This window comes from Brachypodium distachyon, chromosome 1 (assembly GCF_000005505.3).
Source record: "Brachypodium distachyon strain Bd21 chromosome 1, Brachypodium_distachyon_v3.0, whole genome shotgun sequence".
Lineage (NCBI taxonomy): Eukaryota > Viridiplantae > Streptophyta > Magnoliopsida > Poales > Poaceae > Brachypodium > Brachypodium distachyon.
In genome coordinates this window covers 61,586,877-61,693,354 of record NC_016131.3, presented here as the reverse complement: position 1 = coordinate 61,693,354, position 106,478 = coordinate 61,586,877, and the positions used below count along the sequence as shown (strand labels likewise).

Genomic DNA, 106,478 nt, shown 5'->3' with positions numbered 1-106,478 from the left:
CTGACATATGGGGTCTACATGTCAGTGGGAGGAGGAAAAGACAAGGGAGAGCTGGGCTGGCCGAACTGGGTCTAGTTGGGCTGGCTTCGGCCCAAGGTAAGGTTGCTTTTCCTATTTTCTTTTTATTTTCTGTTTTGGGCTTGAAGTCAAGCACTTTTCCAAATGTCGAGGGATGACAATCTCGTGGTGTTGATAGTCGAGGAACCAAGTTGAGTGGTTTTAGAGTTTGCAATTCAGGGGTGTAAAGTACATTTCTCTCTATAAAATAACACTCTCATTAGTAAGATGCAATGTGTGATTCTTAATTTTGTACACTTTTATACTTAAGACCCACTTTTTTCATTTTGCAATTTATATAATAAACTGTCTAAAAGTGTAAATTGCATTTTCAATCTAGTAGACACACATGAGGGCAGCGGAGAGGTCAATTATGGTCTTATGGATGAGTTGGGCGGTTCAACAAATAAGAAAGAAAAGCATTCATCTTGAGAAGGTATTTCGTTGACGAACCAAGTCTCCGTTTGTTGCCCATATGTAGTAAAGGAGAAGTACGACATCATGAGGATCTACGAAACTCATTAAGCAACAAAAACATAATAAGTTCCTAAATCTAAATCCCAGTCTCATGAGTTGGTTGTTATGCTGGATGCACTAAAGATCTAAAAAGCGTGTGCCGTAGTCATTAACTATCCACCCTGTTGTGTATTTACTTTTTTTTTGTATAAACACCAATTGTACGAAAGAGAAGATAAAATAAAAGTCCCTTTTGACCCTTTGACCTGCAACTTCTGGATTTTACCAAGTAAACTAAAAAACGAGAAGTCTCACCTCAACTTATGACTTATCAGTTTATCACCACTTTTGATTACTCTCTTAGGCTATTCAAAAGCTGTTTTGAATGAAATGTGGTCCTTTTGTTGGGATAATTTATAAAGTGCAAAGTTTTGATGGTTTAGTGTGATTTTCTCGGTCTTAGAGTTAAATTTAGATTTCACTAGCAAACAATTGTGCGATCAAGAAGCTAGACGCCATTTCTCTAATCTAAAAAAACTGAAGGAGAGTCCTCCAAATTTGTAATGTTTCGAAAGCCTTGCACATCAAAATTCGCTGTACAACGTTATTACGACGCGCAACAAAAAAGAAAACAACCGATCGATCAGATCTCCACCGTCGTCGTCGTCGTCTCCCTCCCGATCTCTCTGATCTCCATAACCGTCACACGCACGCACATACCCATCCGCCCGGCTCGTCCTCGCCCAGTCCAATCCCATCGCACGCGCACGCCACCCACCGCCACCGCGCGCGAGATCGAGCGCCCCCCAACACGACCACCCGGCGGGCGCGGCCGGAGGCGGCGACCGGCGTGTGGGGGAGGGTAGGCTCGCCGGGGCGAGATGAGCGGGCACGACTCCAAGTACTTCTCCACCACCAAAAAGGGGGAGATCCCGGAGCTCAAGGAGGAGCTCAACTCCCAGTACAAGGTCACCCCTCCTCACCTCGCTGTGCCTATCTCCTTCCGTGTAGCTCGTTGCCCCCCTAGGATTGGTTGGCCTGGATCCAGATCTGGGCCGGGTGTCGGGTGCCCAGGCGCGCGCGGTTTGAGATCTGTGCTTTTTTGTTGGTTCCCCGCGATGTTTGGTTTCGTTCGGAGGATTGGATTTCGAGCAACGAGTACATATTTCGTTTTCACGTCTGCAACGAAATGGGCTTAAGTTTGCCGAATTAGATGCATAATTGGGTTTGCTAAAAGTGCATTAGAATTGTTCGTACGTAGTGGGTTTTAGGTTATTTTGGAGCGAGTTAAATGTACTGAATTCTGATCCGCCTCGAGGCTTTGAGTGAAAGGAGGATTTATTTGAATTGAGTGACTGCCAGATGTCTGCTTAGATAAATTAGCTGAAGGCCATGCTTTTGAGCTGAAATGAATTAGTGAAAATTGGAGGTGTATATGATTGGCAGTACATTACCTCCACCTGTTTCACTTTCACCATGCCTTTGTGCATTTTGTATACGTCCATGGCTCCTGATATGCATCAATGTGCATTGCTGTAGCTGTAGAAATGACACACCGTTGCTGATTAAAAAGACATGTTTAGTTTTTTTTTACAGCGTTTCTAGCTTTGCATGCGAAATAGCTGAAACAGCAAGGAAAGTTTCGGGTAGTCTTATCACTTTTCAGGGTTGCAAGCAAAATATACTACAGCATTTCTTTTGCTATCTAGTGAATTGAGATGACTATCAACACGAACATTGTTTCCATGTTCATCTTTTGTTTTATTACATGCTGCAATGCCGTACATTCACTATAAAATGCATGTTGTAATGCGAAATGAAAGAATACATATTATGCTGCATAAACATGTTCTCAGGAATCAAGGAGGTAAATAAGAAAATAATAATTCTGGTGCTGTTGAAAATGTACAATTTTCCAGTATTGTGTTGAGTTTAGAAAATGTACACTCTAGGCTTTTAATATGAAAACAATTGAGCGATGAAGCATGATTGCCATGAAACATGACTGGTTGGACTATGTACTGTTGTCAATCAATAACCATCCTGTTCTTCTATTCTTTGACCTATTCAGTATAGTAAACTGTATTTCTGCAATTTCTGGCATCTGAGATTTGTTAGAAACATGGTTTGCAGGATAAGAGAAAAGATGCCGTCAAGAAAGTCATAGCAGCTATGACTGTTGGAAAAGATGTCTCATCATTGTTTACGGATGTCGTGAACTGCATGCAGACTGAGAATTTGGAGCTGAAGAAACTAGTATATTTATATCTCATAAACTATGCTAAAAGTCAGCCGGATCTAGCCATACTTGCTGTGAACACATTTGTTAAGGTAAGAAATTATAACCATACTAAAAATAAGCATTATGAAAAGAAGAAGAGTCTCTGTTGTGATAAAGTATACGACAGGCACTGCCACTAATAATATTGATAACTTAAAAACTTCTGCAGGATTCACAAGATCCAAATCCGCTGATTCGTGCATTGGCGGTGAGGACAATGGGCTGCATCCGTGTGGACAAAATCACAGAGTATCTCTGCGATCCTCTTCAAAGATGTCTCAAGGTGTTTAGTGTTGCTTGTACAATTTTAATATTTTTTTACCTCTTCCATCTAACTAATTGTATACTTGGGTCTTGAATTGTTTCCACAGGATGATGATCCGTATGTACGGAAGACAGCGGCTATTTGTGTTGCTAAGCTTTATGATATAAATGCTGAGCTTGTGGAGGACAGAGGATTTCTAGAGGCCCTTAAAGACTTAATTTCTGACAATAATCCTATGGTAGTTGCAAATGCTGTTGCTGCTCTGGCAGAGATTCAAGAGAGTAGTGTCCGTCCTATCTTTGAGATCACCAGCCATACATTGACAAAGCTTCTGACTGCTCTGAATGAATGCACAGAGTATGATGCAATTCTTGCTATATTAGGTTTTGTAGGTCCTCACTTTTCTATTGTTGGATGCTTAACATATTTGGTAATTTTGCAGGTGGGGACAAGTTTTCATTCTCGATTCCCTGTCAAGGTACAAAGCAACAGATGCCAGGGATGCAGAGAATATAGTGGAGCGAGTTACACCGCGTCTCCAACATGCAAATTGTGCAGTTGTCCTTTCTGCTGTCAAGGTACATTAACTTGATTCACATGTTCTAGAGTCTAATAAAGGTATATGAGTGTTGCATGCAGTTTGTGTAGATGGTATTCAGTAACCGTAGATTGGCACAGTGCGGAGTGTACTAGTCCTGACCTGTCAGGCCAGATTACAGGCGCTGCCAGTCCTCACTGCATAGTTAGCAGGGCGGGAAAAGCTTGTTTTCAAGCACCAAAGTAGTAGATATCCGTATTAATTATTTTATGGTGTCCTTCTAATTAGGCCACAAGTTTCTTCTTTTGCCTCAAATTTGTACTGTGTAAATTGTAGGGACCAATAGACTCTTAAGCTTGGCTTGAATTTTATATTCCTGACCTTTTAGTTGAATGGGGTAATGACTTATCCCATTAAACTAGGTTAGAATGCCAATTCATCTACTACTCAAGTAAACAGTTACTATTTGTTTTCATTTTTCCAAACATGTGTTCTGTTTCTTTAAGATAAGATTTAACCTATTTTCATTTTTTTTTCACACAGATAATCCTTCTACAAATGGAGCTCATTACTAGCACGGATGTTGTCCGGAATCTCTGCAAGAAAATGGCACCCCCTCTTGTTACGCTACTGTCAGCCGAGCCTGAAATTCAGTATGTCGCATTGAGGAACATCAATCTAATTGTGCAAAAAAGGCCTACAATACTTGCACATGAAATTAAGGTGATACATTTATTTCTCTTTGAGTGACTTTTATTCATTATCATGACATATTATGTCCATTAACTCAACAATGTTTCTGGCAATAGGTCTTTTTTTGCAAGTACAATGACCCAATATATGTCAAGATGGAAAAGTTGGAGATTATGATAAAGCTTGCCTCAGATCGGAACATCGATCAGGTACACAATCTTATTTCCTCATACATTACTAATTGATATTGGTTCTAGTTATAATGTTGATTGGAGTGGGAGAATATTTTTAATACTCCCTCCGTCCCGAATTAAGTGACATGGATTTGTATAAGAATCTATACAAATCCACGTCAGTTAATTTGGGACGGAGTGAGTATTATTTATTGCCAAAATCACTGTAACCAAGGAGGGCTTAATAAAGTGTTGGACCAAGCATTAAATCTCATTTATTAATTACCCTATTCTTCATGCATTGGCTAGTCAAAAGCTTTGTATATTGAAATTACATGCATTGGGTGATTTAAGATGAGAGTTGGTGGGAGGACAGAAGGGCCTTTGTATATTGAAATTTCAGGACTTTAGTGATGAGACTTGTATACCGAAACGGAGGTAGTACATAACAAAAGTACAGAAAATGTAAAAAGAAAAACATGTTAGAATCCTTTGTTTGTACTAGATGATCTGTTTTCTACGAGTTCCCATCCAGAAGCTAACATAGCTCTTTCTAGGTACTGTTGGAGTTCAAAGAGTATGCCACAGAGGTCGATGTTGACTTCGTCAGGAAAGCTGTCCGTGCTATCGGAAGATGTGCAATTAAATTGGATAGGGCTGCTGAAAGGTGCATCAGTGTTTTACTTGAGCTGATTAAGATAAAGGTTAATTATGTTGTACAGGAAGCTATCATTGTTATCAAGGACATCTTTAGACGCTATCCTAACACGTAAGCGCCTTTGCTTGAAAGCTCAGTATTTTTTTTTGGAACTACAGAACTATCACAGCTCTTCTTTAGTGTGCCTGACTCTTTTTTTTTGGGTAAAAAAATAATCATTTTCTTGCCAAATATGCAGATATGAGTCTATAATTGCTACACTTTGTGAAAGTTTGGACAATTTAGATGAACCAGAAGCTAAGGTATTACTCTATTAACAGCGTTTGTAATTTTTTGCTTGTATTAAATTTTACTTACATGTTCATTTTTCCTACAGGCATCAATGATTTGGATAATTGGAGAATATGCTGAAAGAATTGACAATGCTGACGAACTCCTTGAGAGCTTTTTGGAAACATTCCCAGAAGAACCAGCATTAGTTCAACTGCAGTTACTAACAGCAACTGTTAAGTTGTTTCTTAAGAAGCCAACTGAGGGGCCCCAACAGATGATACAGGTTGCTTGCTCAGTTCCTTTGTCAGTTACTTCCGCATATGATAATTATGCTTTGACATTGCTGAGCACAGAATAACTTTTGACAAGGTGTACGGTTGATAGGCCCATTGAAATTTTTACAGTACTAAGCATAGTGTGTTGATTTATGCTACATCATCAATGGTTAGAATAGTCAGTTCTTTGTGTGTTGAGAATGAGAAGGTTTGGCTCGTAAGTGTAATTTATTCACATTTTCCTTACCTCAATTCTCAATTTATGCAAATGATTTCCCTAAAAATGCAAATGAATAGTTTCTTGTTCCAATACAATGGATGCCCTGTCCCTAATAAATTTTGTTTAACAACTCTCCCTCTCAGTTCTCTGCCTAATCTGCATCCTTTTCTGTAGGCTGTTCTCAATAATGCAACAGTTGAAACGGACAATCCTGATTTGCGTGATCGAGCATACATATACTGGCGACTTCTTTCTACTGACCCTGAGGTATTGCATCCTACACTTCACACCTTTTCGTCCAATATTTTGTACTTTTGTTAGATATTCTTGTGACGACTTGTGTGTGTCTTTCCACAGGCGGCAAAAGATGTTGTTTTGGCAGAGAAGCCTGTGATCAGCGATGACTCCAATCAGCTTGACCCTTCGCTTCTTGATGAGTTACTAGCAAATATTTCTACCCTATCATCAGTTTATCACAAGCCTCCAGAAGCATTTGTCAGCCGCGTTAAGGCAGCTCCTAGGGCCGATGACGAGGAGTTTGCTGATGCAGGAGAAACAGGGTATTCAGAGTCACCATCTCAGGGAGTTGATGGATCATCACCTTCCTCTAGTGCTGGCACTTCATCGCATGTACCAGCAAAGCAGCCAGCAGCTGCAGCCCCAGCAGCTCCTGCTCCAATCCCAGATCTTCTAGGTGATTTAATGGGTTTGGATAATGCCCTGGTTCCTGTCGACGAGCCTACAGCAACTTCAGGGTCAGAAAAACCTTTTTTGCAGTTTTAATTACTTTTATTCGTGTTGTACGGCTTGAGCTGGTTCTTGATCATTTTGATCTTTCTGGTTCTTTTCCTTGCAGACCTCCACTACCAGTTGTATTACCTTCAACCACTGGCCAAGGACTCCAGATTAGCGCACAACTAGTGCGCCGTGATGGCCAGATATTCTATGATATATCTTTTGAGAATGGAACCCAGGGTGTGTTAGATGGATTTATGATCCAGTTTAACAAGAATACATTTGGTCTTGCAGCTGGTGGACCACTTCAGGTGCTAGGATATCTATATTTTTTTAAGTTGTGTTATTAAATTTCAGTTCATGTACTGAACTTGGTGTCCTTTGATGAATAAGGTCCCTCCATTGCAACCTGGCGACTCATCCAGGACACTCCTCCCTATGGTATTCTCCCAGAATGTCTCTACTGGGGCACCAAACTCGTTACTGCAGGTTGCAGTGAAAAATAATCAGCAACCAGTATGGTATTTCAATGACAAAGGTTCGCTGCACGTTTTCTTTGGTGAAGATGGCAAAATGGAGCGAACGAGCTTTCTTGAGGTAAAATCTAAAGCTTTTTTTTGTGTGGGTGGTACTGCCCTTGCAGTACTAGTTGATTTAATTTAGCATTTTTTTTATTTGATTCACTCAGTGGTTTGGTCCTTTGGCTTTGGCCTTTACATATTTGTTAGAAATATTGAGAACCGTCGTGGCGATTACACGTCTGTCTTTGTGTTCCTGTTTACCTGTAGTCTGAAGTGTTTTATCTGATTGCAGGCCTGGAAATCTTTACCAGATGACAATGAATTTTCAAAAGAATTCCCCAATTCTGTCATCAACAGTATAGATGCTACCATTGAACATCTGTCAGCATCAAATGTGTTCTTTATTGCGAAGCGGAGAAATGCTAACATGGATGTGCTGTATCTGTCTGCAAAGATTCCCCGTGGAATTCCATTCCTGATAGAACTTACTGCGGCAGTTGGTGTTCCTGGCGCAAAATGTGCAGTCAAAACTCCAAACAGGGAGTATGTGCCTCTATTCTTTGAAGCTATGGAGCCTCTTATCAAGTGACGGGGTCCTTAAGGATTGGCACTACTTGAAAATTGAGCAGTTATGAGCTGGCTGGTGTGGATGAGGCATTGTTTCATGGAAGCTAGTGTGAATTGTATTTGTTGTTATTGTATTAGATTACAGTATTTAAACTGCTAGTTTCCCGGCTTCAAAATTTTCCTCTAGGGATACTCAAGATGGTAATTTGTCTCATAAATTGTATATCTTGCCTTACTGGACCTGAACATTTTTCTTCGTATGCAAATACGACTTATTTTCTGAGTGACAACCAAAATGAGTATAACTAGTTATGAATAGAGGATGCAAAACATGTAAAATCGCTTTCTGTAGTACGGGAGTTGTGGTAAGATACAGATGCATCTCCCTAGTCCCTACACAAAGGAAATTTCAGTGACTACAAAATATTCTAATCTGATCGAAACTGGTTTCACAAACCATTACACACTGTAACATCAAGCGGTGCGAAATTCTTCGAACCTGTCGGACTAAATTTTATGAATTTAGTCCTGAACTTCTTCTAACCATTACACAGGGAGTAACACCTGAATTTCTGCTTGAAATGAAGTTCTTTAATTGCAATCAGGCGCGCATCAGAAACCGGTACGCACCGGAAACATTGCGCTTGGCGACTTGGACTGCGGCTGCCTGACGGACTGCAGCGCCTGGCCCAGCATGGCATATTTTATTGACATATTTTGTGGAGTGGAACTGTGGAAGATTGATTAGTTGTACTGTAATAGTTTTCATTGCATTATAATAGCTTTTTTTTGAAAGGCCCAGCAACCACTGGCTTTCGATGTATTAGCAGGTAGAGATAATTACAAAGGCTGCCCGGGGCATAAAGAGTAAAAGGAGAGAAAGAAGCATTATAATAGCTTCGAGGGACATGTTTACTCATTCTGCGAAATTGTTGTAGCTAAATTATGTACTTCTGGTGTTTTTATGTTTGCTCCGGGCTTGAGAGCACGGCATGGTAATGCTTGCAACTTATAATTTGCAATTCGTTGCAGAAGGATATAGCTCATTCTGCTCTTTCGGAACTAATATTGAAGCACTACAAATCATCAAGCATCATACCATTTTACACATCAATCTTGATCAATTTTTTTAAAATGATTTAGAACAAAACTAGAACATCTTACATTTTGAAACGGAGGGAATAAAAGAGTAAAGTTAAAACTGGTTTCGAAAAGCTGATTTTTTTTCGAAAAGCTGATGCAAGACATGCTTGTAGTATATAGTAGAATTATAAAAGTGTAATAATCGTTTCCTGTATTACTTCAGCTGTGACCTGTGACAAGATAGTCATACAGCTGCATTTCGCCTATACAAAGGAACTTTCAGTGTCTACAGAATCAGTTTTGTTATGATAGAAACTGGTTTCACGAACCACTAATCCACTGGACAAAGAGTTACGTCAAGCGAGATGCAGACTTTTTCCAATCTATGGAACCAAATTTAATAGAGTTGGTTGCAATCCGGCGAGCAATCAGAATCCGGTACGCATCGGAAACATTGCGCTTGGCGACTTGGACTGCGGCTGTCTGACGGACTGCAGCGCCTGACCGAGCATGGCGGCGCGCGATGCACGCGACATGGGCGTGCCGCCGGCCAACGCACGCTGGTACGCCTCGTCGTCTTCCAGGCTCCCGTCGTCGTCCAGCGCCAGGCGCACGACGCGCTGCATGTCCCACGACGTCAGCTCGTGCTGGTCGGTGAGCTCGGGCCCGTCGGAGCGCGCCTCGAAGCCTGACAGCAGCAGGCTCGTCCTGTCCCTCGACCCTCCGAATCCTCCTGCAGCTCGCGCGAAGCCGCCCTGGTACGGGCGCACCGAGAACTGGGCGCCGCAGCCGTCCTCGTCGTCGTCATCATCCTCGTAGTCGTCACCGGCGAAGGTCTGGCTATGCAAGGTCCGCGCGCCGCTGAGATCAAACTCCCCGAACTCCATGTCGCTGCCGCTCTCGTCTTCGTCCTCGTCCGATGCCGGCTCATCGGACGCGTCGATGAAGGTGACACGAAGGCGGAACTCCATGCCGCTGAGGCCGTCGACCGCCGCAGAGTCCCCGCATCTGGCCCGGACGAGCCCCGCCGCTGCCTTGGTTGCCGCCGTGACATCCGGGCGCAGCATCGGGTTGTCGAGCCTGGCCACGAGCTCTCCGAACGCACGGTCCGCCGCGCCCTGGCGAACCAGGTCGCGCAGCGGCACGCGGCAGGTCACGTCCTCCATCGTGTCGACATCCTCCAGGCCGGCGCCGTGGTCGCTGCGCAGCTCGACGAGGAGACGGAGCGTCGCCGTTGGCTCCGAACCACGCGGATCCGCGGCCGGGATCTCGGCGAGCAGGACCAGTTTGTCGGGATTGCTGACCAGGACGTGCTCGCTGGCGGTGGCCATGTCTAGCTTAGTATTGCACGAACTGATCGATGGGTGTGTTTCACTTTCTGCACACACGGGATGGTTTGAGACTTTGGAGTTTGGACTGCTGGTCTGGATCTCCTTATATAGCCGGAAGATATCCGAAGAACAGAGGAATTCGATTCGGACGAGCAGTCGCGTACCGAAGCAGAACAGTAGTCGGAATACCCTTGTGTGCGCGCATTGTGGTCTGTGGAGTTGCAAATCCGATAGGCCCCCTGCCGTCTGCCGTCCCCGTCTCGGTTTCCAATTCTTCATCTCGGCAGCCACCGCCGCCTCGCGCCTCGACACCTAATCCTAAACCTCGAGTCCATGGAAAAGCCCGGCCAGGCCGCAGCCGCCAGGCACCCGTGATGTATGGTTGCTAAGCTCATTGAAACCTTGCAAGTACTGACTACTGAGCATAGTGTGTTGATTTATGCTACTACACCGTTAATGGTTAGGAACTTAGAATAGTCAGTTCTTTGTGTTGAGAATAAGAAAGTTTGGCTAATGCCCTGGTTCCTGTCGATGAGCCAACATCAACTTCAGGGCCAGCAAAACCTTTTGCAGTTTCCGTTACATTTTACTCATGTTGTATGGCTTATCGGAGGTTCTTGATGATTTTGATTTTTCTGGTTCTTTTCCTTACAGACCTCCACTACCAGCTGTGGGGATTACTCAGCGGTTTGGTCCTTTGGCTTTGGCCTTTACATATTTGTTAGAAATATTGAGAACTGTTGTGGGGATTACTCGTCTGTCTCTATGTTCCTGTTGACTTGTAGTCTGAAGTGATTTTTATCTGATTGCAGGCCTAGAAATCTTTATATACCAATGACAACGAATTTTCAAAAAAAAAAATATCGGTCATCAACAGTATAGATGCTGCCGTTGAACACCTGGCAGCATCAGATGTCTGAAGCGGAGAAATGCAAACATGGATGTGCTGTATGTATCTGTACGTGTGCGAAGATTCCGCGTGGAATTATCTTCCTGATAGAGGCTTACTGCGGCAGTTGGTGTTCCTGGGGCAAAATGTGCAGTCAAAACTCTAAACAGGGGACTCAGTGAGTATGTGCCTCTATTCTTTGAAGATATATGGAGCCTCTTATCAAGGATTGACACTCCTTGAAAATTGATCAGTTATGAGTTGCTACAGGTGGATTTGGATGAGGCATTGTTTCATGGAAGCTAGTGTGAATTGTATTTGTTGTTATTGTCTTGGATGACAGTATGTAAAACGCTAGTTTCCCGGCTTCAAAGTTTTCCTCTAGGGATTTTGTCTCATAAATTGTAACACTTTGGTGATTTTGTCTCATAAATTGTACACCTTGCCTTACTGGACCTGAACATATTTCTTGGTATGAAAATACGACTTATTTTCTCATTGACAAACAAAATATAACTAGTTTTGAATAGCTGATGCAAGACACCGATGCATTTTTCCTACACAAAAGAAGTTTCAGTGCCTACAAAATAATTTGATATGATCGAAACTGGATTCATTACACAGGGAGTAACATCAAACGACGCGGACTTCTTCTAATCTACTATGGAACTAAATTTAATAGTATGCCTGAAATTTCTGCTTGAAAGAAAGTTCTTTAAAAGTTGCAGAAGTCGCTCGACCCTCCTCCATCTCGCGCGAAGCCTCCGTTGTACTGTCGCACCGAGAAGTGGACACCGCTGCCGTCGTCGTCGTCGTCTTGAACCTCGTCGTCGTCTTCCCACATGCCGATGAACATGCCGCTCCGAGCAAACTCCCCGAACTCCCCGTCGCTCTGCTCTCGTCGTCGTCATCCTCGTCGTCGGATACCGACTCATCCCACGCGTCGATGAACATGACGCGAAGGAGGAACCCCGTGCTGCTGAGCTCGTCTACCGCGGCAGAGTCCCCGCATCTGGCCCGGACGCGCGCCGCCGCTGCCTTGGCCGCCGCCGTGACCTCCGGGCGCAGCATAGGGTTGTTGATGCTGGCCACAAGCTCTCCGAACGCACGCTCCGCCGTGCCCTGGCAACCCAGGCCGCGCAGCGGCACGCGGCAGATCAAGTCCTCCATCGTGTCGACATCCTCGAGGCCGGCGCCGTAGCCGCTGCATAGCTGGACGACCAGACGGAGCAGCACCGTTGGCTCCCGATCACACGAATCCATGCCCGAGATCTCGGCGAACAGGACCAGTTTGTCGGGATTGCTGACCAGGACGTGCTCGTTCGCGGTGGCCATGTCTAGTCTAGCTGCGCTTACTCTCTGTTTTTTTCGGCGGATTGCTGCGCTTACTCTTGCTTGCACGAACAGATGGATGTGTTTCGGCAGACACAGGATAGTTTGATGGTTTGAGGCTTTGGACTGCTGGTCTGGACCTCCTTATATATCAGGCCAGAAGATATCCGAAAGAATTCGATTCGGAGAAGACGCCTCGCGCACCGCCATACCGAAGCAAAAGAGCCACCGTCGTCTGCTAGCCGTCCCCGTCTCGGTCTCCAATTCCACATCTCGGAAGCCACGTACCGCCACCTTCTCGTAAACCTAATCCTAAATCTCATTGGTTCCTCGAGTCCATGGAGAATGGAGAATCCCAGGCCCCAGCCGCCGGGCACCACCCCCCTCCTCCCATGGCTCCCGCCCCGCACAACCGCCCATCGCCCCCATCCCCGGCCGCCTCTGACCTCCGGAGATGATGACGATGTCGAGTACGAGGTGTCCGACGAGAGCCGCGCGGGAGGGCAACGAGCGCGCGGTGCAGGAGCTCGATCCTGCAGCGGCGGCGCGCGCGCGGCTACGAATCACGCCTCTCTGGCCTGTGCCCAAGCCAGCGAGCTTGCCGGAAACAGAGTCCTGTGGGCCCCGATGGTCAGTGCGTGTGTTGGGCGTGTTCATAATCCGTGTATACACCAACTCTTCCCTCCCCATAATCCATCTGTTCGATTTCTCTCCCATAGTTCTGATTCCATCGCAGACCAGCACACAGTAAAATTTGGTACGGAGTACTACCTTATCTTAGTTTCAAAATGTACGACCTATAATTTTTGTTAAATGTACTTTAAAAAAAAGTTTGACTAAGTTTATATAATGAAAATACAGTTTTGCTATATCTAAGTTCCCTCATTTTTCGTAACAGGTATATTGATTTCTCATCCATTAGATATGTTTTGTGCTTTAAGGTTCGGGACTTACAATGAAAAAAGATAAACAAAATGACATCTATATACTAAATCAGTGGATCAGATTCGTCGACTTGAATTTAATCTTTTTCTTAAAAATCAAATGGCTGAGATGTAGCCACACCTATAAATAAATAACATATAGACATTATGATGTTTATGTTCAAACTTAAAATAACCGACATGCAGCAAAAGTTATGCGCCATACATTTTGGAATAAAGTGAGTATTATGGTGATTCTAAAAATCCATCCAAATATTTCTATAAAAAAAATGCACCCAAATACTATCCATTCAATCCTTTTGCACTCAGTATTCTCTCGACACTACCCGTAACATCTACTCAAAGGGTTGCTGACCGCTGCGAGGAGCTAGGTTGGGTTGAATTGGAGTGAGTCGCGGCGGCACCGTTGAAATCTACAACCTCAGACGCCCCAGCTCCTCACATGTCATTGTGTCCAAGTCCCTGTTCGAGGAGAACGTGGAACATTTCAATGCCCACACTGTTGGGAGCGTGCCAAGGCAAAATATATACCAAGGGATTTTGATGCTCCGGCGGAGCGCGGCCTGGCAACCCGGTGGCGCCTACATTTCGCCGAAGACGTTGCAAGGGAAAATTAGAGGAAGTACTACTCCCTTCGATTATCTTTCGTTTGTTGCGTTTAGTTAAGATATTAGCTAGAGAGTGTCTATTCTGAGTCGAACTAGCAATAGTTATTCCCCGGTCGACGATCGTAGTAATCCAAATAAGATTTTTTCATCATTTATACTTATATGAATCTCGCACGAATCTCAGTGGTTGGATCAGATGATTGTTAGCGTCGACTCGGAAATAGTTATTTCTCAGCCGCCTTAGAAACAGCAAAACTATACTATTTATGTTTAGTCCATGTTGGAACTGGCTGATCATTCAAATGTAATATATAACAACTATGCATAGTTTAAGTAGATTCTTTGTGATGGATTTAATTTTACATCTTTTCGCAGTTATCTAAATTATTACAAACAAAATAAATTAATACCATAAACACGGTTGTGACTCAGCTGGAGCACAAAACAGAGCATCAACCATCGTATACGGTTGGTCGCTTGGTCTCTGTGTGCGAACCGGGTACTCGTCACACACGAACCGTGAACAAAAAAATCATGTGCCATACATCACACATGTGTGTGTTAATTTTTTCCATCGCGCGCCATTGCTTTATTCACTAGCATAGAAACTGGCTATAGCATAACAAACGTTAGTGGCGAGTATTGGACACTCGCCACTAATGATCCTCCGTTAGTGACGAGACGAGTTGGAAAAATCACCACTGATGCCTCGGTTTCAGAAACCCAAAAAATCGAAAACCCTTTCTGTGCTCAAGGATAGTGGCAAGATATTAGTGGCGACCGGCCTAATCGCCACCAAGGGCAAAAATAGCACGCCACGGATAGGCCACGATTAAGATTAAGGGGCTCTAGCTGTAAAAAAAGAAGATTAAGTGTCAAGATCATCGTGTGCTCAAAGTTATTGCCGCTCAAACCACTCACCAACCACGCGGACCAAACCCAACCCTTGAAAGCCCGCGCGACGTCAGTGGCGGTGGGTCCCTGCTCCTCCGTGCGGTTGACGACGGGCCTCCTGCATCGGTGGCATGGGCAGAACTCCCTTGTCGGCAGCTCGACCCCTGACGGCGCGGCCTCGTTCCTGTCCGCGTGGTGTTTGCCCCTGTGCCCTGCCACAAGGTGGCCTTGCCTGTTGTGGCCCCTGGCAGTGGACGCGGAGCCCTTGCCCTTGGTGGCGGCGCGCCCCAAGGTGCATGGCTGGCGGCCTCGCCTTCGTGGCGTGGGCTGCCCTCGTGGAGGTGGGCTTCTTCCTCTCCGTCGGATCTGCGATCGGTGTTTCAGCGGCTTTGGAGATGGGGCGTCGACGGAGAAGAAGTACCGGGGAACCCTTGGTCGGCTAGTCCGGCGACGATGACGGTGACGTTCGTGGACGTCACTTCCTTGCCTGAGGCGTTGTTGAGGTACTTCCACACCACCCCCGATCCAGATTCCTAGGTGAAAACCCATTATCTTCAGACTGGATGGCAGCGGTGCTTTCATGCGTCGTTCTCTCCCTTAGGGGCGCCATTAGAGAATGCTAATAAATCAATAAAATTTGCTTGTGTACATCATTTTGATGCAGAGCTCGGACGTTTCAACCTCATTTTGGAAAAGTAAAATGTATGTAAACATGCTCATTAACGGTGGCAGCAATATCACCATGGTTAACATTGTGTGTAGTGTTTGTATCAAGAGACCTGGGATTAACTTCGTTTATAAGGCGAAGAGAAACCCCCAAGCCTGGGTATTTACTATTTACTTTTCACAGTTACAATTTGACAACAAATATTAGAGGTGTTAATCTTAGCAACAAATTTCTACAAAGGATGAAAGGTATAGCCGCGTATGACTGGATAAGTCATTAGGCGTACATTGGAAGATACAAATAGACGATGTGCTGGACTTAAATAGCACTTCTTGCAAAGGCACCGCTTTCAGGCTTTGCCTTAAGACATGCGGAGTGCCAAAATTGAGGATTGAGATCATGGACATCGAACTTCACTCAGACGCGCGGCGACTCAGCTGGTAAGGCTGTCATGGACTCCGTTGGTACGCGCACGCGGCACACGTACGTGGATCTTCCGCGCGTGCATGCACTTTGCAGGTGTCATCGCGCGCCGCGGTACACAGCAGCGCATGCATGCAGCTAGGTGTCAAATCCCACCGCTCCGCCGCCTCCCGCGCCGCATACTTATACCACACCCGCTCTTATCCGGCCGCTGCATCCAACACTCGATCGGAGCTCTCTCTATAGCATACAACCCCACCTTAATTAATTAAGCTACAACCATGAGCGGCTTCGACGAGCATCACCACGGCGGCGGGCAGGCCCAGCCGCTGCGCCCAGGCGACGTGTACCCGCCCACGGCCGCCAACCCCGAGGCCCGCCGCCAGCGCGACGTGTTCCTCGCCGCCAGCGCCCGACACGACCAGCAGCAGCAGCAGCCGCCGCGCCCAGACGACGGCGGCCTCCGCGTGACGGAGACCGAGGACAACCACACCGGGCGCCGCATCGTCACGGCCACAGCCGGCGGCCAGGTGATGGCGCAGTTCACGGTGCCGGTGCCCGGCGCCGGGGACGACTCGGCGGTGACCATCGGCGAGGCGCTGCGGGCGGCCGCGGACACCTCTGCGGGGGACGAGCCCGTGGACCTGGCGGACGCGGCGGCGGTGCAGGCGGCCGAGGCGCGCGCCACGGGGCTCGGCCACAACGTGCCAGGCGGCGTGGCTGCCGCGGCGCAGAAGGCCGCGCAGGAGAACTTGGAGCGGGAAGGCGGCCGGGAGAAGAAGGTGCCGCTGAAGGATGTCGTTGGTGGGGATTTGGTGGGCCGTGGGCCGGCCTTGGCGGCGGATAAGGTGGCCACGAGAGAGGACGCCGCGAAGGTGGCGGCTGCGGCGGAGCGGAACGCTGCTAGCAAGAGCGGAGGCGCTGGAGCTGCTGGGGGACAGGGGAAGGGCGTCGCTGACGCGGTGGCCGCGGCTGCTGAGATGAATCAGGCGAGAATGCGCTAGCTAGTGTACTACGTACGTAGTGGACTGATGATACGTACACGCGAAGTGTGTCTGGCTGTGTGTTTTTTACAGCAGTGGTTATGTGTCGAGTCTGTGTCGTTGTATGTACATACCTAAGTGTCTCCGTACTCCGTAGGGAGTTATGTGTAGGAATAAAGTGTACGTTTGTTTGTATGAAAACTTGCTCTTCTCCAGTAATTTTGCACTCCTGTAGTTCATTTGTTTCCTTCCTCCGTCTTCACATCGAGCATATACAACGGATGTTCATCACAATTGAACATAGCAAATACATAATTCTTGTCAAATCTAGACGTTTTTTAGACTAGAGTTCTAGACGCTTTTTAGACTAGAGTTTTAGGACTAGAGTTTCTTATTTTTTTGTCAAAATATTACATAATATTACATGTATCAGAACGTTTTTTGGATAGAGTTTCATAATTCTTGTCAAAATAGGAATAGAGTTTCATAATTCTTGTCAAAATATTACATGTCTCTACACATTTTTTGAAAATAGATACATTTATTTTTAAACAAATTTAAATTTAAGATTCATTTTTAAACAAATTTAACACAAGAATTATGAAACCACTTCCGTCGAGCGCCTTGCAAGCGCCGCGGGGCTCGTTTCAGGCATGCATCAGGCCGGGCTCGTTTCAGGCATGCATCAGGCCAGACACAAGCTACCCAGGTAGCAACCAAACACACCCTGGCGCGCTTTCGGCGCTCCGGCCGAGCTCGTCGCGGCCTGCCCTCGCGGCCGATGCAGAGGGTGAGAAGGAGGCCCATGGGGATTAGGAACCACGCAAAGATGACCAGCGTATTATACTCGACACGCAACCTCAAGTAATCGACGCACAATCTCGATCCTCAAGCAGACAGCAATACAAGGAGCGCTAAAAAGTAACAAAAATTACAAATAAATAAGTAATAAAAAATCACAAATAAATGTTTTGACCACCGAGAGACGGCAACAAGCCCTAAAACGAGCCGAACGAGGGCCACCGTCCGTGCCACTCAATCATCAGAGACGGGAACTTGTGGTAGTACATGGTACTCTCCCCGATTTTAAATTGTTGTCGAAGTATTACATGTATCTAGACGCTTTTTACAAATAAATATATCCATATTTGGACAAATTTGAGTCAATAATTTAGGATCAGAGGAGAGTACTAAAATGAGCCGAACGAGGGCCATCGTCCATGCCACTCAATCATCGACTTGTGGTAGTAGACGGTGGGGTAGTCATCGTGCGACTCAAAAAAGCAGTGCAGCAACCATTCTTTATGGCAATGAGAACCAAAAACCGGAGGAGTCAGACTTGAAACCACGTAACCAAATATGAAAGCTGGTCACACAGCTTTACGCATCCTCCGTCGTAGCTAGGCACACCAGGGCAAGGAAGACCTTATTCTGGGTGCAAGATGCAACCGCCGTCTCACCTTCGGACAAATAGCAGATTTGGATTTGTAAATTATTATAAAAAATCTGTTGGTCGATTGGAAGGAATTAGAAGACGAGGCTATAGTGAAGATGAATGGGAAGATAGAAAAAAACGAATAAGAATTTTTTTTTTATTAGACGCATGCAATTGGCGAAACATTTTATTCAAACAAATGTAGAACCTGAATGGATGGTCTTCTAAACCGAAGAGAGTTATGTATCGGCACCGAAAAACCTAAAAAAAAAACAAGAGATCCTTCCGCTTAGCGAGCGGCTGGGACTGGCTGCACCTCTGAATATAGAGAAGCAATCGGCAGACGGACCGGCGGCGGCACCCGCGGACGAGATCGAGGAACCCTAGCCGCAGCCTTTGACGATCTCCTTGTTACGTAAGAGCAATTAGTCATTGGATTAAAAAGGTAGTTGGACCTGTAATTTCGCCCACCAGCCCATCTGGGACTGCATATTTGTGCAACGGCCCAACAGAGAGAAGAAACCCAATTGGCATTGACCACGTTCCTGATCCATTCGATCCATGCGCTCGCGTTCGCTCTTCGCTATCCCGAGCCAGCGACGCTCCCAATTCACTCTCTCAAAAAATAATTCTCTTCCAGATCAAACGTCCCAAACCAGCGGCGCTTCCAATTCTCTTCCAGATCAAAATCAGAACCTGTCGAACAAGAAAGAAGCGCTGCTGATTAATCAAGCAGGCAGCACCATAGAAGGCAGTCAAGTTAATCTACTTAAACTTCTATATTGATTTGGTTCTTCAATTGATTGTGTTCAGATTAGAAAATTAATTAGAACAAACAAACCGCCGAACTGTTCAGATTAGAAAATTGATTTGGTTCTTCAATTGCAGTTATATTTTTATTATTTAGAACTGACTCTATTTGCTATGCTACCTATATATATTATATATTGGATATCAAGATTATATCCTGACATTTATTATGGATCGAAGCGAGTATCTTTTATGCGGTTCGTTTTTGCAGCTTTGATTTTTCTCATACCCCTTCATGCTGATTTTCTGACTCCATGCCTGTTTGTGGTTGCCCGTCTCCGTGTAGACATCGAGGTGACTGAAAACTGTACTCCGTAACATTGTGCTCTACAAACTCTGAAACCGTAACATTGTGCTCTACAAACTCTGATAACTGTAACGTTGTTTCTCTACAAACTCTGAAATGGCTAAGGAACATGATATTCGTAAGCGGAAAACCAAACCAAATCTTAAGCCCTTATGCATTGCCAGCTGCTTCACAGAATATACACACGTTGTAACAAAATTGTACGAAAAGATGGTAAGCGTAGCAGTCCTCATTCGTAAGTAGGGTTTTAGTACTCAAAAGATGATGGATTACAGAGGGAAAAAGAGAAATTATGAGACCTGCAAAGGAAAGCAACATCCATCTATTTCTTCTTCCCAGCTTTCCCCTCCTTCCTCCTGACAATCTCGTCTTGGTACCGGATACCCTTCCCCTTGTATGGCTCCGGAGGCCTCCACTTCTTTATGGTGGCAGCAAACTGACCAATTTCGCTTTTGTCGTAGCCACTCACGATGATCCTGGTGTTCTCCTCCACCTTAACTTGCAGCCCTTCTGGAACGGCCATCCGGACAGGGTGTGAGAATCCCAGGTTCATCACGAGATCTTTGCCCTCCACTGTCGCACGATATCCAACACCGACTAACTGAAGCCTTTTATCGAATCCTTTAGACACCCCCACGATGATGTTATCTGTCAGAGTTCTGCATTGAAAATTTGCACCCATGTTTTTAGAGGAACAAGTGTACAAAAAGGTGTGACATGATCGTAAGTTCATAAGATGATGCTCTAATCTAACCAAGCAATATTTAGCAAATGTAGAAACATCGTCTGCAGAAGAACCTTATGCTGTTATGATTAAGGTCATCAGTCTAACCAAGTACTAGTTAGTACCAAATTTAGATAATGGTGAGAGAAAAAGGAAAGGGTTGGCTTTAGCATAAAAGGATGTTTATTGCATATCAGATAGTTGATGAATCTGTTAACATGCAAACAAATATGTCTTTCCTTTTCATGCATTCAGTTACAGTTTCAGAATTCCAGGAAAGAAGCAATGACATAACCCATGCCAGATATTGCCTTGGTATGAATAGACTGGCCTTTTTTTAAACAGAGGACTGGATGATAAATGCAAGAAGTACTTTTATCAAATCTTTCACAGACATGCTACAAGAACTTTGTCAGTTTCTTCCCTGCACATTGAGAAGCTTAGGGTTGAACAAAGCAAGATCACCACCACCTATATTGGTAGTTCGAAGACAGGATGTTTGATAAAAGCAAGATGTTAAACATTGCTCTCTGGAATCTAGATCCTTGTAGTAGCTAGTAGGAGTATAGGGCTGTGCTTTCTATTCTTAAATTAAAATAGCATAATGTGATAAAACTTACTCCCTCCGTCCCATATTAAGTGACTCAAATTTGTCATGGACGTATCTATATACTAAAATACGTCTAGATACATGTAATATTTCGGCACTTAATATGGGCCGGAGTTTCAGACACTAATGGTATCACAATCAAATACTCCTGTGACTAATGTGCCTGAGGGGAATTTTTCCATATTTCCATACTACTGCTTTTGACTGCAGGATGGGGTGGCTCATACTCCCTCGGTCCCATATTAAGTGACTCAAATTTGTCCAAATATGGATGTATCTATGCCTAAAAAACGTCTAGATACATGTAATAGAAAGTCACTTAATATGGGTCGGAGGGAGTACATATGAATTGTGACAGGAGCAGGTATGACAAGTCTACCGAACTCTAGGCATGCAAGAAAACATTGTGGAACAAAAACAATGAAATAGCAAAACACGTAATAGCAGTGATGCAACAAAATTTAAATAGACAAACTCATTTTGTAGTTTCTATTTTCAGTTTTACCTGAAAAGGCCATGCATCTGATTCGCCCTTTTGGTTTCCACAGTCTTGAATACTCTTAGTTTGCCAGATTCTTCTTTCACAACTTTCACTTCATTGGGATAGTTTAATGACAATTCCCCGAGTGGACCCTTAGCTTTGACAAACTGCTGCTCTAATGTCAGAGTAACATTTGATGGAACTTCAATAGGCTTCTTCCCGATTCTAGATTCCTTGCATTCCACAGTTTTTCTAACAAAACCAACTCTGCCAGCAGGGATAACACGAAGACGAATTCCTTGCGACTTCCCAAGGAAGCCTGTTCTTGAATTGCTGATTTATTTAACACAAAGAAAGAATCAATAAAAGTTTTGATTGATATTGTAGAGAATTCCGTCAAAAACATACTGCAAGGAAAAATGTAAGCCTTAAGACTTTATGTTAAAAAACACACAAGTTATTTTCAATGTAAGCCTTGAGCCTTTATATTAAAAACACGAACACTTTGTTTCGAATGTCACACATTAGTAAACCAAAATACATATAAATAATGAATGCTCAGCACAACTATTTTTTTTCTAGAAAACAACACAATTATGTTTACTAACAAGAAAGATTGGATCCAAAGATCAAGCATAGAAGCTACAAAATCCCAAAGTTGGTAGCTAAACACATCTTCACCCTGAACCATTCGTGCACCAATCCGCTTTCCTTGCTCAGTAATATCAACAAAAGAAGCCATTCAAAAATGGAGTTACTTCAGTTCTGGTCAAACTTGAAATCTAGAGGAGAATGTACTATTTCGATCAAGGCTTTTGACAAGCAAAACATACAATAGAAAGCACTCCGAAACTGATTTAACCCAAGAATCAGAGATATCGATATCTATATACATGGTACTGAGGTTCTCGCAGAACGATCCTAAGAGGAATATCGCCATGATTCATTATCACCACCTCGTTTTTGTGAATGATAGGTTTGGGATGCCATCATGCCAAGGGACAATAAATAGATGCAGATTACCAACTTACTCACCAAATCAAAATAAGTTACTATTATATCCAAGGCCTTGGCACACTGAACAAACTGATAAGACAGTTCTCCTACGCCTTCATGCAAGTCTAACATTTCTGAATGCAGGGCACTGCTCCTATCCCCCAGATCGACACAATCCTAGTAACACAATGAGCAAGACGCCACAATTACGGCCTCGATTCCTAACTGTCAGGAACTACACGAAGACAGAACTTAGTAGTTATATTACACTAATTGAAATACTCCAACAAATCTAGACGACTAGAAAGCATATTGGCACACTCCTAAACTTTTCTTTAAGTGCATCCGGATCAAGAACTTTGGGCGGCACCAGACGCTGTCCTTTTTCTTCGGCTAAACTACAAGCAGCCTACAACGAATGCCGGTTCACCGGAGCAAAGAAGCTCGGAATATCCATCCAAGGCCGGCCGCCTCGGGCGCAATCATTGGCCTACGGGGGGTGGAACTGGAACCACGGCGCTCCGTAGGTGCATTTGAACAGAAGGAAAGAAATTGGAGAGGAACACGAAGAGAAAGATAGGGTCGTGCCTGAACTGAAGGCGGCGGTTAGGTATTACTCAAAGGAAGGAAGCGGAATGTGGAGGAGGCGTACCAGGGGAGGTGGAGGGATGGGGAGAGGGACGCCATGGACGGGCTCGCTGTTGCAGAGAGCTGCCGCCGCTCGCTCGCTCGGTGCGCACGCCTGTTCGTGTTCAGTTTTCTTATCCTTTATCCAGACAGGGAGTGGGCCGGGGAACGGGGCGGAGCCGCTGGGTTCGGACTTCAGACCCGAGACGGGACGGGTTCGTCCCTTCGGGTCCAGTGACCAGTGGGATGGAAGGGACGGTTATATCGTAATTGAAAAAACAAATCTGTTTTAAAATTGATTGACAAAATAAACTGTCGAAATGCTACAGAAGCACTGCATGGACCCTTCTGTCAAAATCCTATGGAAAGGAAGGAGTACAGGGAGTCAGGGATGCATTCCACATAAATCTAAAAACTGATAGAAAGAGCTCATACAGTAAAATAATTCCTAAAAGTAAAATCTTCTAAGAAAAATATGAAGGACCTGCAAACGAAAGACGACATAGCTTTTCCTTTAGAAGTTTATAGAGAGATCCTATTCTATGAAATTTATTCAATACTAACAATATACCCAGCGCAAAGAAAATACTAACAATATATCTCTAAAAAAAGACCTAGTTTCCCTTCAAAAGTTTACTAACCTTGTTTCTTGAAAAAAAAAACTTGAAATGGATCATCCATTACTTTCTCCAAATTTCATTTTGTTTGGGTGCATGAGAATCTTAGGAACCAAAGAGGCTTTGAAATTGAGATGCCATGTCTTGTCGAACCTATGGTAAACAAAAAAAAAATACAAGAAATTGCAAAAAGGGACTATCTAAAGACTCACCATTAAAGTACAATTGCAAAAATGTGCAATTATAGCAAATACAAAACTAAGTAAATGCAATTGCAGAAATACAAAACTTATTAAACACAGATACAGAAAAGGAGCGCAATTAAGATAAATAGAAATTTAAAAAATAACAAAGAAAGATGAATAAATAGAACTTCATTGAAGTAAATGAAACACCATTATTAAACAAAAAAAATTAAAGAAGCTTTAAAACAAATTGGACACCTGCATTTCAGCGATCCAGTTGCAAAAAAAATGAATATATACTCTTTTTATGGAACTTCAGCAAACGTATTTCTTTGATATGTGGAGATTCATATGTACTGCGAATTTTTTAAAAATTGGGATAATTCATTTACAACCTGGTGTACTTCTAACAACTCTTTTGCGGAGTACTGCCGATCATTTTATTTTTCTGTCCATTACTGGCGATCATTGGTCACAAACTACGATCAGCCTTGTTGCGTTCGTCACTCCAAAGGCTGCCTGCAAGTCAATATACCCACCTTCCCTCACCTATCTTCTCCTCTGCTCGGTGCCTCACCCTCTCTTCCTCGGTTCCTCCTTCCCACCTTGTTCAGTTGTTCCTCCTCTGTATCCCTTCCCCTTTCTGAATCCTAGCCATACATAGTCTTCTGCCGAGGAGAGAGCAGGCGATCGGAGATGGATGACGTCTCCGGCGGTTCGTCCTGGCCGTACGCCAAGAAGCCGCACCAGCTGTCGCGGTCGATGACGTACCACCACCCGTACCAGGGCCAGGGCCGCCGCCTGCAGCCCGCGCGGCGTCACCAGCTCCAGGACGAACCCCGCGCGCGGATCCCGCCGCAGCAGGCGGTGGTGCTCTACACGACGTCGCTCCGCGGCGTGCGCCGCACGTTCGCCGACTGCTCCGCGGTGCGCGCCGTGCTGCGCGGCTTCCGCGTGGCCGTGGACGAGCGCGACGTCTCCATGGACGCCGCGCTCCGGCGGGAGCTCCAGGGGCTACTCGCGGCGAGGGGCCGCGCCTTCGCTCTCCCGCAGCTCTTCGTCGGGGGCCGCCTTTTAGGCGGCGCCGACGAGGTCAGGCAGCTGCACGAGGCCGGCGAGCTGCGGCGCCTCCTCGATGGCGCCGCGGGGCAGGACCCGGCCTTCGTCTGCGACGCCTGCGGGGGCGTCCGCTTCGCGCCCTGCCCCGCCTGCGCTGGCTCCCGCAAGGTTTTCGTGGAGGAGGAAGGACGCGCCAGGCTCTGCGGCGACTGCAATGAGAACGGCTTGGTACGCTGCCCCAATTGCTGTTCTTGATCGCTTGCTATACGAACCTTTCCATGTTGATAGTAGAAGGATTAGAAGTAGTACTAGTAGATACTGGCAAGAGCAGGAACGAAGGTGCGTTTCTTGATTTCTTGGCCTGTAAATTTTCTTGGATATGCGTACTCATCTGTAGTTTGGGTTTGCTGTTTGTGTCTGGAGGACGAGAACGAAGGAGTTCTTGCCCATGTAGTTGTGAATCTTGCGGTGCCGCAAAATAATCACGTTTGGTGATTACGAGCTGTGCTTAGCTATGTGTTTGTATGTATATCAAATATTCTGCACTCGAGTTGGTTGGATGAATGAATGCAAGTAACTGGGTTTGCAATGATCGTTATTCGGTCCCTATTCGTTCCATCTTTGCTTCACTTCTAGGTGAATACTGCGGAGTATAGAATAGATGGGTCAGCATTCAGAGTTACAAGATTGGTATTGTGAATGGGAGTGGAGTGTTTCCTGATTACTACTCCACCGTTCCATAATTCTTGTCGAAATATTACATGTATCTAGATGTTTTTTAAGAATAGATACATCAATATTTGGGCAAATTTGAGTATATTTCTAGATGTTTTTTAAGAATAGATACATAAATATTTGGACAAATTTGAGACAAGAATTATGTAACAGCGAGTAGTTTGCACCACCGAGAATTCTGAAACTGATGAAGCAGTTTGATGTCCATGAGTGTGCTCCTTGCACAAATAATGGAAGAAGAATTAATAACTCAAACATAAAATGGTCATTATGTCGGTAGTTGTTTAGCTGGGCGTCAAGCCGTCAACGGTATTCAGCTAGAAATTGAACTGTTCGGATACAGCTGTGAGCTGGAGTATCAAAACACGACTTCATTGAACAAATCTGATGGGGGGTATCACAACGTACGTGCACAGCACTATTGCCCCTACAAGCGTACATTCAGCGGTACTAATTGCTTTTCCCTGCTCCTGTCATGGGGCTCCCGTCATGCACCTGGATTCATCTATTCTTTCGGGAAATGGCCAAACTGAGCAAAACAAATCTACTGAAGTAGAAGTTTACTGGAACAGGCTGTGCAAACCCTCAGCTATTCAACATCTCTTTCTGTCCAAGTATCCCCAAAGAGTGATTCATGACTTCACCATGATTACCTACATGTTCTAATTCTCAAGCTGTTACAGATCCTGGAGTAACATTGCAAGACACATAGAAATCGAGCATCAAACAGACAGAAGCTACAACCTTTACAGATCATGAGTTGCCATTAGGTTCCCCTATGCTATAGAGTGGCGACACCCAAGCAGTTCATAGGCAAAGAGAAGATTGCCATGAATCCTACATCAGTAACACTCAGGTTATTTGGGTGATACCTGACCATCCACAGGCGCCAACCTAGTCGAAGATAGCTAAAAGAGGGTGAAAACTACTCTGTATTACAAGTTGTAGGCTTCAGAACCAACGCCTATGTATTAATACAAATTCTCGCAATCTGATTAATGGATTCATGCCAGGGAAAAAGATGGATTGGCTGATCATTTCACTGCTCCTTCCAAATTCTCCCGGTGACCCTCAGTTTTAGCTCCTTCCTTTCACCACCGGAGAAGAACAAGGCCATGTTCCGTTGGATTATTAGCCCATCATAGCTATCTCGGACCTTTCGATGGCTGTCTCTGATGCTCCGGGGAACCCCTTGCCAGATCATCTTGCGCCCACCGCCTCCTACTTCCAGGCTGTAGCTATAGTTCTTTGCTTCCGTGTCATCTCCCATGAACCTCAGGAAAGCGATGTAGACAGGTGCCATCCCCAACTGAAATGCTTCAAAATGCAGGCAGAAGTACTCGCCAAAGCAGCTGAAAACCTAGATGGAGAAATTGTATTAGTTTACTTAGTTTAGTGGAAAAAGGAAAAAAAAACATGATGAAGGACGGCATTTTGGATTGCGGTTCGATGTTAGGAAATATAACAAGATAATCCCCTCCCCAAAAAATATAGCAGATAAAGAGATCATTTGGAATGTATTTAATCTGCTGCAAGATAGGCAGATCGTTACTAGAAATGGATGCAGGTTGATATCTACATGGATAGTATGTGTTGGTCCAACAGGTATGCAACACGATCTTATATTGCACCAAAAATAGTTGGCAACAAAAAAGGAGTTGTAACCGTATTTGACTAAGAAGAAAATCCCCCCTTCTGCAGGAAGTTACAGAAAGGTTAATAAGAAGGTTGTATCACTGCAGAAGAAAATTAATCACTGCTAAGTTGGTAGTTCTCTCAACCTCATATTTGAGTCCTTATTTCGCTGGTATGATATCTAATTCCTCCTAGCTATTCTCGTTCTATTTTGTATCTTTGTAGAAGTAAAATCAGTAAAAAAAAATGCTCAATAGAAATTGTTAACCAACATGTTGGTGTTGGTGAGAGATACCGTAAGCATCCAGGTGGCATTCTCAACTTCATGAGGATTTGACTTGACATAGCGATGGTTGAAAGTGCTTCCACTGTGCATGTCAACTTTGTGATCATCTTTCAAGTGATTTACCAAGTATGGAATGTCACCAGCAACCGTGCATTCAGATCCAGCGTACGGACAACTATAAGGCCTATATTGGCACTGTGACTCATGCTTCATCTTGCAGTAGTAAGGATAAATGCCTACGCAACCAAAGTTCTGGTACTTGCATGGAAGTTCAAGAGATGCAGCCACCTTCTCAAGAGCAAGGCATCTTATGTTACCCAGTTCATGCCTACAAGTTGGACAGCGATTGTGAACCCGTGGCTTGCATCCAGAACACAATGTATGACCATTAGAGCACTGCATACACAAATGATAGCATTACAGTACAGTAAAAGAATGTGCGTGGTGCACAGAATATTTAGTCAACTTGGTTTTTGGTGCTTAAGCATACAAAATTGCATTTCAATGACGGAACAAACATGTAAGGAGAGAATATTAAAATGAACGTACTGCACAGGAAATAACAGAAAGCAACAGGAGATATTTATAAAACAAGACCACGAAACCATCTAGAAATATAGACCAAACTAAAACCGTGATAGATAAACTAATAAATATTCTGTTGCCTAGCTGACTACATATGAACAGGACCAATTCAACATGACAAGACAGCATTTTTAAGCCAAGAAAATGTGATGGAATAATACAAATACCCACCTGATGTATAGGAGGGTACATGGCACTCAAGCAGACTGGACATTCCAAAAGTTCACGAACGCTGCTAGAAACTACCACATTGGGTTTTGGAGTAAGCTGAATATGATCGCCAATGAGTTCAGTAACATCCAGTACCTCGGACTTTGGGGGATCAATAACCTCAGAGCCAGAATCATCAATATAAGCAGCTGAGGCCATAGGCAAACCCTGGCAAGTGTAGATTCCTGCTAGAAAAAAGGACACATAATTGCCTTATGGACATGAGGATTAAAAGAGGAAAATGACTGTCAGTGACTCCATAGTCAGTATTTCCTAGTTCCTATTAGCAATGTTCACAAGAAAATATTGATCCATTAAACTATCTTTTGAACGCAGACACAATTTGCTAGTTCCAATACAGTCTAGTTACATGATTCGAATCTATCTAAGGGATGGGGCCATAATGGTCAATTGAGCAGAAATCATGAGAGCACATGGGTAGGGCCTCACATGAAACTATCAAGTGTTGACCAGACAGATCTTCTTAGTTCTTACCACATGTGCAAAAAATATTACAAGTGTCATAGAACCTGTTGATGTTTTGGGTAGGCACTATACTAGATGATTTTTTATTACACATGTTTGAAGAAAATATTGTACATTCCAAGAAAGTGTGGTAATGCAGTATTTGGATTGCAACTTCAATTCGCTTGTGCTCTTGTAGTTTTAATGCATTTAAGTTGAATCAATACTTTCCCTTTTTGAGACGTATAGCTTCTTTTGAGGAAGAAAAGGTAACATTATTAAAATGTGAACATCGAAAACCTTGCAGATACACCCTATTGTCTGCAAGTAGCCAAGTACTGACTACATTTACTGAGGGAGGCGGATCTTCTATTAGCTAATATGGGTGCAAATCGTTCACAAATCAATGTACATGCTGAAAGGGGAGAATCGGAGACTATTCGAGATGAAGTACTTGACAAGTACTCCCTCCGTTCCATAAAGATTGGCACGGCTTTGGACTAGAGCTAGTTCAAAACCGTGCCAATCTTTATGGAACGGAGGGAGTAGTAATTAGAAAGCTTTTGCAACTCAAAATGATATGCAATTGACACAACCAAAACTCCCTCTTGAAACACCAAACGAGTGGTCACACACCACCAACACTCCACCAGCCAATATGATGAACATACAAAGGGCATCGACAATTTACTCCTAAGATCAACAACCATTAGCTGAGCCTATTAAGTGCAGGAATCCGTACAAAACTCAGGCTATCACTCTTTCAGTTCATCAGTCTGTACTAAACCTATAACTTAACAACAATGCATACATAATCATCTCCCTATTATTCACACCATCTCGAACCCCACTAATGACCATTATGCATAACAAACAGTCACAGATGAGCGGCCAGGAAATGCCAAAAACCCTATGGTTGCGATTCTCTCAAATCAAACCACACACTGACGGGGGGAGGAGCCAAGGAACATGCGCATCTGCACGGCACGAAGCCACACCAGATCGAACCCTAAAGAACCTCGCCCAAAGGCCCCAAACCAAACCAAGCTACCACCGGAAGCAGGTACTACTGGCAAAACCTCAACGCCTCCGGCCGCTCCTTCACCCACATTTCAATCACTGGAAACGGGATCGAGTGTGAACTCGACCAACGCCTCTGGAACTCCCCACTCCTCTAAAACCAAATCTTCCACCATCCAAAGAAATTGAGAAGAAAAATCCACGCAAGAAGAGAACGGATGGAGAAAGCAGCGATGGTACTCGTGGTCGGCGGCGGTACCTCAAGGGGGAAGAGGCCGGGGCAGGAGTGTAGGCCGGCTCCGCCACGGCGATCTAGCCCACAGCGGTCTCCGCCGACTGTTAGCGGCGTGGTGGGGAGAAGAGTCTGAGTCTGAGCTGAGCTATAGAGAGACGACAGAATTTCGAATTAAAGCTTCTCTCTCCTCCCCCATTGTGTTTTGTTCTGATTCACCGCTGGTTTTTGTAATTTTGTCGCGTGAAAGCTGCGAAGCCTTTCCTTTTTCTTTTTTCCATTTCTCTGTTTCGTTGCGTTCCGGCACTTGTTTGTTGTGCCCACACGGCCACACCTACCTCTCGAGGTCCGCGCTCTTGTTCAACTCGAGTAATTTAACCTGTGGCCTGTGGGATTAACTGCCGCAGGCAAATTAATTGGAATGGAAATGAAAAACACGGGATATTTTTTCTTGAAATATGGACTAATGGAAGTTTAACCTCTAAGGAAGCGCTTTACGAGGCTTCTCGTAATTTGATTGATTTATTTCTTCCTTTTCTACACGCAGAGGAAGAGGGAACTGGTTTCGAAGAAAATAAAAACATGTTTACTCCACCCCTTTTTACTTTTCGAAAAAGATTGACTAATCGAAAGAAAAACAAAAAAGGCTCGGATTCATATTACTTGTCGAAATATTACATGTATCTAGACATTTCTTAAGCATAGGCATAGATACATTTATATTTGGGCAAATTTGAGACAATAAATATGCATCGGAGGGAGTAATAAAATACACTTGCAGTCACTAAACTCGTTCCGTATTTTCAGATTAGTCATTGAATGAAAATCCAGACTTATGAACGGTCACTGCCACGGTATTTTGTGCAGTCCCGTGGTCACCTCAGCGTCGAGTTTTGTGATTTAACCCTCACTATATTTCTAAGGTAAGAGGATTTCGTGGCCTAACGTGCCCAACTCCCTCGTGTTTTTTTCAAGGGCCAAAAAGTTTCTAGAGTAAGGGGCTTTCGTGGGGCTAACGTGCCCAGCTCCCTCATGGTATTTTTTCCAAGGGCCAAAATGCAAAACAGAATGATGGGTTGTCAAGGCCGTGGTACAAATACGGTACCGGTGATGATCGCAGAGACATTTCATCAAGTCGTGATTCCTATAATATGTACAATGACTAAATTGAGTTTTCAATCCAAATTCAATAGTCGTGAGTGTATTTTACTCGGTAATTAATTATCGAGCGCGGATGATCATTTACGTTTCATGTTCCATTTTTATTCGATAATCTAAACGCATTGTCGGATTTGCGTTCCATTATTTTGATAAGAAGGTGACGGCTAGATATTTTGATAAGAAATCATCGGGCATAGTTCGTAGAAATTTCATGGATAATGGTGTAGTAGGGAACTGGGTCGAATGAAAATAGTCTAGCGAACTGAACTAAAACATCATGATAAACTAAAATTGAGCGGCTCAAGAGGTCTCGACTCCTTGTGGAACATCAAGGAGGCTGCTTAATGATTTCGATTTTCATTGGTTAGATAGCGACAAGACATGGTCGTTTACTACTTCCATTCATAAACATAACATGTTCTACATTTGTAATAAGCCAATTTTTAAAAATATTATAGAAAAATGGACTAGTATCCCAATATCAAAACATATACTATGAAGATATATATCATGATGGATTTAGTGAAACTAATTTTGTGTTATATTTGTTGATAGATTTTTTATAAATTTGGTAAAGAAATAATTTTTTTATTTGAACAACTTATATATGCCTTTCATTCTTTCAATCTCGAACCTGCAACGATAGGTCAATCAACACCGAAAAAGAGAGCTCCAAAAGACTCACAAACAAATTAAATAAAGAGAGTCAAAACAACTCTGTTTAGTTTTCTTACGCAGACTGAAAGTAAACATGCTAATGGCGAACTGTGTCCTACCAAAGCTAAGCCAAAGTGCAAAGTATTGGTCAACCTTTTGCTTGCGAGTTGTTCAACTTTGAAGAAATTAACTTAAAGTTGGCGAAGAAATAGAACATCCAAAGTTTTTGTCTTACCCTAAAAAACCCGAACATCTCGCCGATCCTGATGGCGACCTCGCCGCCGCGGAGCCCTAACCCGACTGAGGTCGCTAACCTCGCCGTCGTCCCTCAGGCAGCGCCACCTCGTGCATGGAGCACCCTCGTGTCCCGCCTCCAGCCGCTCTCCAACTCACTCCTGCTGGCCGCCGTCTCCGATTTCCTCGGCCGCCTCTTCGTGGGCCGCAGACGCCAACGCCGACGCCGACGCCCTGCTCTCCCACTCCCCATATACGATGATGCGGCAAGCTCTGCCCGGTGAGAAATCCTTGATCGAATTAGTGTGGCTTCCCATGTGCGCTTTTGCTGGAGTAGTGTTGTGCTTGTGCAATGTGCTCTCGTGGACTGGGGAGAACAAAATACAGTCAACCCACCACTATTCTTGAGCTAACGTATCAATCATAGATCTGATAATGTGGCTAGTGTTCCGTGTTTATGCAGAATTACTTCGAAGTTATTTTTGACTGTATGCTACTTGCAGGATTGCTGGTGATATGCCAAAAGCTTTTGCCATATTAGAAGATATAGTGCAGCACACTTTGTCTAATTTGCATAGTATTCAGAAGAGCTTACTTTATTGGAAGTCTAGAGATGAGGTATAAATTTAATTCATAACTTTGAAATCTTTTTTAACTACGTATTGCATCTCATTGTCTCTGCTACTTACCTATTTTTGCTTGTGGATTTTCCAGGGAACAAATTCACACAAAATGTATTTTATGATCTTTGAAAGAGGCCCAAAGGCATTTGTTGAAGCAACATGCCAGACGCTGAGTACTCTCAGGAGAAATGAAAGTCCATCACAGTATCTTTTAAACTCTGCATCTGATATGGTCTCAACAAAGCTAGCTGTTCTGACCAGTATGCAACATCGCTTGGCTGCTTTTCTGGCTGAGGTTTGTTAGTTTCGCACGTTTATCCTGACAAAGTAGCTCTGGTGCTGTAGTCAACCTTGCAGCCGCTCTTAGTCAAATTTCAATGTATCTTTGTTTGTCTCTTGGATAATATTGCTTTGCGCTACATGACTACAGTACCATATACATAAACTTAAACTCTGCCTTGCCTTTTCTATAGGTTTATTCTGAAATTGATAAATGCAGAGAAGGATTAACTGAAAGTTCAGATGAGTCACTGCATACACTATTCGTTCTTTTGAACACTGTCTTCACCAAATTGGAGGTATCATTTAGGAATGCTAGTGAGGTATGCAATATCTGTTCTGTATATATTTGGATTTATAACATGTTTTTCTTCTTTGATGTTATGTAGTTTAATTAGTTAAAATATGCTTTCAGGAGCAAAATCTTCTGTCCACCCATGACGGAGACTCATCCGAACTTTTCTTCGAAAGATTGCCAGAAGTTGATGTTGAGAGTCCACAGTGGACTGAGGCCTTATCAACAGATGCTATAAGTTCGATCTATAAGAACGTCCAAAAGTTAGATAGTTTTATTCTCTCTCAGGTTAGCAACTCTCATTTCAACAGTGACACGTGTGATATCATCGACACCGTCGAGAGAATGGATTGGCAGCGACGTCTCCTCTAGGGGAGAATGAAACTAGAGATGTGAATGATATATCTCATTTCTGTCTTTCTTAATGAAATCAGGATACAAGCGCCTCTATTTCTAAAGATACCATCTAAGGTAGATGGAAACCATCGTTCAGAAATAGATAACTAGGAAGTATATAAATTAGAAATAGATAATTAGCCAGCTGAATTCTAGCAATCCCTTTCCCTAAAAATATATAGTCTAGCAATCATCCAGTCATGAGGATTGTCGCCACCCTCGTACTTGTCATGGGTTCTCTATGGTACACATAACACTCAGGTTCTAAATTACTGTTGCCTGACTTGTTGGAAGGGTATTAAGGTTTCATTTTCAACAAGTTATATTTCTATGCCAGACAACAAATATTGTTCAATGTGCACATCCTTTCTTACTATAGTTTAGTGGTAGAATTTCGGCTACATCAGTATAGTAGCAATGACAGAACATATTGGGCAAGTGATTATCGGAAATGTCACACCTTAGGTGTCGGAACATGTGGATAACCTAGCGATAATGTGTAACTTGTATCTCACTGCATGTAAAGTACATGTTGCTTACTGTTGCATAATTTATCTGAAGCATGTTTTGTTTTGCAACATTAGCTTTCAAGCCATAGAAAACCAAGAAATATGACCATATACTGGTTACCCTACACGTGTGGAGCTATTGGCCTCTCGGCATGTTCCCTATGGCTTTTACGCCATAGTAGCTTGATGGGAAGCTCTGACTTGGACAACTGGATTCAAGATGCTAAGGAGTCGGTGACTGGATTCTGGGATGAGCATGTTGAGAAACCAGTAAGATACTTTCTGTATATATCGTCTGTATTTGTCTTATACATTATTCTAGTGTAAGTTAACTGAAGGTAAATAAAGCTACTTAATGGAGGCAAAGCCTTTTCTGGTTGGTTGTACATTTGCTTACACAAGATATCTTGTGAGGTCCTGCAGGAATTCTCAGTTTGTTGATGTACTCATGCCAGATATTTGTCTGCCAAAAAGGAAACACAATTAACTGAAAAATGAAGCATGCTACCTTGTACATTACTAGCTGCTACTCTTTTCTTACGGTATTGACATATCATATGGAAGTTAATTTATTTGTTCATTACTGGAGAGCTTGCACATGTTGATGTGAATAAATTTTATTGTATGAGCATACATAAGGAGCCACACAACTTGGGATGTGTACTTTCATCCATGTTGTAATCGTCTAAATATCGCTCCAACTTTTACGTGGAACCATTGAATTCTAGAAAGCATTGCTACGAGCAGGTCCATACAGTTCTGTAAATTTAGAAATCAAAATTATTTTATTGTACTCACATCATGACTAAATTTATGTTTTGACAACCGTTAGATCATTTCCATTAGAGATGAGCTATTCGAGACATTCAAGCGAACAGATAAACGTGTAATGGAAAAGGAAGAGGTCCAACTAACCGAAGAATCATTGCGCAGGTTATTCCCCAGTGCTGCCTTTCTCTAATATATGCCAAATCATTACAGTCTTGGTTCTTTTTTGAATCTAATGTATGCATTCTTGCTAAAAAAATAGTAACACAATACTGTTGCTAAATCCATATCCATTTGGCATCAGTTAGGTTTTAACCAGGCATACATGCCATTTGGATTTGGGCCCTTCCTGTTCTTCGAAGAGTTTTCCAATTAGTTTAAGGAATAATCTATATCGGGGGAATGACTAGAAGTATTATAGAGTGTGTCATGAACCTCAGTTTACTACGTCTTGTATACTAAATGCTCCCTCCTTCCCATTTTATAGGTCGTTTTAGTTTTTTCTTCTTCCCGGTTTACATGTCATATTAGCCCATAAGCAGTTCCCTGACCGAAAATACTCTTCGGGTTTCCCTGACCGTAATCAATTCCCTTAATTGATTGGCTGTTCTATCCATCTGCATGCCTGACAGTAATGTCATGCATGCAATGATTACTATTTGGTGAATCCCAATTGTTTTCAGCCGCTGCAGTCAGAAACTAATCAGCCTACTTTCCAGAGATTTTAACTGTGCCTTGGTATCTGAATTGGAGCTAAAACATCCTATAAAATGGGATGGAGGGAGTACCACATAGTAGAGGGCTCTGACGTCATGAATTAGGGAGAACTAGACCATAGATGAGAGATACTTCTGAAGTTCTGATTAGGAAATAGCAATCATGAACTTATTTGTTCTTGCTTCTTCTTATGAGTTTTTATGGCCCACTCGACTTGTCCCTAAAACTACTGTCTCTAGCAATCCAATCTTACTCAAACCTTTAGGTATAATTTGTAGGCTAAATAAACTATTGGGATGTGTGAAGGTGGGCTGCACGTGAACAGTGCAGTCTGCCACAGTACTGCAACGGCACACATCTTCTATAATGCTGCTCCTATGCCAGATCATAGTTCAAAAAAGTGGACCAGTGACCTAACCAGTCAGTGTGTTGGTTTATTGATTAGGTGGGTGGACTGCTAGTTCACCGGTTTGCTTGTCTTGTCGGTTCAACAAATAAACATAAAGACTACTCATTTCTAGTATATGGTTGAGGACTGTAGAGTCAAGTAGGCCTATTTGCACAATAAAGACATCAAACCAATGTTGTGTCGGCTATTGGGCTATGGAAGGTGTGCTTGTAGCATAGAGGTCACAGGTTCAAGGTGTCCTGCTGCTCATTTTCTCTCTGCAGTATAAGTGCAGATGGCTGAACTGCGCACTGTCTTAAGCGAAACTGCCTGGTTTGACACCGGTTTCACCGGTTCATGGCAGACAGGTATGCTGGACCATATCCGAATGCACCACTCTCGGTTTTTAATTATATGCCGAAGTACCAATTAGTCTTTAAGAAAAGGCTGTTGGCATCCTCCCACCCTTTCCATTTTCAAATATCGAAACATAAGATACTGTTTTGTTAATGCTTAAGACATAGTTAAAGGCTTAAAGCTATCACATGTATGTAATGAACGATTTTCACGAAATATGTACGTATTTAACTAAACAAATTACAAATCAAACAGTTGTGCCATCGTGCCCAGTGCAACTTCTCACAAATTTAGGCTACACCCTGATGGAATGCTTATGTTCAGGTTTGAACAAATCTGAGCATTTAATTTTCTATCCAATTAGATACACACATTTTTACCGTCCTTTTTAACTTGTCAAACTACGTCAACCAAAACTTACATCTTCTAGATCTACGGGGATATTTGAACTTCCACATTGAAACTAGGTTTAGCTGGCCTGACATCTTTAGATCACTTGTACGATTGAACTGTTGACATCAATCAGTATTCATTATTAATATAAAAAAAACTTCCTTATCCCAGCACCTAAATGTTGTTCCTTGTGTACTTTTCTTTTGCTATGGTAACATCGCTTCATTTCAGAGCAGCTTAATTTGTGTAGCACTATCACTTCTGATTTTGTCGAATATGTAAAACTTAGTGTTGCTGTTATGTTCTGGAATGCAAGAGTACCATAAAACATTGTGCGTTATGTAACAATGCTGGTTATATGTTGGATTTATAGGATGTTGATTGCCTTTTGTGAGCAAACTTCAAATGAAAAACTGTCGCAAGATGCATCATCGCAAGAGTTGCTGGAGATTGTCATGAAAAGGTAAGACTGTTTGAACTTTTAAACTATACATATTGTTGCCATGCTGGTTCATATCTTAGACCAAATGCTGGAAGTTCGAGGGCCACCTGTAATATTTTATTTCGTCCAGTTTTTCTTATTGTTATTCCCTCTTGTTCACAGGAGCAATACTCCATTTCCACCTTTCAAATTTTAGGTCCTTACCTTTTGATTTGGTGTAGAATTTTTTGAGTTATGATCCTTAGTTCACAAAAGTAAATCATGGCAATTTTATATACTTAATTTGAATTTCAGATGCCTTTTGCAACTAAAGTAATTTGTCACACGGATTAGGGTTTCCTAGCAACACATCGAGGGGAATTCCTTTATCAACAGCGCTCTAGAGCGAGTAGCAGAGATACAAGGGTATTTGGGGGAAAGTTCATCAGACTCTTTTGTTCTTAGTTGCCTTGCTACCACAACACACTACCTGCTATACAGCTCTCTCACCACCGGGCAACAGGCCAGCACTAAGAGGGCTTAGCCCGACATGCGACAAATTAATCACCGACCACAGGAAGGCAGGCCGTAGTACCATGATGTGGCCAATCAGCAGGAGTAAGGATCGGCACTGTGAGTCTGTGACATGATTATGTTGGCACTGAGGCAGACCTCAGAAAAAAGTATTTTATGGGGACATAAGCAAGTAATCTGAACTAGTTGAAGTTTGTGGAATATGTGAGACCGTTAGCATAGGAAGGTTTGTGGAGATCTATTGGGAGCCCTTGCCCCTTGTGGTGTCAAGTATCATATTCACAAAGAACCTTGATATGCATAGTGATTAATAGTTTCACCCTGTAGAATTATCATTTAATACTTATTGCTTTTGCATTTAAAAATTATTAATTAGTCCTGAGAATTCCAATTGAACTTGAGTTTCTGCTGTGAGTGATAGAAATAAGTTTTAGGACGTGAGGGATCAGTTTGTATAACAGAACTAAGGAGCTATTCATAATTTGACACAAATACAATTTATCATGCCAACACGTACTATTCGTGATGTCACCTATCACAAATTGTTAGCCTGTCATACATGATATATCTGTATACTCATCCGGGGAGTCACATGCTTTACAGATACTTTATATATGTTGCTTATATAACGTGATAACTACTTCACGTATACTGCATATATGGCTAAATTTATTTGTTTTAGATCATTTGTCACTCAATGGGTTTGTTTATTTCATTCAAAGCAAACTTGACAGCTTACATTCTATTAATAATCTGAATAATGAGATAGAGGGAACGATGCATCCAACTTGACAGTTCACATTCTATAAACATTGATCATGTTTACTTGTGCAGATATGAGAAGGAATCGATGCATCCAATTCAAAACCTGTTCAGTGGAGAATTAGCACGTGCCATGCTTATTCAGGTTCTTTCATTTCTTGTGCATCCAATTTAAGTTAGCTTGCATTTTCTCACCTTCAATTTTGGGTATTTTAGGTTCAGAAGCTAAAACTGGATCTTCAGGAGTAAGTGCTTTCTGAATAAAATGAATAAATAATTTACTATTGGAGATAATTGAATTGTTCTTACACAGGGCAATGCTGGAACTGGACCAGATTCTTAAGGCAAATGAGATAAATTTTGCAATTCTTGCAGCTCTGCCTGCATTTGGTCTGTCACTTCTGCTGCTCGTTTTAGTGCGAGCATGGGCTATGCATGTATGTATATGGACTTCCATCATTATCTTATTGATTGCAATACATCCGAGGCATCTGGCTCAAGTGGTCGTAGGTCTATGAGACCTTCGCATGTACTGCGCCCACATGTGTGCGATTTGCACCATGAACATGTCCTGTTTGCCATTTGCACTTGAACAAGTGTGTGTGTAAACTTAAAATGTCGCAGTTTAAATATGTCTTAACTATTACTTGACTATAATATAGGACCAAGGTGCAGAGGGAAGAGGTAGGATTGCCCGGCATCAGCGATGGCAGCTTCTCATAGAAGTAGAGAAAAGACTCAAGGAGTTCCAGAAGTGCATGGTTAATGAAATGGTAATTTGATCTAGATCTTTAGTCTATTCTGGCATCTTTGTTTTGAGGCATACACATATTTCGTTCATGCTTTTGGTTACATTTGACCTCCTGTTGGTGGTTAAGTAGTTCCTTTTATGATTATTGAACTTGCCGGTGGTATCTGATCTGCACAATCTTGTCCATTCACCAAATAGGAGAGGGCCAGAATAGCCCTTTTCAAGATCGGACAACTCCACCTTACCTGAAAGATGAAAGTGCTGGTGTATCTATGAGATGGAACGCATTTGTCAGGAAATTTCAAGTACTGATTCCCTGAATTTCCTTCTTTACAGGAAGAGGAGGCGTGCTGTAAATTCGGATTGACTCTGTACACCCTTGATAGATTATACAAAGCTGTTGAGTTGCATGCAAGGAAAACGGGCGAGTGGTCAAGGTCAGTCTCAGCTAAAAAGAACTGAATCCATTTCCTTCCATGATTATTGTGGATAGCCTGTGGACCAAATCGTTTGCATTGCAGCTTGAGAGACGACATGTTTGATCTGGCAAAGCCTAATGTCGGAGTGGCAGACAAGCTGGATGTTCTTTCAGGACTCAAGTGGAATTACGCCTGCTTACGTCCATCTGTGTCGTGAACTTACCTGTGATTCATTTTTGACATACAATCCGCTTTGCATTTTTCTAGTACAATCGTCGCTTCGGAGCACTTTGTTCTATGTACGACGGGGTAAAGTGACACTGCCACCACCGACATTTGCACCAGAGGTTCTTGAGTTAAAATGTACACTGAAATTTGTGGTATTTCTGTGGAGTAAAATGCACTCACGGTTACTGAACTTGGTTTTGTTTCTCAATTTAGTTATTGTATTTTAGAAATCAAAAGTTATGGTCCGTGAACTTGACGAAACATTCCACGTGCGGTCACCAGTACTATATTTTATACGTATAGGTCCGTATCTTGTGCCAGCTCTGTTCGGATTTTTGCATTTTGCCTCCTGAAAAAAAAATGCAACAAATGCGCTCCAGTCCTTGTGGATTAATTTTTAGGTGCAAAATGCAAAAATCTGAGATGAACTGACACAAGCTACGGACCCATATGTACAAAATACGGTACCGATGACTATATGTGAGATATTTCGTCAAGTTCACGGACCGTAACTTGTGATTTTCAAAATACAGTGACTAAATTGAGAATCGAAACCAAATTCAGTGACCATGAGTGCATTTTACTCTTCTGCAGAGTGCACTACACCGACTTGACTTTTAAGGGTCTTGTTTTTAGTGCCCTTTAAGGGTATCTTTGGACTGGAGGGTTTTAAAAAAAATGGAACATTCTAATTTTTAGGACCTTTTTTTTCTTCCTAAAAGAGCCCTTTGGATCATATGAACGGACTTGATAAAATCTTATGGAATTCATTCGCTAATTTCATAAGAATGCTAACATGAGTTCAAACCTCATTTTTCTTTTTCTTTTGAGAAGTCCAATGCATCTTATCTCTACGTTTCTCTACTCTTTAATTCTTGTAATGTTCCTTTGTTCATTTCCTATGCACTATTCAAACACACAATTGCTTAAATATTTGTGTTTTCAAATCCTGTGAGAATTCAATGGACATGGCATTCCAATCCTATGTATTTTCTATTCTTACGTTTTCTAATTCCCGCAATCCAAAGAAGCCCTAAACTGCAATGAGTAGATACTTATGTGAACATGTCTTGTACAACTTCATTAGTTACTAGCTAAAAGCACGTGGGTTGCTACGAAAATATTTGTTATTATTTTACATAAGTTGCTTAATTAATAAGTGCGGTTTTGTTGTTGTGTTCTCAAATTTTGTGTTGAATAAAAACTATCTCAAAATATACATTCGTTTTCTAAATGTATAGGTATTGTCATCAATTAAGTAAATTGATGACTACCAACTCAAATCTTTATATACAAAAAAACTTTATTAATTAAGAGAAATTGGCTAGGGGACACCGTTATTTTGTGGCCTTTTGCCCAAACACACCGCTCAATTGTGGATGGTTTGGGTACCATTGCAATCCTGTGGCCATTTGCTGAAACACACCACTGGTCCAAAAACAGAAAGTAATGGATAGCTTTATCCCACAAAGTGATTAACAACTTCTGATCAAGTCCATGTTTTATTTCTTCATCTAGTTCTTCACAAAAATGTTTGAAATTAACACAATCTCTGTCTACAATTTTCAGTTCATCCCTAGTTGGATGCCAAACTTGTGCCCCATTATCACCAAATTCAGCATACGCACAAACCCGGACATCAATTCTAGTAGCTGAACTACTGTCCATCCTATGCAAATTAATAGCGACATGCATTAGAGACTCTTGGCATCTAATTAGGAATGGAATTTGGGAAAAAATTGCCTGTCAGGCAACCAGGACAGGCCGGCATCCATGCCTGCATGTAGGCGATGGTCCAGCGTGAGGGTGAATCCTTCACGGTCAGCTGCTGCGGGAAGGCGAGGGTCCATGGCCGCACCTTGCCACGCCGGTCTCCGCTGGTGCCTGGTCGGCTGCTGTGAGGCGGAGGAACGGCAGCAGCGGCAGAGCGGCGGAGGGAGGCGGTCTTGCGGGCGACGGAGCAGGGCGGGCAGCGGCCAGGAGCAACTGCAGCAGCGGGGCAGCGCGGCCGCACGGAGGTAGCAGGGGCAGCAATTCTAGACGGGAGCAGCTAGGGTTCTTCGTGCGAGCTCGAGAAAAAAAGAGGAAGAGACAGTTCGGGTTCTGGAGAAAGAAGAGAAGGGTAATACGATAATTTCACAGGTCAACTTTCCGTTTTTGGACCGGGGGTGTGTTTCAGCAAATGGCCATGAAATTGTAATGGTATCCAGCAAATTCACACCCGGGCGGTGTGTTTGGACAAAGGCCACAAAATAACGGTGTCTCCTGTCCAATTTCTCTTATTAATTATTGTGTTGCACCGTAGTTCATTGCTCAGTGTCTAAATAAGACGATATGCAATATCCAAAATGAAGGGTGTCAATCTCATCGAGTTCGAACAAGAAGGCTAAGAATAGTATGTTTTGTAGAACCAGGAGGCCTGTGAGTTGAAAAAAGAAGGCCTGTGAACCAAATCAGTTTGCATTGCAGAGTGAGAGAAGGCATACTTGATCTTAGCAAAGCATGATATGGGGATAGCAGCCAAGCTGGTTATTCTTTCACGCCGTTTGTATGCCTCCTGCATTAAGTCCTATGGATTATTCTGAGTTTTGACATATTTTTCTCCCCTTTTGGTCTATCTGAACTTACGCGTTGTTCATTTTGGAGATGGTTCGTACTGAAATGACATTTTAGTGGATTAATTCTGTCGCGTGCACAGCACAGGTTGTTTATTCGGAAAGCAAACTTAGGGATTTTATTGCAAACCACACATCATATCCGAGGTTAATAACGCAAAGAAACCAAACGAAAGCAAATTTAAATCGATCCATCGTGCACGCACGCGGGGCTCCGGCCGGCTAATTCAGGTATAGCTTGGTCGACGGATCACTTGCCGATCATGGCGAGCAGCGCGTCCCTGTAATGGCCGTGGGTGTTCTTGGCGACGGCATCCACGAGCTTGGCCCCGTGCTGCTTCACGTAGGCCTCCTTGATCTCCTCCATGTCGGCCTCAGACCGGGACACGACGACCCTGGTCAGCGCCGCCTTGGCCTGCTTGTCCGCGCCCTCCTTGAACGCCCCCGCGATCACCTCGCCGAAGTACTTGGCCGGCGCGTCCAGGCACCTCACAGCTTCCTGCAGGCATATTCCACCAACAGCGATAAGGTCCTCTTCCAGCGGCTTTCCATGGATCTCCCTGTAGATCCTGAAGGTCGCCCGGAGCTGTGGCTTGCTCCTGGTAGCCAGCACCCGCGCCAGCACCTCATTATTGCCGGGCTTTGCCGAGATCGCGTTGGCCTCTTCCGTGGCGAGATCCTCGCTGACGCGGGCGCCCTCGTAGCGGTATGCGGCGACGAGGCCGACGAGGAGCCCGGCGTGCTCCGTTTCCTTGAGGCGGTAGGCGACGTCTTCCTCGAGGGACCGGCTGTAGAGCGCGTGGTACGCGCGGCGGGCGCCCAGGAGCTCCTCGGCGGAGCGCGTGCAGGCGAGCTCCACGAGGATGCAGCCGGAGCCCTGGTGCTTCTTGTGCTTGTGCAGCGCGCGGTGCGCCCAGCGGGCGTCGCGCTCCCACGGGTGCATCGCCCAGAGCACCATGAGGTTCTTGAACCGGGAGAACTCCGTCTTGAGGTGCCGCACGTACTCGTCCTCGCAACGCTCGATCGTTATCGCGCCGCCGGACGCTGTTGGCGCCGGGGAGAAGAAGCCCGGGAAGCCCCGCCGGAACGAAGCCCGCTTCTCCGGCTGCTTCCTCCACCGCCCCAGCGCCGACACCAGCGCCGTCTCCTCCACCCCCAGACCGCCCAGCCCTGCACAAATTTCACGTACAATCATGTCAAATGTGAGTGATCGATCGATCAACAAAGAGTCATCGAAAGGACCGTCAATTTGATTTCGGTTCACCTGAGAAGGCCCTGGTGAGCTCCTGCTGCTCGTCGGCCATGGCTGCTGCCTCCTTGTTGACGCTTTGCTGCGGCTCTCTCCTCGTCGGCCTCGAGCGCAGGGGAGGCGGCGGTGGAGCTGGGCTGCTGCTGTTGCTGCTCGCGGCCTGCGCTGCAAGAAACTGCTGCATTGGGTGGCCTTTATATACAAGCCAGATCTGATCGGAGCACACACACGCTGACACGCACTCGGGGCATCCAGGCATGGACCAAATGCTTGTTAATTTATAGAACTAGCTAGGAGTAGTACTATACTGCCTTCTCCATCCTGCAACGCCTCGTGCATGCATGGCACCATCGTTACCAGCTTAATTAATTGTGGATTTGATACTACCCAATTTCAATGCTCCCATAAAATTAACACTGATGCCGTTTCACGCCATCGAATTCGCGCTGGCCTTTGTGAAGAAAGAAAACCGCACCTCGCATGGCAATGGAGCCCATTCAACGTGCTGCACGTTTCCTTGTCAGGTAAGCAACGTACGACGACAAGACTTACAGGTGTGGCCCTGCGTGTGGGCACGATGAATCAATTGATTTAATCAGTGCAATGGCCTAGCTAATTAAACTAATAATGAACACATCTGCCGTTGTGAAAGCAGAGTAGTATTGATGGAATGAATCGGTGTGATGTGTCATGAAAGCCTCTGAACGTGAAACGCGCCTTCACGAAACGAAGAAATTTAACAGCTTGTTTGGTAGCGCACGTTTCATTTCATTTGGTACAAATGAAACAGAATCAATTTTTCATAGGATTTTATTTGTTTAAATTTGAATTTCAGCTATCAAAAATCACATTTGTGTACCAAATGAGTTTGTAGAATGAGAGACAAACCTAGAGAAATGATTCTTCTTTACGCTTAGAATTCTAGAATTCATTTTCGATTTTAGGAATAAACGTGTCTGGATGGCACGGAATTGGGTATAGGAATTCAATCTGGAATTCCTTGAAATCACACTTATACCTAACCCAATTCCTCTTCAAAAGACATCATTTATCTGGATTCGTCTCTCATTTTACAAATTCATGTGGCACACAAACATGATTTTTGAATCTGAAATTCAAATCAACCAAATGAAATCCTATAAGATATTTGATCTCATTCCATCTCTACCAAATGACATGAAATGAGGGCCACTAAACGGGCAGTTAGAGAGAAATTTTGGTTATGTATAGTTGTGTTCAATGAAATTCGAAATAGAATTATTTCACTCTCATCCAATTCTATGACAGCCAAACAAGTTGGTTTTTTGGAAGAATTCCAGATCCAAATGACGAGAACCAAACGAGTTATAAGAGAAAAATGTGTTTGCGGAGATTGCCTTCAAATTGAAGAGCGACGGATCTACTTAGTCCCGATCGAGTCCCGACCCCATGCTGATGCGTGATCAAAAGTTCAATTACACGTTGGTATGGGTTTGCCGGCCTCCCATGCATATATGTATATCACTAAGAAAATGGTTGGCGTCCAAAGCAAATGTTAAATTAGTCAAATATGGCTTTTCAAAAAGGAAAAAGATGTAAAGATACATTTATGCATGTTACTCGTATTTACGTATGTGCGATCTATAAATTTTAAAAGGTACTGTACGTGCGATCTATACTTAGGCTTTTTAACGAATGTTAAAAAATTAATGTGTTGCACGCAACCATCAAATGCTCGATAGACAGTTGAGATAGGCCCATGAATGCTTGTGGGAGAGCTCTATTGATAAGACACAAGGAAGAGGAGAGGGAAATGGAGCGAGTGACAGGGTCATATGAAACTCGATTTTGAAGGCGTCAAAAACATAGATGGGTCGTTGCCGAACCTCTAGGTGCCCTCTGGCCAACACGTGTCTATTCGTTTTCTTAATCCCCTGCCATCCACCTGATAGTCTCTCTGCCACCCATCTGGAGCCTAATCTTTATCTTCTTCCCTCTCTCCTCTCTGTCCCCCACCACGTACAGCCCCTTCTTTCTCTCCTCTCTCTCTCTCCTCGTGCTTATACAACAGCCCCGCATGGCCGGCCCATGCCGTCTACTGTTGGTCTGCCGCTGCCCTCGCGGCCGTGGGGAGCAGCCAGACGGAGGAGGAGCAGATGAAGGAGGCTAGATCTCCACCGCCTCCCTCGCGGCCGACCTCCACCATCGTGCCCAAGCTCCACCTCTATCTCCCGTACTCCTCCCCTATCCGTGGTACCATGAGGGAAGCGTGGTTCGTAGATTCATCTGCAAATAGTTTTTTTTTATGTTCTTCTCTTTCTTCTAGATCCATCATCGATGGTGAGCTTCTATCTCATACTAAATATGTACTCCGTATTTGTTGTACCATAAAGAGGCTAGATCTTGTTATTTTGCTTTTGGATTTCTTGGTTTTCTCTTTGAGTTAAGAGTACGGGCAAGAAGAAAACTTGATATGATTTGTTTGATGCATATTAATGTAACATTCTATGTGTTGATGTACGTGATAAGTTTAACGTTTACCATTGGTACATGACAAGGTACTAAGTTTTAACGAATGCTTATACTATGTTTTTTTATGGTACATGAAGTACCACAATTGATTTACAGATGAGGCAGTAAGCATTAACGAGGTATATGTTTCATACTGTGATTTTTTTCTTGGTACATGAGATTGATGTACACGGTTTTGGTATTTTTTTTCCTGGTACATGACGTATTGTTACGAGTTGATGTACACAATCTTGATTTTTTCACGAGGTACTTAAAAACTGAAAAGGTACTGAGCAATGTACCCTGATGTACTTGTCATGTACGTTGATGTGCCCGTCATGCAATGTTTCATGTACTACAAATGAATAATGTACTTGTCTTGTAACGTTTATGTACCATCGTTTGGTGTACATGTACCTGACGTACTGTAATATGTACATACAAATAAAATTTGTACAAAAGAAACAAGTGACCCTCTATGTACAAAATAATAAAATATATTATAAAAACGTGAGAGAAAAAATATGAGTGGGAATGAAAAAAGTGAGAAAGAAAACATTGTGTGCCTGAAACAAAGGAGAGAGAAGCAAAGAAAATAAGGTGTCAGGTGTCACGTCTAAAAAGTGGCTGACACAAGTAGTACTCTTCTTGTTAATTATCTATTTTGAATATAAGACAAAGCAACTAATAAAGTGTCTGACGTGAAATGTCTAGCTACAAAGATAAGGGTAAATACCTCTACAGGTACAACCTCCGCGATAATGGGTTGTTGTCGTCGGAGAACAACTTACACTTAGGTTAGGAGGTATGGATGGTCGATGTTTAAGGTGCCAAAACCCGCATACAAGTATACAACGGTCTTATTAGCTTTACATGCAAGAAAAAATACGGTCTTATTAGTGAAGGTCGTTGTACGCTCGACAAAGTTGACACAACGATATTCCTAACTAAAGTTCGGTGGCCTCGCTACCTATCCTAGAATCCGGACCCATGGGTCTTTTCGAATCTCAAGGCTAAGCTCCCTTGGAATTCTAGGACACCCTTGATCCATGAGTCTGGATCAAATGTTTTTTTTTAGATCTCAGTGCTTGAGCTCCCTAGAAAACTTAGGCATGTCCACATATGTTATGTTTTCAAATGAGAGTGAATGGTTAGATACACTAGTGTCATACTTGGGTTATATTTGCTAGGGTGAACTCTGTTGAGCAATTATGCATTTTCAGTAAACATTTAATCCAAAAAATCTCAGCATAAATAACCAAGCATTTTATATCATGCAAACTAGACATGCTAAACAAAAACACATAGTGATATAATTTAGCAACATGAATAATATAACAACAACTTACAATCAACAAGAAAGAGCATGCCACCTATGGAATAGCGATCTGTTTAGACAGGCAAGGCCTGACAATCCTCCCTGTTGTCGGCGGTGTGATTGTTGTAGATGAGGATGAGACTAGCATCGTCAATGTGACGCCAGCAGCGGCAGCGGCCACGATAGCATCATCATATGCCTTTGCAGCACCTCGCGTCTATTGTTGAAGTATGTGGACGATCTTCTGTTGTTGGTGTTGCCTTTTATTGTTGTTGCAGAGCAGCAGCCTGGTGATGTTGATGGGCAGCTACTTCAGCTTGGACTTGCGCAGCAATCTATGATGAGTAGGTGCCTACACCAGAGGTCGATGATCTGGTTGTCGGCCATTGGTGATGAAGAAGCCGACAAAGCTAAGCGAGCAATAACTTGCGAACGCTCCCCAAAAATCTCTCCCAGCGAGATGTGCATGCAACCGACGAGGTGGAGTAACCGAGGCAGCAAACAGGCTAGGATTTGGTTTGGTGAATTCGGGAGGAGGGTCGGCTCATTAAATATCAACGTGGACAGAGGTTAGGATTTGGTTTGGTGAATTTGGAAGGAGGGTCGGCTCATTAAATATCAAAGTGGGCAGAGGTTGTTTCATGTTTATGGAACCAAAACCGACTCTGCAAAATCGGATCCGAGTCGAACTCGATTCAACTTAATTTTCCAATAGCAGCGAAAAGGAAAATACACTTTTTAGTAATCAACATATCATACAGATACTTCACTGAAAAAAATATCATACTTAGTCAATGACCACCTGCTACTATCTTCTGCAACCTGCAACTCAATCCGATAACAGACAATCTTAAACTCATTACATTAAGCGAAAGTCTCATCATTGAAATTTCTTCTAAACGGCAATATCTGAAACTTAGAGCTTAACACTTCATACACAGAGCTATTTTGATTCAAGGAAATGTTAAACAACCTAGAGTGCTTATCTCATCCCCTACCATATGTCTATCCAAAATATAGTTCTTTTCCCATTACCTAGCACTTCAATACTAAACTGGTCATAAATATCACTGGTCAAAAAAAAAAAACTGGTCATAAATATCCTTAACCTGCATCAATGCTTTCCAAAAATGCGATTGACCATTTTTCTTCTCACCTTGACTCAAAGTGCATTTTCTCATATACTTTTGTCTGAGCAACTGCTGCCACAAACCCTTCCCATTTTACAGAGCCATTTACATAAATAACAAATATTCTTAACAATTAAGTCCACTACTCCAAGCCCACACTGTTCGTTAGGTTGACAAATTACTGGCCAACTGACCATATTACTTGGAAGCAACTTTCCAAAGTTCAGTCCTCCTGGAGACGAGTCGACGTGCGTGCTAAAAAAAAGAGCTCTCTTTTCTTGAGAATTTTTGTTCTACCGATTCTGTTAATTAAAATAGCGTATGATTTATTTCTATTTTTTCTAGAACATTATGTGATTTATTTCTATACAAACCCAACCGGACCATTTTTCATGCGGCCGGTCAGGTTGCTTTCACAGTAGCGAGGGTATGAATTAGGATTTATTATAATTTTTTAGGATATAACTCAAGCCTGAGGTTGTGCTCACAAGTCACAAGTCACACGCATGAGCCTACAGGTGCTCTCAGCTCTGTCCCTCCCTCCTCCTTCCTTCCATTTACTTGAATCTGGAGCCGATCAGCAGCGAGAAGATGTCGACCATCACCGTGCCCACACCCCTGCCGTCCCCGGCCGCCGACGCGGAGAGCCTCTGGAATGCCGTGCAAGGTAACGTACGATCGATCGTTCGTTTCCGGCAATTAATGGCTTCTTCTGTCCCATGCCGTTAATTTGGCTGTAGTCCTCATGAGGTTTGATTACAGCTGCTGGTGAGCCTCGTGAGGTCGTACCGCTGCGCGGAGGAGGCCGTTGACGTGGGCATCGCGAGGCTCGAGGCGGCGCAGCTAGCGGAGGCCATCAGGAAGAAGAAGCAGCCGCACGCCGACGAGGTCGTCCGGATCGTCAGCACCAGGAGCAAGGCGCAGCTCAGGGCCACGTTCCAGTGTTACAAACAAGACCATGGCAGCTACATCGAAGAGGTTAAATGGTCCTCTTTAACTTGAATTTCCAGCGATTTGTTTGGTATTCCGTATTCGATTCACGGAAATGGGAGACAGAGAACGACGGCGAACTGAAGCGTATTGTCGTCGTTGTTACTGATACAGGATATCAACAACTGCAGTAGCAGCCAGTTCGCACGGATGCTCAAGATTGCTGTCTGGTGCCTGACATCTCCTGAGAAGCACTTCGCAGAGGTAAGAGACCTCGCAATACGCAGATCAAAATGCAGGAAATGAACCTCTAGAATCACTGTAATCTTCCTATGACATCACACTGCATCGAAACACCATGTGTTCATCAGGTTATCAGATACTCCATCCTAGGGATTGGAACGGACGAGGATGCTCTCACCAGGGCAATCGTATCCAGGGCTGAGATCGACATGGAAAAGATCAAACAAGAGTATAAGGTCAGACTCAAGAGCACAGTGACGAATGATGTCATCGGTGATACCTCCGGGTATTATATGGATATCTTGCTAGCCTTGGTAGGGAATGAAGATTGAAATGATTTCTCTTTGCAAAAGATGTAAAAAGTTGCGAATGTTTTGCATCAAAATAAAGGTCATCAGACTGTACCAGCAGCTGATAATGTTGTGTGGGAACTTTGTTTCCCATGGTGAAGTGTGCAACTTTGTTACATGTGCAAGAACCAAATAATTCACCAATTTTGTCCTCATAATGTTCCATCTTATGTTAGCTAAGGACAGAACAGCTCCTCTTGTGTTCGCAAGGGGGAGCGATATAATGATCTGAGCCCAGGAAACAATCTGTAATCTAGAGTCAGCAAAAGAATTTGACAGTAGAAATAGTGCAACATGATTACATGAGAACTCGCAGTGGTCTCATCATGTCAACAGGTTTCTTGTTTGAACGCAAGGTAATTAAGGTTGGTCTAACGTGCAAACAGGATAGCAAAAGATAAAATGCTCATATGGCTGCATGAAGTACGAAAGTAAGATAAGGCCACTTTTTACAGCAAGTACTCAGTCATCTAATCAACTTATTCACTTCTTACTAGAGCCCTCATTTCTTCCTGGATGATGAAGCTGCAGCTATGATTCCACCAGCAACAAGCCCCACAACTCCAAATGCGCCAGTGACGATGGCCATGCCAATCATACCATCTGCATTTGAACACCAGCTAGGCATGTCAATCCTTCAAAAGTAACCAATTGGGTACAGATCAGAAGCGGTATGTCAAATAAATAACTAGAGTATGAACCAACATTTAATTTAGTGGCATGTGGGGAAAAAAACCCGATACAAGTTTACTCTTAGGATGTCCTTTGCTTATCTAAACTTTAATTGCCCAGCTGACAGCACTGGGTGGACTGGGAAGGTCCTAGCCTTGCAATACATGTGAAGAGCATCTGTTGCTAAAGAACATTTGCCCTGATTACTGTATTTCACATTTACAGTACCATTAGCAGGTTAAAAATCACTTGACTTTCATTAATCTTGCCTGAGATAGCATAAATTGAAAATCACTGTACATTAACTTATCTTATCTAGTCTGAGATGGGACAATGCATGTTAAATGACATCCTACCTCTTTTGGTTTTGTCTTCAAGGAGCCTTTGCAAAGTGAGAGCTTGCCTCCAGTCAGGTTGAACCTGGAGAATAACACGATAGTGCACACTGGTTAGCAACTTAGCATCAAATTCAGGACGATGTCATGAATTAAATTAACAGTGCAAACTAAAACTGTAGAATAGACATCTTTTGTACAGTGAGTCAAACTATCACCACCAATATTTTCATAATAAAGAAGAAACGATAAGTTATTTTTAGCCAAGTTGGTGACAATCTGCAATAAATACAGCAGTACTGCATTTCGGCATGTTTTCCAGCATAATACATTCAACTCTGTAGCAACGTTTTACTCCCTCCGTCCCATATTAAGTGACGAAATATTAAATTTTCTAGACACTTTTTCGGTATAGATACATCCATATTTGGGCAAATTTGAGTCACTTAATATGGGAGGGAGGAATAGTAAAGATGATTGCAATCAATACATGAATCATAATTGGATTTTCTTTAAAATAGAAAATATATCCAATAATCAAACCTCTAAGCATCTTTCCAGAAGCTGACGGCTTCTCGTGTAATCCCCAGTTCTGTAGTGTCCAACAGCCAGCAAATAGAGCTTCTCCCTTGTTTGTAGCGGGCTGTTAGACTTGCCCAAAGAAACTGCCAATTGCCAACATAAATCATGAGTTCTGCCCATTTCAGAAAGAAAATGTACAAGCGCCAAGTGAGCAACAAAATATTACAACAAATAAGAACGGCTTGGTTCAACTAAATGTGGAAGGTTAGAAGCTTAGGATAGGTGCAGCCTACAACTAAAAGTCCGGTTACATTCATTACTGGTCACTCATATGTTATGTACACTAATTTCATTTCAAATTCAGCACATTTTAATGTCAGCGACGGAATCACATATTGATGACACTATCAATTGGTTTTTTCATGGCGTGGCTGTTACAAGCCTGTCAGGAGCATTAGAATGGACGTCCACATGGCTGAGAAACTTCATACAGAGTATATTTTATTTTATAGAACATGCAAAAAGATTGTGCAACATTGCTTTAAGAAGAGAAACAAATAGCACAACTCAGTTACAGTAGCTGAAGCTCCAATCAACCCATCAAAAGGAAGATCAGAGCTAAGCCTCCAAATGTCAAGACATTATGAAAACATCTCAGCAAGCCATGCAGGTGTCTCCTTCAGAAGATACGAGAATCAACAATCGAAATTTAAATATTTTGGTCTGAAACAAAATCAGAATAAACATGGGGAACAATCAAGTAGAATAACTCAAGTTCTAAGCTACTTCTATTCTGTTCACTTGTAGATACATGTATTTTTACGGAAATTTTCATAAGTGTGGAAACAGTGAACTAGTACTCAAGTCAGTCAATTCCTATACCATCAACATCAAATGGAATAATGGATGCATCACCTTCAAGCATTCCAATGCCACGGTTGACATCCTCAGGCTGCTTAGAGTGAACAAGAGCCCAGGATAGCCTCATGAGGCTCTCGTTCTTTTGTTCTTCATTTGCAGCCTCAGCAACCTCTTTCTCACACCCCTGGTAAAGAAAAAAGAAAGGAAAAACAAACATAAATAGGTTAGGCAGGCCAGAACACAGAAGAGTGCATGATTAAGCACAATCCAATTGAATACAGAAGAACACAATTGGATAATGGTTCGCCTAGCTTCAAATAATCCCATACAGTAGGGTGAGGGTGGAATGGATGCTAATTCTGTGATTCAGCAGAAGATGCAGATCATATAATTGGATTTAAGTGACCGGATAATGGTTCGCCTAGCTTCAAATAATCACATACAGTAGTGCGAGGGTCGAATGGATGTTAATTCTGTGATTCGGCAGCAGGTGCAGATCATATATTTGGACTTAAGTGACCATCAGTGAAAGTAAGATTAAATGTTTTTTTTTGAGAAACACAGTACAAACGCAGACGCACAACACATGCGCGTACACTCACAAAGTAACATTAAATGTGATAATGTTTGATCCTTTTATCTAGGATGCTTACAAGCAAGGGGAGTCGAAGATTTACCCAGGTTAGGGGCCCTCGGAAGGTAACACCCCTACGTCCTGCTTGTCTGGTTTGTATTTATGAGTCGATTACAAGGGTGCCGTCGAGACGTATGCTCAGATGGGATCTGGTGAGTGCGTGTTTCGCCCAGGATTTGGTGCCGGTTAGGGTCACTCCACGCTGGAGAGTTCCTGATATTGGTTGGGCGAAACTCAATATTGACGCTTGTTTTGATCCTAATTCCGGTGCGGCGTGTGCTGGAGGTATTATTCGTAACTGCAGGGGTGAAGTCTTCTTGTCCTCCTGGACGGTGCTTCCCAACTGTACTTCGCCGGCAGAGGCTGAAATTCTTGCTTGTGGCTGGGGCCTCCGCTTGGCTAGGGATTGGATCGATATGCCTATGGTGATTGAAGGAGACTGTGCTGATCTCATTGATGGCCTGAAGACGAAGGACAGAGACAAGGCTATCTATGGCCATCTCTTGCTGGATGTGAAGGCTGTGCTTGCGGACCTACTTGCTTTTCGGGTCTCGTTAGTGAAGAGGGAGTGTAATAGAGTGGCTCATGAACTTGCTCAATTAGCTAAGAGTGGTTGAGTCTCAGGTGTTGAGACTTGAGTCGCCGCCTTGTATCGATGAGCTTCTCGCTTTAGATTGTAATTATGAACTCTTTTATCAATAAAGCACTCCCGATTCCTCGCAAAAAACAAACAAACTTTGGTCTGCAATAGACAGAAGCGGGCAGCACAAATTAAGAATTCAACAGCTGAAATCCCCAAATCCGCATGATCACGGTCACACGCCAATTTCCTACAGCTAGCTGAGAACCAAGAACTAGCATGCCATCATGGGGAGTCAACCGCGTAATTCGTAAATCCCCACAGACACTCGAATTTCGCCGCTGCAAACACAACGCAGTTTGATGTGGCGGTGTATCCGTGTATGACGGAATCATGGTTCAACTAGAATTTCGCACGGGAATTGAATCATCTTAGAAAAAACAATAACGTCTGATCCTTGAATGACACCGGCAGCAGCTTAACGAACAACGATTGGGAATAGACGGAAGCACGAAGCAGTAAAACTAGGGATTGGGCAACCACGCGAACCCTAAAATCACCATGATACCACGCAAAATTCCGCACACTTTCCCGAGGCGCAGGGACCAACAAGCTAGCACGGGTGGTCAAAACGCGCCGAATTCGTGAAACCCCCGCACATTTCACCGGAAAGTCACCGCCCCAAAGAACGAGCAAAAGAGCGGAGAAGGGAAAGGTCGGAACAGGAGGCATCCATGGCTACTCGAGGAAGGGGCGGGGATGCGGGGTGGGCTTACAGCGATGATGTCGCGGTCGCACACGGGGAGGGTGTCGCCGCCACCGAAGATCGAGCTAACCGACTCGAAGAACTTGCCGACGTGCCCGTCCATCCTGTTCCTTTTTCCTTTTCGCCCTCTTTTCCAGAGGCTGTTTGATCCGTTTTTGGGCGAGTTGTGTTTTATAAGGGGTTTTGCTTGCTTCCTGAGAGAAGTAACGGATGGAACCTTGGAGGCTAAGGAAGAAATGAATGTAGTATATTAACGACTCAAATATGTTTAAGTATGAATATTTTCGTCACTTAACATGAGACGAGACGGAGGAAGTAGCAGCAAGGCACCGACCCATCCGTGGTGGCGTCATGGACCGGTGGTGGTGGCTACGAGTTTTTGCAAGTGACTCAATGTAACTCTTTTGATAATATACAATAGTAATGCCTCTTACGTAAAGTTTGAAGTCAGATGTGCGTTGATTATGTTCTGAAGTAGGCTTGTGTAATCTTCTCTCTAAATATTTTCAAGTGCAGACACGTGTTCAGCTTAGTGCTCCCCTATGCAACTCCAATGTGGATACGTGTTGTGCGGCTTATTACAGATACAGGGATACATCAGGCTAGCTCTAATAACGGAGCCGCAGCGGCGGGGCGCTATAAGCTGGTGCTCCCATTAGACACTACAAGTCTTGCCATACATTAGTAGCATCCCTAGATTTAGGGATGACGACAAAAAGGAAAATGATTGAAAAATAATGGCACAATTAGATGAGCCATGCAACTATAATTTCCTCTTTATTTCTAAATAAATTGTCACCTTGGGATCTAGTTTATTCCATGTATCCACCTTGCCAATTGCCATACCCTATAATTTCTGGCTAACATATTTTTGGATAATTTCCATATGTGACCTTGTCTCAGGGACATTGGCTGTCAACGCTTTTTATGGATACATAGACAAGGAGATATACAAAGTAAATGTATTTCCAAAAAGGTTTTTATAGTCAATGGAGAAGTCTACATTGGTGGTCAAGGACATAATACCAGTCTTATAGTTTGATTGATGTATCAGTTTTACATTTCTTTGCTGTTCAATGTTATACTTTTCAGGATATCGTATCTCATGTGAAGAAGTTGCTCAATCTTTTTACAATCAATCTATCGGGAGAACGTTCCGTACTTACTTCGTTGCCGAACGTTCCGTATCGGTAGATCTATTCTCCGCCTGGGTTCAGCCCATCTTTCCTTCTCCCGATTGGGCCTAGCCAGCGCAGCCCACCGGTACTTCGTCTTCCACCTCTCCTCTGCTTGACGTCTCGACCACTCTTGCAGCCACACACGCACCTGCAACCCATCCCTAAATCCCAGTTCCCCTCCTCTCCTTCTCCTCTTCCTCCGTGTGTCTCACCTCCGCACCACCATGGCCCCCTGGTCTCCTTCTCGTCCGCCCCTGCTGCCTCCGTACACAGCCTCGGCCCAGCACCCGCTCCCGGGCCCTGGCTCCTCTACGCACGATGAGGAAGGGGTCTGACAAATCGACGCCGAGGGATGGAGAGCAAGGGTGAAGAAGAGTAACAAGAAGGGACCCGACGATGTGGGCCTCCTTGCCGCCATCCACCTTGAGATCATGGATGATTTCGAGAGCTCGCAGCGGTGGCCGCCGGCGACAAGGGCTCGGATGGGGCCATTACCGTCGGGTACGTGGACCCAGAGGAGCACCCAGGCATAGCCCATCCCACAGACAAGACCAACGTCTACTCCTTTGGCATCCTCCTTGTCGAGCTCATCACCCGGTGGTGGTCATGGACTTGAGGATGTGGACGAGCCCAATGTCGATGGCGGCGATGGAGACGATGACAATGCTGGCAGACCGGTGCTTGACATCGGCGAGGAGAGAGCGGCCGTCGATGCGGCGTGAAGGGAGATAGGAGGAACACAACATAGATGTATAGTAATCAACCATTTTAGGCTATAATTATCAACCCAACACCGATCATGCAGTTACCCAACTAGAGGGTATGTTTATCACCCAACACCGATGTAGTTATTCGACTGTTCAGGTGTCGCACCAGTGGCACCCAGGGTACCACCGTTGCTCAACGCGTTGGTCACCTCGCTTGCTCCCTGCAAGGACAGCACCCTGGCAGCGCAGTGCGGGCTGCCCGGGAAGCCACCAGCCCGGCAAGACTAGCCGGCCTGCGGGGGTTACCCCGGATGACAGCGTGAAGATCCCTGTCAGAACGCCCCCCGGGAAGCCCACTTGCCAGGGAGGGTGTTCCCTGGCACAGGCGTTTACAACAGGACCGATGCCCAGCAAGCAGAGTATCGACGCCACATGGCTGCCCGGTAGGCTCCTTTTGTGCAGGGCTGGTCAGAGAGTGGAGTGTGACACAAGCCGAGCATTAAATGCTCTGACAGGGAGGTGGTTTCCTGTCTAGTCAGCCTACAGTGAGTAGCCCGTAGTGAATCTAGGGCACATATGGCTCTAGCTACAGTGCGTTTTACCGTGCATGCACGCCAGCACAGGAAAGGCAAGCTGCCTTGGGTCCTCGTTCGGCGTGTGTCCAAAGCGCGTCCCCCATGCAGACCGTGGCCCTTGTGGTATCCCCTTGAGTATAAAAGGAGGACCAGCACCACCGGTCAAGGGGTTCCGATTTTCGAAGTTTAGACTCGAGCGGGGGTTACGATCCCTAGAGATTTAGTCCAAAAGTAGCAAGTAACCACTTAGAGAAAGGGAAGAGTGCGCCCGGGAACTCCCCCGGCAACCTTGTAAACACCTGTTCATTGGATAATAAAAACTCAGAAGCAGGACGTAGGGTTTTACACCTCCGGGTGGCCTGAACCTGGGTAAACCGACTTGTGCATTGCAACGCCCGAAATTGGTCTCGCCGGTGATCGCCAGAGCGATCCCCAACGCCCACTGCCGAACCAAAAAGGGGGTGCCTTGCATCCTCGGTGTCTAAGCCCCGGGCTATGACATCTGGCGTGTCAGGTAGGGGGCGCGTGCAGAGAGCTCGCCGGTGACCGCCGGCGCCGTCGTCTGCAGCTACATCAACTTGGTCTTCTCCGGCAACAGAACTCGTCGCTATGCCTCCCAAGCGGGCTGGCGACTCTCGGATCAATCCGCGTGGTGCCTCAGCGGCGCACACGCGGTCACACGGCGTGCAGCCCACGTCACAGGATCAGCAGAACCCTGAGCCTACCCAGGTGCAGCAGCCACAGCAGCAGCAGTCGCAGCTGCCACCGCCACCTCCTCGGCCGTTGGCGGACAACCGGCAGAGGGGGCCTACGGCTCCCAGCGCCGGAGCTAGTCGCGCGAGCGGCCACGATGCCGCACGCACCAGCCAGCGAGTCCACTTGCGGGCCGAAGACGCGCAACGGTAGGTGCGCCACGAGCATAGCGCGTCGTGTGCGACGCCAACGGAATCTCGCCCCATTCACCCGAGGGCAGCCGGTCAGAGAATCGGCAGCCTCCCGCCCAAACCCCGGCGGAAGCCATCATAGCCGCGCGTGTCATGGTGCGCTACGAGCCACCGCAAGGCATGCTAGCGCATGAAGCGTGGAGTGCAGAGCTGGACGTGCTCCTCGCACTCACCGCCCATCAGCCGCAAGGTGAGGGCGCCCCGGCCGGTTCAGGCCAGGGACAAAACCCGGGACGCGAAGACGCACCCCGCGTCTCAGGGCAGGGAGAGCACCCTCCCCTGCAGGGAGGGCAAGGAGGCGAGGATCCCGTGGGGTCCTCGGATTCATCACCGACCGTTACACGGGGTGACGCGCGGGGCGTCCTCAACGCTCGCCAGCAAGAAGACCTTCGCCAGCGCTTGGAGCGCCGATGCCGGCGCGAGGCAGAACGCCAACGCCCAGAAGAGCAGGAGGATGCTCCCATGGGCGTCGAGGACGGCTGCGCCGTGTTTACTCGCGAGCTGCGCTGGGTGACATGGCCCCGCAAGTTCCGAGCACCGGCGCTCGGGACGTACGATGGACCGTGAACCCCAAGGACTTTCTCCTGACCTACACGTTGGGGATGCACGGCATCGGCACCGACGACAAGGTCAGGACCAACTGGTTCCCGATGGTCCTCAAAGGATCAGCGAGGACCTAGTTGCTCAACCTGCCCGCCGGGTCCATAGCCTCCTGGGCTGACCTGCGCGAGCAGTTTGTGAACGCGTTCTAGGGCGGCTACAAGCGCTCGGGAACCATAGCGGACCTGCACATGGTCGTGTAGAAACCGGGGGAGACGTTGCGGAGCTTCATCAACCGCTTCTCCAGTCTCTCCTACTCCATTCCTGAGGCGGAGGCTGCCGCCATCATCAACACCTTCACCATTAACGTCCGTGACCCCAAGATGAGTGAGAAGCTGAGCACGCACCGGGTTCGGACGACGCATGAGCTCTACGCCTTGGCGCACAAGTGTGCCATGGCCGAGGAAGGGCGTTTGGCGCCCGAACTTGCAGCTAAGGCTGCTGCGAGTCCCGCTGAGGGCTCGCAGAAGAAGGGCTCCCGGAAGCGCAGCGGGAAGCAAGTTCTTGCCGCGGAACCGGGGGCTACCTCGAGGCCTGCGAAAAAGGCCTCGTCCGCTGGCGGGTCTGGTGGCAAACCAGGCGACGCGCCCCGCTGCCCCATCCACGCCAACGCCACCCATGACGCGCAGAATTGCCGCATCCCGCAGGGTATCAAGCAGAGGCGCGAGCAGCGCCACGAGGAGCGCCGAGCAGCTGGCGCCTGCTTCAACTGCGGGGATATCGAGCATCTCTCTCGCGACTACCCGAATGACCCCAGAGCAGGAGCGAAGCCTGCCGGCGGAGATGCCGGCAGAGAGGAAGCCCAGGGGGGTCGAGGCCAAGCCCGGCGGAGATGCCGACGGAGATGCGGCTTATGGGTCCGTCTCGTAGGCGCGTGCTTGGGAGGAGCTAACCCGCAAGTGGAGTGGCTCGCGCGCTGCTGCTTGGCCCCAGGTTGGCACTGTGGGTCCGTCCCGGGTCCCTGGTCTGGTTAAGTGAGTGACGTGCGAGTCCCCGGCAATACAAAGCATAACACACGAGGACAGGAAGGTCCACCCCGCGAGCCAATTTCGGGAACAAGTACCAAGTAGAACCAGAAAACGAAATTGCTAAAAGTAGCGAATGATTACATGGGCTAATAAAACCATAATTGTTCAGCGGCGCCAAGCGCCACTTGTAGGAAACAAAATGAAAACAAAAGCTAGCAGGGGACTACGACGACTGGTTCCCGGGGGCTCCTGCTGGGGGCTCCGGCTCCGGCTTCCTCTGCATCCGCTCCACCACTTCGTCGACGAACTTGCCCACTGCTCTGGTGTGGGAGGGACCGTCCTCGCTGTCTGACCACGCGTCCAGCAGTGTCTCGAAGGGGAAGTCGGGGTGGTGGTAGTGCACCCGGGGGAGGATCGTCTCGGTGATCTCCCTGGCACACGACGCTATCTCCCCATCGCAGAACTTGGAGATCCACACGTCCAGCGCCCCGAGCTTCCCCACCATGTCGGAGAAGAATGGGATCAGGGTGCTGACGTCCGTGCCGTCCACTTTCGCCGCCTGCAGCTCGAACCTCGGCAGCAGCTCGCGTACGGCCTGCACGATCTCATGCAGCTTCACGGTCTCCCTCCGCCGCTGCTCCGACAACTTGTCGTGGTTGCTGCACGACAGCACCACTGCATGCTTGGCCTTGCAGAGGAGTTCCGTGAGCCGCACGATCTCCTTGGCCTTGCCCACATTGTCCTCGCCAGTCTTGACGAGCTCGCCTTGGGCAGTGGCCAGCTCGGACTCGAGATGGGCGCTCCTTTCCTTGGCGGAATTGAGCTCACCCTCGAGTTCGCGCTCCCGGGTCCGGAACTGCTCCCGTAGCTCCTTCTCTCGCCGTGCCGACGCCGCTGCCGCATCCTCCGCGGCCTTGGCCTGCTCCTCCAGCTTCGTGCGCAGCACCTAGTGTTGGGAGGAGTAGCTGCTGACCAGCTCGCTCTTCTCATTGAGGCGAGCTTGGGCTGTTGCCAGCACGTCCTCGTGCTCCTTGTTGGCCTTCTCCCGCGCTGCGGCTAGCAAGTCCAGCACTTGCTACTGTTCGGCGCGTTGGGCCTCCAGCTGCCGGTGGAGCTCGGCCTCGGGGACGACTGGCATTGTGGCCTTGTCCCTAGCCCGCCGTGCTAGCCGAGTCTCCTCCCTTAGCCGGGAGAGCTCCTGCTGCTTCCTCTCGACATCCTGCCGCACCTCACCCAGCTGGAGCTTCGCGAGCTCGTGGTGCTCCCTCACCTTGTTGAACAAGGTGACGAATGCCAGCTGCTGCTCCTTGATGGCGTCGAGGAATTGGTGCCCCTGATTGTAGATACTTGGGTCCCGGGTGATTGGGACCCAAGTCGCCCCGGCAAGAATGCCGAGGTCTGGGCTGGAGGTAGTGGCGGACGACGACGAGACCCCCGCCGCCATGGTCTGGCCGGATGAAGCATCGTCCCCTTGCAGGGGAGCCACCTGCTGCTCCCCAACCACGTCTTCCTCCACACCCACGCCCGTGGGTTGCGGGTCTGGTGGAGGGGCCACGCCCCCGGCAGGAGTCACCTCCTGCTGAGTGGCTGCGGGGCCCGTGCCTCCGGCCTACAAGGCCGGGGACGCGCCATCGAACCCCACTCCGGTAGCGGCGGTGGGTGCCACCACCGTCGTGTCTGGGGCGGCGGGGCTTGGCGCGGGAGCCACCTCCGGCTCGTCCCTCAACTCCGCATCCTCGACGTCAGAGGTGAGGTCGATCACCGTATCGTCTGCCCCCGTGGTGGGCGCACTGGGACCTGCGACAAGGGCAGAATGAGTACCTCAAGCTAAGATGGGGTACCCGGCGACGAGCGCAAGGGAGTTCTGGATGATTATCTTGCGGGGTCGCCGCGCTTGCAGGGGGAGGCTTGTCCCCCTCTGTCCCGGCTTCTGCTACTGGACTGCCTCCCGTAGGCTGGGTTTCGCCTGCAAGCCAAGGTAAACACACGGTTAAGGGTCAACGTGCAGAAGGAGCATGTGTAGTGGAGGCAGGGGAGGGGTCTGTACCTGCTGCGGGCTCCTCCTCCTCTAGGACCAGGTCGGTGGCAGGCGTAGTGGCGGCGCCGCTGGTCCTCGTGCCGGTCTGACTGGCACTGACACTAGCCCGGGTGCGCAGCTTCTTGCTGGGCGCGGCGGGTGCAGTGTCAGTCCTTCCCCTCTTGCCGGCTCCCGCCGGAGCGCTGTCCCTGCAAGGCATTAACAAAGAAGCAAAGGAATCAAGGCAAGCACAAACTCGTAACTAATATGGGGAGAAAAAACGACAGCTTACCTTGGGGGGTTGAGCTTGAGCGAGTAGCCCGCGAAGATTCCCCGCTCGAGCGGGACCGCGGACCCTCGTGGAGTTGCCGCGCCCCAGTTGCCGCGGAAGCCACTGAGGCACCTGCGGCCGTTGCAGAGGTGGCCGCTGCTGCCGGCGCTCTTGGTCGCCGCACCAGAGGCACATCGTCCTCGTCCTCCACCTCCGCCTCAGGGAGGACCGTCTGGGCTCCGGCAACGCCACCAGTCTCGTCGGAGGAGGACTCATCACCGGGCCAGCTGGAGTCCGATCCCCCTCGCTCTCCTCAGCCACTTGTTTCCCACGGGCTGCAGGTGGCAGAGGCCGCGGGGCTGAGACCGGGGGATCGGACATCAGCCCCCACTCGTTGCAGGGGGGGTAGCTGCCGACGATGTCGCGGAGGCCCGCGACGCTGGCGTGGAGAGATGGAGCACCTGGGAGCAGCTCGATGAAGGGGACATCCTCGCCGGTGATTTCCTTCACCCACCCCTGGATCACCTCCGGGGTCACGCCCGCACTCTGCAGGCGTGGGGTGTCGCCGGGCCCCGTGTACATCCACACGGGGCGAGACCGTAGCTGCAGCGGCGCGATGCGCCGGCTGATGTAGGTGCGCGCCACGTCCAGATCGGTGAGCTCCACTAGCCGCAGGGCCTTGATCTTCTTGACGATGGGAAGGAGCTCCGCGTCTCGTCTGTAGCGGTCCCACCAGCTGCCGCTACTCGCCGACAGCTCGGTGGGCGCATGGATGAACTCGTTGGGCTCGTCCACGCGAACCCAGCACCAGTCTGCGCGCCACTCCTTCTCGATCTTCTTCTCGTTCCGCACGATGAACTCCGATTTCATCTTGTCACGGGCGCGGAACGAGACCCCTGACAACATCACACCCGACTGCTCGACGTGCGGGTAGAAGTAATGGCAAAACAACGCCACCGACAGCATCACCCCGACAAACCCCTCGCAGAGGAATGGGAAGACGACAAGGAGGAAAAGAGAAGTGGGGTGGAGCTGCGCGACCTTGAGCTGGTATGCCGGCATGAGAGCGTGGAGAAAAAGGGAGTACAGAGGTATCAGCCCAGCGAGGATGAAGTGGGCGAACACCCGGAAGTCGTTGTCCTGGTGGTCGCCGGCGGCGGGGAAGATGAGCGTCTCGCCGTACTCATTGAACCAGGAGGCGACAGCGTGCCGAATCTTGTCGACCCTCTCGCCATTGTAGCCGGGCTTGAAGAAGGCCCGTTTGGCCCTCATCTCCCGGTTCCTCTGATCCTTCTCCGAGAGGGGCTTCTTGGAGGCCTTCTCGCCCTTGTTGACCGCAGAGCTCGTGGAGCCCTTCCCTCTCTTGGGGGCCGTGGGCGCCATGGGGAATGTGGATGGCGATTAGCAGGATTAAGGAGTGCGAGGAGGAATGGGGATGAGGAAGATGAACTCGGGGCTAAGTGATTGCCCCTCAGCGCAGCGGTGGGGTTTTATAGCACCCCAGCGCTGAGCAACGGTCACATCCGCACCCTACGGGTGCGCTGGGGATAACTACGTTTTAAGAGGGGAATGCGAGACGTGGCCTTAACCACCCGCGATTAAGGGGAAGGTTAGGGCGGAAATCTCGCCCCCACCACTCCGCCCGTAACGGCGGAGCCCCTGGGGCAACGCATGATCGGGAGCCCGAAACGACTTGGGACCCACGCGTCGGTTAGGGCGTAGCCCGGCAACCGACCAAGGATGATTTTGCCCGGGAACAGGCGTTGCCAGCCCACGCCTGAGGGCTACTGGCTAGTGGCACCCGGGGTACCACCGTTGCTTAACGCGTGGGTCGCCTCGCTTGCTCCCCGCAAGGACAGCACCCTGAGCAGCACAGTGCAGGCTGCCCGAGAAGCCACCAGCCCGGCAGAACTAGCCGGGCTGCGGGGGTTACCCCGGATGATAGCGTGAAGATCCCCGTCGGGACGCCCCCCGAGAAGCCCACTTGCCGGGGAGGGTGTTCCCTGGCGCAGGCGTTTACAACAGGGGCGATGCCCAGCAAGCAGAGTATCGACGCCACTGCCCGGCAGGCTTCTTTTGTGCAGGGTTGGACGGAGCGTGGAGTGTAACGCAAGCCGAGCATTACATGCCCCGACAGGGAGGTGGTTTCCTGTCTAGTCAGCATACAGTGAGTAGCCCATAGTGAGTCTAGGGCACGTGTGGCCCTAGCTACAGTGTGTCCCACCGTGCATGCACGCCAGCATAGCAAACACAAGCTGCCTTGGGTCCTTGTTCAGCGCGTGTCCAAAGCGCGTCCCCCATGCAGACCGTGGCACCTGTGGTATCCCCTTGAGTATAAAAGGAGGTCCATCGCCACCGGTCAAGGTGTTACGATTTCCTAAGGTTAGACTGGAGCGTAGATTGCAATCCCGAGAGATTTTAGTCCAGAAGTAGCAAGTAGCCACTTAGCAGAAAGGGAAGAGAGCGCCCGGGTACTCCCCCGGCAACTTGTAAACGCTTGTTCATTGGCTAATAAACACTCAGAAGCAGGATCTAGGGTTTTACACCTTCGGGTGGCCCGAATCTGGGTAAACCGACTTGTGCATTGCAACGCCCGTCATTGGCCTCGCCGGTGATCGCCGGAGCGATCCCCAACGCCCACTGCCGAACCAAAAAAGGGGGTGCCTCGCATCCCCGGTGTCTAAGCCCCGGGCTACGACACCGTGCTGCCTTGGACTCAGATCCGCCGCATCCCATCAACGATGTTGGGGAATAACATCCTCGCTCCAGAGCAACCACCTCGCCCCGGCCTCCGGCGACGAACGCCAGCGACACTCTGAGAAACAAATCTCGCACGATCTGAAGAACTGCGAGAAGACCAAGCTGCCGATCTAGAGAACCGACAAGCACACATCGCCATCAACTCCGAGACGCCACCATGAAGGTCGCCGCAGGTGTGGGAGTAGAGTTGAGGCAGATTTATTTGCCCGGACGCTGCTCCCACCACCCCAACGACGCATAGTAGAAAAACCCAAACTCTAAATATTAGGCCAAGACGAGGAATGAGGTCCCCTCCCACTCCTGCCGCCGGAGCGGCAAGCGGAGCGAGAGGGGACCGAGGATTCACTGGTAGAAGCCGCCGCCCTTATCGCCTCCGAGAGAGACGAGAAGAAACCGTCTCACGGGAGCGGTTCATGATACACGGCTGCTTTTGTGCTAAAATAAGGAGGTGAACCTAGTTAATCATTACTTTCGTACTAAAATAATGACAATTTCTTAAATTTCGATCCATCTATTGAACAAATAAACAAGCGATTGGACCGGTGAACCGGGAAGCGGCAGGCCTCACCGGTTCGGACCGTTGGGTCACTGCTGGGCCGAGCTTCGAGACTCGGGTACTTGGGGGCCATATAGTCTCACTCTCAAAAGAAACCCTGATAAGCTCAAAAGAAACCCTGATAAGCGACCAGATCCTTCCACGCGCCGCCGGCGAAAACATCCCACCCGCGCGCCTTTGCGGCAGGCGCCACCCTCCACCCGCCCCTCACCCCTCGACAACAACTAGCCTTCGCACCCCTGCCGCTGGGCGACAGCCACTCTCCACCGTGCCCTTGCGACCGGCGCCACCTCCGTCTCCGGGTATGTCGCGCAGAATAAGCTCACGGGAGCAGTGGGTTTCCTTGTATAATTGTGCTAGAAAAGATATTGGTTTCGTTTTAGATTCAGATCTCAAGCGGACTCGAAAAGGAGCTATTTTTAGTCTCAGGAACTCGTCCTGAGATGTTGTAATCAGGTTTGGAGTCGGAAGGCGGCGGAGGACAGCCGGCTAGTTGTCTGCTTAGTTGTGCCCGCCTGCCCGGCGGCGGAGGAGACGGGCTAGTTGCCTGCTTTCTTGCGCTGCCCTCCTCCGTTAGTAAAGGCAGCATCCATTGATCTTCTTGTGTAATCGAGAGAGAAAGGAGCTGATTTTTCATTAGGGAAGTTTCTCTCTTGAGAACTGTTACTCAGGATTTGAGTCATCCAGTTGTTGTGCCGGCCACACATAGAGAAGGAGTAGGATTTGAGTTCATCGATCCATCGAATAAGGTGATCTCTGGTGTATTGGATAATTGGAGATGAAGAACAAGGGGAGTCGCAGAAGGCCCAATGTAAGTGTTTTAGCTGTTTCCTCTTTTGTTCATGCCGCTGTGTTCATTTTATGAGGCTTATTTTTTTGCTGTAAATAAATGTGATGCAGAAAGCCGCAGCTCCCCGTAAAGGTGAAGCTGCTTCGGACGGAGCCGGAGGAGACAGGCTTAGCAAGCTGCCTGATGACATTCTACTCAACATCCTGGAGAGGGTGGACACGCTAGATGCCTTAAGAACCTGCATCCTCTCGAAGCGAATGCTGAAGCTCCCCACCATGCTCTCACGGTTTGACATAGACGTTGGTAACCTTGCGCGTCACCATGACGCGGCGTCCTATGGCTACACCCTTAATCATGTTATTCAGTACAACAATGCTGTTGCTGGTGTCGCAGAGAAGATCCTGAGTGCAAGGAATCTAGAGATCCCCATCCGCAAGCTAAGGCTCAGATTCTACGTGGGGCGTGATGGATGCCTCTCCATCAGCAAAGCTTTTGCGTGCACCATGGCAACTCAGAGGGTTGACAACGCTGAGTTTGTGCTCCTCACCGAGAAGTCTTGTTTGAAATGCACTCACGACAATCTCCTCTACTATGCGCAGCAGTTCAATAACTGTCTTGGTGATTATCCAGCTGCATTTGCTGGCCTCACGCACTTGTGGCTGCGCAATATGAGGTTTGGTGAACTGGACATCCCCAACGTCCTCAGCACCTGCAAGCGGTTGGTATCTTTGCGTTTGTCCAACTGTGACGCCGGGGTCCGTTCGGTGCTGCACATAGAGCATGCCCAACTTGTTGAGCTCTGCATCGAGGAGGGGAAATTTGAGGCAGTCCAGCTCAATGGTCTACCAAAACTCCAACATGTGAACTTTGTTGGCTGGTGTTGCCCAGACCCCCTGACTTTTCGTTCTGTCCCGCAGCTTCGAAAGCTGCGTCTCGAACAAATCGGTATTAGTTCGACTAAGAATCTCCAGTTAAGTCAGTTCCTTGCTAATGTCCCCTGGATAAGCGACCTGCATCTGGATTTTAGAAGTGAAAAGGTACTCACTCTAGTCATCTGTGTCTCATCTCTACTCTTTGATGCTTATAATAGTACTGCAAGTGTTTTCTAGCTCTTGATGTAACTTATTTGCAGTCTGCACTTGATTATTAATTTGCTTTTTTTTTTTGCCAGATTTGGGTTCTACCAGAAAGCCCCAAACTGCTTGCCCCTGTGCTTGGCAAACTACAGATCGTGAACCTGGATAATCTTCCTGAAGGATGTGATATGGCTTGGACCATGTTCATTCTGGAAGCTGCACCCTCCCTAAGGGAGCTATGCATCACGGTGTGGGATGATTGGTGCAAAATTGTAACAGACAAGGAGTTTCGAAGGAAAAATGGTTACTGTGAGAAGGCAAATGTGGAGTGGCAACCATCTGATTTTGATTTGAAGCACAAGAATCTGGTTAAGCTTACCATCCATGGATTCCAACCTGATGTAATCTTCGTGCGATATGTTAGGCGCATTTTGGAAGTTGCGGTGAACATGGGGGATATATCTCTGCATGACAGGAAGGTGTGTGAGCGCTGCATGGATTTGGATCCAGAGATCAAGGTTTGCCCTTCTAGATATCCGAGGACCACTGAGGAGAAGGATATGTTGAAGGTGGAGATTACCAAGGAGTTGGGAATGGCTTCGCATGCTGTGATTCACTTCAGGTCCTAATAATTGAGAATAAGGTGCATGGCATGGTATCAGTTATCACTATGACTCCTCTGATCCTATATTGTTGTGTACTAAAACAACGACAAGAATTTATGATAGGAGGGAGTAGAGTGTAAATCATTCATGACATCAGCATGATCTGTCCTGTCATGTAACAGGAAGGATTTCCCGAGCGACTCCTACATGCTTGTTGCATTTATACTCTTATGTTTCCTTAAATTGAAGCTTCTACTATTATGTGGAGAAAATAATATTAATTATATGTTCTGAGTATTCTGATATCCGAGATTCTGGTGGAGGTATTTGGTTTGTTGCATTCGACAGTTTCCTGCAAGTATTTGTTAGCATCCGAGACTCCTAAGAACGGTTAACGCAGCAACGATTTACTAGCATGATGCATCAGAAGTAAAAACAACCAGCGGTGGTAGCCCGACCAAACATAAAAAGCAGACAATAACCTGAAATATGATACTGTATCTATATTTATGAAAAATATGAGATTCTCCAGTTTTTTTATAGAACATCTCTCTGAATCCTCTACGACCTGGGTCGTTCCCCCGATACGGCTAGACCACATCGATCTATCGGCACCTGGCAAACTGAATCTCAAAGCAATCAACCCCCAGTAACCGCGATTCCTGGTTACCAAATCACCAGTCTGTTTTCATGTTTACCTAAATCCCAATTCCCACGTCGGAGCTCTTTCCTAGACCTCTCATGTTCCTGCGGTCCTAGAATTAATTTGACGCATAGATTTTTCACTAGCTGCGTACGCACGCTTCGCCGCGCTGGTAACAAATCTGAAGACTCGCCTATCGAACTTATCAGACCACTTACTCAACCATATCATTCTACAGCTGCATAGACTGATTATCAGCTGTGAAGAAGCATTCCTGAAAAAAGAGAAGATGTCAAGACAACTGTATCCTTTATGCACCTATTATTGAATCAGTTAAGACAATATTCGTGAAGAAGAAGAAGAAAATGAAAGCAAGACACATCATGGTACAATAGGTAGAGCCAATGAGGTGGAGATGGTAGAGCGGCGACTGTTGTAGGAAATGATCTCCTATAAAAAGGTTTATGAGAAAATAAGCCGAGAGAATGGCCACTGCAAACCAAGTACAGAGAACATCAGGAACTTCATGAGTTTCCTAGAAGAGTTGATCTGAAAGAAGTTGAGGTAGGCTAGTTTTGGACCAACGCAATCTAAAAATACTCGTATGTTACCAAATGTAAGATGAATTCACGTAATGAGCTTGCTTTTGCATATTCATGTGCGTTCATCTACCAGGGATTGGAAGAGTATTATGAAGATCCAGCGCCTAATAGCACACATAACCCTGCTACTGCTTTCATGACAACCAATCCTCCACAATTCATTCTCCCTCCAAACATGGTAGAAGAAAGCAAGGCATTTGATCTATCTTCACAAGCTAAAGGTGCCGAAGGTTACAATGTTCGTGCGGAGCAAGCGAGGCTGATCTACCAAAAAACCGTATCAGGTGGCCTGCAAAGCCCTACAGATGACGGTGTCTCGCAGGAAGCAATTCTAGAGAGGGTTAATTCCAAGAGCAAGCCGAGTCCTATTAGCTTGGCCATAGGCTGTCCCTGAAATGGAGCAGTGGAGTTGGCCCAAGAATTGGTTGTTTGAAGGATTATCCAGTGGAGCTAAAATGCAAGCAATGGAGATGGTAAACCTCTCACCAAGAGCATCGACTCCTTCTGCCTCGTGGAGGTTGCTAGTCAGCCAGTTTGCCTCAAACCCACCTTGCCAAACGATGCCTCTCTTGCCAATGCAGGCCTCTATGCCCCAGGCAAGCTAGAAACATACTAATGGCTCATGTCATGGAACAAATGTGCACAGGATCAAGAAAGCTTTGCAGCTAGTCATTGCAGTTATGTATGTGTCATGTTTGGTCTGTGCTATACCTGGGCAAACCCTGGGCCGGGCTTCATAAAAGCCCGATGGCCAAACCTGAAGCCCAAACCCGGCCCGGCCTGAAACCCCGAAAATATGCCATTTAAGCATTAAAATAATTATTTTCGGAATAAATAAATGATTATTTATACCTATTTTTCTAAAAAATACCTGTTTTTGGTCATTTCGGGCTTTCGGGCCGGGCTTGGGACAAGAAAGTGAGGCTCGATCCCGGCCCGGGATGTCGGGCTTCAGGCCGGGCCACCCATGCCCAGGTATAGTCTGTCCTGCCAGGCCAGACATTTGGTTGATGCTTGCTGCCTTCCCCACATTCCATGAGCCTTTTTTTAGGAATTCGATGAGCCCATTCTAGTACTTCAGAAGTTCAGATGATTTGGTGAGGGTTATAACAGTTCCCAAGTTGCTTGAATTTTCAGATGTTCTTTTCTTGTGTGTGCGTGCCCAATGTAAATGCTACAGATCAAAGCTTCGGCACAAGATTTCCTGTATCATAATCAGGATTGCTTGCAGCTAGTACTACAGAAACATGACTGATTACTACAATCAGGTGAGATTCGGGTACCCACGGGCACGAGTGAATTCAAGGAAAAACTTCAGTTTCCGCTGGAAAGCGGTGCATTTGAAGACTATCACAGTATTTTACCTCACTGGCACTATGAACAGATAAGTCATAATTCATAATTGTCAGTAGCCATCACCAGGAACAGGGACCAATTAGTCTATATGAAAAAAATGAAATGAAATATAAGCAGAGACAACCAACCATGGAGTGAAATGGTTGTTAAAACTAAATAATATTTCTTTCATCTCATTACACAGCGCACACAAGGATATCACCTAAAAAAGTCACATTTAAGAAAATTAGCAGTTATCAACAAGATTTCATCACAGTACTGATTTACATTTTGCCTGGAACAGTGAAATAGATAGCATGAATACTATTCATCTCAAAATACATGAGAATGATCTTTTGTGGCAGGAAATTGTCATAGCTCGGTATCTTAAGCTTCCCCACGGTACAATCATGTCTCACAGAAAAATTCCAAAAAACTTATGGCTTCATTTTTTGCGGGGGAAAAAGAAACTTATGGCTGATAGGTAAACTTGGATCCTTTACTGTCCACTACAATAGAAGCAGTCACACTGAGTGAACTAAAAAATGGCTTCTTTGCTAGTTACAGAAGGTTGCAGCAAAAGATTACCTCCACAGTAAATCGCAAAATACAAGTGAATGGTACAATGGTACATGCATATCTCATAACTCATAATAATAGAGTAAACAAAAGAATCAGATTTCCATCTGTTACCTATGTAGTAAACTACTTGAATGTGCACTTGAAAAGCCTTTAGTTAACATTAGAACTTTTTCTTTTGCGAAAAACATTAGAACTAATGACGAGGAACCTAACACAAAGGTCTGAAACACTCCAAACTATAGCATAACATTAAGTGGAAAGCACTGGCAATTTTATCAACAAAATATCATGAGTCAGACATAACATGCTCGCTGGGTCGGTTGTGGACCTCAAGAGATTGCTGAGATTGTAAAGCTTGATTGTAACCTCTTTGTTGGTTAATGAAATTTCCATTTACAAAAAAAAAAGACACAACATCCGAGGTGCTCCATCTCAAAGAACTAAGAAGGAAAAAGAATCCTCCAACTTAAGTCTTCAGAAGTAAGATATGAACCTAACCTAGGACCATCTTGTTGACCACAAAATAGGAGAACCAGCAAGAACTCCTAGCTTCTATGTATTCCTGATCCAACCACAGTCCAGTGCACAATTTCTTTGAACGAAAGTTCAGTGCACAATTAATAGCTACGGCCTCCGTTCCAAATTCTAAAATGTTTTGGCAAGCTAAAACAACTGTATCCTAATCCATCTTGAGGCATTTTTATCAAAACCTATTCGGTCGATCTTTTTTTTCTCTGCCAGGAACCAGATTTGAACCGGTGACACGAGGATTTTCAGTCCTCTGCTCTACCAACTGAGCTATCCTGACCTTTTCTTGTGCATCATCCTAGTAGAGTATTTGTATCTATGTCAATTAAAGGGACTCAGAAATCAATTAAACTATTTCAAATTCCAAATTGAAAATAGAGTTAATAACCGAGAGTCCTTAAACATAGAGTTAATAACCGAGAGTCCTTGCGGATACTCTAATAAAAAAGAAATCTATTCGATGAATAGGATAAGATCCATTGAGTTCTCTTCGCACTCCTTTGTGAAAGAGTAGAATGAGAAAGCTAATGAATCTTAAACCCATTGATAAAAAGAAAAAAAGAGGATAAAAGTTAGGGAATAAAAGAGGATAGTTGGGGAATAAAAAGGATTTGGGGATAGAGGGACTTGAACCCTCACAACTTATAAAGTCGACGGATTTTCCTTTTACTCGAAATTTCATTGTTGTCAGTATTGACATGTAGAATGGGACTCTCTCTTTGTCCTCGTCCAATTAATCCACTTTTTAAAAGATCTCAAGTACTTTGAATTGAAGGATTTGATTACTCAAGATTCAATTAGAATGGATTCACAATAATTCTAAAAAAATTATTAATTTTTTATTTCATAATCCTTCCTAATTTCATTCTAAAAAAGAATAAAGAACCTATGTTATACTATGTTATACTATGGATTCTATGGTTAATCGTTTACTATGTTAGTATCTATACGTGTTTATTAGATGTAAAAATCCCTTCTTTCCACGCATGCAGGAATAATAGCTAGTCCATAATATGGACTAGCTATTATCATGCGCATATGCACGCAAGCACATACGCGGGTATGCATGCGTGCGGTTATAGCTCGAGTGCACATGCCTGTGTGTATGCGTGCGGTTATAGCTCGCACCCGTTACGCGTGTGCGCATGACGCGCACACACACCCACCCGCACGCATTGACTAATAAACCCCTGTTTAAACAACCGTTTAACACATCAAACGTACAATCTATCGTCAAGACCCCTTGACTCACGATTCTGGACGTGCTAGTATAGCGAAAAAACCGTTTCTCAATCAAACCGTATCCCCTTGAATCGTGTCCGGTTGCAACTCCGGCTCCATCTCGTCAAGCTAATCCGCTGCCTGTTTTTCCCACCAATCCGAACCCATGCCCGAACCCGGGCTCTCCCTTCGGGCCGAAGTCAACCCCATCCCCAATCTTGGGGCCCATCTTTTTCTTTACACCTACCCGAGCCCATGTGATTGTTTCCGAACAGGGCTCGCCCTTCGGGACGGAACTGTCTGTTCCCGAACCAGAAAGCAAGCGCTCCCTAGCGGGCCGAAGCTGTCTTGTCTGTTTCTGAACCGGGCTCTCCCTTCGGGCCGAAGTCCCTTTCCGGTATCTTACCCTTTTCGAGTCCAATCTCAAAGGGCGCTTAGGCCACCCAATCAGGCGTCTGATCTTGGCGTGGGATGCAGCAGCATACTCAACTTCCTCGGTCGCCATGAGCGGAGGGGAGCGAAGAGGTGCGGCGCGGCGGTGGGATATTGCGATGAAACCCTAATCTAACGGGGTTTTTTATTTTTTTTGAGCGAAATGGGGGTTTGTTATATCGGATTTGCTATACACCAGGCGCCTGGTTTTTTTTTTAAACTAGACGACTGTGTGGCCGCACGATCTCTCTTTGAGATTCGCGTGATGAGCTCCTTCAGTTTTTTAGCCTTTTGCCTTTTGTTGCCCGCCCGACGAATTATTTTTTTGCTAATTTAAAATCCTCTCATCTCTTCTTCCTCACGGAAGCTTCGGCCGCGCCACTGCTGTTCGGTGAGCATCAAGTTCGTATTCACCCTTTCTAACAGAGCTATGTTCCTCTCCACATAGCTCAGCGCTCTGATTTTTGTCCTCACCCTTGAGAAACAGCGGAGGGGGCCGGTGTGGTTGGATCTGTCCTCGGCGGCGGCGAGCTCTGGTATGTGTGCGCTGTTAGTTCGTACCGCCTTGTGCTGTTTTTAATCCGCTGCTTGTTGGGTATTTTGATGCTGGGCCATTTTTGGGTTCGCTGTTGGTGTTCGTGGGAGGCAGTCCATTGCGTACCGGATGTTTTAGGTTTGCTCGTCGGCGGGTGAGGCCATGCGTGGGCGGCTGTTGAGATTGTGCCTGTGTGAGGGAAACTATGCATGCTTGTTAGTGGATCTGTGCCCACATGGGTTGGTTGTTCTTTAGTGGCTTCATCAGCGTTCATCTAGTTGTTTTTTGGATCTGCATGTGCTCTATTTCAAGGTTTCCTCCGGTCTGAATTTTAGAACTATTTAGGGAGCTGGATTTGGCATTGCTGTTGCTGGCTTTATGATGATTCATGCTTCATATTTTTAACTGATGCCATTTGAAATGCCAAGATCACTACACGTGGTATCACACAACTGAAGCACCAATCTGTATTATGGTTGTTCTCATTGCCTCTTAGGGGCTGCTGAGGCTCATACATTTGTCATCATCTCATTAGCCAATGGTTATGTGATCTACATTTTCGTGCTAATGCGACCAATCTATCTGTACATTGATATGCACTTCACTTTTAACCTGGAATGCATGTTTATATTTTATATGTTAATTGGTTAGCTAGTAATTGTAAACGTGAGTAATATGTTTCAATGTGATTTTGTGACATATCAGCTGGTAGTGTGATATATGAGCTGATTTTGCTACCTATTTTTTATTATGTGACATATCAGCAACTAATACCCTTTTTCAGTTGCAGGCCATGTGTATATTTTGGTTTTGCCCACAACAGAGTATAAGTTTTGGGTAAGCTTTTCATTGTTAGCTCTGTTAACTTGTTCTCTGAAATAATATGTGTCAATGTGATATCTACATGTCACATTGTGAGCGTGTGACATATCAGAATAGTTTGTGCTTGTTTTGTTTGTTGATTGCTGAATTTTGTGATTAGCTCTAGCGTACTAAATTCAAGCAAGTTAACTGTTTTTTGCTCATTTTGGTTGATGTTTGGTTATAGGATCTTTTTCAGGTGCAAACTATGTGTTTATTTTATTTTTGCTCACAACACAGTATAATCTTTTCATTGTTAGCTTGTAACCCTAACTTGTTTTCTGAAAAAAAAAATTGAAGCGCATCATGTCTAATATCGAAGCTGGCGCTGATGATGATGGTTCCAGTTCTGAATATAATTCTAATTATTCCCTGAACCAATATCAAACGGGCTTAGGACACCTAACAAAGGAGAGCCCGAGGTTGCAACTGAAATGAAGTTTCGTATTGATTCTGACGAATGCCTGACAATAGTAGGCTCAACCATGTGGAAAAATTTTGTGGTTAATGCTGGTCTGAAGGAAAAGAATCACATTTCTGTCCTTATCTTCAAGGAAATGTTGTTGGAAATATGCCCTAGAGGCAATAATAAATTTGTTATTATCATATTTCATTGTTCTTGATAAATGTTTATTGCCCATGCTATAATTGTATTGATTGGAAACTCAAATACATGTGTGGATAAATAAACAAATACCGTGTCCCTAATACGCCTCTACTAGATTAGCTCGTTGATTAAAGATGGTTAAGGTTTCCTAACCATAGACATGTGTTGTCATTTAATAACGAGATCATATCATTAGGAGAATGATGTGATGGACAGACCCAAACCTAAACATAGCTTTTGATCGTGTCACTTAAGTTTAAGTTGCTTATGTTTTATTATGTCAAGTATTATTTCTTTAGACCATGAGATCATGCCACTCCCTAGTACCGGAAGAATACTTTGTGGGCATCAACCGTCATCTCGTAACTGGGTGATCATAAAGGTGTTTTTCAGGTATCCCAGAAGGTGCTTGTTGGGTTGTATGGATCAAGACTGGGATTTGTCACTCCTTGTGACGGAGAGATATCTTTGGGCCCTCTCGGTAATATAACATCCTAATGAGCTTGCAAGCATGCGACTAATGTGTTTAGTTGCGGGGGTATTATATTACGGAACGAGTAAAGAGAACTTGCCGGTAACGAGATTAAACTAGGTATGGCGATACCGACGATCAAATCTCGGGCAAGTAATATATCGCGAGACAAAGAGAATTGGATACTGGATTAATTGAATCCTCGACATAGTGGTTCAACCGATGAGATCTTCGTGGAATATGTGGGAACTATTATGGACATCCAGGTCCCGCTATTGGTTATTGATATTTGATCATGTCCACATGTTCTCGAACCCGTAGGGTCACACACTTAACGTTTCATGTTGCTTGGGTTAGATGAGATAAATGATGATGATATCGAATTATGATTCGGAGTCTTGGATGGGATTCTAGACGCAACGAGGAGCTCCGGAATGTTCTGGAGATAAAGATTTATATATGGAAAGTTGTTTTCAGGGTTCTGGAAAGTTTGGAATATTTCCCGGTTTTGACCGGGAAGCTTCTAGAAGGTTCTGGAGGGATCCTTCCACCTTGAGGCCCACCTATCCCTGGGCTAAATGGGCCTGTGAGGGAGCACCCTGGCCTTAATGGGCCGAGGGGCTAGCCCACAGGGCCCATGCGGCCAGGAGGAGAGTCCTGGCCGCGGGAGAGTCCTGGCCGCCGGAGAGTCCTGGCCGGCCACGCCTCCTCTACCCCTATATAAATAGAAGGGGGGGCAAGGGAGAGAGATAACCCCAAGCTTTCAGTTGGATCTCTCTCCCCTGAGCCCTCCTCTCCTCCTCTTCTCACGCGCACGGCGTAGCCCTGCCCGTGAGAATATTCACCATAGTCACCACGCCGTCGTGCTGCCGGGATCTCGTCTACCTCTCCCTCTCGCTTGCTGGATCGAGGAAGGAGGAGACAACGTGAAGCTGAACGTGTGGATACCAAGGAGGTGCTGTCCGTTCGGCACTGAGATTGATCTCATTGAAAGTTCCACTACACCAACAACGATCTCGTGATCGTAACGCTTAGCGGTCTACGAGGGTATGGTGTTCATGATCCCTCTCGTTACATACATCTAGTATATATATTCTTGGGTTTTCTTCCGCACTTCTCGTAGGAAATTTTTGTTTCCTATGCAACAAACCTAACAAATGTCTCGCCTAGTAGTTTGTGTTAAGAAGCCATGAGCATCTTGTTATGAAGTAACCTCACATGGATGAAATCATGTGCTATCTAGCTTATTATGTAAGGAGTTTGCTTTTGAAACCAAAATACTCTAATGGTTTGTGTTAGTTGCACCCTTAGTTGTGTTAGAACCCCGTTCTTAGAGATATGCCGCTGTGAAAGCACCGGGACTTTAATGGTTGTGTAATGATTTATTTTGCTGTTACCATCTCTATTGAGTTTTGTTCTTTACAATTTGGTGGCTGCTGGTACGGGAGTTGTCGGCGGAGCATGTTCATATTAACTTTCCTGCTAGTTGTCTAAAATTTTTGGCAAGGGAAGCTAGAGCCCCAATTGAATCAGCATTAATGAACAGGTACACTTCTTTTTTGCCCTGCTTTTGTTATGCTTTCTGTATTTGTGTATCCAATTATTTTTTGGCCCTTATCCGGTGATTGCGATTTCCGCTTTTAGATCATAGATACAAAGTGCACCTTCCCATATTTGCATGAGCTAGATTTTTGGCCCTTCTTGTTATCTTATTTAATTCCATCTAGCTTACCATGTACAATCGGATGCGTTTATGAATTGCAATTGCTTTTGATTGTCACTGGGATTGTCCACTAGTGGCTTTCATCCTTAACTTTTTACTCATGTCAACTACATGTAGCTTACTATGCGGAAATCGGGCTTCTTATGGATTGCAATCGCATTTATTCATTATTCTGATTGCACAAGAGTAATTGTCAAGGTTTATGTGTCGATTCTGATTTTTGCCCAGCTCTAAGAAAAGAGGCTGAATATGTCTCTTTTTGTCCCAACTTTGTGTGCTTACTCTACCGTGGATCATAGGCGCAATGAACCAAAATCAACCACTTTGTATGTATCTCAATTGCATCTAGCTTGCTGCGCGTAATCGTGTTTCATATGAGTTGCAATCGCATTTTGTGTGACATTGGAATTGCACAAGAGTATTATTTTTTCTCAAGCACTTTTGTGTCGATTCTGATTTCTGTCCAACTGTACGCCCAGACGCTGAATCTGTCTCTTTTTGTCCCTACTTTGTGTACTTACTCTAATGTGGATCATAGGCGTAATGAACCAAAATCTGACACCTTTTGTATGTATCTCAATTGCATGTAGCTAACTATGCGCAATCAGGTTTCATAGGAGTTGCAATTGCATTCGTGAGACACAGGAATTGCACTAGAGTATTTTCTCAAGCACTATGTGGCAAATCTGTATTTTTCATATGAGTTTTTCCTTCTTGAGTTGCATCGCAATTGCATGTAGTCCACTTTGCGCAATCTGGTATGTGATCAGATGCAATTGCATCTGCGTCCTTCTTGAATTGCATCTCAGCTTTTTGCCAATTTTGTTTTTGATACTAGAATTGCTCTCCAGTATTTCTTATTGCACGCTAATTGTATCTCAGCTGCCTCCTTCGATGTCTTTATGAGATGCACTTTGCATTTGTTTGTCTACTGTTTTATGACAGGCACAACGTGAAATTTTCCAGATTTTTAATTATCACAATGCTTGCCCTTTTCTGGATTTTTTTTAATAGTCCACTATGCATGCGCAATCGCATTTGCCCTTGACTGGAATTGCAAGCATGTACTTTGGCGCCCAGTTTTTTTGTCGATTTTTTGTTGTTGCACAAAGGAAGGAAGCTTTTCTATTTTTTTTCTTCTTCTGAATTTGTCCTATGTTCAAATTGCAAATTCTGAAGATCAAGGCATCTTTTATTTCATTCCATGGAATTTGTCACTCAGCTAGCATACTATTGTTTTTACCTGGCATGCAGGGGGACAGTATCTGTAGGATGGTTAGGTGGATCTTGTTATGTTGTCTAAATTTTTGGAAAGGGAAGCTAGAGGCCCACTTCAATAACCAATGGACAGGTACACTTCTTTTTTCCCTCCTATGTAAGCTTTTTCTAAACATTTTTTGGTTTCAACATGGTCCATTGCATATAGTTTAATTTTGCGCAGTCTGCAAATAACCACACATTAGCAGTTGTCCCTTCCTTGCATTGCATCCCCAGATTTTTGCAGCTTTTCCTTACAGATTTTGGTTGCGCCATCAGGTACTCAATCTGCTCCACATTCTTTTGTTCTTGTCCAGACTTATCAATGGTATTATTTAGTTCATTACAAAGTGCACTTATGCATGCTTTAATCAACACAAATTTTTGTTAATGTTGCTCTTTGTACTCAATTGCACCTAGTTCACCATGTGCAATCGTTTGTAATATGACACGCAATTGCATTTTGTCTTTGACTTGAATTTGCAAACCTGTAATTTGGCGTCCCCTTTTTTTGTCGATTCTTGGCTGTTGTAAAGAGGATGGAAGCTTTTCTGGGGTTTTGTTTGTCTGAATTATGTTTCTGAGTAGTCATAGTGTGAAATTATCCAAAGAGCAAAAAACCGGTTATGTGTCGATCAGAAATTGTTTCTCTGGCTGTCTTTTGATTCTTTATGTGCCTGATTTTGCCTGAAACCAGCAGGTGACTACTTTGACAAGTTTTTTCAGGCGCCTGGTTTTTTGTCCAAAACCAGGTGACTGTTTTTTGCTCAAAACTAGGCGCCTATTTGGTATCCAAAATCAGGCGCCTGCAGTATAGACAGACCCTTGTTATATATGCACGTAAGCCTATTCAACTTCTTGCTGGGCTGAACCCCTTGTTAGTACAGTACTTATTTTTTCAATTTTTCTCCTTGTCGGGCTCGATCTAGTTAGCTTTTTTTTTCTAGAGTAAATTAAAAAAACCATCAGATTAGAGGTTAGGATTTCACTTCGGTACCAGTCTACGTTTTTTTTTACTAAATACCACCGGATTTCCTTAATCGTTCGGTTGCCACCAGACCGGTCCTGTCAGTTTCTAGGTTATTCACTAGCAACTGGACGCTTAGTGCAATTCGATGGTTTTTAGTAAAAAAAAAACGTAGACCGGTACCAATGTGAAACCCTAACCCCTAATGTGGTGGTTTTTGTAATTTACTCTCTTTTTTTCTCCTTGCTGGGCTGCAATGGGCCAGGACAATTGACAGGCCCCGTCTGGCTTAAACGGGTCGGGCCGTCCCGGTGGGATTCCGGGCTGTGGCTGGCCCGTCAAGGGGCACTTCAGGGCCGCCGGGCATATGAGAGAAGTATGGAATGGGACTTTGGAGGCTAAGGAAGAAAGGAAGCTAGTTGAACTAGCCGGTCGCTAGGCAGTAGCAACAAGCAAGCGATGCACTAAAGCCGAGACCGTAGTACCGCTTGTGTCTCTCTCTTGTGACCACTGATAACTTTTCTCCCTTTGTTTATCTCTCTCTTTTGTGTCTTTTTTTTTTCTCATTCTCTCTCTCTCTCTGACTTTTCGCGTGTGACAGGCTGACATTTTTTGGCATGCGATGTGCTACCACATTTTTCTCCTCACTTTTGTACCGGCACATTTTAAGTACATCCAGGTACATGACCAAGTACTTTATCAAATTATAGTACGTGAAGCAGTACATGACAGGTACATCAAAGGTATAGTATGATACATGATATGCACATTAACAATTTTTAAGTAACTCATCAATACCAAGACTGTGTACATCTTGTACCAGGAAACATCGTGCCACAAACATTTGTGAAAACTCAGTATCTCATCATGTACCAATGGTACATGTCAATCTTATTGGGTACGTTAGCACATAAGGTGATGATTAACGTGCATCAAACAAATCCCAGTATGAACATTGCAAAAAATTAACAACCAATAGCTACCTAAAACACCAAGAAACAAATAAACATAGATCAAACAAGATCCCTTATGGTACCGGCCATGGTACCAAGATCCCTCTCAACTCAAAGAAACGAGTACATGGACCGGAACCGATACCAAACTCGCCTTTCTGCTCCGCCTCAAACTTGTTGAGATCCGTGTATGCCGGTACCGCAACGATGGAGACAGGTGCACGACCGCGTGCGTCTCCCCGGAGCTTGGTCCATCGCCTGGAGGTGCCAGCCGCGCGTACGTGAGAGAGAAGAGCCTGGAGGTGCCAGTTGGGTGCGCCTGGAGGTCGCCGGGAGCCGTGCCACCCCCGGTGGCTGAATCTCTCTAGCTAGCTAGCTCCCCCCATGCCTTAATCCTCAATAACTAGCATCTCTCTCTGGCCGTACGTGGGAGAGAGAGAGGAGACAAATGTGACGTAACGGTTCTGGCAGGGAGTTTTCAGGTTTGCACTATACGAGAGTTTTCACCTGACACCTTCCCTTTCCTAAAATAATAATCTTTATGTCCCTAAAACAATAATCTTTAGCCGCTCCATATACGTTATACATAGCGGAATTAGTTGTGGTGGTCGAAAGAGGAGCTCGCTCCAAAATAATTGTTGGAAAAAAATGTAATGTGATGTTTGTCTGAGTGTTACTGCATAATTGCAAAATGGAACCGTTTGTCAATTATGTTCTAAGAAAAACTTGTAGCTCAATGAACATGCTAAACCTATATTTGACGCTAGCATGATCGTTGGTATATTTGTGTCTCCGTTGCAAAAGCTAGTCTTCCCAAACTGCTGTGCTCGTATGCCACCGGCAGCAGAAGGAAGAAAAGAAACAAGTGCAGTCCCGTGTCTAATTAGAGTGCTTAGAGTTTCTCCAATGGTAACCCCAAAATTTTGCCCCCAAATGTCCGTTTTTTTTCCCTTTAGGAGAGCAAGTGGACATGTGTCCGTCCGGTGTCCGCTGCCGTCACTCAACCACGTCCCCCAAATTTTGTCCGCAAAATATTTTCTGTTTTTATTTTCTCCTCTTCCTCATCTTCTACCCGAAATTCCTCTCCTGGCACTAGACGAGGACCCTCTGCTGCATTTCTCAAGTCAGTATCTGAATTTCTAGCTACTATGACCAGGTTGCAAATTCATGAAAACAAACCATCAATGGCTTCCATGGCGAATAGCACTAGCATTATCAATTCTGAAAAACTTTGGCCAAACTAATGGAAGAGCAAATACTTTGGCAGCTCGATCTTGTCAATCTCTTCGTCTGAATCGTTCCAGTCGTCGAGGAAGGAACATGGTGTGCAGAGCATTCAATTCCCTTCTCTTCTTTCTGTTCGTAGCCGGCTGAGGAGGAGGACCCCAGTGACTTTGCCGCCCACGTCCGCCGCCAAGCACCCGAGCTCCTCGAGGACGCGAGGCCAGCGGCAGGACGAGCAGGAGGAATCCATGGCGGACTGGCTCAGTCACCGTGGCGGCGGCGCACTCGTCGGCGGCTGGGCCCGCGCCAGCCAGATCCGGCGGCGGCCAGAGAGAATAGAGGTAGAAGTCACCGGGGAGAGAGAGAGAGGAGAGAGAGCAGGGAGAGGGAGGGGAATGAGAGAGAAAGGGAGATGAAGATGGACGAGGAGACGGCCGGCGGCAGCCTGTGCCGTCGCGGGAGGGCGAGGAGATGGCCGAGAGAGATCAAGGAAAGAGGGCGGCGCGAGAGAGAGCAGGGAAAGAGACGGTTGTTGGGCCAGGCCGGACGGACACGCACAGGAACCACGTCCGGACATCCCAAACATCTCTCAGATTTGGGGCAAGTTTGGGGATCTGTCTGGACAAATAGAACATTTTGTCCGTTTGGAGGGTGCCATTGGGAGATGATTTTGGAACCAAGATGTCCATATACCCAAGTAGGACATTTGAAATAGCTTTGGGAGATGCCATTGGAGATGCTCTTGGGGCATCTCCAAAGGAACCCCCCATATCTTCCCCATTTGTCCAAAACTATTCATACGAGGGTCCAAGTGAAAAAGTAACAACCCAATGGGAACCCCCAATTGTCCAAATTATGTCCACCTCCTCCATTTCCTCCCCAAATTTGAGGAAATAATAGGGACTCCCCATTCTCTGTCGGCCCCACCTGTCATCCAGATTTGCTCTCTTTTTTCTTCTTTCCTCTCTCTATCTGGCTGAACTCGTGTCGTCGCCTCTTCTCCTGCTGCTCCGTGCCGCCGCCTCCTCTCCTCTTGTCACCGGATCTGCCGCCACCGGATCCTCATTTCCCCCCGTCGCTGGATCGGCCACCCCTCCTCATCCCCTCCCACTGCTGCTGACCCTCCTCCTTCACCTCCCTTTCCCCTGTGCCCCACCGCCACGCTCGCTGGTCGAGCTCCCCGTCGTCCGCTTCCCTTCCTCGGCGCTCCACCACCGCGCTCGTCGGCTGCCTCTATTCCTCTGCCGCAGGGGATGTGGCGACGCATCGGAGGGAGCGGATGCAGTCGCTTGACTCGCTGCTAGTGTGGAAGGGGGCGAGCTCCGCCAACCATGGTTCCAGATCAGAGCCAGATGTCCTCAGTCGCCTGGAACTTCTTCAAGAGGCAATCCTCCTGATGCGATGTTGTATCATGTGAGTCCGTTGTGTTTTGCACATGCACATTGCATTGGCTTGATCCATTATACAGTGATGAACATGAACTGATGTTTGAACTACTGCTCAGAATTTTTCTGTGAATCTTGTAGTGCTGTTTTGCTCACTTCTTTGGTTTGTTGCCATGCATCTGTATGTTCATGTATTTATCTCAATCCTTTTAATCGGAAATACATGTTGGCATGCATTTCAGAACAATGGCAAGCCGTACCCTTGTGGCTCTCGAAATGAATACCCAGCAAGAAAAAATGTATATTATCTTCAAATCTTGACAATTTCAGATTGAAAGAGATTGCTGGAGATGCAGATATACGGTTCATATATAGGCTGCAGAATCATATGCCATTATGGTGTTCAAATCATGTTCGTAGTTGCAAACTAGAATCAAAATGCAAAATAAGTAAAAATAGACAATTGGGAAGGACAAATGGAGGCTCTCTTTGGACAACTTGATATTTTGCTCATCCTCATTTGTCAAAAACCTCTCAAATAGAGAAATGAGGAAGACAAATGGGGTTATTCGTTGGAGATGGCCTTATGCCAACTCAATTTGGCAGTCCCAAAACAACACGCACACGGTCACACTGCGGTGCTACTCAGCCAGCAAACTTGCCATCGGTCGATTGCAGCCTTGAAGGCGTTCTAGAAGGTCCGTGTCCCAGGAAGAAAAGAAACAGGACCAGTCCCAAAACAACACGCACACGGCCATCCCGTCCTTCCATTTCTTCCGTCACGCTCCGTCCCCGGAAGGAAGGGACGCGGACCAGAGACGCCACCACTACCTCGAGCACACGCATCTCACTGCGCCCCGCCCAGCCCCGCCGGAGTCACTCGCATTTCCCGGCCAACCGCCAACGTACCGGTGAAATGGCGGCCGTCGCTAGAGCGCGCGCGGCGGCCCTTTTGGGGGGCCTGCGGCGGCTGGCGACGTCGGCGGCGGAGGCGGAGAGGGAACGCGGGGCCATGTGGGAGCTCTCGGCGGCGAGGGAGTACTACGACTACCGCAAGTCCATCTACGGCGACGTCACCCACCGCGCCCTACTCGTCGACGCTGTCGGCACCCTCCTCGTCCCCGCCCAGCCCACCGCCCAGGTCAGTCCGGCTCCGATGGACCATTCCCTCCCCTTTCTCGCCGTGTTAGCTATGTGATTATCTCAGTGCAAACTGTGATCTGGGTTCTGGATTATGATTTGGTTGCGGACGTTATCAGCAATGCTGGAGTTCCGCGTGAATTGTTCCTTCGGCTTCAGGCGTTGGCGTCTGCTTGATGCGGCGCCCGTGGGCTACCATGGATTGATCTGCGATAGGCTGTGTTTGATTTACTTGTCCTCCCTTTGATTAGGTGTACAAGAGCATTGGGGAGAAGTATGGAGTGAAATACTCTGAAGATGAGATATTGAGGAGATATCGGTGGGCGTATGAGCAACCATGGGACAGATCACGGCTCAGGTATGAAATTGTGATGTATACACATCCTATTAATGCCGATATATCCATCTACAAAGCGATACTTTTGTAATTATTGCTTCATTAACAGTAGTATCTTAAATTTTGTGTTGCATCTTAAATAAGTCAAGTGGAGTATTGTTTTGATGCAACCTGTACCTAGACTAACAGATACATATTGCAATTTGCTAATATGTGATAGGGGATGTCTATTTCATAGCCGACTTAGAAATAGTTATTTCTCAGTTGACAATCATAGCCATCCGATTAAGATTTTTCTCGTCCTTTGTACTTGCATGAATCTTGCACGAATCTCAGTGATTTGATCGGACAATTGTTAGCATGGACTTAGAAATAGTTATTTCTCAGTCGCCTTAGAAATAGCAAAACCCTATTTGATATTCTTCTGCCTCCTTTGAAAATGATTTGGTTGTACGAAGCTCTCTAAGCTCACCTCTAATTTGTACAGTTTCCCTCTACTTAATGAAAAAGCAGTGCTCCTGCTGTTCCCAGCAAAAAAATGGTGGGCATGCGCAGGTTCATGCATGTGTGTGGACAGCACGACATTTCACTATGTCCAACTATAGAAGTAATGCCTCTTACGTAAAGTTTTAAGTCAGATGTGTGCTGACTATGATCTGAAGTAGGCTTATGTAATCTTCTCTCTAAATATTTTCAAGTGCAGACATGTGTTCAGCTTAGTGCTCCCCTATGCAACACCAATGTGGATACGTGTTGTGCGGCTTATTACAGATACAGGGATACATCAGGCTGGCTCTGATCGCGGAGCCGCAGCGGCGGCGCGCTATCAGCTCGTGCTCCCATTAGACACTACAAGTCTTGTCATACATTAGTAGCATCCCTAGATTTACGAATGACGACAAAAAGGAAAATGATTGAAAAATAATGGCACAATTAGATGAGCCATGAAACTATAATTTCCTTGTTATTTCTAAATAAATTGTCACCTTGGGATTTAGTTTATTCCATGTATCCACCTTGCCAATTGCCATACCCTATAATTTCTGGCTAACATATTTTTAGATAATTTCCATATGTGACCTTGTCTCAGGAGCATGGCTGTCAACGCTTTTTATGGATACATAGACAACAAAATATACAAAGTAAATGTATTTCCAAAAAGGTTTTTATACTCAACGGAGAAGTCTACATTGGTGTATTTGGTGGCCAAGGACATAATATCAGTCTTATACTTTGATTGATGTATCAGCTTTACGTTTCTTTGCTGTTCAATGTTATACTTTTCAGGATATCGTATCTCATGTGAAGAAGTTGCTCTCTCTTTTTGCTTCCTAATTTGTTAATGCCGTCAAAACCTTAGTGGTAGAGATGCACCCAAAAGCGCAATTTCGCTCCTGTGTAGTGTCTAGCTATTTCTGTTGCCAAATGGCTTTCAATCTATGATTGAACTTCAATACTGCAACTTTAGCTTAATCATGTTAGCAGACCGCCAGACCCATTCAGCTATGGCATCAATACCCTGCAAACTTTCACTTTCAAGTGTCTGAAGTCCCTGAATACATTTGCGTAATCTACCAAACTCACGACAATTTGGCAAGGACCTCACATATGGTTTATGGGATAACCATCAAGGACTCCTGCTACATGTCTGCATGCTGCTGCATTCTGGCTCTTGCTTGTGCATGTAGTCATGGTAGCTCCACTCCCCCGCTTTGCCTCTTTTCTGCACTCAGTTTGTTAACTTCCAATATATCTTGATCTACCTATCACTATCTCCCTATTTTGTATGCATGACTGCACATACAACAACAACTAGTTAAACTTGCATGTTATCAAAGCCTATTATCTCATAAGTCTTCTTTCTTTCTTCCACCAAACTTGCCTTAGCAATACTAATGCCACTGGTGTTGGGAGTACATCCGAAACCGTCGACGTCATTGCCTCTTAGGTTACTGGATCCTCCACCACCACATAATCTTCGTTCTCGAATATTCCTGCTTCCTTGTGCACCATTAATACGGTGAACATTTAGTCACTCATTTACTTGAGGTTTGCAATCCAGCAACTGCGCCAAGTGGCACACTATTTTTGTCGTCCTCTATCACTATGCCCCCCCCCCCCCCCCCCCCACACACACACACACAAATCAGCAGACAAGGATCTTCAATAATGTCTAAAAGGTTCAGTTATGGATTTCTCAGAACTTCCAATATGATGCAAGCTTGATATGGCTTTATTCACTTAAATGCCAAGCTCGGTATCTTCTTCCGTGCATTCTTCCTTTATTACTTTTCAGCGGCACCTCTTTATGGAAAACTCTTCCTGATTTAATTTTATTCCTGGACATATTTGGATGTGAGTAGTGCATAAAATATCTTTTGTCGCCCGAGCATAACACTTTCCTTCAGTGGTTTTTTTTTTGGAACAAAACGTCGTGCGATTTATTGCCAAGATGGTTGAAACATTCGACGAAGAGAGTTGCAAAGAAAACACACAGAAAGAACACTAGAGAGAGGGATAAGGAGAGTTAGGGATTAGGTCCTTTAGTTGTTTTGGTTGTTGCATTTCCCTGGATGCTATCATAGTGGTCATACTGTTGACTGAAGCTCTCACTGTATGTTTTCTAACTTGGTCCAGGTATGTGGATGATGGAAGAGCCTTTTGGCAATACATAGTCACATCTTCTACAGGGTGCTCAAACTTGGAGTACTTTGAGGAACTATACAAATACTATATGACAGAAAATGTGAGATTTAACTGTGGTTAATAAATCAAATAGATTTTTCCCCTGATAGGCCCAGTGATAACATTTTTGTGCTTGGTAGGCTTGGAAGCTCTGCGATCCTGATGCTGAACATGTGTTTGAAGCTATCAGAAAGACTGGTGTTAAAACAGCTGTTGTCTCCAATTTTGATACCCGTCTACGGCCACTTCTACAGGTCCTGAAATGCGATCACTGGTTTGATGCAGTTGCCGTGTCTGCTGAGGTAGGTTGACTTATATATATTATCACTTCTTCAACCTACCATTGCAATGTGGTTGGATGGTTAACAAAGAGTTCTATTTCCATTCAGGTTCTTTCAGCGGCAAGTTAACATGTTTGCACTATATATATATATATATATATATATATATATATATTTGCCTGGAAACAGTAGGAGAGGCTCCTACTGTGGTATATTAATTTTAATAAAGTTTACAGTTACATATTTACAAACTGGGACACGCCCCAGAAGAATTATAAAGAGCATATCAAAACAGACAAGTAATTGAACAGGTTTTGTGGCACCCTATAGCCAAGCAAGACTAATAAATCAGCCTTAAGTCTGGATCTCCAGAGCTGAATAGAAGTTTCCAAAAAAATTTGTAATATTCTTCCAAGCCATCTTCCGTGCCTAATACTCCTGTTTTTCGGAATACTCTACAAACAGATTGCAGCAGAGAAGCCAAACCCAACAATATTTTTGAAGGCCTGTGAGCTCTTGGGTGTCAAACCTGAAGAAGCTGTGCATGTTGGAGATGATCGTAGAAATGATATATGGGGGGCTAGAGATGCGGGCTGTGACGCATGGCTTTGGGGCAGTGATGTTCACTCTTTTAAGGAGGTGATTCTCTTTCTCCATACGCCGACAATAACCATTTTATTCTCCTGGAAATTCTTTGTCAGGCACAGTAGCTTGCATTTAACTTTCTTACATCTCTTGTTTACATGGGAAATGATGCTTACATTTGTGGCTAGTTCATTTGTCAACCTCCATAGAACAGTTCAGATAGTGCATGCCAAGTTGCCAATTATGCTTACATTTGTGGCATAAATATCCATCATTTGCGTTCTGTTACCCGGGTTTTTTTTTTACCGAATGTTCTGTTACCCGGTTGCAACTCACACGTGTGCAGTAAAATGGTTCTTCTCCGCAGTATATCGTCTACTCTTTCCATCGATTATCTTTGCTTATACTGGACCATTGCCCGTGATGCAGGTCGCTGAGAGGATTGGAGTTGATGTGACAGGTGTGATCGAAGCTGGTTCTCCTCCCGAGCAATGAGTATCCAGGAGTGCTGTCGTGATGTACATAGGTAAATAGCAGTGGCCCATCCTTCACTAATGTAGAAGCTTTGACCTGTCCAGAGTTGAGGCATTTCCCCTGTCTTAGTTGTCATAGACTCATGGTGAACTCGGTGTTTCACTAACAATTCTACTGGTATATGATCGTGTCTTCTCCGATACTGTTGATCTGACTGGGCTGAGTGGCCACCTTTTCCCCTATCTTTCTTTTTATAGAGAGCTGCCCCTATTTCTATCAATAGAAAACCATCATAATTCAGGAACTGAAGTTCCCAAGAGTTTGGCTGCAAGGTCCGTCAGGCACAGGCAGCTAACAGAAATTACGGAACTCGTTGAAAACCTCACTTGCCACCGGCTCATTTGGAAAAGGTTTACCAACCATTTAATTTAGCCAACGAATTAAATTGACATTCTTGAGCGCTCTTCAATTAATACAGAGCAAACAGAGATCCATAACTCAGAGGCAGTTTCAAGTTGCACGAGAAGTTTATGCGAAAACCAGGGAACTGGTCTGCAGTCTGCAGTGGGAACAGTAAAACGGTTGGTCCCTGGAATTCGACAACCAAACCAAGGCATCTTCGTGCGTTTCTGAAGACAAACTGGCTTCGTATATTTCTGTTCTCCCCAAGGCCACCACACCTGGCTCGGCTTCGGCTCCGTCACCCATTCGGCGGCCATCAGCTAGTTGTAATCAATAAAGAACCTTGGTTAACTACAGAAATGTTCTTGCTCTCTCAAGCAAGTCTAACTAATAAAGCACCAATTGGCAACTGCGTTTCACCGTGTGACGCGCGTGCTATACCTGCCCTAATAAGGCGAGCTGCTTCACCAGAAATTTCGTGGATATTAGTGCTACTATCCTCGCCAAAAAGACAAAGAAACAAGTCTTGACCTCCACACACATACATACCTAATGTCAACCACTGAATATACCACAGCTAATTGTATACGCAGATGAACGTACTCGCCCACGTGGGAAAACGTACTCCCGTGTGCTGTCCGTGTCGAGTATCTATGTAGTATAATCGAATCGACCATGACGACGCATGATTATAGCACACTCTCGTATCTTCAGCAATTACTTAAGGGGATTGACCAGTCAGTACCCTGTACTCAGTAGTAGTACGCGTATAGGAGTTGGTCGTCTCAACAAAGACATGCAATTAAGATGCATGGATCGATGGAGCTAAGGCTGCTAAGCTAACCGGGTACGGCAGCACCGGATTAGAGAGCCCCACGTCCGTTAAACGTGCTTGAATTCGCTAGCTGCAGCCCATAATATATGCAGGGGGCAATGCACGAGACTTGAGAGGTACGTAGGGCCGGTAGACCGATGTCAACGACCAGATCACCAGAGTTCGATCTTGCGGCGTCGATCGGTCACCACGCACACGTAAGTAACGTAAACCATCCATCGAATGGTCACGGATGCAAGCGAGATGTCGCATATGCCCCACTTTGTTTATTTTTAAATCTTCTAGCCAAATTTTAAGTCAATACTTAGAGCTAGCAAGTTAATTTCTACGGATTTGCTATTGCTCAGTCGCCTGAGATATTTCTCAGTCGATGTTGTGAACCATCCAATCATGCACCGAGATTCGTGCAAATGTTTTGGCAGACACAATGAGCTTCTAACTATATGAGGTAACGACTGTAGATACATGTAATATGCCGGTTGGTGCAGTGGTGCTTACTTGCCTCCTAGTTGCGAGTTGGAGGTAGTGAATTTGAACCCACGTCTGTCTTTTTTTTCTTTCTTTTTTCTTATTTATACCTTGCTTCTTCTTTGGCTTTATTTATGTTTACAATCAAGCCTTCAGCTGCTTTTTTTTTCTGTTTTCTTAATTATACTTTGCTTCTTCTTTGGCTTTATTTATTTTTACGATCAAGCCTTCAGCTGCACTTTTTTTTTCTTATTTATTCTTTGCTTCTTCTTTGACTTTATTTATTTTTATGATCAAGGCTTCAGCTGTGCTGGCCTCATATGTTCGTTGTTCCCTGATTTTTCTATTATTCGTTTGTTTCACGGGATTTTTTTTTACATGCTATGCATCAGTGTCAGTTGTACATGTATTTGTTGATGATAATCTGTACATTTGTGCTCATAATTTTTGTGAATTATTCATTGAATAGTTTTCTAGTAATTGATTATTCTTAATTTTAATATTATACCATATCTCGTATTGATGTGCAATAGAGATTTTTTGGAGGGTGGGTTGCGGATTAATATCTTTGACGCACAATTGGGTTTTTCGGGCGAGTTTCACATCAACTTGCTATGAATTTGACTTTTTAGGGTGAGTTGCACATTTAGACCTTTGATGTGCAATTGAGTTTCTTCGCTGAGTTTCACATCATATTTGTTGATGTGCATTTGACTTTATTTAAGGGTGAGTTGCACATTAAGAGCTTTGATGTACAATTGAGTTTTTTTTCGGGTGAATCACACATCATCTCTTTTAATGTGCAATTTAGTTTTTTTATGCTGAGTTGCACATTAAGACTTTGATGTGCCATTGAGTTTTTTCGGCGAGTCGCACATCATCTCTCTTGATGAGCGATTTTAGTTCTTTTAGGGTGATTTGCACGTTAAGATCTGTGATGTGCAAGTGAGTTTTTTAGGGTGAGTTGCAAATTAAGACTCTTAATGTGCAATTTAGTTATTTTTAGGATGAGTTGCACATTAAAACTCTTGATGTGCAATTGATTTTTTTAGGATGAGTTACACATCAAGACTTTTAATGTGCAACTTAATTATTTTTAGGATGAGTTACATGTTAAGACTCTTAATGTACAATTGAATTTTTGTGTGGGTTTGAGATTTAAGAGATTTTTTATTTCTCTGACACCTACCCTAGCCTAGACACTAATTTTAGTAATCAAGACCCAATAACCACAGCGACGAATACGTACCATCTAAATGTGATATTGCGGGATCCAGGCTTTGAACTGGATGGTACGCTCAATGGACATCTTATCATTTTCATGCTGGCCTATTTGTTCAATAGACCCAAAAAACAAAGCGCACCTCAGCTAAAAGAAAGCCCAGCTAGGATCAAACCAGCGGTGAGAATAAAGAAAATTGGTTAAGAATGAATCGACTGAGAAATAAGAGCTTTCCGTTTTCCTATTTTATCAGTTGACTGATCCCTAAACACTCCCATAAAAATAGCATGCTTCTATTTTTCCCTAGTAGTAGTATCATGGTGTTGGGACTAATCTTTTTCTATTTTTAATCAGAATTTATAGGTATTCCGGCTGAGTTGACTTGTGCAAGTGCTACAAAATATATATTTTTATGTCACAATTTTCCAGTTAGTTCGGAGTAACACACTATGACACGGATACGTGTTTTTCAAGCATATAATCTGACGGGCCAATTCAGGTGAGACATTAGACCTTGACTAGCAGGTCCAACGGGGACTAAATTGAGACTACTAAGCAGAAGCTGGGAACATTCACTGTCACATAATCAAAACCCAAACAAATATCGTTTTGTTACTGAGAAGTCGCTTGCTTTTAGTTAGAGATATGCCGACATGCTTGACCATCGGATCTTAATTCAACGATAACATGTGGGAGATGGGAGAGTGACGATGACCATCAGATCTTAATCCAAACGTCTCTGCTATGTCAACTGAAATTTAAAGCTTTTTGCTTAAAAATCAGGCGATCGAGAAATTGCCACACCCTTTACTAATTAGATTGAAACTAGATAACAAAGCTAAGCTAAGTACTCCAGGTTTAAAATTTTGTTTTTAACAAAAAATCGTGTCTATGAAAAGTTTCAAAATTTTGGAAACTATTTTGAATTCCGGTGCTTGAAATCCAACGAAATTTGTCAAAAAATTAGTAGAACACATATTTGTACAGCACAATGTAATTACCCGGTTCCAATTCAAATCCACATATGTGATGCGGTACAGATTTCTTCTACGTTAAGTTTATTTATGTGTCAGCTGGTGATGAATTGAAGTTTCGGTGATCGAGACAAGGTCACACAGAATAAAAATTTCACGGCTCTAATCCCCCACCCTTGTGTGCCCATTGTGGCCAACGCGGTCGACATCGAGGAGTTTGTGGTGTCTTAGTTCCTCAGATCCTCGGCTCTAGATCTAATGGTAATCTGACGTTTCAGTCTTTCTTGGTGGTGATGACACCCAAGTGTTGAGTTTTGGTTTCGTCGATGATTGCCATGTTTTGTTCTGTTGTACTCGTGATTTTCATCCCCAACAGTACAGTTACAAGAAGGCGGTTCCACAACCTGCTGGTAAGGGTTGTGTGCCTAGCCATAGAGTGCTCAGGGATCTAATAAGTTCCTTAATTTCCTATTCGGTGGGCGACTCATAAATTACTCTTCAACACCTTTGAGGTTAGTCTAGCTTACTGTCCGTGCAAATACGGAGTAATGCTCAATCCGGCCCCATGCCCTCTTCGCTCCGGTGCCTCGATTGCACGCAGGAGTAATTCATTGCACAGTAGTAGGAGTACAATTTGTTCACTGATTACCTGTACGTGTCCATTTTTTTCAAGAGGATTAATTATTACTTTCTCCGTTCCATAATTTTTGTCGAAATCTTACATGTATCTAGACACCTTTTAGGAATAGATACATTCGTTTTTAGACAAATTTAAGACAAGAATTATGAAACGGAGGGAGTACTAACTTTGAACATGTCTTCCATTTTACTACAGAGTTTCCCTCAGACTGGGGACACACACATACATACGGAGACGTTGAAACGGCGCGAGTTCTTCGCTTTGAACACGTACGTCATTGTTCATGTAGTATTACTGTATTAGAGATCGATCTGTACATTTTCCTCCAGCAAAATCAAGACATATATCATGTGTGGACCGTCGATCGGACGCCTAATTAACCCGATCGAAAACAGATTCATCTCCTTAATTTTGTACAAAAATCAACACAATTGCTAGCTCCGCATGCAGTCCGTTGGGACTAGCTAGGGGCTAACAAAACGAAACAAGCAACGAGCCGTGTAACTGTGTTCCATGGAATCCAAGGTCGTAACTCCATGATTTGAAGCACAGCACCACACAGTTTCTTCTCTGTGCTATCTTTCTCCTTTTGCCAGCCCTAGCAGCCTGACCGCCACAGGCGAGAACCTCCCGGGGCTCACCGCCGCCATATTGATCCGCCTGCCCTTTCGCTCCTTGATGGTGTCGAGCCGCGGCGACCATGCCCTCCCCCTCCCGGCCCCCACGAGCTGCTCGTAGTGCTTCCTCAGCTCCGGCGTGCTACAGAGCCCTCCGCGGCACGCGCCGTCCATCTCGCCATTATCACCCCCGACGACGACGCCTGGTCTGGCGGTGATGGCCCCGACGATGAACTCGGGCGTGACCTTGATGACCGTCCTTCCGTCGTCGCCCTTGACGTACTCGAACGGGCTCTTGGGCCCGCCGGCGATGGACGCCGGCCCGGCCCGGCCGTAGGACAGCGCGGCCAGGGACGCGGCCGTCACGGGGTCGCAGCCCTGCGGGAGCCGGTCCACGGGGAGCACGAGGTACGTGGCGCCCGCGGCCAGCCGGTCCTCGATGGCCAGCACGGGCGCCGGCCGCCCGATGTAGAACCCGTCGGCAAGGCACACCACGCTTCCCGAGAAGTCCAGCATCACCTGCCCCGCCAGCTCCCCGTGCTTCGCCGCCCGCGCTTCCCCTCCCCACAGCACCAGCCTCGCCGTCCGCCGCCGACGCCGCGAGACCGACACGCACAAGAAGCACGCCAGGGCGCGCACACCGTCAGCGCCCATGCCAAGCTAGACGATCAAGCTCTGTGCTTCTAGGGTTCAGGAGCGACTTCACGTGCTGTGTACTTGTGATGAATGAATGGATGGGGCTCTGCTGTACACGCTTGTGCTCTTTTTTTCTGGATCTCTGGGTTGCATATATGAGCAGGTATGGACAGCTAGCCGAACGGGGGGGTAGCTCGGGATCGAGGCCTTCTGCTGCTGCTGCGCGTCGGTAGTCAAAGTCGACGGCGTTTCGCGCGCGCGTGGTGATTGTGTGGAGACGACAAATTCCAAGCAAAGGCCTTTTTTAACTACTTGGACACGTACTGCAGGGACAGGGGCAAGGTCTTCGATGCGAGGAAGTCGTGCATTTGATTGCAGGAAAAAAAACCCGGGTTAGTTGGCTGATACCGTCAAATTAAATAGCGTCCGGGTAATGCAGTTCTAGGAGAAATCTCTATTATTGTGTGTTGCAATTAATACGATCCGTGCCTTGATCGTTTCCTTTCGACCAGAGATCGACGACAACTTGTAGTAGTTGCCGTACCGGCATGGGTAAAGACGTAGTACGAGATATATACTAGTAGTGGTACAACGTTTCCTTGATTAATCTTGCATCTGATTTTGTGATCTATCGAGCCTTGATCACTTTCGCATGCAAAACAGTACATTATTTAGTACTCAACCGAAGCCAATTTTGCAGCTATTGTTGATTTGTCAAAACAAAAATCTCTATTATTATATAGTTTGGTCAAACTAACATCACCATCAGTGACCACACGAAAGAAACATATCAGTGGCGCCACCAAAAGCATGTCCTTCGGCAGGTATCTGGATGGTAAAAAAGATTGATTATTAGATTTCAAAGAAAAAGCTAGCGAAGAAAAATACATTTTAGGTGCAAAACGAGGAACATATATATATGGGACTCCAAAGTCCACGTTGTCGGTGTTCTTCAAGGACAGTTGATGAGATTTTGATGATAGCAGAAACAACCTTGGACGTGCACGTACGTACGCGCGTATAGACTGTTGCAGCCCAGCAGTCATGTCGATTATACACCCTCATGTGAAGTTTTTTTTTTTTGGGAAATTTGAGTTCAATCATGTGTATTCGCGCGTGTCGTATTATACCCATTTGTGTGCAATCCATGGGCATTATCTTATACTCCGTACAGTACAGTGAGTTCGATCCGATCCCTTAGTGCTGAGTGGTGACGGTAATAAGCATCAACATACGAAATCTTTGCGATCGACTCCTCGTGGAGGAGAGTCGTGTCTTTTTCTCTCGCCTTCGCCTGTCCGGAAGGAAGAGTCAAATAGCATCACAATTTTTATCCATATACTGTTCAAGTCTTTGGCCTGCATATCTACGTACCGATAATCTGATGCTGCATATGCATCTTGTCTGCGCTGGTTCACTGATGTCAACACCAAGTCGGCCCTTTGGAGTGCAAGGAAGTACACCAAGAATTTTGAACTGAGATGTCCAGATTTTATATATCTACGAACCCCCGGCCCAACCCGAGCAGCAGGTGACCCATCTAGTCAAGTGGATGCTTAAAGATATAGTGGCACGTAACCCTCGTGCCTCCATGCGACCAGTCTGATTAATTGTTTATGACCGTGTCTTGGCGTACGTGATTTCTCTCTAAATTTCAAGCGGTGGTTCGTATGCCTTTTGACTTTTGGAGTTACCATCCGGGTCGACGATTCAGGTATCTATTACAATATATTAAATTGGAATCGGTGATGATGGGTGGACGCCGTTGGTCGGTCAACTTCGTTAAAATTACAATCAATATGACACTGTCTCTTTTTTTTTTCCTCTCGTCTTATTCACGATTTCAGTAGCAGAAATTCTACGGTTTAGATTTACCGAAAGTTATCATACGGTCCAAATTTGTCACAACATAATACGAACGGTCCTAAAATAAATCAATCTCCTTAGCATGAAATCCAAAATTCTTCGTATCCATCTCAGTATGGAAATCAATCCGAACCCAAACAAAAATTCTCGGTATCAATCTCAGTATGGAAATCAATCCAATTAAAAAATTAATGTCCAGACTTCGCCTCCACCGGCTCATGCTTGATACATTTTCTGTTGTTTCGTAGCATCTCACGGGTTCTTTTGCTAGTTTTTATAGTCTTTGAAAAGTCCGACAGGACAGATACAGGGAACGACCATGCATAAATGGAGTCATGGACTCCTTGCGTGCATGTAACATCGATATTTCGGCCGACCACATATTGGGCTGGCTAGCTAGACATGTTTAGATGCGGTTCAACGACCACTGTGTTATACACGACCTGCAGACAGAGCTAGCTTGCTAATTCGAGTAGTTGGTCTACGTACGGTTCCCGTACAAGGAATTAGCACTGGCCATATTATATTACTTCCCCAAAAAAGGTTACGTACATACTTATCTGCACTGGTGTTGAGTTTATGGATAGATCGAGCAGGGGTACAGCAAAGTCATGCGACTAAGGAAAAATAGCAGCAGGCGGCGTACGTGTTTAGGCGCGCGTTGATTTAAAACGGGAGAAAAGGACCCGAAAAGGATAATATGGCAGCCTCCAGCCGTCCGATGGGTACATGGAGGCACAGGAGGCGTGCATCCGGCCACCTAGCTAGCGACACCATTCGTTGCAGTTGTCGGCCTTGCAGCGCTGGTAGCAGCTGCCCCACTGGAAGAGGTTGTTGATGAGGCACTTGACCCGGCACGTGGCCTCGCAGATCTGGCAGTCCACGGTGCTCAGCACCTTGTTCCTCGACGCGCCTCCTCCGCCGCCGCGGGTGCCGTTGCCGTTGCCGCGCCCGTCGCCCTCCGCCTCGATGATCGCCGCCGCGGCCGCGGAGTCCTCGGGCTGAGGCGCCTGCTGCCCGGCCACCGGAGGCAGCCGGACGACGTCGGCCCACAGGAGCAGCATCAGCAGCACGCAACACGTCCTGATCACGGCCGTCGAAGCCGGGCATGGCGCCATGGATCGGTAGGTTCGTGCAATGCGCGCGTTTGCGGGGACACGTACGATGGCTATGAGTCCGATGATCAGTAGTTGCATGAGTGGGGTAGTGGCGCGCGCGAAAGGATGGGTGTGGCGCGCGCGGGGGATTTGTACGTAAGTGTGGTTCTTCCCTGCAGGTGTTTTCTGCGTGACGGCAATGGCCGCGGACCCGCGCGCGTGTTGGTGCACGGTGGTTGGATCATGCATGCGCGCCATGGTTTCCTAGGTGCGCAAGAGCTGATCGAGCCTCTCTGCCCAAAACGTACTAGAGTACCATTCTGAAAAATACATGCAAGTCACGAACTGCCGATATATTTCTTCTAAAAAAGGAAAAGGTCTTACGTACTACTCCCCCCGTCCAACAATAGTGGGCATGTTAGTTTTACTTTGATCAAAGATTTGACCAAAAATTGCTTCACAAATATATAATTATATGACTTAAAATTGATATCATTGTATTCGTACTCAAAAGTACATGCTTATGGCTATGATTTTAGATCACAATAGTTGCATATAAGCGAACTAATTTTTTGTCAAAGCATTGGTCAACCGAAACCCAATATGTCTACTAAAGTTCGAAGGAGGAAGCAGTATAGGGTAAGCGCAATGTGTTTTCCAATGAAGAATGTAGTACTACATGCATGCATATATAGTACTCATATATTTGTTTTCTTTGGGATATTACATTGATAAACATAAAAGAAAAAAAGTAAAGAAGCTATCTCACTTGCACAACTTTTTTATAGGAAAAATCTGACTTACGAGCACAGTTTTTTTTTTGAGGGGAACTTACGAGTACAGTTTATGACCTACAAACACCGTAAGACGTAGGAAGCCCAAAACGTCCTGTTTTTTTTTAGCAAACCAAACGGCCTGGTAGTGCAGTTAAGCCTCTAAGGAATACTCGGCCCATTATGATACTCTGCCCATTTGTGTGCAAGGCCTGCTAACCTAACAAAAAGGTTAAACTAGCAACGCTGGGCGGAAGTTAGATTAGCAGCCGTCGTTGAAAAGATTGCCGGTTTCCCTCGTCTCCGGCCGCCGCCTTGGCGCCGCTAGGTGGAGGAAACGTCGATTACTCTTAAGAGTATTTACAAGTGTTTGTTTAAATTAATTGTTTGGTTTTCAACGACAACATTGTGGAGGTTGTGATGTGGTCTCGAACAAATGTACTCCCTCCGATCCAAATTAATTGTCTTAAATTTGCCCAAATATGGATATATCTATACATAAAAACCGTCTAGATACATGTAATATTTCGACAATTAATATGGATATATCGGAGGGAGTACTCTGGTTCTTTCTCTGCTCTTGGGGTGACTCAGCGGGCGTTGCCGCGGAGTCAGAGAGTTTTAGTCACCTTAAGTTCAGTGTACCCGATCTTACATATTTTAGGTTTGTGTACTCGCAGATCTCTTTATACGTATCTGTTGAGTTTTTGTCAGTGTGTCGTATGCTTTTGTTGGTTTTAGTTTTTGTAATTTTAGAATCATTCTTTGACGTTCCGGTGAAGATCTTGCGGTTCGACGACCTGTACCTGTAGGAGATCATCCCCCGTCCAAGTGCGTTCAATGCTCACGGCTTCTCATCCTTTTGGATTAGCGACTCAATGGTCTTTCCCAAACCTTTGAAGGTAGTCAAGTTCGTGCAGGAATACGAGTGGCTATGTTGCCGCTCTAGTCTAATTGTAGTCTCCATGTTGAAGCCTTCGCAGTATTTCATTTTCAAAAAATGATACCACGAATAAGATGTTTTTAAGAGATTTTATTGTAATTCTTACCTTCTAATCTTTAGGGTCTATGATCCAAGACATTGTGCCTCTAATGATTCTCGAGCTTCAATAAAGTTACCGGTCATTCTAAAAAAAAAAGCTAGCAACGCTAGGCCCGGCTACCTTCCCTAAAATAAAAGCAAACAATGCCGGCTCCCTCTCCCCTAAAGGACTATCAATGCATGTTTTCTCTCTCAAGAAAATATAAATCAGTGCATGTTTTTGCTCAAAAAACTAAAATAAAATCAACCCTGTTGTATTGTACTCCATGGAGCAGAGATCGATTGCGCGACTTCCCTAAAAATAACATACTCCCTCGGTTCCATAAAGATAGGGAGTAGATGCGACCATTGACTTTTGATTGCCATCGCACGGTGCTATCTTCGATGAGGCTTCCCGCTTCTAACCAATTTCTTTCTTCGGTCCTTTATCTTAGTTCTTTGCATACAGGATGGTATGGTAAGTCGGACGAAAATCGTCGGACACACGATAATAGATATGCATATCTCTCGTCTTACTCGCGGATGGAGCTGTCGTTAGTACACCGGTGCTCGTGGCCAAGCGTCCCTTCACTTGTATAGGAGCTGACGCCATGCTTTTCGTCATGCGGGTGCCCAAGCATGCACGCCTGTGACATAAGAACCTTGTTATGCAACCTCTGCCGGCTGACCGGTTCTACGGTTGCACACCAAGATCGTAGTCGAAGACAAGTAAATTGACACAGGGGAGTTAGAGAGGAACATAACCTTTTATTAATCCTCTCAACTCAACGGCACGTACAACGGTACGTATGCATGCCTCCTCTCTTTTATATAACTCAGTAGGTTGGTGGATAAAGGCCCAACTAACGTTTACGTGAGGTAAACAGTCCATGAGAGGAGGGGGCGTATGTTACTGTAGCCCCCAACTCCCCTTCGATCTCGTTTTCCCAACAAACCTAAGCTTCGCATCACCGTCAGCACCGTGCTAGGTGCTATCTTCCTAATGGCGTTACACTCTGCATGTTCGGACACGCTCGTGTGTGTCTACCCTCTCTTCGTGATCGCTCTCTTGTTGGATCAACAATTTACTCCCTGCGGGTGTACTCCTAGAATGGTATGTGGTATGGATCGGATGGACATAGCAATATGTTATAGCCAACCATCTGCTATACTATTTTTTTTATCGGTCGTCTGCTATACTATTATCCTTGCCTTAATTAGGATCTTGTTAAATCGTTCGCACTTATCAATGAGCATATCTAATCCTATATCAAACTATCTTGTTACATCATGCTTCTAATTGCCACATTGGCACACCATACATGTTGCACAGACATTCAACTCGGCGGGTGGGGGCGGTGCCCCCCCAGCCTGTTTTTTCTCTTATTATTATCTAGTAATTAGCCATAGTTAGAAGAAAAAATAGAACCTGAAAATTATATGCAGGTGCGTAATCTATCTCCAATTCAAGGCAACGAAAAAAATGCGCTCCCAATATCAATTTCCGACATGCTCAAAACTAATTCTTAATAATTTGCAAAAAACACACACACACATAACATACATACATATATATATCAACTTCAAACCAAACCAATCCCGCCCTTTCGCTGAAACATGCGTATATATGTTTGAACATGTAAGAATTAGACCTTGCAAATTACAAGTAGAGCAAGGTCACTGAAGATATCAGTGTCCTTATTTCTATGCCCATCATGTATGTACAGACTGACAATAGTAAAAATTGTCAGATTTTATTGCAGTCAAAGGTTGTCAAGGTGTATCCATACAAATACTGGTCATCCATGACGACATACCTAGTTGGATGTTTTTTGACCGCTATTGTTGGTATAATATGGAGAAGAGACAGAAGTGCATGAAGCAAGGATGGGATCTTAACCTGGTGACAATCTTGTACTCGAGTACAAGATTTGTCAACATCTGATTTTGCCAACATTAATTCCTAAAACCGACCTACAGTATGATAAGCGTTTGGAACGCATCACCACTCCCTATTTTTCTATACCTGGATGATGAATTGTAGGTAGCAGATCACATATTTTTCAAAGAAAAAATGTTGTGCGTAAGGAATAAAATGTAATGCACTTGGTACTTCACAAGGAAATTGCCATGAATTTTTATTTTATTCTTTTATCCAGGGATCGCTTGCAATTTCAGCAAAATATAGCGTCAACTCATGGGTTAGGGCTAAGCGACGAGGCCCATCATATCCTCCAATGTTCAGCCCATTGCCAATGGTTTTCGCCGTGGTGCTGGCCTCTGTCTTCATAGGCGATGCTATAACTGCAGGAAGGTACTATATCTTGCACGAATGTGCAATCAGTGTCAATGTGTCATCATGTTTTCCTTTTATCTTAGCAATAAATAGTATGCATTGTTTACTTTAATATTTTATCTTCCTAATATTTTTAGCTTATATTAACAACTGATCTAATGAACTAATGTTCTTTCTTGCTGTTATCTGCAGCATATTAGGAAAAGTAACAGTGATCGCGACTCTGCCCCCTGTGAAATCTCTAATTTCGCCCCCTCCCCCCTAATACCAACTCTCATGTCAAAGTCCTGGCTCGTTCCTCAGCCGGCAGACAGTCGGCCGGGTAAAGGATGGTTGATCTGTGACGATAATGGCGACAATGCAAGTGGCGGAGCGGAGGGGTATGAGCAACGGATTAAAAGAATGACGAGCAAGAGGAAGCAGATCTATCTGATTATAGGATACCCGGATGTGCGTCAACCATGGGGTAAAGCACAATAGGCAGGAAGCGAGAGGGATCACTTTCTTAGGACGGGGCGGCAGTCCGTAGAGAAAAATAACTCTGCCTTTCCGCGATGTTGACAACGTGAATAAAAGCAAGTCCGTCGAGGCTGAATCGGGTCACAATTAGTTTCACCTTCACAAGTAACGAGCTAATGAGAATGGGAGATCCAATCTGGTTTGACTAAACCTCCTAAGATTAATGGTCCTGGCCATCTGAATCTAAACTTGTTTTCTCTCCCCAAGAGAAGTAAGCGCAGCGACAATTTTGACAGTAAGTACAAGATCCGATCCGATCCGATCCGATTAGACAGAGTCGATTATTAGCCAGGGCCTGAGTGGTGATCGATCAACATGCTCTACTTAGCGTTTATCTGTTGGCATGTTGTTATGATGGTCCCGGCTTCAGGTACTAATTAATCAAGTTCTCTGCAAGAACATCTACTTAATCAAGCAGAGTAGTAAGTAACGCTGTACAGATTATTCGTTACTCGAATTATATATATGCATTTGCGTTACATGTTACGCGTAGCATAGGCCCATAGCCAGATCCTCAAGAGTGTGCCCACTCGATCGATCTCAAATCACAAAATGGTTATCTCGTACGTCCACACATGCGATTTGCCGATCTGCATCCATGTTCTTCGTCGCGATCGAGAGGCCATAATGCAATGCATGCAGAGTATTTGCCTTCGCTGGCCGAGCTTAAAAGAACTTGCATGCAGAGTAAAAAATCATACGCCGGCCGGACTGGTTGTTCGATTTCTAGTACTGTTTATCCTGGGAGCCGAAAACGCTTCGTTCCACTGCAGTTCCTGTAAGAAGATAGTCGTTTAAAAGCGGATGGAGTAGTACTATCTGGAGCTGCAGCGGCCAACTCTATCACACAATCACACGTCGGCAAAGGGACGACAGGCGGACAAGGGCGTGAATTAGTGCGGCAGGGAGAGGGCCGGCAAAAGCGAGGACACGACGGAGACAAGGGTTTGCCGCGTGCAGCCCCCACCCTGCGCCCCCTCGCCGCGGCACCCTGGCCCTGCCCTCTGTACGGACGGAGATCATCCTCCAAGTGTCGACTGTTCAGCCGTGTCACGTTAATTTTTGATCCCTTCCCTTCCAAATGGTGCATGCATCTGCAACTCCCAACTGTTCCGATCCAGCCAATCAAACAGAGCGCGTCCTTGCGTTGGTGCCTTGGTGGAACATGCGTGCATGCTAGACATCCTCCAAGTTCGAGCGTCTGTGTTCCACTGGGAAACAAAAATAGGAAAAGAACAAATCTATAAATTCTATAAAATGTCTACTAATTGTAGTTAATTTAGCAAGCTGCACATGCAGCCTATCCACATCAGCATTTCATCTAGAGTAAATTTCATAAAACCACACATGTTGGGACAGGTTCCTCACGGAGGCACCATTTTTGTTAATTTGCCCCAAAAACCACTCATTTTGAGTCACGATGTACCAACAAACCCGAAATGATGTGTTTAGCGCATTTGACAGTATTCCTTACAGGTCGGACCCACCTGTCGGTGACACGTCGGCGGAACCCGACCCGATAGCCCGGTAGCTATCTAAGGGTATCATAAACGGTTGTTTTTCCGGCTGACTTGGACCTTGATACAGACAGGGTGATCTGTACCTCAACGGCGTCACGGAGAACTTCGCCGGCTTCGTTCCCCTCTCCGGCACTGTCTCAGCTCTGCACTGCGGTGAGGCATCGGCTCCTCCCTCCACGACGCACAGGGCCCATACCAACTCTTTGGACGTCCTCCGCTTTGGCAATGGTGGCGTCTACATCTCCGCCTGCCTTGACCACCTCCTCTCGTGGTCGTCCGGCGGCACCTCAACATTCCGCCACCAGCCAGCCGCCTACGCAAGCACCAGCAAATGAGGAGCCCACGGGAAAGCGACGAGGAGTGGGCACACACGTGCTGGCGGCGCTACTATAGGGGACCTACGCGTCCAGTGCGTGCTCGCGCGCGCCGCCGCGGCTAAGGCCCTCCCTGTCTCCTTGAGCCGCTCAACCTTGCCCCCGAGCTCCGCCGTGTCTCTATGCGTCTCCCAGACGAACAAATCTACCAGAAGGGCAAGGAATCGACCGCGCCGCCAGGGCCGAGGCCGCCGTCGCTCTCTCCACCTCCCCCACCTCCGCCTGGGTCTCGTGGGTCAACCACTGTGTCCCGAATTATCCATTCACCCATCCCAATCGTGCCCCAGCCCAGTCCCCAATGGTGCTCATCTTCCGGGCATGCGAGACCGGCGGCACGAGGTCCGGCCAACCTAGATCCAGAACGCGCGAGTCCAGCGGCGCCAGAAGGCCTAGGGCGTGGTGGCAGCTCCTCCGTTGCCGTGTCCTTGCCGTACTTGGCCTCCAGCCGGCCGCCGGTCGCGGCCACCTTCTTCTCTGTGGAGGTTGAGGAAGAGCACGGCCAGAGGCATTGAAGACGACGTTGAACGCCTAGCCGGCCATCCAGTCAGAAGCCGCTGCCGACGAAGAGGAACCAAACTTACCGGGCTAACGGGTCAGGTCGGATTCGTCCGACGTGTCATCTAACATGTCGGCCCGACCTGTAAGGAATACCGTCAAACGCGCTAAACACGTCATTTCGGGCTTGTTGGTACATCGTGACTCAAATTGTGTGGTTTTTCGGACAAATTAGCAAAAGTGGTGCCTCCATGAGAAGCCTGCCCCAATATGTGTGGTTTTGTGAAATTTACTCTTTCATCTAATTTCTAATATTCTATATTTAAGAGAGGAAACCCCACTATCTATTTTCATGGCTCCTTCTGCTTCCACGCACGTTCCTGCGATGTCGTGAGGTCCTGTTCTCGCGGCCCAGGCGCGTCCCATTCTCGAGTTCTAGACACATCCAGTTCCAGGCTTCGCCAACGGCCAAGGAGTCTGGGCCAAGTTTCCAGCCCACCAAGTCACCGGAAATTAACTTAAACTGCTGCGCATGTGCAGGCAGCGGAATTTTTTTTCCCGATTCCCATGTCCGCGGGATTTCGCTCGCCCTGCCCCTGTGAACGACTCGCGCCGCTGCCCTCCGCGTGCATGTTACCGCCCGTTGGGCGCCCTGTCTCCTGCGCCGCTCCCCGCCTGCAATCGACTCGCCGCCTGTCCTGCCAAGCGTCTGTTCCTGGCCCGTTCGCTGCCCCTGACTCTTTGCGTTTCTCACTGCCAATCATCTTCGCCATTAACGCCCACTGTCAAATGAAACGTTGTCAACCGCCGCGGCATTCAATACTGTTAAGAAATTAATTAGTTTTAATCATTATCTTGTAATTAGCACCGGACGGTTGCCTGCGTGCAAACCGCCGGCGTCTTCGTGCACAATTCTCTCGAACAGACGCAGCCGTTGCTAGCGTCTGCCCAGGAAGAGACACCTCTTGTACACCTCTTGATTCAATCTCGTTCCATTCTAACACGTTATCAGGCACAGATTCTGCCGAGAGCATAGAAAGAACAGAAAGAACCGAAGGAGGAGAAGCAAGGCGAGGATCGAGATGGCAAGAATATGCATTACCGTTTGGATCTCTGGAAGCCGTCACTACCGTTTTGGGCGCCGCCACTTCGGGCGTCGCCGTTTTGGCCGCCGCCGCTTCGGCCGCCGCCGCCTTGGACGCCGCCCTCGAATCCACGCACGGGGACTCGCTCCTGCAGGGGCTATGGCCCCCAATGTGGCGGCGCCATACTCGGACGGCATCATCTACGGCGAACTTGCGGCACCCCCACCACCACCGGTTTGGTACCCGATGGATGTAGATGAAGATGTGGAGCCGTGGGAGATGCCGACGCCGACTCCAGTCGACGATCTGCCGCTGATTTTGAAGCGGTGAACGCCTGGCTGGACTCCATCCACGCCGAGGGAGACGGCGAACCGGGGGCCTACATGCTCCTGGAGACAGCGCCTTCGTCCGGCGTGCTGACCGCGGCGCCTCCGGCGCCGGCACCTTCGTCCGGCGCGCCCATGGCCGGGCCAACCACCGCGCCTCCAGCGCCCACGCCCGCCCCTGCTCCGGCCACCCCGCCGCCTGGATCGATGGGGAATCGCCCACGTCGCTCAATCTCCCCGGTTCAGTGGCCTTAGAGCACTGGATAAGGTTCTGCAACCTTCCTTCGGTGGGCTGCATGGGCCAGAACAGGCCGAAAGGCCTAAATATCTAATGACGGGAAGGAAAATAAAGGAATAAATAAAGTGGCATCAGCTACTAGACTGGAGTCACTGATTTAGGCATAGATCGAATTGTTTCTAGTGTTTCTCTGCTATTTTATATTATCTTTAGTTCCCAGATCAAATGTAGTATATGTGTGTGTTGCAGTATGTACAAATGTAGTACCTTATGTATTACAAGATGCGTTGATGTAATCCCTCATGTATTATGGTTTGGTTTAGACTTTGCTCAAATCGCCATTTTATTTACACACAGCAAATTTTACTCTCAAGTAAAATAATAAGCATGACTTTCCATGCAGGATATGGCTGACTTAACAAAGAATGAATTTGCTGAACTCGCCGTTGATGGCAGCAATTACCTAATCTGGACCATGGACGTTAAGATCAATTTATCGGCCCGGAATATTGGTGCAACAATCACAACACCGGTTCAAGGAGCTCCATCAATCCCCGAGGTTGCAAAGTATGCTGCGTTACATTTCATCCGAAATCACATTCATCCTGATCTGAAAACAGAATATTTAATGGAGGAGAATCCTCTAAATCTCTGGAACTCCCTAAAGGAGTGTTATGATCAGCAGAGGGCGGTGATTTTACCTTAAGCACAACGCGAATGGCAGCA

General features: G+C 45.7%; 15 protein-coding genes, 1 long non-coding RNA gene and 1 other non-coding gene across 22 annotated transcripts; 7 read left to right on the top strand and 10 right to left on the bottom strand.

The window, feature by feature from the left end:
* The first annotated feature begins 1,174 nt into the window (after positions 1 to 1,174).
* Positions 1,175 to 8,002, top strand: LOC100836681 (beta-adaptin-like protein C). The gene is made up of 15 exons (XM_003557781.4): positions 1,175 to 1,481; positions 2,647 to 2,844; positions 2,964 to 3,077; positions 3,166 to 3,416; positions 3,502 to 3,637; positions 4,141 to 4,320; positions 4,407 to 4,499; positions 5,021 to 5,232; positions 5,360 to 5,423; positions 5,498 to 5,677; positions 6,064 to 6,156; positions 6,247 to 6,644; positions 6,746 to 6,935; positions 7,018 to 7,221; positions 7,438 to 8,002. Exons 1-15 carry the CDS (start codon positions 1,395 to 1,397, stop codon positions 7,732 to 7,734), a joined length of 2,697 nt encoding a protein of 898 aa, XP_003557829.1. The 5' UTR covers positions 1,175 to 1,394; the 3' UTR covers positions 7,735 to 8,002.
* Positions 8,003 to 8,928: 926 nt separating this feature from the next.
* LOC100825378 (hypothetical protein) lies at positions 8,929 to 10,126 on the bottom strand. Its single transcript, XM_014896326.2, has one exon. It carries the CDS (start codon positions 10,124 to 10,126, stop codon positions 9,224 to 9,226), a length of 903 nt encoding a protein of 300 aa, XP_014751812.1. The 3' UTR covers positions 8,929 to 9,223.
* Positions 10,127 to 16,104: 5,978 nt separating this feature from the next.
* LOC100825069 (late embryogenesis abundant protein D-34) lies at positions 16,105 to 17,111 on the top strand. The gene has a single exon (XM_003561579.3). The coding sequence runs from the start codon at positions 16,165 to 16,167 to the stop codon at positions 16,885 to 16,887; it is 723 nt and encodes a 240-aa protein (XP_003561627.1). The 5' UTR covers positions 16,105 to 16,164; the 3' UTR covers positions 16,888 to 17,111.
* Positions 17,112 to 19,546: 2,435 nt separating this feature from the next.
* LOC100831674 (50S ribosomal protein L6, chloroplastic) lies at positions 19,547 to 23,040 on the bottom strand. The gene is made up of 3 exons (XM_003557854.3): positions 22,882 to 23,040; positions 21,258 to 21,566; positions 19,547 to 20,077 (listed from the first exon to the last, which is right to left on the bottom strand). Exons 1-3 carry the CDS (start codon positions 22,914 to 22,916, stop codon positions 19,741 to 19,743), a joined length of 681 nt encoding a protein of 226 aa, XP_003557902.1. The 5' UTR covers positions 22,917 to 23,040; the 3' UTR covers positions 19,547 to 19,740.
* A 1,112-nt stretch (positions 23,041 to 24,152) lies between these two features.
* LOC100831373 (uncharacterized protein At3g28850) lies at positions 24,153 to 25,315 on the top strand. Its single transcript, XM_003557853.4, has one exon. The coding sequence runs from the start codon at positions 24,355 to 24,357 to the stop codon at positions 24,970 to 24,972; it is 618 nt and encodes a 205-aa protein (XP_003557901.1). The 5' UTR covers positions 24,153 to 24,354; the 3' UTR covers positions 24,973 to 25,315.
* A 711-nt stretch (positions 25,316 to 26,026) lies between these two features.
* LOC100832893 (E3 ubiquitin-protein ligase DIS1) lies at positions 26,027 to 30,212 on the bottom strand. Of its 2 annotated transcripts, none has more exons than XM_003557858.3 (4): positions 29,913 to 30,212; positions 28,130 to 28,353; positions 27,383 to 27,769; positions 26,027 to 26,812 (listed from the first exon to the last, which is right to left on the bottom strand). In XM_003557858.3, the coding sequence occupies exons 2-4, from the start codon at positions 28,325 to 28,327 to the stop codon at positions 26,492 to 26,494; spliced, it is 906 nt and encodes a 301-aa protein (XP_003557906.1). In that variant the 5' UTR covers positions 28,328 to 28,353; positions 29,913 to 30,212; the 3' UTR covers positions 26,027 to 26,491. The 2 variants fall into 2 exon arrangements, with proteins under 2 accessions (XP_003557906.1, XP_010228611.1); XM_010230309.3 differs by having other exon boundaries at positions 28,130 to 28,356; positions 29,913 to 30,149.
* A 1,681-nt stretch (positions 30,213 to 31,893) lies between these two features.
* Positions 31,894 to 39,969, top strand: LOC100839129 (protein DGS1, mitochondrial). Its single transcript, XM_003557789.4, has 14 exons — positions 31,894 to 32,217; positions 32,441 to 32,555; positions 32,652 to 32,855; positions 33,034 to 33,162; positions 33,255 to 33,422; positions 34,115 to 34,309; positions 34,872 to 34,972; positions 37,036 to 37,125; positions 38,452 to 38,524; positions 38,596 to 38,624; positions 38,693 to 38,816; positions 39,042 to 39,152; positions 39,467 to 39,567; positions 39,652 to 39,969. The coding sequence occupies exons 1-14, from the start codon at positions 31,970 to 31,972 to the stop codon at positions 39,764 to 39,766; spliced, it is 1,803 nt and encodes a 600-aa protein (XP_003557837.1). The 5' UTR covers positions 31,894 to 31,969; the 3' UTR covers positions 39,767 to 39,969.
* A 2,515-nt stretch (positions 39,970 to 42,484) lies between these two features.
* LOC100842373 (annexin D4) lies at positions 42,485 to 44,003 on the bottom strand. Its single transcript, XM_003557800.4, has 2 exons — positions 43,657 to 44,003; positions 42,485 to 43,562 (listed from the first exon to the last, which is right to left on the bottom strand). The coding sequence occupies exons 1-2, from the start codon at positions 43,898 to 43,900 to the stop codon at positions 42,643 to 42,645; spliced, it is 1,164 nt and encodes a 387-aa protein (XP_003557848.2). The 5' UTR covers positions 43,901 to 44,003; the 3' UTR covers positions 42,485 to 42,642.
* A 4,999-nt stretch (positions 44,004 to 49,002) lies between these two features.
* On the bottom strand, positions 49,003 to 50,170 carry LOC112270105. The gene is made up of 3 exons (XR_002962432.1): positions 50,158 to 50,170; positions 49,931 to 49,950; positions 49,003 to 49,852 (listed from the first exon to the last, which is right to left on the bottom strand). It is a non-coding gene; the product is annotated as an uncharacterized LOC112270105 (long non-coding RNA).
* Positions 49,107 to 50,607, top strand: LOC104582367 (annexin D3). 2 transcript variants are annotated; one of them, XM_014897897.2, is made up of 4 exons: positions 49,107 to 49,246; positions 49,342 to 49,557; positions 49,684 to 49,773; positions 49,881 to 50,607. In XM_014897897.2, exons 1-4 carry the CDS (start codon positions 49,235 to 49,237, stop codon positions 50,082 to 50,084), a joined length of 522 nt encoding a protein of 173 aa, XP_014753383.2. In that variant the 5' UTR covers positions 49,107 to 49,234; the 3' UTR covers positions 50,085 to 50,607. The 2 variants fall into 2 exon arrangements, with proteins under 2 accessions (XP_014753383.2, XP_024313566.1); XM_024457798.1 differs by having other exon boundaries at positions 49,160 to 49,251.
* LOC100829836 (mitochondrial fission 1 protein A) lies at positions 50,352 to 54,642 on the bottom strand. 2 transcript variants are annotated; one of them, XM_003557848.4, is made up of 5 exons: positions 54,483 to 54,642; positions 52,547 to 52,676; positions 51,653 to 51,774; positions 51,131 to 51,194; positions 50,352 to 50,705 (listed from the first exon to the last, which is right to left on the bottom strand). In XM_003557848.4, exons 1-5 carry the CDS (start codon positions 54,573 to 54,575, stop codon positions 50,605 to 50,607), a joined length of 510 nt encoding a protein of 169 aa, XP_003557896.1. In that variant the 5' UTR covers positions 54,576 to 54,642; the 3' UTR covers positions 50,352 to 50,604. The 2 variants fall into 2 exon arrangements, with proteins under 2 accessions (XP_003557896.1, XP_024313567.1); XM_024457799.1 differs by having other exon boundaries at positions 50,374 to 50,737.
* Positions 54,643 to 65,140: 10,498 nt separating this feature from the next.
* LOC100828627 lies at positions 65,141 to 67,824 on the top strand. The gene is made up of 3 exons (XM_003557844.4): positions 65,141 to 65,859; positions 65,949 to 66,875; positions 67,010 to 67,824. The coding sequence occupies exons 1-3, from the start codon at positions 65,827 to 65,829 to the stop codon at positions 67,541 to 67,543; spliced, it is 1,494 nt and encodes a 497-aa protein (XP_003557892.1). The 5' UTR covers positions 65,141 to 65,826; the 3' UTR covers positions 67,544 to 67,824.
* Positions 67,825 to 71,416: 3,592 nt separating this feature from the next.
* TRNAF-GAA lies at positions 71,417 to 71,489 on the bottom strand. Its single transcript has one exon. It is a non-coding gene; the product is annotated as a tRNA-Phe (tRNA).
* Positions 71,490 to 83,575: 12,086 nt separating this feature from the next.
* On the top strand, positions 83,576 to 88,588 carry LOC100822158 (putative uncharacterized hydrolase C7D4.05). The gene is made up of 6 exons (XM_003557822.4): positions 83,576 to 83,987; positions 84,238 to 84,344; positions 86,961 to 87,069; positions 87,149 to 87,310; positions 87,755 to 87,928; positions 88,304 to 88,588. The coding sequence occupies exons 1-6, from the start codon at positions 83,763 to 83,765 to the stop codon at positions 88,367 to 88,369; spliced, it is 843 nt and encodes a 280-aa protein (XP_003557870.1). The 5' UTR covers positions 83,576 to 83,762; the 3' UTR covers positions 88,370 to 88,588.
* A 4,556-nt stretch (positions 88,589 to 93,144) lies between these two features.
* On the bottom strand, positions 93,145 to 94,478 carry LOC100824765. The gene has a single exon (XM_014896567.2). The coding sequence runs from the start codon at positions 94,158 to 94,160 to the stop codon at positions 93,465 to 93,467; it is 696 nt and encodes a 231-aa protein (XP_014752053.1). The 5' UTR covers positions 94,161 to 94,478; the 3' UTR covers positions 93,145 to 93,464.
* Positions 94,479 to 96,529: 2,051 nt separating this feature from the next.
* Positions 96,530 to 97,227, bottom strand: LOC112270089. The gene has a single exon (XM_024457773.1). It carries the CDS (start codon positions 97,202 to 97,204, stop codon positions 96,773 to 96,775), a length of 432 nt encoding a protein of 143 aa, XP_024313541.1. The 5' UTR covers positions 97,205 to 97,227; the 3' UTR covers positions 96,530 to 96,772.
* A 4,864-nt stretch (positions 97,228 to 102,091) lies between these two features.
* Positions 102,092 to 105,826, bottom strand: LOC112270111. 3 transcript variants are annotated; one of them, XM_024457819.1, is made up of 2 exons: positions 105,206 to 105,826; positions 102,092 to 102,490 (listed from the first exon to the last, which is right to left on the bottom strand). In XM_024457819.1, exons 1-2 carry the CDS (start codon positions 105,810 to 105,812, stop codon positions 102,441 to 102,443), a joined length of 657 nt encoding a protein of 218 aa, XP_024313587.1. In that variant the 5' UTR covers positions 105,813 to 105,826; the 3' UTR covers positions 102,092 to 102,440. The 3 variants fall into 3 exon arrangements, 2 of the variants coding, with proteins under 2 accessions (XP_024313587.1, XP_024313588.1); XM_024457820.1 differs by lacking the exon at positions 102,092 to 102,490 and adding an exon at positions 102,508 to 102,925; XR_002962444.1 differs by lacking the exon at positions 102,092 to 102,490 and adding an exon at positions 102,940 to 104,885 and having other exon boundaries at positions 105,206 to 105,819.
* Positions 105,827 to 106,478: the final 652 nt, after the last annotated feature.

Coding starts and splice junctions, on each gene's coding strand:
- LOC100836681 (XM_003557781.4), top strand. CDS start 1,395: ATGAGCGGGCACGACTCCAAGTACTTCTCCACCACCAAAAAGGGGGAG. Junction 3,638..4,140: donor TTGTCCTTTCTGCTGTCAAG/GTACATTAACTT, acceptor TTTTTCACACAG/ATAATCCTTCTACAAATGGA. Junction 6,645..6,745: donor GAGCCTACAGCAACTTCAGG/GTCAGAAAAACC, acceptor TTTTCCTTGCAG/ACCTCCACTACCAGTTGTAT.
- LOC100825378 (XM_014896326.2), bottom strand. CDS start 10,126: ATGGCCACCGCCAGCGAGCACGTCCTGGTCAGCAATCCCGACAAACTG.
- LOC100825069 (XM_003561579.3), top strand. CDS start 16,165: ATGAGCGGCTTCGACGAGCATCACCACGGCGGCGGGCAGGCCCAGCCG.
- LOC100831674 (XM_003557854.3), bottom strand. CDS start 22,916: ATGGCGTCCCTCTCCCCATCCCTCCACCTCCCCTG. Junction 21,567..22,881: donor CCATCCCTCCACCTCCCCTG/GTACGCCTCCTC, acceptor TAAATAAATCAG/CAATTCAAGAACAGGCTTCC. Junction 20,078..21,257: donor CAGATGCATGGCCTTTTCAG/GTAAAACTGAAA, acceptor TTTTCAATGCAG/AACTCTGACAGATAACATCA.
- LOC100831373 (XM_003557853.4), top strand. CDS start 24,355: ATGGATGACGTCTCCGGCGGTTCGTCCTGGCCGTACGCCAAGAAGCCG.
- LOC100832893 (XM_003557858.3), bottom strand. CDS start 28,327: ATGGCCTCAGCTGCTTATATTGATGATTCTGGCTCTGAGGTTATTGAT. Junction 27,770..28,129: donor TGTACCCTCCTATACATCAG/GTGGGTATTTGT, acceptor TTGTGTATGCAG/TGCTCTAATGGTCATACATT. Junction 26,813..27,382: donor ATGCCACCTGGATGCTTACG/GTATCTCTCACC, acceptor TTCTCCATCTAG/GTTTTCAGCTGCTTTGGCGA.
- LOC100839129 (XM_003557789.4), top strand. CDS start 31,970: ATGGCGACCTCGCCGCCGCGGAGCCCTAACCCGACTGAGGTCGCTAAC. Junction 37,126..38,451: donor CTGGAGATTGTCATGAAAAG/GTAAGACTGTTT, acceptor TTACTTGTGCAG/ATATGAGAAGGAATCGATGC. Junction 39,568..39,651: donor AAAACGGGCGAGTGGTCAAG/GTCAGTCTCAGC, acceptor TTTGCATTGCAG/CTTGAGAGACGACATGTTTG.
- LOC100842373 (XM_003557800.4), bottom strand. CDS start 43,900: ATGCCTGGATGCCCCGAGTGCGTGTCAGCGTGTGTGTGCTCCGATCAG. Junction 43,563..43,656: donor GCTCACCAGGGCCTTCTCAG/GTGAACCGAAAT, acceptor AAATTTGTGCAG/GGCTGGGCGGTCTGGGGGTG.
- LOC104582367 (XM_024457798.1), top strand. CDS start 49,171: ATGTCGACCATCACCGTGCCCACACCCCTGCCGTCCCCGGCCGCCGAC. Junction 49,558..49,683: donor ATGGCAGCTACATCGAAGAG/GTTAAATGGTCC, acceptor TTACTGATACAG/GATATCAACAACTGCAGTAG. Junction 49,774..49,880: donor CTGAGAAGCACTTCGCAGAG/GTAAGAGACCTC, acceptor TGTGTTCATCAG/GTTATCAGATACTCCATCCT.
- LOC100829836 (XM_003557848.4), bottom strand. CDS start 54,575: ATGGACGGGCACGTCGGCAAGTTCTTCGAGTCGGTTAGCTCGATCTTC. Junction 52,677..54,482: donor GCGACCGCGACATCATCGCT/GTAAGCCCACCC, acceptor TTTCTTTACCAG/GGGTGTGAGAAAGAGGTTGC. Junction 51,775..52,546: donor TGGCATTGGAATGCTTGAAG/GTGATGCATCCA, acceptor GGCAATTGGCAG/TTTCTTTGGGCAAGTCTAAC.
- LOC100828627 (XM_003557844.4), top strand. CDS start 65,827: ATGAAGAACAAGGGGAGTCGCAGAAGGCCCAAT. Junction 65,860..65,948: donor GGAGTCGCAGAAGGCCCAAT/GTAAGTGTTTTA, acceptor AATGTGATGCAG/AAAGCCGCAGCTCCCCGTAA. Junction 66,876..67,009: donor TGGATTTTAGAAGTGAAAAG/GTACTCACTCTA, acceptor TTTTTTTGCCAG/ATTTGGGTTCTACCAGAAAG.
- LOC100822158 (XM_003557822.4), top strand. CDS start 83,763: ATGGCGGCCGTCGCTAGAGCGCGCGCGGCGGCCCTTTTGGGGGGCCTG. Junction 84,345..86,960: donor TGGGACAGATCACGGCTCAG/GTATGAAATTGT, acceptor AACTTGGTCCAG/GTATGTGGATGATGGAAGAG. Junction 87,929..88,303: donor ATGTTCACTCTTTTAAGGAG/GTGATTCTCTTT, acceptor CCCGTGATGCAG/GTCGCTGAGAGGATTGGAGT.
- LOC100824765 (XM_014896567.2), bottom strand. CDS start 94,160: ATGGGCGCTGACGGTGTGCGCGCCCTGGCGTGCTTCTTGTGCGTGTCG.
- LOC112270089 (XM_024457773.1), bottom strand. CDS start 97,204: ATGCAACTACTGATCATCGGACTCATAGCCATCGTACGTGTCCCCGCA.
- LOC112270111 (XM_024457819.1), bottom strand. CDS start 105,812: ATGCAGCCCACCGAAGGAAGGTTGCAGAACCTTATCCAGTGCTCTAAG. Junction 102,491..105,205: donor GGCTTCCAGAGATCCAAACG/GTAATGCATATT, acceptor ATCTTCTTACAG/GAACTGCAGTGGAACGAAGC.